This window comes from Schistocerca piceifrons, chromosome 1 (assembly GCF_021461385.2).
Source record: "Schistocerca piceifrons isolate TAMUIC-IGC-003096 chromosome 1, iqSchPice1.1, whole genome shotgun sequence".
Classification (NCBI taxonomy): Eukaryota; Metazoa; Arthropoda; class Insecta; order Orthoptera; family Acrididae; genus Schistocerca; species Schistocerca piceifrons.
In genome coordinates, this window is record NC_060138.1 from 834,981,966 (window position 1) to 835,126,144 (window position 144,179).

General features: G+C 40.7%; 1 long non-coding RNA gene across 1 annotated transcript; it reads right to left on the reverse strand.

The window, feature by feature from the left end:
• Nucleotides 1-33,565: 33,565 nt before the first annotated feature.
• LOC124715926 lies at nucleotides 33,566-114,931 on the reverse strand. The gene is made up of 3 exons (XR_007005656.1): nucleotides 114,882-114,931; nucleotides 114,745-114,769; nucleotides 33,566-33,721 (listed from the first exon to the last, which is right to left on the reverse strand). It is a non-coding gene; the product is annotated as an uncharacterized LOC124715926 (long non-coding RNA).
• Nucleotides 114,932-144,179: the final 29,248 nt, after the last annotated feature.

Consider the following 144,179-nt stretch of genomic DNA (forward strand, 5'->3'; position numbering starts at 1 on the left):
CGATTGGCAATGCCTGTATAAGACAACAAGTGTCTGTCACAATTTTTAGATCGGTTACTGTTGCTACAATGGCAGGTTATCAAGATTTAAGAGAGTTTGAACATGGTGTTATAGTCTACACACAAGCAATGGGGCACAGCACCTCCAAGGTAGTGTTTGTAAAGGTACACCCTGTTCTAACATTACCTTTATTCAACAGAAGTAATCGATACCAAAAATACTTTTGAATCTTGTATAGGTTAATATTATCTCAGCTGTTTTCCTTCAGGAATTTCATATGATTTTGTATATGATGTATTATGTTTCAGGCTGAAACGTTTAAAAAGAAATTATTTTATTACTTTAGCACAACTGATATGTATGAACTCTGTATACACAGTTAAAATCACTTTTCTTTAGAAACATTTTAAATTATGAAATATCTGGCATACTTAAAATTCCTATTATTAATTGCACAATCTAACTCTAATTATTACATTTATTTTTGGATTCATTTACAAAATAATGATATAACTTGGTGAAGATTCTTCTTATGCCTACATAGTTTGTAAACTCTTTGGAATATTGTTAGTACTGCAGAACGAAGTAGTAGTGGGCATGTGTTTTTATGTTTGGCAATAACAATATAATTTTTGAAAATGAAATGGAAATTGTAAAGACAGTGTGATATAGAAAAATGTGACACAATAAACATTACTGAAACAGAGATTACAGAGCAGACTTACTTAAACATTATCATATCATTTAGAAACTACAAGGTCAAAAACTTCAGCCTTAAGAATCAACCCCTAGATGTGATGAATTGGAGCCAACTACAAGAAAAGAAGATAAGTAAAACAGTTTATTTGTAAATCTTACTTCTCTCGAAGCTTATCAAGAGAGAATATTTTGGAGAGTGTCAATCAACAGGTAATGTGAGGGAGGGTAAGATTACAATTTGTGGTATCGTCCAGGATCAGTTGACTGATAATGAAATTTGATCTGTTGCAGAAGATTTCTGATCACGTGGAGAAAGAAGACCAAGAGCTGCCCAGCAAAGTTGTATCAACAGTGATGAGATACTACCAACAATGACAGTCTGGATCAACTGAAAGAGGACTTTACAGCTACGACGAGGGACATCAAAAAGGAAAAGGTAAGTAGAAACTATTTGTGAAATTAATTTGTTTGTGGACTCATGTGGTTGTTAACAAAATGAATAGTGAGGTAAGTAGTAGTCAACTGGAAGTGAAAGCTCTATGAACCAGCCAGGACATGTTTAAACCAAGTGAAAGCATAGTCAGCAAAGAAACAGTAAAAACTGATATTTTGCATTTGTTTTTGGCAAAACTAGAGTACAAGAAGGCAGATAACAATAGCAAATTTAGTGCAGTCAATGATCAGTTAACTGAAATAAGAACTGAAAACAATAGTAAAATGGACAGGGTACAATACCAAATTGACTGACTTAGTAATCAGGTTTCGGAGCTAAAAAATTGGTTGTCAGATGGGTTAAAAAGTGTGAATGAAAAAGTCAGTGTATTAGAAAATAAATTTATTGTTTTGCAAACTGAGTTAGTTGCGGAACATGTAAGACAGATGAAGAATGTTAATGATGTCAGGGTTCAAAAGAAGGCTGTAGCGGAAAAAATGGAACAGAACTTTGGTAGTTTAGATCAAAAAAATTTAAATGTTGAAAACAATATGCAGACTAATGTAAATGTTTTAGATAAAAAATTTCGCCAGTTCAGGGAAATTGTTTTCACAAAAATCTGTGTTCAAACAATGGTATTGCGTGATCCAACATTCCAGTCAAAAATTTTCCATCGGACAATTTACATCAAGTGGATATTCTGCACTACTGCAGAGATAGTTTTGTGTCAGACATGAGTGATGATAAAAAAATCAAATTTGTTAAAAGATGTCTTGAAGGTGAAGCCCTGTCTTGGATAAACCTAAATTTAAGTCAGTGGGAAACATTTCAAAGTTCTGAAAAAGGTTTTATACATAAATTTTTGTCAGAAGCTGAACAAGGGAGAATTAAAAGTGAAATTCTGAATGGTCCTAATTATAGGAATAGGGACGGTACTCTGAAAGAGTTTTGTAAGAACCAGCTAAAGAAATGAAAACACCTTGACAACTATATGATGAAATGACATTGACTGATGCACTCAAAAGGAGATTACCAGAAAGATTGCAGTGGGATTTAGTACAAAGACCTGACAATTGTCTTGAACAATTTTTGCAATAGGTTGACAGGCTGGACAGAGCAGTAGAAAGAAGTATGTACAATAATAACCAAAATGATAGAGATCACAATGGCAATAACTACTGAAACAGAGACAGTGGTACCTTCTAACAGGGTCAAAATGTTAATAGAGACAGAAATTTTATACATAATCAGAATAGGAATAATGCGGATAATGATGGGAAATTTAATAGGACAAACAATCATAGAGGTAACTACACGGGAAACAGCAGTACACCTCAATGAAGGTCCACAGTTTTAAGGTGAGGAAACACAATAAGCACTGAACCCCCAATTTACACTTGCAATCAGACAATAATAACAGTGTTAATAATATGGCACAAGTATCTGAAGTTGAATAGGAGGAATATCAGATTTCTCATTTATGTTCTGATCAAAAGTTTTGGGATACTATGTTTAATTATAGTGATGCAGGTACTAATCACAAACCGGAATGTGAGAGTAAGGAGGATTTTGATGTAGTATATACTAATGATTTCTTCTGTTGGTCAGAAACAGTGTTATTGATGTATATAAATCAATGATTGGATCAGAATTAGACAGTATTTTTGATTGAGATGTGAATGAGAGCTGTGAAATGACTGGGGTTGGTAAGTCTGAGACTGGTAGCTTATTGCAAATGAATGTAGATGAAGCGTGTGACTTTGATGGTGAAGAGACTTGCGTTGTTAATGATCTTGCTGATGAAGTAATTTTGGAAGAATATATGGGAAAAACATATGATTATCAGTCAAATGCAATAACTATCCCCATTAAATTCCACATAAAGATATATTTCGTAGTTAGTCATAAATGTGTACACAGCTTGGCAGGAGGAGGAGGAGGAGATTAGCGTTTAACGTCCCGTTGACAACGAGGTCATTAGAGACGGAGCGCAAGCTCGGGTTAGGGAAGGATGGGGAAGGAAATCGGCCGTGCCCTTTCAAAGGAACCATCCCGGCATTTGCCTGAAGCGATTTAGGGAAATCACGGAAAACCTAAATCAGGATGGCCGGAGGCACAGCTTGAGATACAGAACAGAACAGAAAACTAACATGGAGACTCGTCAGAGCAAATAAGAGTCCAAAGATGGTGATAATCACGGTCAAAACAAAATATCGACACCACATAGCCCCCGCAGTACAGAGTACCACCTGTGAGGCTTGAGTGGAGGTCATGTAGGCATCAGCGTTGGTAGTAGTTGTGTGAGGCAACAGGCACACGACTGAGATTTCCATCTCGGTCGAGGCGGGGTGCGGAGGTGGAGTGTTTGGCGGCAGGTCTGCCTCATAGTCAGTCAACCAGCAGTGACAGACGATGTGTTGGCCGACCCAAGAGCAGGCGTGTGGAATGGTCTGTGGTGTGGTGCAGGCATGCCCACCCAGAATGAGAATTGAGCTGTCCAAGGAGATGAATGTGTGAATTTCTGATGGGTCTCGCAGGAAAGGGACAGGCTATGCACAACACTGACATTTAACTGCCCGGTGGAGGGTGAGGCCCTGGAGTCTGTTTGGAGCATGAGCACATGGTCATCGAAGGTGATGATCGATACATCGTCCATGCAGTGCAGCAGCACATTGAAGCAAATGTTGAATGTGGGAGAATGAGTCTCTGCAGGTAGTGAAGTGGTGGCAAAACCCGCATGTGTGGTGGATGGTGACGTGCCTGGAAAACCTGCGAATATTGACAATGAATCATGGGTTGAAGAAAACAGCGCCATGTGAAGAAACAAAGTATTTTCAGGCTCCATGGCAGAAAAGTCATCAGGAGGGTCCAACTGAGACGGGAGAGGGGCGTTGGAGACCACGAAGGCAGGTTTGAGCCTGTGCAATGAAACAGTTTGAGGATGATCTTTAACCATCATGCTGAACGTTGTCTCGCCCCATTGGAGTGCTTTAAAGGGACTGAGGTAAGGTATTTACAGGGGTTGTCTAAAGAAATCATCCCTGAGCATAACATGGGAGAAAGTGTTGAGTGTGATTGGCACGTAAGTGTCTGGCGGGGAATGCCTGATAGGCGGGTGTATCCATGAATGTTTGAAGTGAGTGCGCATGTGACTAATGAAATCTGGGGAGGGGGGAAAACCCTCAGGCACTTGAGGAAGGATAGGTTCCCCTGGTAGGACTGGGTTCTCCCTAAAAATGAATTCAGACATGGTTCTCTGTAAGTCTGGTTTAAAAATCGAACGGAGGCCGAGTAACACCCATGGAAGTGCCTTGGACCAGAGGCATCATGGCACCTGAGGTAAGTATTGAGGAAGTCCATGAGGGGATGAAACACTTGGCCAAGGTTTCTGTGGTGGTGTTAGGTAAAGGAATAACTTCCACCCTGCGAGACATGTGGACAATTGTGGAGAGAATATATCTGTGGTCCTCCGACTGTGGTAGTAGACTGATAAGGCTGATATGTACATGATGAAATCTTCCTTGCGGAATGTCGAACTTGCCTAGTGGAGGGGAGGCATGGTGGCTGATTTTGTTGTGTTGACAAGAGGCGCAGCTGTGTGCCCAGGTCTGACAGTCCCGTTTAATATTTTTCCAAACAAAACGCTTGGATACGAGTCATTTGGTGATGCGGATGCCAGGGTCAGTGAGGTTACACAATGTGTCGAAGGCTTGCCAGCGCAATGTGGGCAGGAGCACGGCCGCAGTCTGCCGGTAGAAGAATCAAACCTCACCTCTGTCAAAACGCCGTTAAACTTGGCTTTGAGAAACACAACAGATGTTTGATAATCTGCAAGGGTCCTGTTTGACAGGAGATGCAGCTGTGTGCCCAGGTCTGACAGTCCCATTTGATATTTTTTCAAACAAAACGCTTGAATACATGCCGTGTTGTGGCATGGATGCCACGGTGAGCAAGGGCATGCAAGGCATCGAAGGCTTGCTGGCACAATGTGGGTGGGAGCAACACACAGTCACTGCGCATCCTTACCTGTTCTGCACTGCGCGCACAGCTGACCTCTCTGAACAAGCGCACGTCACGTTCACATAAAAGGCATGTGACTTTTGTGCTGCCTTTTCCCACTCATGCTAACAGTTACACCTTGTTGCGCCCTACTCGTCCAAAAATTTCACGTCACATTGTTGCTCAGTCTCATGTTCAATACTCAGTTTCTTCCATCACTGACAGAACAACACACAAGATAGTTACCACTGCCAGTCTCCTATTAGGCACAAGGTTAGACAAATCAACCCCATTAAGTTGCACATCACCTGGCAGCAAATTAACAAACTTTTGGAGGCAGGTGTCCTGCAACCATTCAACAGCAACTGGTTTTCACCAATTCATCTCGTCACCAAACACGACGGTTCTTCCTGAATGTGCAGTGAATACAGATGTTTAAACATTTGTCCCATCAAGGACAATTACCCAGTGGCGAACATACACGATTTCATTCATAATGCTATCGGGTGCCACAATCTTCAGAGTTATTGACTGTAAACATGCCTATCACCAGATTCCCGTAGCACTGGAAGACATTCCAAAGACAGCTATTATCACACTGCTCACTTTGTTCCAATATAACTTCATGCTGTTTGGCCTGAAAAATGCGACACAAACATGGCAATGTTTCATCAACTCAATCTTATGACAGTTCGAGTTTTGCTTTGCATATCTAGATGACATACTTATTTTCAGCAACTTGTCTGAGGAACAAGAAAATAATTTTTCCCAGGTCCTCCAAACCCTGAACTCCAATGGCGTCGATGTTAACAAGGACAAATCCAATTGCACCAGTCTCATGTCACATTTTTGGGTTACAACGTATCCTCCAAAATCCCGCATGCAGTACATCACATCACTATCGCCTCCGGCTACTTATAAATAACTCCGACAATTCTTGGGTACAATAAATTACTACCGCCAACATCTGCCTTCTTCCGCCGCCATGGAGGCACCACTGACAGACTCACTGTCGGGCAAACAGACTTCAGGCCTTAAACCACTCCGTTGGACTGATCATATGCTGGAGGCCTTCAAGGCTCTAAAAACTTCCTTAGCTCACGCCATGAGACTAGCCCATCCCCAACCGTCAGCCGAGTTGTTCATCACTACGGATGCCAGCGACATCGTGGTCGGGGCAGTACTACAGCAATGCAAAGGTGACATGGTTTCTCCCCTTCATTTCTACTCTAAAAAACAGTCCACAGCTCAGAAGAAATATTCCACTTTTGATAGGGAACTTCTGGTGGTCTATGAAGCCATCAAATAACTTTCACCCCAATGTCGAGGACCATTCTTTCTTCATCCTTACTGATCACAAACCACTAGGGGATGCTTTCTGCAACCCTCCTGAGGATCCACCCTCTCAAATTTACCGCCACTTTGATATAGTCTCTCAGTTCAGAACAGCATCAAAGGCACAGAAAACATGCCCTATGATTTTTTCTCATGGATTAATGCTGTCTCACATATCATCGACTTATCAGTCCTGGCTGCTCTCCAGGCCTCTGACGAAGAATCTCAAGCTCTCCTTGCAGATCATCAAACATCTCTTGTGTTTACCAAAGCCAAGTTCAATGACGTTTTGACAGAGGTATGGTTTGATTCCTCTACTGGCAGACTGCGGCCATTCCTCTGGCCCACATTGCTCCAGCAAGCCTTTGACACCTTGCATAACCTTGCTGACCCCAGCATCTGCATCACCACATGGCTCATATCTGAGTGTTGCATTTGGAAAAATATTAATCGAGACTGTCAGACCTGGACACGCAGCTGTGTCTCCCGTCAACACAAAAAAATCAGATGCCACGCCTCCCCTCCACTAGGCGAGTTCAACATTCCGCAATCAAATTTCGTCATGTACATATCGACATTATCGGTCCACTACCACCATCGGAGGACCACCGATATATTTTCTCCACAATTGACTGCTTGTCTCGCAGGGTGGAAACTGTTCCTTTACACAACACTACTGCTGAAACCGTGGCCAAGGGTTACGTCTCCTCATGGATTGCCAGATTCGGTTGCCTTGCCACCATCACCACCGACCAAAGTCGGCAGTTTGTGGCTGCCCTGTTCACCATTTTATGCGACATCTGCGGCTTTAAAAAAATTCATACAACAGCTTACCACCAGCAAAGCAACAGGTCAGTTGAACGGTGGCACTGCTCTCTCAAAACTGCCCTCAGGCACCATGACTGCCTGTGGTCTGAGGTGTTTCCGTGGGTGTTACTCTGTCTCCATTTGACCTTTAAACCAGATTTACAGGAAATCATCTCTGAATTCGTTTTTGGGGAGAACCCAGTCCTACCAGGCTAACTTATCCTGCCTCAAGCACCTGAGGATTTTCCCCCTTCCCAGACGTCATTAGTCACATGCTCACTCACTTCAAACATGCACGGCTACACCTGCCTATCAGCCAGATTTACAGGAAATCATGTCTGAATTCGTTTTCGGGGAGAACCCAGTCCTACCAGGCTAACTTATCCTGCCTCAAGCACCCGAGGATTTTCCCCCCTTCCCAGATGTCATTAGTCACATGCTCACTCACTTCAATCATGCACGGCTACACCTGCCTATCAGCCATTCCCTGCCGGACATTTACATGCCAGTCACACTCAACAGTTGTTCCCATGTTATGCTCAGGGATGATTCTGTTAGACAACCAGTGTAATCACCCTACCTCAGCCCATTTAAAGTACTCCAATAGTGCGAGACAATGTTTGACATGATGGTTAAAGACCGTCTTCAAAACATTTTATTGCACAGGCTCACACCTGTTTTCGTGGTCTCTGATGTCCCTCTGCCATCTCAGTAGGACCCTCCTGACAACTTTTCCATCGCAGAGCCTGAAAATACTTTGTCTGATCCCACGGCGCTGTTTTCCCCAACCCATGACTCGTCGTCATCTTTTGCAGGTTCTTCAAGCACATCCCCATCCACCTCCTGTGCGGGTTTTTACTTCACCAACTGTGGAGACTTGCTCCCCCACATTCAACCTATGCAGCAACGTTCCACCACACTGCGTAGACGATGTGTCGATCATTACCTTCGATGACTGTGTGCTCATGCTGCTAACAGACAATGTGCCATTGCCCTCCAACAGGCAGTTAAATGTCAGTGTAGTGCATAGCCTGTCCCTTCCCCTCAAGCATGACCCATCAGAAATTTGTCCATTCATCTCCTCAGACGGGTCAACTTGCATTCAGGGTGGGCACGCCTACACCACACCACAGGCTGTTCCACACATCTGTTCTCGGTCCGGCAGACCCATCGGCTGCCCCCGCTGGTTGACTGACTACGGGGTGGACCTACCGCCAATCACTCCTCCTCTGCACTCTGCCTCGACCGAGATGGAAATCCCGGTCATGCGTCTGCCGCCTTGACCAAAATGAACACCTTCTTTGGATTCTTATTGCTCTGCCGAGCCTCCATGTTAGATTTTAGTTATGTTCTGTATCTCAAGCTGTGTACTTCTTTATGACTAACTATGAAATATATCTGTATGTGGAATTTAATGGGGTTAGTTATTGCAATTGACTGACAAACGTATCCCGTTCCCTTACTGGTGACCCCGAAGTTTCCACGTCTTCCATAACTTCCACGCCGGGTGTTGTAAGTCAACAGGTTATGTGCATGACACCATAGCTACCTCACCCAATGCTTTGTTCGAAGATTGGAAGCCCAACTACGACAACCAGGCCACTCCAATCCTTCACCAACAGACAGCTCTCCACTAATCGACAGTAACTTGTGATCTTCAACCAAATTAACCTCAAACTTTGTTGTTCTACAATGGTCAAGTGCTACACCGTTAACTCAAACAATGGACTCAGGTTTCATGTAGCCAGACTGTGCCTGGCAACACGTGAAATGTGAAGTGGATAATTTTCAGAACTGTGTAACTACCAATCAATCACGTAATCCAGAATGAGATTTTCACTCTGCAACGGAGTGTGCGCTGATGTGAAACTTCCTGGCAGATCAAAACTGTGTGCCCGACCGAGACTCAAACCTGGGACCTTTGCCCTTCGCGGGCAAGCGCTCCACCATCTGAGCTACCGAAGCACGACTCACGCCCGGTCCCACAGCTTCACTTCTGCCAGTATCTCGTCTCCCACTTTCCAAACCTTACAGAAGCTCTCCTGTGAACCTTGCAGAACTAGCACTCTTGAAAGAAAGGATATTGCAGAGACATGGCTTAGCCTCAGCCTGGGGGATGTTTCCAGAATGAGATTTTCACTCTGCAGCGGAGTGTGCGCTGATATGGAACTTCCTGGAAGATCAAAACTGTGTGCCCGACGGAGACTCGAACTCGGGACCTTTGCCTTTTGCGGGCAAGAGCTCCACCATCTGAGCTACTGAAGCATGACTCACGCCCGGTCATTTTGATCTGCCAGGAAGTTTCATATCAGCGCACACTCTGCTGCAGAGTGAAAATCTCATTCTGGAAACATCCCCCAGGCTGTGGCTAAGCCATGTCTCCGCAATAGCCTTTCTTTCAGGAGTGCTAGTTCTGCAAGGTTCGCAGGAGAGCTTCTGTAAGGTTTGGAAAGTGGGAGACGAGATACTGGCAGAAGTGAAGCTGTGGGAGGGGCGTGAGTCATGCTTCGGTAGCTCAGATGGTGGAGTGATTGCCCGCGAAGGGCAAAGGTCCCGAGTTCGAGTCTCGGTCGGGCACACAGTTTTGATCTGCCAGGAAGTTTCATATCAGTGCACACTCCGCTGCAGAGTGAAAATATTCTGGCAACATCCCCCAGGCTGTGGCTAAGCCATGTCTCCGCAATATCCTTTCTTTCAGGAGTGCTAGTTCTGCAAGGTTCGCAGGAGAGCTTCTGTAAGGTTTGGAAAGTGGGAGACGAGATACTGGCAGAAGTGAAGCTGTGGGAGGGGCGTGAGTCATGCTTCGGTAGCTCAGATGGTGGAGTGATTGCCCGCGAAGGGCAAAGGTCCCGAGTTCGAGTCTCGGTCGGGCACACAGTTTTGATCTGCCAGGAAGTTTCATATCAGTGCACACTCCGCTGCAGAGTGAAAATATTCTGGCAACATCCCCCAGGCTGTGGCTAAGCCATGTCTCCGCAATATCCTTTCTTTCAGGAGTGCTAGTTCTGCAAGGTTCGCAGGAGAGCTTCTGTAAGGTTTGGAAAGTGGGAGACAAGATACTGGCAGAAGTGAAGCTGTGGGACCGGGCGTGAGTCGTGCTTCGGTAGCTCACATGGTGGAGCGCTTGCCCGCGAAGGGCAAAGGTCCCGAGTTCGAGTCTCGGTCGGGCACACAGTTTTGATCTGCCAGGAAGTTTCATATCAGTGCACACTCCGCTGCAGAGTGAAAATATTCTGGAAACATCCCCCTGGCTGTGGCTAAGCCATGTCTCCGCAATTTCCTTTCTTTCAGGAGTGCTAGTTCTGCAAGGTTCGCAGGAGAGCTTCTGTAAGGTTTGGAAAGTGGGAGACGAGATACTGGCAGAAGTGAAGCTGTGGGACCGGGCGTGAGTCGTGCTTCGGTAGCTCAGATGGTGGAGCGCTTGCCCACGAAGGGCAAAGGTCCCGAGTTTGAGTCTTGGTCGGGCACACAATCATGTAATGTTCAAAGTGATCTACATTTGCACACATACTTTGACTCTCAATGGGCTGCAATGTCGGTTACAGTCATGCTGCATGCAATGCCACCATTTGTGCAAAACGTACACGCTATCAACCGCTATCAACCGCTATCAACCTATTGCATGCAATGCCACCATTTGTGCAAAACGTACACGCTATCAACCGCTATCAACCGCTATCAACCTATTGCGGTTTTGCCTCACTCACAAACCAACGATGGACATTTTCATGCACCAAATTTCCCTTGCTCATCCACCAGACCTGTTGGTCAGTTTTTTGACTGCGTGAGCTCGAGCACATCTTACAGTGCTTCGCTGGCCAGTATCGTTTTACTGCAACAATGCGATCTTCTGCAAGTTTCACCAGTAATTTATAATCTGACCACACGGGGTGTGTTCCCGATGTGCACAGAAAACTCACACACTTGTTGCACGATGTACCTGCCCCCCTCCCCCCCACCCCCACACATAAGGGGGGAGGGGGGTGCTGATTCCAACTGTTCAGCCACTCGCCTCCGCCACAGTTCCTCCTGTGCCTTCTGCGCCATCCATCCATGTCATTTCCGAGGTGGACAATTTCAAATTTGTACCTCTAACCTCCAGTCCAGTTTATGGGACTGCAACACATGTTGCACAACAGCTCATTCCTGTGGTACCGACCGTGCCAGCCGCGTCGTGTTTTCGCGACACATCAAGGACAATGCCACCCTCCGTTGCTTCAGACATGCTTGCCAATAACACTCTTATGCCTATGGTACTGGGCTGCAGTACAGACACTCCGACCATGGTCCATCAGACCTTCCAAGATACACGGAAGCCACCTTCGCCCACCACCCTTGGCTGTCTGCCAAAGCTGCCCCCTTTATACGAGACAACCCTGTATCATGGTTTGCACTTGTGGAGCATCTGTTCGAGTTACATCAGGTGTCCGTCGACAGCTCTAAATTCCTATGTCTCGTCATGCACCTCCATGATCACTCGGACTTAATTTGTGATCTACTCCTCTCGCCACTGCCCCCACCAAAGTACGAGTTCACAAAGAAAAGAATATTGGACCAACTCACCTGCTCACCACAAGTATTAATCATCAAGATATTGTACGAGGAGCACCTGGGGGACCGAACTCCATCACAACTCTGGCGCCGCCTTCGATTACTTCTGAGTGAACATACGATGCTGCACTTTAGTCTGTGGGTGGTATGGTCTGCCGAGTTAATTACCGACCTATGGATTCATCTGCTACCACACTCCTTCAATTCAATTGGTTCTCATCTTTGTATCACAGACCAGCTGTATGCACTGCTACGACAACACCAACCAGCATACCACTCACCACTGGTTGGCACAACTGCTCCTTTTTAATGACCATCTGCGGGCAGAGGCAGAGCTTGCTCCACCTCCATGCCGTCTACACTGCCTGTCAGTATCCGCTCACTCTCTCCTATGTCCAAGCACTCAAGAATCGCCCACGCACCATTTGTGCCAGTATACATCCCAAAACAAATCAGTGAGGACAAGCCTTCATCTGCTGCCACAGTCGCCGCCACTACCACATCTGGTTCATCCATATTGTTGATATCACAAGATTTTTGGCGATGATGCCAAGAAGTGTCAATTATCTTGCCAGCACCCAAACGCTGACCGCAGGATCTAGAAGATGCCGAGTCCTGCGGGAAATCTTACAGGCATCCTCACACATTGCCCTCCATCCACTCATCCACCTTGCCAAGTGGTTGTTTATACTTGACCAACATTTTGTAATGGCTCGTCATCCTAGTCGACACAGCCACTGATCTGTCTATCATATCCTCATTGTTGGCTCCTCCCTCTTTTCACTGATGAGATCACTTCTACGAGCTGTCAACGCATCAACATTACAAACCTCAGGCTCTGGAAAAGTTACGGTGCACCTATCTCCTTCTCTGTGTTTTCTGTGGACTTTCTACATTGCCGACATCAATGAACCAATTCTCAGTATGGATTTTTTGTCACATTACAAACTCTCTTCGAACGTGGTTCAGGGCTCAGTGCTACATCATCTCACTAACACTCAGATACTGTGCTCCCGCACTTATGTTCCATGTTCTGTTTCTCTTGCAACATGTGAATTAGTATGCAAGTGCTCTGCCCTCACAGGTGACACTGTGACCTGCGTCACTAACCTACTGTCAGCATACGACTTAGTGGCACAACTCCGTTGGGAAAACGACGAGCTGAAACAATGAATAGCACACACTTACAACGAGCTTGTCGTGGCCATAACTCACTGCTGAGACAGTAGTGCACAGTGCCACCACTTAATCATGTCTCTCCAGCAGACACCAGCTCAGACACTCAGCAGGTTAGTCCAAAAAGATTAATTGCGTGTGACGATTCACATCCGGTAGACACCGCACCCCCGACACACTTGCCATATTCAGTGCCATGAGTTTCAAACTGTGCATCTAATGACAGTCGCGTGCATGATACAGCCATGTCCACCACACAGGCAGCCGCCCCAAGTGTTGATAAACATTCTCCCAATCTCTTGTGCCAGTCACATGACTCGGCGGCCATCGCTGTTCCCCGCGCAATGCCAATGTCTCTGTCGGCCGCACTGGTTACCCAAGGCAAGGCTGACAACACTCCGAATACCATCTGTGATGCTTCAGTGGAGGTCGTGTGGACGTCAGCATTGGTAGTAGTCGTGCGAAGTGGGAGGCGGGATTTCCATTTCGGTTAAGGTGGCGAAACCTGCACAGGGGGTGGATGGCGACTTGCTTGAAAAACCTGTGAATGGTAATGACAAATCATGGGTTGGAGAAAACAGCCCTGTGGTATCAGACATAGTAGTTTCTGGCTCTGCAGCAAAAAGACATCAGGAGGATCCAACTGAGATGGCAGAGGAGCATTGGAGTCAACGAAAGCAGGTCTGAACCTGTGCAATGAAACAGTTTGAGGACGATCTTTAACCATCATGTCAAACGTAGTCTCGCCCCATTGGAGTACCTTAAAGGGACCAAGGTAAGGTGATTGCAGGGATTGTCTAATGGAATCATCTCTGAGCACAATGTGGGAGCAAGTGTTGAGTGTGGTGGGGAATGGCTGATAGATGGGTGTAGCCATGCATGTTTGAAGTCAATGCTCATGCGACTAATGAAATCTGGGGAGGGGAGAAAATCCTCAGGTGCTTGAGGCAGGATAAGTTTCCCTGGCAGGAATGGGTTCTCCCCAAAAACGAATTTAGAGATGGTTCCCTGTAAGTCTGGTTTAAAGGTCGAACAGAGACTGAGTAACACGCATGGAAGCACCTCAGACCACAGGCAGTCATGGCACCTGAGAGCAGTTATGAGGGTGCAGTGCCACTGTTCAACTAACATGTTTCTTTGCGGGTGCTAGGCTGTTGTATGCATTTTTTAAAGCCGCATATGTTGCATAAAATGGTGAACAAGGCAGACTCAAACTGCCGACCTTGGTCGGTGGTGATGGTGGTCAGGCAACCAAACCTGGCAATCCATGAGGAGATGAAATCCTTGGCCACGGTGTCAGCGGTGATGGTGTGTAAAGGGCATTCACCCAGCGAAACATGTGGTCAACTGTGGAGAGAATATATCTGTGGCCCTCTGACAGTGGTAGTGGACTGATACGGTCGATATGTACATGACGAAATCTTCCTTGCGGAATATCGAATTTGCCTAGTGGAGGGGAAGTGTGGCGACTGATTTGTTGCATCTACAGGAGATGCAGCAGTGTGTCCAGGTCTGACAATCCCGATTAATATTTCTCCATATGATATGCTCAGATATGAGCCGTGTGGTAGCGCGGATGCCATGGTCAGCGAGGTTATGCGAGGCGTCGGTGGCTTGCCGGCGCAATGTGGGCGGGAGCAATGGCTGCAGGGTGCCGGTAGAAGAATCACACCACACCTCATCCAAAACTCTGTTGAACTTGGCTTTGGTAAACACAAGAGATGTTTGATGATCTGTGAGGAGAGCTTGAGATTCCTTGTCAGAGGCCTGGAGAACAGCCAGGTTGGATAAGACGATGATGTATGAGACAGTATCGATCAGAGAGAAAAAATCAGTCGGAACATTTTCTGTGCCTTTGATGTAGTGAAGGCCTGTTGTGAATTGAGAGACTGAATCAAAGTGGCGCCAGATAACATATGAGTGATGTCGTTTATGTTCAGCACTGTGTAATTGTCCATGATTGTTTGAGCATTTAAGCATCTGTAGTCACCATACATTCAGAAAGAACTGTCGTGTTTGGTGATGAGGTGAATCGGTGAAGACCAGTTGCTATCCAACAGTTGCAGGATATCTGCCTCCAAAAGTTCGTTAATTTGCTGCTGGGCCACGCACAATTTAATTGGGTTGAGGTGTCTAACCTTGTGCCTAATAGGAGGGCCAGCAGTGTTAACTATCTTGTGTGTCATTCCGTCAGTGACAGAAGAAACTGAGAACTGCAAATGAGACTGAGCAATGTCCTGACGTGAAGTTTTTGGATGAGTGGGGCTCAATGAGGTGTATCCGTTAGCGCAATCGGGAAAAGGCAGCACGAAAGTCACATGCCTATTATGTGAGTGCGGCATGTGCTTGCTTGGAGTGGGGAATTTCCCATGCGACCATTTCACGAGTGTACCGTGAATATCAGGAATCCGGCAAAACATCAAATCTCTGACATTGCTGTGGCCAGAAAAAGATCCTGCAAGAACGGGGCCAATGATGACTGAATAGAAGCGTTCAATGCAACAGAAAGTGCAAAACTTCCACAAATCGCTGCAGATTTCAATGATGGGCCATCAACAAGTGTCAGAGTATGAATCATTCAACAAAACTTCATCGATATGGGGTTTCAGAGCCAAAGGCCCACTTGTGTACCCTTGATGACTGCACAACACAAAGCTTTAACCTCACCTGGACCCATCAAAACTGACATTGGACTGATGATGACTGGAAACATGTTGCCTGGTCAGATGAGTCTCATGTCTATGTATGGAGCAAACCTCATGAATCCATGGACCCTGGTGTCAACAGGGGACTGTTCAAGCTGTTGGAGGCTCTGTAATGGTGTGGGGCATGTGCAGTTGGAGTAAAATGGGACCTCTGAAATGCCTAGATATGACTCTGACAGGTGACATGTACGTAAGCATCGTGTCTGATTACCTGCATCTATTCGTGTCCACTGTGCATTCTGATGTACTTGGGCAATTCCAGCAGGACAATGCGACACCTCACACATCCATGCCGTATCATGATGCGGCACTTCTGTATGCTTACTTCTGTATGCTTGGGGGAGCCCTATACATATTAGACAGTGTACCACTTTCTTTGGCTCTTCTGTGTATTAATCCACATTAACACTGCCAATGAAAACCAGCAAAGTATTACAACAGATATAATGAAAGCTACTGAATTGCTTGAAAAGACAACAGAGTATTTCACAACATGCACGGAGGACCTGAAATTCCAAAATTATCTACTACATAATAAGGCCAACCCAACTAGATATAGAAACCCAACCATAGGAGGTACAGTGAAGATCCAAAAGAAATGGACAAGGAAAGAGTTCCAGCATGAGGGAGAAGATGATAAAATTGAAGAATCAGAAATGCAGTAGAAAACAGATTTTTACTTTCAACCACTGGATGTTATAATATATGCTCTCAGTGTGATATTTCAACAGCTTGAAAGTGACCGTGAGCTTTTTGATTTTTTGTAAATTACTAAAATTAAGGACATGTCACCAGACATTCTAAGGGACAAGTGTTCCAAATTGTGTGACAGTGAAATGTGCAGCAGCATAGTTTGTTCCAAAATTGTTGAATTTTGACCAAAAACAACATTACTTAGACACTGTTCAGGAACTGCTGAATGAAGCTGACAATGATTCAGAACTTCTAAAGAAGATTATAACAGGTGACAAAACATAGGTATACAGTTATGACATAAAAAAAAGACCCAATAGCCCCAATGGAAATTGTTCGAAGAGCCAGGACTGAAACAAATTCAACAAGTTCGATCACTGGTGAAAGTTATTCTCACTGTTTTATCCAATTACAATGGGATAGTGCATATTACCTTTTGGTCATAACGTCAATAAAGAATACTGCCCCAAAGTTACGCAATGTTTTCATGAAACAATCCAAAGAAAACGACCAGAATTGTGAAAAAACCACTCATGGATATTGGATCATGAAAATGCTCCTGCTCACACATCAATGCTTGTTCACAACATTTTGACAAAAACCAAACCTGTTGTGTTGCCTCAGCCAGTATATTCACCAGATATGGCCCCTGCAACTTCTTTCTATTCCTGAGGCTCAAGAGAACCATGAAAGGATGGCCTTTTGTTGCCATTAATGAGACAAAAACAGAATCATTGAAGGAGCTGAACACCATAATGAAAAGTGAGTTCCAGAAGTACTCCTGAGACTGGAAAAAGCACTGGCACAATTTTATTATACTGAGGGGGATTAGTTTAAATGGGACAAAGTTGATGTTGATGAATAAATAAAGAGTCTTTAAGAAAAACAAAATCTTTTTGATCACACCTCATTTGTATCTGTTTAGTTCCTTGTTCCCAGAGATCCACATTTCTGCTCAGAACTCACTGACATAATCCAGAACTTTTTGTGCATTTTGCAATCCCTGCAAATGTATGTGATTAATGACTGTTCAGAACTGCAGTGAACAGTCATTTAGTGCACAGTGAGCAGGTGTGCCTTTGCTTCTCTGTCTTTGTGGTGTGCCATGAAAATGTATCACATGTGAAGATAAACACTTATGTAAATACATGCTTCCATGAAATGTGTCTCTCCTGTGCATCATTTACAACACAGTAAACAATCAATGCCAAACACAAACTGTGGACTTCAGAAGTACCATAAGAACTCTATTCGCCTCTACGCCCAGCTTGTTGCTTTCCCTGAGGTGGTCATTGTGCTCATCCCTCCATGCTGCACTCTCCCCTCTGCTCAGCAACCAAGAAAAAGTGAACAGATTGTAGTTATATACACAGTACTCTGCAAATGATAATTTTGGTTGACACAATTAATTTGGAGTTGTAACTCAAAATGTATTACAATGTAAATGTTTAACTTCTGTTTCACTGATGGTGTCCTATACTTGGCTCTGGTCTTAAATAATATTCACATCCCAAAGACATATGAGTAAGAGTGATAAGTGATAATAAAACATTATGGATGAATGACATTGTGAAAAAGCTTGCCTATGTGTGAAAACGTGAGGAGGGAGATGGGGGAGTGGTGCTAGAAATTTTTGCATGGAGGCAAAATATGTGGAGTTGGCCCTCAGATCATATACATGAAAAGAAAATTACTGCTTGCTAGCAAATTACATAACCATTTCACAAGAACCTACAAAAAGTATGAGTAAGACTTACATCAAGTATGAATACGTTGGACACATTACATACATCAATATTCGAAATAATAAAACAGCACCAAAATTCAGTGGATGGAAGCAGTTGTTAAGGTCCAAATGATCTTGAAACCAAATCAAATTACTTAATTTTTCAACTTTCTATAACTTCAAACTATAGGGTTCATGTTGTTAATTTCTGTCAGGTTTTTCCTAGTATTTTCCCATTTAATCAAGTGGATAACATCACATTTTACATTGAACATTGCTACTTGAAATCGTTAGCACAAATATAAAATCAGTGAAAAACAGTTTAGATCAAGACGGGTATTTTATCAAAATGACTGGTTTTGGCCTAGTCTTAGGCCATCTTCACCATTAGCTGAAGCGGACTTTGTGTAGAACAGTCTATTGACCTCAGTCACGGAAACTGCCCTTTGGCTCTGAATTGAGTGGAAGGACTGAATCAGAGACTTCAAAGATTGTGTGACAAGCTAGGCTGTGACTTCCTGGACTTGTGCCATAAGCTTATGAGCACTTTCAACAACTGAAGTCAGCTACTGTTCTACGCAGTGTCGACTTCAGTTGATGGTGCTGTCCGAAGATGGCCGAAGCCGAGGCTGAGACCAATTATTTTAATAAAATACCCATTATGATCTAAACTGTTTTTCATTGATTTTATATAGATTACAAGATCACTGTTCCCAAAAATACAACCAAAAACTTTTTTAGTACAAATACAGTACCATATCATAAAGGAGATAAAAATAATACCATCCTGGGTTTTCCGTTGTTTGATTCATCCTGGAAACAAAATTCTGAGCAGTATGTATCTAAATAAATTGTTGGACAAGTTGGGATTTCAAATAGTATCATCAAATAAATTGCTACATTATTTCAATATTATCTCTATTTTAATAAAAGTAATAAACTTCTTTTAATCACAGTGCCATACTTTTCACCTCAACTACCACACTGTCAAAGCACATTGATGTTTTACTACAGCAGAAACTATATCTTATACGTAGTCATATTTTACGGCTTACTTATGTCATGTTGTTTACCTCCTTGGGATAATGAGATTGGAAAACGTTCTGGCACAAGTGTATTATATTTGATGGGGATTACTTTGAAGGTGACAAAGTTGCTGAATGAAGCTCAAAATTTGTAGCATTGGTCCCAGAACTGATCGTGGCCATTGGTTCTGAATCGAGTGGAAGGACTGAACCAGAGACATCAAAGGTTCTGTGATAAGCTAGGGTGCAACTTCCTGGACTTGTGCCACAGTGTTGAGAACTGTGCCCCCCCCCCCCCCCCCCCCCCGCCTAAATCTGTCAGATATGCACTACACATCAGAAGCTGCTACTCAGATAGACGACTGTGTGTGGAGCACGCCAAAGGGTTTTTTAGTTTAGACAACTCTCTATCCATCCCAGATAATGATAGCTGTAGCAAACACAGAAGTATCAGTACAAGACTGATAGAAATACATCCCACAGGAGAGAGTATTAAAATCCTAATTTTTAACTGCTGAAGCATTTGCAACAAATTGCCAGAGTGTGAAGCACTCACGAAAAGCAGTGAAGCTCATATAATACTAGGTGCAGAAAGCTGGTTGAAACCTGAAATTGATATCAAAAGGATAGGCAAATGGGAAATGGAGGAGATGCATTTGTAGCAGCAGACAACAAACACAAATCAACCGGTATATAAATTGAAGCTGCATGTAGGATTGTTTGGGCAAGACTCAGTATCAGGGGTGGGTATAATTGGAGCCTTCTATCACCCACCAGACTCGTTTCTTGATGTAACCAAAAACTTTAGAGAAAACTTCAGTTTATTTGTATGTAAGTTTGCCAGTGTACACTTTAATCATCCAACAATCAAATGGGAAAAATTAGTTTTTTTAATGGTGGGCTTGATAAGACATCACATGAAACATTACTAAATGCCTTAATGCCTTCTCTGAAACTACCTACAACAGATAGAACTGAATCCCACTCATGATGGAAATAAAGCACATCTAATGGTAAGAAAGAGACCTGACATCTTTGAGAATGTTCAGATCACAGATGGTATCAGTGACCATGACGTGGTTGTGGCAAACATGATTACCAAAATACAAATGCCAACTAAAATAGTAAAAAGATATACATATCCAGTAAACTAGTTAAAAATGAGTAGTGTCATATCTCAACGAGAAGCTTGAAACTTTCGGCACAGGGAGGGAGTACACATAGGAACTATGGCTCAAATGTAAAATAATAGTTGACCATATATACCCAGTAGAGCAGTTCATAATGGGAGAGACCTTCCATGGTATACAGCCACTGTAAAGAAACTTCTGAAGAAACAGTGATTACTGCATTATAGGTGGGAAAAAAACCGTAAGACTATATATTGAGAGATACTGAATGAAATGTGTTTATTTGTCAAGAGAGCAATGCCTGAAACCTTCAATGACTACCATAGCAGAATATTGTCAAATGATCATTTGTAAAGGCTGTTTGTGGCACCAAAGTTAATGTCCAGTCCCTAGCTAATGAGGCAGGGACTGAAACTGAGGGGAGCAAAGCAAAAGCTGAAATGCTTAACTCTGTTTTCAAATGATCCTTTACAAATGAAAACCCAGGATAACTGTCCAAGTTTAATAAGTATTAGTGTCAGTGGTGTTGAGAAACAGCTGAAATTGTTAAAATTGAACAAAGGTCCGGGTGCTGATGGAATCCCTATCAAATTCTATACTGAATTTGTGACTGAATAAGCCCCTTTCCCAAATATAATTTGTTGTAGATTATTCAAACAAAAAACTATGCCCAGTTCTTGGAAAAAAGCACAGGTCACATCCATCTACAAGAAGGATAGTAGAAATGATCCACAAACTACTGTACAATATCCTTGACATTAATTTGTTGCAGAATCTTAGAACATATTCTGTGCTCCAACATAATGAGATATTCCAGACAGAATGACCTTTTCCATTCCAACCAGCATGGATTCCAAAAACATTGATCACATCACAACCAACATGGCATACTGAAAGCTTTGGATCAAGGCAGGCTAGTAGGTGCAGTATTTCTTGATTTCTGAAAATCATTTCACTCTGTATCACACTTGCGGTTATTGGCAAAAGTACAGTCATATGAGGTATCAAGTGAAATTTGTGACTGAGCTGAAGACTTTTTGGTAGGGAGGACACAGCCTGTTATCTTGAATGGAGCATCATCATCAGATGTGGAAGTAACTTCGGGTGTGCTCCATGGAAATGTGCTGGAGCCCTTGCTGTTCATATTGTATATTAATGACCTTGCAGACAATATTAATGGTAACATTAGGATTTTTGCAGAGGGTGCAGTTGTCTATAATGGAATACTGTATGAAAGAAGCTGCATAAATATTCAATCAGATCTTGATAAGATTTCAAAATGGTGCAAAGACTGGCAATTTGCTTTGGATGTTCAAAAATGTAAAACTGTGGGCTTCACAAAATGACAAAATGTAGTATCCTATGGCTATTATATCAGTGAGCCACTGTTGGAATTGACCAACTCATATAAAAACCTGAGTATAATACTTTGTAGGTATAGGAAATGGGATGATCACATAGGCTCAGTTGTGAGTAAAGCAGGTGGCAGAATACTGGGGAAATTCATGCATTCTGCAAAGGAGATTGCTTACAATGACTCATGTGATAGGGAATTGATTATTGCTCAAGTCTGTGGGACCCATACCAAATAGGACTAACAGGGGATTTTGAATGTATACAGAGTTGGGCAGCAGGAATGGTCATGGGTTTGTTTCATCCACTAAAAAGAGTCACAGAGATGCTGAAGAAACTGAACTGGCAGATTCTTGAAGATATGTATAAACTATTCAGAGAAAGTCTACCAACAAAGTTTCAAGAGCCAGCTTTGAATGACCACTCTAGCAATATACTACAACCCCCTATGTATCACTCACACAAGGATCGTGAGGATAAGATTAGTAGAATTACAGCATGCATGAAGACATTCAAATAATCATTCTTCCCACACTCCAGCTGTGAATGGAATGGGAAGTAACCCTAATACCTGGTACAACTTCATGGTGGTTTGCAGAGTATAGATGTAGATATAGAATACATAAAGATTCTACATAAAAACAGATTCCTGTTACTTTTTGATCATACCTAATATGTATCTGTTTATTTTCTTGTTCCTTGAGAACCATAGTTCTGCTCACAACTCACTGATATAATTTGAAACTTTTGTGCATTTTTCAGTGTCTGCAAATGTATATGATTTACCACAGTTCAGCAAAAATATGTGATTTATTACTGTTCAGCACTACAGTGAGCTGTCATTGAGTGGACAGTGAAGAGACGTGTCTTTGCTTCTTTGTCTTTGAGGTGTGCTATGAATATATATCACATGTGAAGATAAAACATCTATGTAAATACATGCTTCCATGAAACCTGCCTCTCCTGTGTGTCATTTACAACACAGCAAGCAACTGATGTGAAACACAAACTATGAGCTGTGGAAGTACCATGAGAACTCTACTTGCCTCTACTCCCTGCTTGTTACTCTCCCTGAGGTTGTCATGGTGCTTCTCCCTCTCCACACCACAAACTCCCCTCTGCTCAGGAACAAGAAAAAGTGAACAGATTGTAGTTATATACACTGTACTCTGCAAGTGACAATTTTCATTGACACAATTAATTTAGAGTTATAACTCAAAATGTATTACAATGTAAATGTTTAACTTCTGTTTCAGTGACAGTGTCTCACACTTGGCTCTGGTCTTAAATACATATTCACATTAAAAACACATGAGTGTGGTCATGTGTGTTAAGTGAAAATAAGATGTTATGGATGAATGACATTGTGAAAAAGCTTACCTAGGTGTAAAAATGTGAGGAGAGGGATGGGGGAGTGATGCCTGAAACTTTTGCATGGAGGCAAAATCTGTGGAGTTGGCCCTCAGCTCATATGCATGAAGAGAAAATTACTTTTGTTAGTAAATTACATAAACATTTCACAAGAACCTACAAAAAGTATGGGTCAGCCTTACATCAAGTATGAATACGAACAACACATTGCATGTATCAAAATTACATATAAGAAAGTAGCACTAAAATTCAGTGAATGGAAGCAGTTGTTTAGGTCCAAATGATATTGAAATTAAATCAAATTGCTTAATTTTTCAACTTTCTATAACTTCAGACTACAGGATTTATGTTGTTAATTTCTGTCGGGCTTTTCCTAATGCTTTCCCATTTAATCAAGGTGATAACATCACAATTTGCATTGAACATCACTACTTTAAATCGTTTGTACAAAAACAGTTCTGATCATAAAGGAGATAAACATAAAACCATCCCAGAAACAAAATTCACAGCAGTATGTATCTAATGAACTGTTGGATAAGTTAGGATTTCAAGTAGTATCTTCAAATAAATTGTAACATTATTTCAGTATTATCTTTACTTTCATGAAAACAGTGGACTATCTTCGTATCACAGTGTCATGCTTTTCGCCTCCATTACTAAACAGTTGGTTCAAATCATGTAGATGTTTTACTACATCAGGAACTATACCTTACACATAGTCATACTTTGCTACTTACATATGTCATATTATTTACTTTCTTACATACACATTTTTAATTGGAGAAGTGCATTCACAAAATAAACTACCACAAAGATATAGTATCTAACCATTACCTTCACCAATGCTGTGTTACAGAATTACTCTCATATTCAATAATGTTGCTTCATTACAACATATTACATACACTTTACATTCCTCATTATATTCCATTGATTCATTATTACCCCTATACTTGATGTCATCACTAGAACATCATTATTCCATTACATAAACTTATTCATTACCACATTATTAAACAACAGTTCCCTGCTTTGCTTTATTCACAAAACTGACAACAGAATGACATTCTACAGCAGCTAACAACAGTATTATTGACATATCTTACCTTCCATTTCATAACAGACAGAACATCATTTTATTTTAAACAGTGTATGTTTTATTGGTGCCTGAATGCATGCACTATACCAGACTTTATTCTTGATAGATATTACTATAGGAAACATACACTTCTCTCCTTTTCCACTCCACTCTCGCCCCCCCCCCCCCCCCCCTATCCCAGACCCACCAACAGCACCTAGCAGCCCAACCCTGTCCTCACATTTCCAGTATGCACAGTTGCTGTATGCAGCAGTCAGACACAGTGGTCATATGTGTGTGTGTGTGTGTGTTGTGTGTTTTTTGTGCTTGTGTGAATGTGTGTGTGTTTTCTACTTTAGAAGAATGTTGTTTGGCCAAAGGCTTGAATGCATAGCAGTCTTTTTGTTGTGCCTGTCTCCAGCTCAACATTTCCTCAGTATAATGAGTAGCATTGTGAACCGTGAATTGTTGTTGTGAATTGTGGTTTATTAATGTCATAACTTACATAAACTAAGTAATTTGATTCTTGTACAGGAGAAATGTCAAAACTGTTTTAAAATTTCACCAAAAACATGGAACAGCTGACATTAACAAACAGCATCATAATGAGATACAATTTTGTTACACAGGGTGTAGCAGCATTCATAGTAAGATATTAAAAATACACCATCAGGCAGTAACTGTAATTTATTTATTACCTCTTATGTCAATTAATAGTTACAGGAATGTGATTTACTAATGTGTAAGTCATTGTCCATTGCATGGATTCCTTTTTGAATATGGCTCCTGTCAAATGATGCCCCCTCTCCAAAACACATTTATCTAGGCGGTGTTGGAAGCTTTCCATAACTCAGTATAATGTATTCCCTGGGACATTGCCGATGGCAGTTCTGATGCAATCCTTCAACTCAGGAATAATGGCACAATGTGTTCTGAACATTTCTTGCTTCAGGAGCCCCAAAGGAGAAAGTCTGCACATGGAAGGTCAGGTGAGTGAGGCGGCCAGGTAATGCCACCAAAATGGTAAATTACTCTACTATGTTTGTCGCTAGAAATCCATGCAAATTCTGCCTGTGTGTGAGGTTGCTCCATCTTGTTGAAACCATAATTGTTCCACATCCACATTGACCATTCCTAACTGGGGAAGAATTAAGTCTTGCAGCATCTTTAGTTGGCGTTCACTGGTGACAGTTACAGCCGCACTGCTATCATCCTCAAAGAAGTAAGGGCCAATAATCCCAAAGGAAGCAACTTCAAACCACACTGTGACACGGGAACTGTGCAAGGGCTTGATGTGCAGTTCATGTGGGTTTACATCACTCCAATAATGCATATTCTGTTTATTCACTGAACCACATAACTCGAAATGAGTTTCATCTGACATCTGGATGGTGTGCAACATTTGTGGATTTTGGCAAAGGAGATCACACATGATTAAGCAGAATGTTTCACATGAAAGCCAATCGCAAGGCCTAATTTCCTGAACAATCTGCAGCTTATATGGGTGAAAATTGTGCAATATTCTCCTGAATGAGTGATCGGACATCTGCACAGTTTGCACATGACAACAAGCAGATCTTTTTTGGTTATGCAATAGTGCAGCACAAACGTTTTCCATGGCTTTTGGTGTCCGCATAGTTCTTTCACTTCTTCCATGTTTGCCATTGCAAACAGAATCTGTTGTTCGAAATGCATGTACCCACCTCATAATGTTCCATCCATCTGGAACTTTCCCATGATGTCCTGAGTTGAAATCTTGCCGAAATAGGTGCTGGGTAGTAATAACAGAGTCATTATTCTTGAAATAACTTTCAACAGCAAGGGCATGATGCTGTGCACTCCACCACTCCATATCACTGTCACCCTTGAAATGGCAGCTCATTAATACACAAATGCAGCATGAGCTGGTGCGCATTCCTGCAGTACGTTATTGTACTACGCAAGTCAAATTACACTATAAATGTTGCCACACCCTGTATATACACGCAATAAAATCTAACACTTAATTACCTCTTGTTCAAATTACATTTCATCCTCTATGAATTGTTCTATTGAACAGTAGCATACCTCACACAGAATCTTCTATAGCCCCATTTTTAAAATCTCTGGCTTCATATTAAATATGCTTTTGTCCATTAACTTGTAATATATTGTCACTCCCATATACTGTGGAGTCTGTGCACATAATTTCAATTGGTGCATAGGTAGCATAAAATTATATTTATTTCTCATGTTAATGTGTGGCTAAAGTGGTTCTCCTCAGTCAATTTTTGTCTGCTGTGTAATTTCATAGATGCATATGGAGGGAACAGTTAGAATTTGTAGTTTCTCAAATAATGGGTGACAAGATTCTGTTTGCTGTGTAGTACACATGTATCTGACAATTTTCTTCTGCAGTTTCACTATTCAAGATACACTATTTGGACTTCCAAAGAAAATTATGCCATATCTAATGCCAGATTCAAAATGATATGCTATTTTTTGTGTAATCCAGTCAGTGGAATTTGCCAGTATGCACATTGCAAATGCAAAATTTGTTAGTTTATTTGATAGGGAGTCAATATGTGTATTCCAGCTTAAGATTTTGTCCACATTTAGTCTTAGGAATTTGACTGTGTCAAATTCTTCCATAAGTTGATTGTTATGTTGTCAATTTGAATGTTTGGTTTTGAAATGTACAAATGGGTTTTTGCAATGCTCAGTTTCAACCCATTTAACTGGAACCAGTTTTGTAGTGTATCCAGTGTACTTATGACAGAGCTCAGATTTTTTTCTGCATTGTCATCTCGAATTAAAACAGAAATATTGTCTGCAAATAGAACTGATGGGGAATTTATATTTATGGGTAAGTCATTTATGTAGAATAGCAACAGGATTACTTCTAATAATATCACTTTTTACAATAAGATTTTTGATGTAGTTTGCATCTACTTTCTCTAATGCTTTCGAGAGAACTGGAAGAATAGAAATGGCTAATAGTTTCCCGTGTCTTCCCTTGAGCCTTTGTTGAACAGCTGTCTGACTTTGGCATACTTCAAAACATCAGAAAAGCACACTTGTTTTAAAGACTGGTTGATTATTTTAGTTAGGGAAGTGCTATCATGTCACACCCTGCTTTAATGAATTTAGTCGGTATCCCACCCAGCAGAGTTTTTATTTTCTAATGATAACACATTTTCAACATCTTTTATTGTGACTTTTTAAAAATCTGCGAGATACTTAACTTCTTGGTGGAGTTCAAAGGGACTTACTTTACTCTGATTCTCTGCTACATCAACATCTGACTTTGCCACATTTTTGAAGAATTCATTTAAACACTCTGGTATATGATTTATTTATATTAATCCTAGATATTTCATTACTAGTAATTCTAATGCCTAACTCCTTTTCAGAATACTGTCATTATACTATACTGGATTTTCTATTGTTTCATTGTGCCTGTAGACAACATAATTTATCTCTTTTTGACTTTCTTTATTGTGGCCTGGAGAGCAATACTGTGACATATTTTTATTGAAATTACTCTTTTATATAAGCAATTGAACCTAATTTCACTTTAAATCGAACAAGTGTGCTTAACATTATTCTCCAGTATTATACAAATGGCCTTCAATGCAGCATTCGAAACAATTCTTCTCCTGCTGATGCACAAATTTTTATGGCTTTCACATATCTTCAGCTTTCTATTACTATTTTCAAATGTATTCCACATTCTTTTATATTTATGTCTTACTACAGATCTTAAAATATTTTTAACTGAAAGAGATTGATTATTTCAGACAAAATTTCACTATTACTGAATCCAAAGATACACTTTTGCTACATATCATTGGCCTGCACCTTTTTTAATGATTAATAAAAAAAAATTAGTTACGGAAAAATCTTACTCGGGACGGCTCTACACGATGATAATAAAATCAGTTAATAAGATATACACCCTATATGCACCAACTAACATCACTAACAAAAACAAAGGAGAATAATTATGGAACCAATTAGATAATATTCTCCAAAAAAATCCCAAATAACCATGTCAAAATCCTTATGGGCGATTTCAATGCACAAATTGGTAAAGAAAAGAAATAATGATATTGGGTAGGTAAATGGTCAGGGCATACGCAGACCAACCAGAATGGCATGCGACTCATTGAAATCTGCAAAAACCATGACCTATTTTTCAAATCAACATTTTTCAAGAAAAGAGCCTCGAAAACCAGAACTTGGATCTCACCTAATCCATTACTAGGTGGATATCAGTTGGATCATGTAATGATCTCCTGTGTAAATACAGTAGAAATCATGAAACTTAAAGTCCTTAATGGACTAGACCTAGATTCTGACCATTACCCAACAAAATTCTCCCTAGATGACATTCCAGAAAAAAGAAAATTCATTAAGAAATCTCCACGCCATAAATATGATGTACAAAAGATAAATGGTAATGAACAATTTACAAAAGAAACACAAAATTTTAAACCACAAAATTGGCAACAACTGCAAGGAGGACTTTTAAAAGCAGCTGAAACTGTAGCACCACAAACAAGAACACATAAACTCCCATGGTGGACAGATGAGTGTGACCAACTGATAAATCTCAGACAACAGGTGTGGCAAAATTGGTTGTGCAACAAAAATCAAAAGACCCTGGAAGATCTCAAAGATACCAGGAAAACAGTCACAAAAGCAATACGAACAGTCTGTAAACAAAACAAAGACAAAAAATTGCAAGACATAGAAAATGATTTCAAGAAAAACAATTCCCAAAATTTGTACAGAGTATTCAAACAAAAATTAATGAAGTACTCTCCTCCATCACTCCAATTCAAAAATGAACATGGGGAAATTGCCCATACCAACACACAAAACTGTGAAATTCTTGCAAAATACTTTTCTAAATTACCGAATTGTGGAAAGCCTGTAGAAAAATTTGAGTTCCGTCATACACAATGAAACCCAGACTCAAAGCCACCAAGTTTACAGGAGATTAGAGATAATTCAGTCACTGAAAAATAACAAAGCTTCAGGAGAAGACCAAATCATCACAGAATTATGGAAAAATGCAGGAGAAAATCTTATTGCAAAACTCAAAGAAATCATACATGAAATCTGGAAAACTGAAAAAATCCCCACAGATTGGAAGACAGCAATCATACATCCTATGTACAAAAAAGGAAGTAAAACAGACCCCAACAACTATCTTGGAATCTCTTTATTGTCAATAACATACAAAATTCTGTCTAAAGCCCTACTAAACTGAGCAGAACCTCAGCTGGATTAAAAACTAGGTGAACACCAAGGTGGATTCCGATAAGGCCGATCATGCATAGAACAAATCCTTAACTTGAAAAACTCAATGAAATATTTACATAGTAATTCAAACAAAAGTTATGTCATCACATTTGTTGACTATAAAAAGCATATGACAGTATAAACCAAGAATCCCTTCTTGAAGTGTTAGCAGAATTTGGACTAGATCAAAAGACAACAAACATCATAAAAGAAACACTCATGGAGACCTAATCCAAAGTAAAATTTATGGGAGAACTGAGCACAGAATTTGAAATAGACACAGGAGTAAGACAAGGGGATGGACTGTCCCCAGTGCTCTCCAATTGTGCTCTTGAAAAAGTTGTTCGAGAATGGAAAAAAGCAGGTGCACCAGCACACAGACTGGGACCAAAATGTAAGGGCATAGGATTAGACTGTTTAGCATTTGCTGATGACTTGGCACTGATTGCCCAAGACATTACTGATGCACAGAAACAGCTAGAATTATTACAAGAGCAGGCAGCAAAAATAGGATTACAAATTTCATTTGAAAAAAACAAAATTTATGACTGACATCAAAGATGCACCTTCTTATCTCAAAATTGGTAATAACTATATCTCTCAAATAAAAGAATTTAAATATTTAGGTGAATGGATTGCAGAAAATTGTAATAAAAAGGAATCTGTCAGATCAAGAATCCAGAAAATGGAGACAGCATTTCAGTTAACAAAAAATGTTTACAACGAAAAGAGTCTCCTGTGGAACTGCAAAATATGACACTACACAACAGTAATTAAACCCGAAGCTCTCTAAGCATCTGAGACACTAAACCTTCAACACAGAACACTAAAAGGGGAATTAGAAGTGAAAGAACGTACAATAATGAGGAAAATCCTAGGACCAAGAACTAAAGATGGTGTGCATTATCCAAAACCCAATGCAGAAATATATAAAAATATCTCCAAAATAACAGACACAATGCACATGAGAAGAATCCTATTCATGGGGCATTTAGAAAGAATGGACTCAAACAGGTTAACGCACAAAATCCATACATTTTTAAAGAACAAAACTACAAGACCGAACTGGTACAAACAAATGGAAAAAGACCTGAGAGAATTAGGGTCTCCAAATCTACATGACAGAAATGAAATCAGAAAAATCACAAACATACGGGGTTTGAGGAAGAAGAGAGAAAAACTAACTGACATTCGTGGTCTGTGCAATGAAAGCTAGCCCATTCGTTGCTTATGAAGAAATACTGGGTGAAAAGGAAGGCCAACAAATGTTGATTATGCGTGGTCCTAAGTGATCCATCCACAAAGAAGAAGAAGAAGAAGAAGAAGAAAGCATTGCTTACATTTCAAAAGAGAATAGTAGAAGATGATAACATTTTTCTTGTAATCTGAAAAAAATTAAGGTTGTAATTGGATAGATAAAGCCTACTCACCAACCAACAGCAGGAGAACACACATATAAAAAGAAGGTTTTACATATGCAAGCATTATGAGCCAGAGGCTCCTTCTTCTGTTAGAAGGGTTGAGGGGGAAGAACAGGAATGAAGGAAAAGGACTAGGGAATTTTAGGAAAAGGGGTAGGGTTCAGAAAAGTCACCCAGAACCCTGGTTTAGGGGAGACTTACTGGACAGGGTGAGAAGGAAAGCTTTCTTGTTGTATTATTGTTTCTTGGAACTCTGTTTATGGTTCCCTCATTTCAGTCTCTAGCTCACTCTTGTTTTGATAAATTGACTTTGATATTTTTAAATGACTTATTTCTTCTTAGAAAGAATATGAAAATGGCTGTCCTCGAGAATCACAAAGACAGATGATCTGGCAAGTACTTACCTTCAGAAGACACAACTTCCAGTATAGAGTCTCAGGTTTTTTCTTCAGGTGAGAAATGTAAATAGTTTGTTGCGAATGGGGCAGGGGTGGGGTTGTGGAGAGAGCTTGTCACTCAGAATACGCATTAACAAAGAGTGCTGAGGTATGAGGAGGAATTGAGTTAAACATGAGGACTTGCAGCTCAGTTCAGCAAAAAGAATTCTGTTTATTTTTCTTTTGCTGTTAATAAGATTAGTTTTATTTATACTTGATCAAAATATCATTTTCAGTGCAGAGATGAAGTTTTTCATAATTAACAATCATACAGTCATAAATGCATGATCCATCATCTGTTAATCCAAGTACAGGAAAATAGCTAAGAAACAATACTATGTGTACGTAAAATTATACACAGTTTGGCTGTTTTCAAAATCAGAAATGTTGAACTAATCAGTGGCTGTATGCTTCATGTTCACCATGGGCTTACCACTCATTACTGCATGAACATCTGAATAAATTGACTTGCCTGTCAATTGACTATGATTTACACTAAATATTCACATGTATTTTATATGAAAAGCACCTAAAGAGAGGTCAGGAAGGATACATGACATTCATAAACTATGACATCGTATTTATACATCCATAATGAGAGAATCTGGAACATGTGTATTGTATTTTACTACATCAGTACGCAAACTTTATGGCTAATTTTATGTTAGCATGTATTTTAAAGAAAAAAATGACATCATTCATCCAGCTTCACCAACATGCCCACAGTTTTTACTGATAGGAAGTGAAATAAATACTAATTAACAATTGCCAATTTTTGTGACAGTCAAGACTGAGTAGGATCAGATAATGTCTTATACTATTACAACAAACAATGAAAAGCTTTTTTAATTGAAAAATTTTCTTTGTTTCAAGTATCAGTTTTTGTGTAAGAATACATGCAATCTTAAAATTTCATGCCATTCAACACCAGAACATCCTCATTTTCACTATATTTCATGAGCAGCTTTTTGAAGGTGTAGAAACTATATCACATTCAATCACTTTTTTCATCTTCCGTTTGTGTAGTCTCGAAAATAATTTGGTAAACCAACCATATTTGTGCTTTTTGACTTTTGTTTGTTGGTCTGTTCCCAGTGATTCTACTGATGCTTGTGAATCATTTTCTACAACTTGGGAATTCTCTGATGAAACAGAAGATTTAGGCTCAACTAAATCTTGCGTGGGTGGTGATGTGACTGGAATAGTGCTTGTTTCTGTATGTTCCACACCTACATTTTTATCAGCAGAACTAGAAACAATTGGATCATCAGTTAATACCTGCTCTGTTTGTGTTGTATCTAAACCTACATTACATGCTGAACTTACACAAATTTCAATTTCTGAGACATCATTTATCTCACATTGAGTGTCAATAAAATAGTGTGGCTCAGGCTTTCCACATACAGACTCATGATTGACTTTCTGAGACTCAGTTTTCACAGCTTCTTGTTTTTCATTATAAATTACGTCACCTTCTGAGGGTTTCTGATTTACTTCTGTCAAAGTGTCTATCACTACAGAAAAACTTTTATAGTTAAATTTTTCTGCTGCTTGTAATGCTAGACATGTTTTACATATTGTTTCAGTGCTTTCTGCATTTGGTTCTGGATTGAGGCTTGATATCGTCATGTCTTTCTTGTTATAGACATTTTGATTTTCTGACTCCTCTGTTCGTTCATTCTCGACCATTGGTTGAACAGTTCCATCAGTTTGTCTTTGAATACCATATTTATCTTCTCTCGATGGATTTGTACTTTGAGAGAAAATTCCCTTACCAGAATTTTGTTTAACCTGAATATCATCTTTTTCTTGCTGAGATAGATATTCTGTTGACAAAACATTTTCCCCTTTAGCTTGCACTGTATCATTACATTTGTTGATGTTATTTATATTTCTATTTGTAGTTTCTTCATGTTTTCTCATTTTTAAAGTGTTCTGTTTTAAAACATCTGGTTCATTTTGATTTCTCTGCCGGTCCCTTGCACTGAAAACAATTGCTTCTCTGTAAGGAGTGTCTGTCGTACTTGAACCAAATGAAAATTTCACAGCCTCTGTTTTAAGAGAACTTAGATTCTCAGATGTTCTACCAAATATTCTGTTTTCATTAGGATCATTGCTTATGAGATTTTGGCCCTTTTCTTTGTTGTTTTCTAAAAACTGAGATTGTGGTCTACCTATTTTTTCACAAGTCTCAGGAGAATTTGTATCTGCTACGGTCATAAAATAGTTCTTCATATCTGCTGGCTCAGGGCTGGCACACAGTCTCAATGCATCCTGCTTTGCTATGTCATGTTTGGTTTCAGTAGGTTTATCGCTACTGTCAGAAGATTTTACTTCTAATACATGAGCTTCAGAATGCTGCTCTGCTGATGTTATAGTGTTTGTCATGTCATTGTGCTGTAAATAATTTTGTGTTTCTGTGAAAGGAGGGCTCTTCCTGTGCTCCATAGTGTCTTCAAACTTCAAGCTTTCTTCTGTAATTGTCTTAGAAACCTGCAAAAGAAAAATAATATTTGAAAATACATTAATATTAGTAACTGAAAGCAGCAAAAATAGCTTGAAAACCTAGTGCATGACGATGAAATCTAGTTTTCAGGATTTCCTTTCAACAGAAGAAGAACAAAAATGTGTAGAAACATAAATAATGTTAATAATCCATAGCTACTTTTTATAGTGTTAATATGTTTTAGTTAGCAGCTGAAGGATTGTTGATAACAGAAACACGCACTGTATATCAACCTGTACATGTTCTAATGTCAAAATAAAGAAAAAAGGAACAAAATAAATACTTCAGAGTGCAAAGCCTTAGATTAATCATCAAGTACAAAACCATGCGGCTTCGCCTAAAAGGATGATGTTCTAAATAAGTAATGCAAGAAAATAGAAATTCCTGAATGGAGCAGTATGTAAAACAAGCAAAAGGCAACTATTTATCTATAGCAGACCACTGCATGGAGCACAGAAACATGTAACAGGAAATAGCATTCACACAAGCTTTCAAGCTCTTGCACTTTTTCTAGAAAAAGTGCACATATTCTAAAGACAGTCACACAGACACCCAAACACACACTCCCATGGCCATGGTCAAATCTCCCATTTAACAAGTTTCACTGATAAAAGTATTTTTTTTTTTTTTTTTTTTTTGCATAATTCCTGGTGTTTGTGTTTTGCATGTTAGTATTCTGGTTGCTATGGGTTTATTTACCAATTTTCATTTTTTTATTTACCATTGCTGTTTGAGTAGGGATTTTCATTTTGTCATTTGGAGATAGTAAGCGGAGCTGTGGATGCTAGAAATTCGAGTCCCAGTGGAGAAATTGGAAATTTCTGACATAGTCTTCTGTTGAGGAGTGACAGCAGCAGAAACAGCTAGAAACATTTGTGCCGTGTAAGGGGATAATTGCATTGGATGGAGCATAGAAAGAAAATGGTTTTCTAGTTTTAATGAGGACTGTTTTGACATTAGTGCCTCTCAATGTTGTGGAAAACCTTAAGGATTTGATGAAGATCATTTAAATTCATTAAGGCACAATGATCCACATCAGTGTACTCAAGAACTGTCAAATATGATGAACAGTGATCATTGTACCACCATGTGACATTGGCTTGCAATGGGGAAGGTTCAAAAATGGCTCTAAGCCAAAATCACAAAGATCAGTAGGTGACCATAGGTGCATCTCTGCTTGTCATCAACTGGTTCATGAACATCATCAACCATTCCCATCCTGAGTTGTTACTGGTGGTGATAAATGGTGTCTTTATGATAACATTGATAACATAAGGAAAAGAAAGGAATGCCTGAGCTCAAACAAAGCAGCAACTCCCCGTACAAAGACCTGCATATATCCACAAAAGATAATGTTATACATCTGGTGCCACAGTAACAGTGTGATGTATTAAAAGTTGCTTCCCCAAACTGACATTTATTGTGAAAACTGAGATATCTTGCAGACACAATACAATAACAATAACCAGGAAGACACCATGAAGCAATGTTACTCCACAATAATGCTGGACTGACAAAAAATGCTACATGGGAGTTGGGTTGGGAAGTCATTCCACACAGGACTTATTCACCTGATCTTTTGCCCACAAATTTTCACCTTTTCCAGTCTCTAGAAAACAACCCTCAAGGAACTCCCTTTCTTGGTGAAAATGCACTGTGAACATGGCTCGATGAGTTCTTTGTCTCAAAACCTCACAATTTCTCCACCTGCAGAATCAAAAATTTAGCCCAGCACTGGTAGACTATTGTAACCAGCGAAGCAGAGTATACTATTGATGAATAAAGTGACTGTTATGTGTATCTGTTGAGATTATTAAACTTATGGAAAAATGCTACAAACCTAAGCACCAAACCAATATTTAAGGATTGACCACTGATTGCTTGACAAACTTGATATTTATCTGCAGCTAATATCTCTGGGAACCCTTTATACATTTTCATTGATGTAAACCTTTGCTCCCACAGTTTTTTTACATCATATGGCAGGTTCACATGGCTCTGGATATGTTTCCTTCTGAAACTATATTACACAAAAATGTTTCAAAGCAAAAGGGAATCAAGCCCAGTTTTGGTCGTTTTGGGCTTATTCCATTTCTAACAAGGAGAACACATTGAGTGCCATAACTCAATTTCCTAGAAACCTCGCTCAGTGGAACAGTTAATACAAGCAAACATGTGTCTCGCATTATCTGTAGGCACATGACAGTTTCTAAGAAAATTATGGTCAAAGGTTTTGAATTACATTTCGTGCCTTTTGGCAGATGAATTATTTGGTAACTACGTGAATGTTTTCTGGTATGTACTGAAATAACTTTGACTTTATTTGTGTGCTAACTCTATGTCTGTTGAATGAAAACAAATAATGAATGAGCAAATTATTTGAAATTGTTTTTGGTGAAATTCCTTTAGCTTATCTTGATTTACAATTGAGTACAAGAACCTGTTTTGGTACACTGATCTGTTACATGTAGTTTGCCACAAGATTATTTGCAACATATGAAATCTTCAGCAATGTTAATGAAGTTTCTTTTCCCAGAGAGATTCATACGAAGAAATGTCACTGTGGCAAACCTGCCTTCACACATAATGCCCCTAGTGTTCAGAATTTTTATACTTGGCATGTTTCTATGACCAGGATTATTCTAGGTATGCACTAAATCTTCATGAAGAACAAAAAGAATAAAACAAAAGAATCAATGTAAGAACGGATATAAAAATGAAATACACGAATACTAGAATTTAAAAAGATTATAACCCCTGATAATATCATACACACACACACACACACACACACACACACACACACACACACACACACACACACTAATTGTGAAACTCAATAGTAATTTTACAATCAATATAGTGCCCTTTATCCCCTAACCTGATGAGAAACATTCGTGTAATAATCTTCTATAGACTTGGGTTTATAAACGAAAAATAAGTAAACAAATAAAATAAAATCCAGAAAAACTACACACATCAGAAAAAGTTTTGCATCACCTCAGTTCCAAGAGTTACAGAACCTGTACAGAAAACTGGGATAGAGATCAACATAAACATCATTTCCACCCTTTTTCTTGCTCATGAAAACCACACATTGCATGTTGTACCACCATACAGTGAGATCTCCAGAGGTTGTGGTCCAGACTGTTGTACACACCAGTACCTCTAATACCCAGTAGCACGTCCTCTTGCATTGATGGATGCCTGTATTCATTGTGGCATACTATCCACAAGTTCATCAAAGCACTGTTGGTCCACATTGCCCCAATCCTGAATGGCGATTCAACGTAGATCTCTCAGAGTGGATGGTGGGTCACGTTGTCCATAAACAGCACTTTTAAATCTATCACGGGCATGTTTGATAGGGTTCACGTCTGGAGAACATGCTGGCCACTCTAGTCAAGTGATGTCACTATCCTGAAGGAAGTCATTCACAAGATGTGCATGATGGGGGCGTGAATTGTCGTCCATGACAACGAATGCATTGACAGTATACTGCCAATATGGTTGCACTACTGGTCGGAGGATGGCATTCGCGTATTGTACAGCCATTTGGTGCCTTCCATGACCACCAGCGGTGTACATCAGCCCCCCCATAATGCCACCCCAAAACAGCAGGAAACCTCCACCTTGCTGCACTTGCTGGACAGTGTGTCTAAGATGTTCAGCCTGACTGGGTTGCCTCCAAACAAGTCTCTGACGATTGTCTGGTTGAAGGCATATGCGCCACTCATTGGTGAAGAGAACATGATGCCAATCCTCAGTGGTCCATTCAGCTTGTTGTTGGGCCCATCTGTACCACACTACATGATGTCGTGGTTGCAAAGATGGACCTCGCCATGAACATTGGGAGTGAAGTTGCGCATCATGCAGCCTATTGCACACAGCTTGTGTTGTAACACGATGTCCTGTGGTTTCACAATGAGCATTATTCAACACAGTGGCATTGCTGTCAGGGTTCCTCTGAGCCATAATCCATAGGTAGCAGTCATCCACTGCGGTAGTAGCCCTTGAGCGGCCTGAGCAAGGCATGTCATCAACAGTTCCTGTCTCTCTGTATCTCCTCCATATCTGAACAACATCACTTTGGTTCACGCCGAGATGCCTGGACACGTTCCTTGTTGAGAGCCCTTCCTGGCACAAAGTAACAATGCAGACATGATTGAACTGCGGTATTGACCATCCAGGCTTGGTTGAACTACAGACATGAGCTCTGTACCTCCTTCCTGGTGGAATGACTGGGACGGATCAGCTGTCAGACCCCCTCTGTCAGATGACTGTTTACGTCTTTGGAGGGGTTTAGTGACATCTCTGAACAGTCAAACGGACTGTGTCTATGATACAATATCCACAGTCAACATCTGTCTTCAGGAGTTCTGGGAAGTGGGGTGATGCAAAACCTTTTTTGATGTGTGTATAATTAGGTTTTGGACACAGGGCACAAAAGTGAGAGGCTGGAGTCCTAGCCACTCTGCAACCATTTCAGCTGAGAATAGTGTGCACCAAAAGGACATCTAAATTACATCAGAAACTTTGACTGTCATTTCCTCAGAAATGGTCAAGTATCTATGGACGAGCCTAAACATCAGTTCGCATAGTTTGACTCCTCTTCCACTGAGCAAAGTTTCAGGGAAATCGAGTTATGGCATTGGCTGTGTTCTTCTTGTAAATATTATTTATGAAGCTGCTTTCAGAGCCCCAAAGATTCATTTCTGGATATTGTAAATAACTGTCAAACTGTCATAGAACTGGCAACATTGCTGAGCATGGAGGGAAGCACTATTGTGTTCAGAACACTATGGAAAAATGTCCATTGTCGTAGTTTGCATATTTTTCTTTGTCAGTGTGAGCTATAATTAAAATAGACTGATGATTATGAGTGATTTGTCTTAAGATATGGAAGATAACACTTCAGAATACCAATGTTCTAGCACAGATAAGCTAATCATTACATTGTAAATTTGTTAAGTGAGAATAAACTAACAGGTTAATAACCAGACTGGGCTATTACGGTTACATGTAGAAGAGTATTATTACATTTTGCAATATTTCATACCTAAAATATAAGATATAATATTACTTGGTACTTTCCAAGTCATTGTACATGATATTAGCACATTTCAGGTTGCAGACAGGCACAAAAGTCACTCACATATACCTTTCGGCCACAGCCTTCACCAGTAAAACAACCACACACACACACACACACACACACACACACACACACAAGCAAGTACACATCATGCACATATGACCACCAAATCCAGCATCTTGGGCTGGAATGGAGGTTATTCCAGCCCAAAATGCTGGAGATGGCTGTCATGTGTGCATGATGTGTGCTTTTGTGTGTGTGTGTGTGTGTGTGTGTGTGTGTGTGCATATTTTACTGATGAAGGCTGTGGCCAAAAGCTATATGTGAGTGTTTTTCATTGTGCGAAGGCTGTGGCCAAAAGCTATATGTGAGTGTTTTTAATTGTGCCTGTCTGCAATTTGATGTGTCATCTTTAAGGTAAGTAGCAGTCTGCCTTTTCCTACACTGTTGATATTCCTACCAGGAGTTTCCATTGTTTCATTTTGGCACTTTTTTTTTCTTTGAATGTGGGAGATGATACAGCTGCTGAAGATAGTTGTTGATAATAATGTCGTCAATCAGGATGAAGCAGAAAGCAGAGGAAGAAGACACTCTCAGTATCCTGGAGTATTAGGCAACAGCAACAGTATTGTAGGCAGGATTATACTATGAGGAATGGTGTAAGAGTTCCAGCAAAAGCCTTCCTGTTAACACTGCCTGTTGCACTTGCAACTGCCACAATCATCTTCAATCAAAAGAGAGAGAAAATATATTTCATTCCTCCTAGAAACTTGGTGATTACATATGGAAAATTGTGTACCTTCAGGAACTTGTTCAGTCAAGTCCAAATATGATGTCTCAGAACAAAGATTGTTCCAGAAATCATAAAGGTGGTAGCTTCAAATATTTCTTAAGGATTGGAGTGAGATCTGCAGGGTGCGTTTTTTGAAAACCTTTCAAATTGTAGGAAAAGATTATGCATGTGTATAAGTAAAGATGAAATTTTTAATGTATTAGACGGCTGGAAACACTAATTAAGCTGATGGAGAAGCTTACATTTCTTTCTATTCTGTGGCTCAGTGAAGATTAGTTTGGTCTGAAAGAGACAGTAAACTGATTCCATTCTTCACATCTCCAGCACAAGTTTGACTTCTCCTGAGCCTACAAAAGATGATGTAGGCAACCAAACACCTGGGATATACAAAATACCCTGTGTGGGTGGGTAATTTTATGTCAGATAGATTGCACACTAGTGAACAGTGCCATGTAGAACAAGAGAGCTTTTCCTACCTATGGTATCCCAAGAAATTATTGGTAGCAGAACATGCACTGGGAAATGGGCCCCAAATTGCATTCAGTGACACATCTAATATATTACTGAACATAAATGGTTTCTGAGATAGCATAATAAAAGAAACAGTATAGATAAAAATATCTGAAAACATCCTCAGTAAAGACACATCTTGTAGCTTCATGCACAGGAGCTTGTGGACAAAAAACTCCCAGCCATAGGTATCTTCCTAGATCTAACAAAGGCCTTCGACATGGTTAATCATAGTATACTTTTGCAAATGATGCATTCCTATGGAATAAGAGGGAATGCCTATGACTGGTTTAAAAGCTATCTGGAAGATCGACAGCAGTACGTCGAATTAAATGAAACTAAGCTCTTAGGTACAGCCAGCACTGTACATTCCTCCATACATACCATAAAACAAGGCATTCCACAAGGCTCCGTCTTAGGCCCCTTGCTGTTCTTACTTTGCATAAATGACCTTCCTCACAGCCTACCAGACACAAAAACCCTTTTGTTTGCTGATGACACCTCTGTACTCATATCTGCGCCCGAACAAATTCTCCAATCTAATATAGATAGGACCACAGATCAAATAAGTCGATGGCTTCAAAGTAACAGGCTGCTTCTTAATGCAAAAAAGACAATTGGAATAACCTTCCACACTGCCCAAAACAGAAATCCATTACTACCAATTATGTTGTTGTTGTTGTTGTGGTCTTCAGTCCTGAGACTGGTTTGATGCAGCTCTCCATGCTACTCTATCCTGTGCAAGCTTCTTCATCTCCCAGTACCTACCGCAACCTACATCCTTCTGAATCTGCTTAGTGTATTCATCTCTTGGTCTCCCTCTACGATTTTTACCCTCCATGCTGCCCTCCAATGCTAAATTTGTGATCCCTTGATGCCTCAAAACATGTCCTACCAACCGATCCCTTCTTCTAGTCAAGTTGTGCCACAAACTTCTCTTCTCCCCAATCCTATTCAATACCTCCTCATTAGTTATGTGATCTACCCACCTTATCTTCAGCATTCTTCTGTAGCACCACATTTCGAAAGCTTCTGTTCTCTTCTTGTCAAAACTGGTTATCGTCCATGTTTCACTTCCATACATGGCTACACTCCATACAAATACTTTCAGAAACGACTTCCTGACACTTAAATCTATACTCGATGTTAACAAATTTCTCTTCTTCAGAAACGATTTCCTTGCCATTGCCAGTCTACATTTTATATCCTCTCTACTTCGACCACCATCAGTTATTTTACTCCCTAAATAGCAAAACTCCTTTACTACTTTAAGTGTCTCATTTCCTAATCTAATTCCCTCAGCATCACCTGATTTAATTTGACTACATTCCATTATCCTCGTTTTGGTTTTGTTGATGTTCATCTTATATCCTCCTTTCAAGACACTGTCCATTCTGTTCAACTGCTCTTCCAAGTCCTTTGCTGTCTCTGACAGAATTACAATGTCATCGGCGAACCTCAAAGTTTTTACTTCTTCTCCATGAATTTTAATACCTTCTCCAAATTTTTCTTTTGTTTCCTTTACTGCTTGCTCAATATACAGATTGAATAACATCGGGGAGAGGCTACAACCCTGTCTCACTCCTTTCCCAACCACTGCTTCCCTTTCATGCCCCTCGACTCCTATAACTGCCAACTGGTTTCTGTACAAATTGTAAATAGCCTTTCGCTCCCTGTATTTTACCCCTGTCACCTTTAGAATGTGAAAGAGAGTATTCCAGTCAACATTGTCAAAAGCTTTCTCTAAGTCTACAAATGCTAGAAACGTAGGTTTGCCTTTTCTTAATCTTTCTTCTAAGATAAGTCGTAAGGTTAGTATTGCCTCACGTGTTCCAACATTTCTACGGAACCCAAACTGATCTTCCCCGAGGTCCGCTTCTACCAGTTTTTCCATTCGTCTGTAAAGAATTTGCGTTAGTATTTTGCAGCTGTGCCTTATTAAACTGATTGTTCGGTAATTTTCACATCTGTCAACACCTGCTTTCTTTGGGATTGGAATTATTATATTCTTCTTGAAGTCTGAGGGTATTTCACCTGTCTCATACATCTTGCTCACCAGATGGTAGAGTTTTGTCAGGACTGGCTCTCCCAAGGCCGTCAGTAGTTCTAATGGAATGTTGTCTACTCTCGGGGCCTTGTTTCGACTCAGGTCTTTCAGTGCTCTGTCAAACTCTTCACGCAGTATCGTATCTCCCATTTCATCTTCATCTACATCCTCTTCCATTTCCATAATATTGTCCTCAAGTACATCGCCCTTGTATAAACCCTCTATATACTCCTTCCACCTTTCTGCCTTCCCTTCTTTGCTTAGAACTGGGTTGCCATCTGAGCTCTTGATATTCATACAAGTGGTTCTCTTCTCTCCAAAGGTCTCTTTAATTTTCCTGTAGGCAGTATCTATCTTACCCCTAGTGAGACAAGCCTCTACATCCTTACATTTGTCCTCTAGCCATCCCTGCTTAGCCATTTTGCACTTCCTGTCGATCTCATTTTTGAGACGTTTGTATTCCTTTTTGTCTGCTTCATTTACTGCATTTTTATATTTTCTCCTTTCATCAATTAAATTCAATATTTCTTGTGTTACCCAAGGATTTCTATTAGCCCTCGTCTTTTTACCTACTTGATCGTCTGCTGCTTTCACTACTTCATCCCTCAGAGCTACCCATTCTTCTTCTACTGTATTTCTTTCCCCCATTCCCGTCAATTGTTCCCTTATGCACTCCCTGAAACTCTGTACAACCTCTGGTTCTTTCAGTTTATCCAGGTCCCATCTCCTTAAATTCCCACCTTTTTGCAGTTTCTTCAGTTTCAATCTGCAGTTCATAACCAAGAGATTGTGGTCAGAAACCATATCTGCCCCTGGAAATGTCTTACAGTTTAAAACCTGGTTCCTAAATCTCTGTCTTACCATTATATAATCTATCTGATACCTTTTAGTATCTCCAGGATTCTTCCAGGTATACAACCTTCTTTTATGATTCTTGAACCAAGTGTGAGCTATGATTAAGTTATGCTCTGTGCAAAATTCTACAAGGCGGCTTCCTCTTTCATTTCTTCCCCCCAATCCATATTCACCTACTATGTTTCCTTCTCTCCCTTTTCCTACTGACGAATTCCAGTCACCCATGACTATTAAATTTTCGTCTCCCTTCACTACCTGAATAATTTCTTTTATCTCGTCATACATTTCATCAATTTCTTCATCATCTGCAGAGCTAGTTGGCATATAAACTTGTACTACTGTAGTAGGCATGGGCTTTGTGTCTATCTTGGCCACAATAATGCATTCACGATGCTGTTTGTAGTAGCTAACCCGCACTCCTATTTTTTTTATTCATTAGTAAACCTACTCCTGCATTACCTCTATTTGATTTTGTATTTATGACCCTGTAATCACCTGACCAAAAGTCTTGTTCCTCCTGCCACCGAACTTCACTAATTCCCACTATATCTAACTTTAACCTATCCATTTCCCTTTTTAAATTTTCTAACCTACCTGCCCGATTAAGGGATCTGACATTCCACGCTCCGATCCGTAGAACGCCAGTTTTCTTTCTCCTGATAACGACATCCTCTTGAGTAGTCCCCGCCCGGAGATCCGAATGGGGGACTATTTTACCTCCGGAATATTTTACCCAAGAGGACGCCATCATCATTTAATCACACAGTAAAGCTGCATGTCCTCGGGAAAAATTACGGCTGTAGTTTCCCCTTGCTTTCAGCCTTTCGCAGTACCAATTATATCACTGGAAAAAAAAAAAAATGTTAAACTTGAAAATGAAATAAAATTTTTGGGGGTCACTATTACTGATACGCTCACATGGAAAAGGCACATTGACGTTACCAGCACAAAACTTAGTAAAGTATGCTTCATGATTAGATCAATAAGGAACATCACTAACACAAGTACCCTAACCACAATGTACCATGCCCTCTTTCACTCTGTACTTAACTACAGAATCATCTTCTGGGGCCAAAATTCTGAATCAGTTAAGATATTCAAACTGCAAAAGAAGATAGTCAGAACAATTATGTTCAAAAAACAAAGAAACACATGTAAACCATTATTTAAGAAACTAAATATTTTGCCCCTCCCATGCCAATACATACCAGAATTATTATTCTTTACCAAAAAAAGTATCGACAAAATTAGCAAAAATATGGATTACCACGATTATGACACAAGATCAAAAAACTCTCTAAGAACACTTCCCCACTCAACAAAACTGTACAGTGATGGTGTCAAGTGCATGGGAATAAAATTATATAACCATCTTCCAACTTTTATACAAGAAATCCAAGAAATAAATAGATTCAAACAGACAGTGAAATCTCTTTTAATAAAAGACTGCTTTTATACCATCCAGGAATATATGGAATCAAAATTGTCTTAGTGCATGATAATGTATCAAAGCTGAATGTTGTTAAGTCAATTTTGTCACATCATGTAACAATTCTTTGTAAAGCTGTAACTTTAAGTAACATAATTTGTAGGTAATGTAAAATAATCATTCTTCTGTGTTCTTGTTTACTGTTTTAGACTCCTGTAAACCGTATATTTGTATTGACTTATCCCATATCAGTTGTACAAGCCATTGTACTGATTTGATCTACGGGACAAATAAATAATAAATAAATAAATAGCTAAGCACAATTTATGACCCAGCCATCAGAAGTATGAATAGGGTGTGGTGGGTGCACAATCAAAACATTACCATGTATGACACCATCAGTGATGTCACAGATGGTAACAAATCTATATAAGAGTGGAAGCTGTAACCATATAACAGTCACTAATTGACAAAGCCCAAGGATCACTCATCCAAAAGTCCATGCATATTTAACCACTTTACACAGTTGTTAGCTTAAGAAAATTTTACTTGTTAATATTAACAAGAGAGCATTGTGTGTCCAGTTGGCACAGTATAGGTCTAAAAGCTACCACAGTTTTTATTCTCTTTTGTGTGTGCCTGTCAATGACTGAATGCTCCCAAATCCATGAAATCATGCATTCATACAGTCCTCCTATTATTCAGTATTCTGCATTTATCAATGGACTTTTACTAAACCATAACCAGTTTAAATGTAAACTGTCCTTAGCCAAGCAATTGTTGCTTTAGAATTTATTTGTATTTATAAACACTGTACCTAGACTATTAAAGGTTTAATTGATATCACAGTTAATTTTCTGCATATGTCATACATACCCAGATCTTTAGTAAGCAGTGTCATTAACTGCAGTTCTCCATATTATTAGAGATTTTTGGTGGATCGAATTAAGTTTGTTCCCTTAATAATTTTGTCACTGCTGCTGCGTGAAGAGAATTACTACCTACATGGATGAAGATTCCTTTATAGAGCTTGCAAGATTTTCCTGTTGAGCCATTATGTGTAGTCAGTGTCTTATTGAAACATTTCTTTAATTGGTGTGTTCTGATCCTTGGGTGAACATCTGTTGTGGAACTTTGGACTACCAGATTTGCAGCAAAAAATGATCTATAACAATAAATTCTCCTTTTTCTTTCTGTTTTCCATTTCTGTGTGGTCCCATGTTCTTTTTATTGTCTGCTGCTCTTATTTGCTTGTATTTATTTTTAGATTTTGAAATTTACATTGGAGTTTATGGGTACTTGGCAACATACTTCATATATGACTGATCAAATGTGTCACTCCGCCTATTTAAGTGGTTCTCATCATGTATCACCTCAGTTTTACTACAAAAACATTTTTTAATGTTTTTGGTCACAGTTGTCTCACTAAAGCAATCCTCGTCCTTATTTTAGAGTGTCAATGTCACTTTGTAGTAATTCAATAATTTTTCTCTTGAGAACTCAAGCTGGATGAAAGTGCAGGGATATCAACCTCACATGTTATGGAACCTCTCTGACAAGGCAGTGAGGAAGGTCTTCGACTAACAGTTAAGTGACAGTGCAATGTAGATGATAGTATTGTGTGGACGTGTGTATTGTAGGTCTCGTAAGTAAAGTCTAACTCACACAGCATACCATGCATTAATAGTGGTATCCTACTGATCCACAGTCTGATACTTCCTACACTGTGACCACACGTCTGTTGAGAACACACATTCATTCAGCATTCACGAAACACCAGCTCAGACTATCATGTTGCAATAACGTGGCCATCCCAAATCAATTTAACCATCACAATAATTTCTATGGACAACAACTTGAGGAATGCTGTGTCGTATGTGCAGTGTGCTAATTACGTGATTAAAATTGAGTGCAACTTTCAACAATGTGATGTTTCTTGGTTAACTCTGGCCTTGCAATGTCTCATCAATGGCCACCTCCTCCAAACCTATAATTAGACTTCAAAAACAATAGTGTGTATGGCCCTGCCTTGGTTCAGCAACAGGCCAATCTATGTACAATTCTGTGTTTGTGTCTCCCACATCCCTCATATCATGCATTGGATTCAAGCAACTGCTAACTGTTCTGCCACAACCAGTTGTACACTTTGTAGATCCAGCAGCCATACTGCTTAACATGACAAATGATATGACTGTTCACCAGCCTTTCTTGTCACCACAGTCAGGCATGTATTTAAAACTACACCCATCCAACACCACTCGATCGTTCATGACTGCAGAATGTATTTTTGAGACTATCAGAATTTCCAACAATGCCAAAAAGTATGCGCATCCACTCTGTTATACAGAAATGCAGGCCAAACTCATTAGTGACTCTATCCTGACCTTGCTGTTTAAGAACAAGTGAATGGAAATATTCAGAAACCCTACATGTCCAAAAACAAAAATTTTCAAGAGATATAAAAAAATATTCCAGGTCTTAAAATATGATGAAATTCCAATTTTTTCACATTTTGAATTAAAAATCAATGTAGAGGGAAGAATACCAATGAACTGTAGACAATCGTGACATACTTTCTTGATGTTAATTTAAAATTTATTTAAAGAACATGTGGACTTTCTCAATATTTTGTAATACCCAAGCATAATTCATTACTTACTTGTTATTTTATTGCTAACATGGACAAAAATTGAACAAATTATGTCTATTTCAGATTCTCTTTGAAATTATTATTTGGTTCACCCTTTGATGCATTGGCTAATTCTATGTGAAAGTGAAAAAGTTCTGGATTATTTCTTCTTTTGGCTCAAGTGGTAGAAATCGCCTTTAAGTCATGCATTTTCTTGTCATTTATAGGCACATATCGATTATTGGCTCTGTTTAAAACAGTGCCAACAACACAAAATTTAACTCTGTATCTCTTGTATTTCGGTTTAGATGACAGAATGGCAGCATAACAGCACAGAAAATGCCAGAATGTATGGCATTTCTCTATATCATGGTCAGCCTACCTGTTTAAAGTACAAAATCATGGGTAACTAAATTTGTCAAAGAATGGACATGTGGGGTTTTTCAATATTCCCATTCAAGTATGGTGCAGTGAGAATTGCCCTGTTATAGACACTTTCACACTTTCCAGAACAGCAACTTCAGGAGATCATATATGAGCATCCATGAGGACACACTATCACAATTTTGGAACTGACACCATGCTACCATCAATATCTCCCTTTCTCTAGATATGACATTTTGGACCCTATGGCTAGTGAAGTTACAGACTGAGCTACAACTCACAATGGTCGTCCATGACTCAGCCCTTGTAGAAGATCAACTCAGGCTCATAGAACACATGTCTTCAATGATCCAACACCTTTGTAAGATTAATAAGTGCAAGAAGTGCACACCTGCTAGCACAGGAGGTCACCTGAATCTGCCAGAACCATCCCGACTATTCACGAAGAGGACCTCACACCCCGATGACAGTAGACAACCCACCATGGCTCAGCTACCCAGCCTGCACCACATGGCAGCAGTGCACTAGTCACCACTTCCACCTTCTGACAGATGACTTGTTGATTTCACAGTTGATTCGGTGGTGCTGCTTGTAAGAATCACAAGGTCTGTGATTACCCAAATGCTGCCAGCATTCTGATTTAGGTGCATCAGCCCATGAGGAAGAAACAAGTTGCTTACTGCTTTCATTGCCTACTGCTTTCATAGACTGCCCAGGTGCATGGTGCCATGATGACATCCATGAAATGACACCTCTTTGTGCCTGACCTCCTGACACATCAATACTTCTTCGTAGATACGGGATCGGACATCAGCTCCCTGCCGCGACTCAGCACACCAATGTTCACACCAGCGAGTTTATACTCCCATTCAGTGAACGACTCAGAAATTATGGTCCACAGCACCACCAACCACACAGTGCATCTTTCTCGAACCTTGCAATACACTTGGACATTCTGCATTACGGATATCATTGAGCCAGTCAATGGCATGGGCTTATTATGCTTTCACCAGCTGTCACCAGATGTAATAAAATGGAACACCTAAAGCTGTTATTATGATGTTATTTATTATATGGCTACCAGTTTTGGTGCTTCAGTGCACCATCTTCAGGCCTTAACTGATGCTGAGGGGATTAACTCCAATCATACACATGATTCATCAGTGGCCAACATCTATGAACTGGTTTTTGCAGACAACTTTTAACAAGAAAAGTTGTGTCTCCAACTGTGATGTGGGTTGATGATTGGAGACACAACACCATTGTTACAGGTAGTCTGTGAAACCCAGTTCAGAGATATTGGCCACTGATGAATCATGTATATGATTGGAGTTAACTCCCTCAGCATCAGTTAAGACCTGAATGTGAAGCTCCAAAACTGGCAGCCATATAATAAATAACATCATAAGGATGGCTGTATGTGTTCATTTTAGTATGTTATGTAAATGGCTCTCATCCCCCAAACCTCCAATCAAAACGATGAGCACACAAAAACTCACCAGGTGATGTTTATTCTGCTCTCACCCATCAGCCCACCAGTGCTAGCATTCAGGGCCTCTTCCCCCTGAACCATGTCTACACTGCTCACACCTGCCTAGCATTGTGTTGATGGCATGTACTTCGATATGCTTTGGGAATGTGTCGCACTAGTGGATGATACACTGAGTACACATCAACACTACATTGGCTGTCACAAACGATGTCAGTGGCTTCGCAACAAGGAGCAAGACCTTAGGTGATGCATCAACGATGTAACTACTGAATTGCATGTGGCCCGTGAACACCTTCACATGGCAACTGAGGACTGCAAGCCATGTGCTGGGTCCTGCCCTGCCCCCTCCAGCTAGCCTTGGCTTGCATGCAGCACCTGCCCCACCATGCCAACTCCTGCTGCCTTATGAACTGTTACATGTGCATTTGTACATACTTCTGACAGCTCTTGGGCTTCCCACATTAAACTGGTGCCCAAAAAAGACAGTTCCATCAGACTCTTCAGTGACTATTGGGTCTTGAACTCCAGGACTGTACATGATACTTATTGCATACCTACTATCTAGTCCTCACACATGCACTTGCTGGTGCAACAGTGTTTAGCATCACTGATTGCAAACAAGCATACTTTAAGTCCCAATGCATCCAGATGATATCCAAAAAAACAGTGATCACTATGCCGTTTGGGCTGTTAAAATATTCCTACATGCCTTGTGGTCTTAAGAACACAGCTCAGACATGGCAGTAGTTTTCGATTGTCTTTTTTCCATTATCAATTTAGTTATACATACCTGGATTCTCATTTTCTCCAAATATCATAATGAATATTCAAAGCATCTAGAACTAGTTCTAGCCATGTTCCAAGTTGGTCAGTAGTTATTAATGAATCCAATCCAAGTAACAGTTACGTCCAGCAGAGGTCACATTCCTAGGTCCCTAGCTCAGCACTTCTCGTATCAAGCTGACAGGAGCGTATCTCTACGGTGAGCAATCTTCCTCTTCCTGAAATATAATACAACCTACAGTGCTTCCTGGGGATTCTAAATTTCTATCATCACCGCCTGTCTCATGTGGCTGAGCTACAGGTACCTCTCATGAATGCTCTGGTGGGCAGACAAACATGACAAGAAGAAAATTCAGTTGACTTTAGAGATGGCTGATGAATTTTCACATGCCAAGTGATACTTGACATACACTCTCACCTTGGCACACCCAAAGCCTCATGCCCAATTGACTCTCATAACTGACATGAGCAATTTCATTATGGGCCAGTTCTGCAACAAATCGACAGTGAATCTTAGCTGTGCTGTTTTTTCTCCAAGAAACTGTCACCCTACCAGGCCAAGTGGTATGTGTTTGAGTGGGATCTTCCAGTAGTCTGTGCCACCATCTGGTACTTCCACAGAGACACTGAGGGCTGACAAGTTATCATGTATGCAAATCATAAGCCGCTAGTAGACATAAAAAAACCATCACCAAACTCCAGCTCATGGCTATTACAGTATTTGGACCTTATAAAGCAGAACACCACAGACATCAGACAAGCACATGACACAGACAAAATTATTGAAGATTATCTTTCATGCATCAGTACAAAACAACTTTGCATGTGTAACAAGGGAACAAACGAAAGACACAAGTATCAGAGAGCTGCACTACAATTCAGACACTAGCCTCCACAATTGATTGATTGATTGATTTCTTTATTAATCCATGTAACAATTTACATTGTGTGGATTTCGTCAGCAAAATCATGTACAATACAATATACCTACAATTATACACATAAAATTAGTATTTACACACATTTTGAGGTATCTTAAATTAGTTTTACATCCTTGTGAAATTTGTAATTTTCTTATAGTACTGTACAATTTTTGATTACATATCATAATTATTTCCTCATGTATTACAATGCAGGCTACTTTAATTACACTACATGTTTTAATTCAGATAGTCCGTTACTGCGTAATAACTTTTATTTAATAAAAAAAAAATTAGTTTTGTTTTGAACTGTCCGATTGTGTCAATATCTCTTATTTTTTGGGGTAATTTATTATATAATTTAACAGCTTTGTACAACAAGCTCTGCTGAGTTTTAACTTTATTTTTCCTCTCTAGATGCAGATTGAATTGGTTTCTAGTTTCATAGCTGTGTACTAATGAATTTTTCATATAGCAGTCAATATTTTTTTTTTACATACATAACACTTTGAAAAATGTATTCACAGGGGACAGTTAGGATTTCCAGCTTTTGGAAATGTTCAAGGCAGTGAGCCCTACTGCCACTCTTGGTTATTATACGAATTGCTCTTTTTTGTAATTTGAAAACTATTTGAATATTTTTACTGTTGACTCCCCAAAATATTATTCCATAGGTAATAACAGAGTGGATATAAGAAAAATATACAGATCTGACACACGTAGTATCACAAACTGCAGTCAGAATTCTCAGAGCATAGCATGCTGTAGCGATTCTGTTACTAAGTATTTTAATATGTTCTTCCCACTTTAACTGACTGTCAACATGCATACCAAGAAATTTTGTGTGGTCTACACATTCTATAGTTTCATTGTTTAACTTAAAGTTGTTAAAGAGTGGTTTTTTGCAGACATAGAAGTTAACAGCATTTGTTTTTTTAAGATTTAGTGTTAGTTTATTATTGGATGCCCACTCACGTACACTGTTTAGTGTTTGTTCGGCTTTTTCTTTTAGTGCATCTGGTGATTTGTCACTGATTAGAACATTTGAGTCATCTGCAAACAATATTGTTTGTCCATGCTTGATGCTCTGTGGGAAGTCGTTTATGTAAATGAGGAATAGTACTGGGCCAAGGACACTACCCTGTGGGACACCTATATTTACATAATTTGGGTCTGAAGTATACTTTACAATATAGTTTGAGCAACTTGAAATATGTGAGATTTCAGTTATCTGTCTTCTATTTTTTTAGATATGACTGGAACCACTTTTTCACAAGTCCCCTAATTCCAAGTTCATCTAACTTATTTAACAATATGTTGTGGTCTACTGTATCAAACGCTTTAGTTAGATCAAGAAATATACCTGTTGTGTAGTTCCCTTTATCTAATGCTTCAAGAATGTTTTTTGTGAGGTGTGCTGTTGCTGATTCTGTGCTTTTCCCTGATCGAAATCCAAACTGGTCAACAGACAGTAAGTTGTATTTATTTAAATAATTGATTAGCCTATCTTTCATAATAGTTTCTAATATTTTTGCAAAGCATGATAGTAGAGAAATTGGCCTATAATTTTCAATTATTCCTGCATCACCTTTTTTGAAGAGAGGTAGTAATTTCGCATATTTTAAATAGTCTGGAAAGTAGCCCTGCTTGAAAGATTGATTTATAATGTCAACTAAAACTGGAAGTAGGCTCTTGATACAGTCCTTAATTATAAAAATGGGGACTTCATCCAGACCAGCTGAGTTTTTGTTTTTCAGTTTGCTGACTGCTTTATAGACTTCTTCCTGTGTTGTAGAGAATAACACCATTGAGTGTGATACACCATTATTTGGCTTTTTGACCTGAGGGGCTGTTAGAAAATTTTCCTGTAATTTTATTCCTATGCTACTAAAATAATCATTTATATAGTTTGCCAAATATATTGGGTCTTTTATTAAAGTCCCTTCCTCTTTGATTTTCAAGTTTGACAGATTCATTTTCCTGGTACCAGTTTCCTGCTTCACAATCTTCCATACTGCCTTATTTTTGTTTTCAGCAGAGTGCACTATTTTGGAGTTATGAGCTCTCTTTGCTGCAAACAATATTTTCCTATATGTTTTCCTATATCTTTTATAAAAGAGTGAGAAAGCAGGATTAGTTTGGCTGTGTTTAATGGAGCTCAGGTACTTTAGTGTTTCAGATGATTTTTTGATTCCTTTTGTGACCCACTTGCTTTTTCCTGCTGTTGGTAATGGACATAATACTTTAGGAAATGTTTCTTCAAAATTTAATTTAAACAATGTCATGAAATTTTTGAATTTTTCATTTGCATCTACCTCTGAGTATACTGAGTCCCATGTTTGTCCTGCTATCTGTTTGGCAAACTCATGTCTATTTTTTTTAGAAAAAATTCGTCTGTAAATATGCATTTTCTTTGTTTCTTTTGGAGCCACTTTTATATTAATGATTTGAGCTGAGTGATCAGATAATCCTAGCTCTGCTACCACCACCTCACAGTTTTCTTTGCCTAAATCTGTTAATACCTGATCAACAGCTGTCTTTGAGTATTTTGTTATTCTGGTTGCACTGTTAACCATTGGAACTAAATTGAAACTTTGAGCAAGACTTTGTAATGAGTCCCATGTAGAATCAGGATTCAGTTTATCCACATTTAGGTCTCCACATATGAGAATGTGGTTCTTTGGAGTGGATATCTTGTCAAGAACATGATTAAGTTTGGAGAAGAAGATATTGAAGTCTCCACTAGGAGATCTGTATATACATAAGATAATCAAATTCCTACACCTGTATTGGTCCCTGATTTCAACTGCTGCCAGTTCAAAATGTTGCTCTTCACTGATTACACATAAATCGCTTCTGGTCTTATACTGATAATTTTGTTTTACATAAATACAACACCCTCCACACTTCATAAAAGTCCTACAGTATGCACACGCTAAATTATAAGACTGCAAGACTAACTGATTAATTTCAGCCTCATTGCACCAATGCTCAGTGAGACAAACAACTGAGCACTCTGTAGACTCCAGCTCCACTTCTAGCTGTTGGGTCTTATTTGCTAGGGAACATATATTTTGGTGAACAACTGTTAAGTAATTTTTTCCACCGCTATTTGCATTCCCACTTTTTTTCGTTTTAATGTCGTTCTGTTTTGGTTCAACTGCTTCCTTATTACGATTACACTCACGTTTTTTGTTTGCATATGTTATTCTTGGATAGTCACCCCCTGCAGACCGTATTAGTTTCCCTTTTTTTCTATAATTTTACATAAATCCAGGAGCATTTTACTGAAAGTCATTGCACCTAGTCTGTTTAGGTGCAGGCCATCCCTACCCAGACATTTGTCGTCGAGAAATTTATTTGGGTCAACAAACACAACACCAAGTTCGTCGCACTGTTCCCTAATGCCGGTGTTTATTTTGTTTGTATACGCGTTACTCACCGATCTTCTTTGTAGAATTCAGTTGATAACAATTCTGGAGCTTGTAAACAAACCTTTGGCTGACCGAATTACATTACGAATATCATTTATGATTTCTTCTTGTCTGCTGCTTCTAATAGAGTTTGTCCCTACGTGAATTATCACGCCTTTAAAATTTGTGTTGGAATCATTGTTGTTTTGGTTGGATTTTTCCGTGTTCCTAATGTTGTTGAAATGTTTCACAATCTGCTGTGGTCGGATTCCAGGGCGAACAGCGACTTTACAGTTCGGAACCACTACATTTTTTAACATGGAATCGCCGATAACAAAGAAATCACTTTTGTCGATCTGTTTTGCTGGATTTCTTTCACATTTATCTTTTTTCTTATACGTCACAGTTTTCCACTTATATTTGCTTACAGATTTACCGCACGAATCGTTTTCCGCCACTGTTTTCACTGGGATTTGCATATGCGAGCTTACACAGGTTTGTTTACTTCCCAATAACGGAGTTTGCACGCGCGAGTTTATTGAATTTCCACGTGTTTCGCTTTCTGCCATTGTTTTTGCGGGAATATGCACATGTAAGTTTTCGAGGTTTTGTTTTTTGCCCGCGAACGGAGTTTGCACAAAAGAGTCCTCACATTTGTTTGTTTTGTTCTGTAATGGGTTTCCACATACGCAGCTTGCCGATTCACTTTTTAGCTTTACGTTTTCTTCTTTCAGAGACTGAACATTGTCCGGTCCCCTCATCTAATGAACATTCGTTATGTGATGTGTCAAAAGACAGACCACATCCACTGGTGCCATTATTGATGCAGAAGGAGATACCTGACCTGCTACATAACTTGAGTCACCCCAGTATCTAATAACAGTATGCCTCATCACAGATTTGTGTGGCTGAATGTGAAATGCGGTTGCTCTCACTGGGCTCTGCCTTGCAATCCCATGCCAAAGAGGCAAGATTGGTCACCATGTTTAAGCCCACCTTGGATGCTTTCTGATCCTGAAAGCATGCTTTAAGCATGTGCATCTTGACATCATTGGCCCCTGACTAGAACTAGACGACTATTGCTACATTCTTTCATTGATCAGCCAAACCACATAGTAGGTCAAAGCAGAAACCCTAAATGACATTACAGTTGAGTGTACTGCTCATGTGTACGTCCACCTGTGAATCACATGATTCAGTATCCCAGAGCAAGTTACTACTGATCAGGGCCATCTATTTGAGTCATGCCTCTTTAACACCCTGGCTGCCTCTGCAGAATATCGCACATGTGCACCACCAGCACAAAGTAATGGGCTCTGTGCATGGAGAAGTGGTACAGGACCATGAATGTGGCCCTGATGTGCCATGGCAAGTCCAGGTCTGAAGCTGTTCTGTGGATTCTACTTGGCATATGCACAGCACACAAGGATGATACGCAGACATCACTGGCAGAGGTACTATACAGTGACCTGCTTGCACTACCAGCACATTTTGCACAACCTTCTATGATCCCGTTCAGGCATACCTCTCATCATTGGTTCATCATGTATGGCAGCATATTTGCACAATTTGAGTACCAGCACCACATTCAACACCAAAATCCTTGAGTGGTTCTGTGGACAGTGAAGCAACCTCCTTCATACACATGTCACCCACTGAGCCTCGAAATCACAGTACAGGCACCTTCATCACCCTCCTGCACACTTGGCCCAATACCGGCTGTACAGCATTCAAATGACACCCACATTTCACTGAGAAGCAGTCCAGTCACATCCCACATTTGTACCAGCCATGACATGGCTGATCATGTGCATCTGCACGTGATGACACTCCCTGCCATCAGCTGCATCTTACTGAGAAAAGGTCCAGACACACCAAGCAGTTGGGCCATCCATGATGTGGCCAGTCATGCTCATCTGCATGCATTGACACTCCCTGTTATCGTCCACCACAGTACTCCATGCTCCCAGAGGGGGACTCTGTGGGAATATTGGTCTAGCCACAATGGGAATCTCTCTGACAAGGCAGTGAGGGAGGTTTTTGGCTAACAGTGAAGCAGCAGTGCATTGTAAATGACAGTATGGGTATGTGTTGTAGCTCTCATAAATAAAGTGACATAAAGCATAGTGTACTGTGCATTATTGGTGGTATCCTACCAACCCACAGTCCAATAGTTTCTGCAAAAGCTTTTTGTATTAGCCCTGCAAACAGTTTAGGCACGACTACTGAATACGGTCATTAATATATTTTAGGTATATTTTTGCACATTTTTCACGCAGTCAGAAGTAACATTTCATGCACAGAATTCCTTTTGCTACACACTTCAGACACTTTTTACTGAATGCACTATTAAATGTCCTGTAAATATCTGCATAGAATGTTTCAAGGAACTGTATTAAGTGAAGAGCCTTGTAAATAATGCAGTCTCCCATGTATCACTCACAAAGGACTACCAAGAGATTAGACTCATTACAGTGTGCAGGCAGTCATTCTTCTTGTCCTTCATATGTGAAAGCAATGGGAATAATCTGTAACATGTTACACAATGGGAAGTGCCCTTTCCAAGCATTTCACAGTGCTTTGCAATGTATGGATGTTTGTAAATGTAGATTATCTTCTTGTTTTTCCAGAAATTGACACACACAGCTCACAGTAAAACAATAATTGGAGGCATCCCACTACTTCTTGTTAGAGAGCTTGTGCTGTCATATGTTTTAACTTGCCCATCTACATATGTTTCTCAATTAGTTTTGACTCAACATCTGCATCTGTCATATTAAATTAATGGAGAATTCCCCACCATGAACCCTCTGACTGATAAAAACTCATCCCTCTGCTTCATGTTTGACCAATATACCTACATTAACATATTACCAATTTGCTTACAGAGTCATTCAAACAGTCTTTTAGATTTCACTGCTGCAGGATTAAGTATCAGCCATTAATCTACAAGGTGGACACTTGTAGAAAAGCACAATAGGTCAAAATCTTGAAAATTGTGTTCTGTACTTATGTGATACTGACAGCCCATTTAAGACATATAAAGGTCATTTGCACCTGGATCAAGTGATAAACTTGTAAGCAACATAAGAATTGTTTCAATCAATCTCGATAGGACCTATGATTTCTTGACAATGTAAATACACTACAATTCAAACAACAAGCAAATGCATATCTTTGGCAAAAAAGAAAAAATAATAATAATTTGCAAACATCAACTGAACCACATCCTTCACCAGGGCTATGATTATCTCTCATACTGCCCTAAAGTAAGGGAAATCCTACCCAAGATGCTTCCCACCCTTCCTAAAGTGGTGTTCCATCACCCACCCAACCAACACAACATCCTATTCCTCCCTATGCCACTCCCACTTCTGGCAGACTGAGGTGCAAGGCCTGCCCAATCCACCCACCCAGCACTTCCAACCCCATTCTTGTCATAGGCTTATCTTACTCCATCAGAGGACGGACCATCTGTGAAAACACCCATGTCATATATCAACTCTGCTGCAAATACTACATACACAACCTTTTATGTTGATATGACTACCAACTAACTGACCACCAGCATGAACAGCCACTGCCAAACTATTGTCAAGAACAAATCCGACCACTGAATGGCACAATCTGCAGCTTGGGACAACATGTGTAATTTCAATGGCTGCTTCACAAGCCAAGCAATCTGGGTCCTTTCAACCACCACCAGCTTCTTTATACTACATGGATGGGAGTCATCCTTACAACACATCCTCTGCTCCTGCAATCATCCCGGCCTCAACTTCAGGTAACCCATTGTCCCCACACCCACCACCCAACAGTTTCCCCTTCCTCTGTCCTGTCACCACCTCCCAGTTCATGTCCACGTGTTGCCTTCAGCATGTGCCATTTCCCACCAGCCACTATAACTGTACCTACCACCACTCCCTAGTGCATAGCTAGTAGGCAAATCGGCCTTCCTCAGAGCCATTGGCCACCAACCTTCAGTCCCTCTCTCTGCCTCCCAACTCTCTCTCACTCTGTCCACCACAACCGGCCCACCTGCTGCAAAACAGCACTGTCAGTCTAGTTGGCACCAAGGAGGGGCAAAGGCATATGTGTGTGTGTGTGTGTGTGTGTGTGTGTGTGTGTGTGTGTGTGTACTCTAGCTTGTCAAAAGATGGCTCTGAAAGCTAGATGTTTTCCTTCTTTTGTATGTGCCTGTCAACAACTCATTGCTTCTGCTTTATAGTGAGTGGTCTCCTTTAATCGTAGAATATTTACATATTACAAGAACTTTCCTACAACAAAAAATTATAAAACAGTAAGGTGAGTCACATTAAGATGAAACACCCCTTTTATTTCATGAATGGTTACCCAAATCGAAACAAAGTTTTCAGCAAACATTACGAGTGTCAAGAGGCGTATACGTTTTTGTTTGGTTAATGTTTTTAGCACTGGTATCAACTGAGACATTAAAGTAAGTATGTCTTTTTAAATGGAACCATATACTTCCTATAATTGTATTTGGTAGCTCTTGAGAAGACAATTACAGTGATATTTATTAATGTTGATGTTGAAACCTGCCATAAAAAAATTGAGAAATGTCCTAAAACGTATGAGCACAGTGGCAGAAACAGCATTTTCGGTGCAAAAACTGCCAAGCAGGGATCTCAGATCAAGTTGCATAGTTGTGTACTGTAAGGTAGAACTGCAATATGAGAATAAAGCTTTATTTTGCCTTGAGCCAATTTACAACCTAGGTGCAGATTCACCTACGAATTTTGTATATGGAAATACAACAAAGGCTAGAATCTAGAGCTTAGGAAAACTATTTCACATTTGTGTATCCTCCCAGATTAATGTAAGGTGAAATACAGAAATCAACTGCTCATTCTTCAAAAGGAGATCTTATATGCTGTAAAAAGTGACTACTGTATTAAATACTTAAATGTTGGAAGGAAGATTTGACCTCTCTTTTCCTGTACATGGCTGCGTGCTTCTTAGAGGTAAAAGACAGGCTCTCAGACAACTGTCTCTACCTACACTGTTCTAAATTATATCATATTGGATACATTCATTGAACTAAACCTTTTATTAAAAATACTTTGGTGACCACCTGTACACAGCAAAATGAATAGTCTTCTTCAACAAATGTCAATTCATGTGGAATGTAACCACGTAATGACAGTGTTATCATTATGTGAAACACATGCTGTTGACTTATTTGACATAGGAATCCAATTTTGTACACGCATAAATAAACAAACAACACATAAATGAAATAAACAATTTACTAACAACGATTTGGTAACTACCCAAATCACAAACATTAATTTTGTCATCCAAAAAAATAGCTTTATCCATAATCTAAGCACGTGTTCAACCTGTTGACCATGGACTGAAAGGCACATGTGCAATTTCCATTTAAAAGAATGATGATCAGATGTAATTACAGTGAATGATACGGTACAGCATGCACTGGAGATCTGACAGCAAATATTGTCTCGCATAGTCTGGACTTCGTCATAGACTGCATCTTTGAGTGCTTCCCAAAGAAAGAAATTAAGAAAAGTCCAGTCAGGGGATCTCACAGGCCATTTGACAACAGAATTTCATCCTGTCCAGTGTCCAGGAAAGTCTCATTCAGTATTTGCATAGAAACATGGGATGAATGAGTTGGAAAGCCATCATGTTGCAGCCAAATGCATTGTCCAATATCCAATGGTACCTCTTCTAGAAGAACTGACAGAATGTTTGTCAGAAAGTGTGTGAACGAACGTCCATTTCGAAGACCTGAGATGAAGTAAGGTCCCACAACATAATTTCCTATGATGTGATACCATATGTTAATGCTCCACAGCCATTGACGTTGCACCTGATGAAGCCAGTGTAGATTTTTGGCTCCCCAGCAGTGCATGTTATATGAATTTACATTGGCATCATTAATAAACATTGCTTCATCAGTAAAGAGCACACATTGGTTAAATGTAGGTTCACCTCTTAGTTGCTTTGAAGGGAAATCTGACAAAATTCTGTACAATGTTCAAAATCATGCTCACTGAGTGCCTGACCCTGATGTAGTGACAGATGATAGGGATGAAAAGTCTGTTGATGCAGGATGTGAATGACACTCGTCTGGCTGATTCAACATTCCTTGGCAATATGTCTCATACCACTGTGCAGATTCTTTAGCATCACAGCCAGGGTAGTTTCTTTGTGTTCTCTGTCAGGTACAGTCTTCTTTCTTGTCCTCTTTTTGACATTCAAGCAGCCTGTCCACTTTACTAGCATTTTAATAATTCCTGCATTTGCCTGGTGTGTCAGATATTGGCAATCCAGATAGATAGCACAACACCACAGTACTGTTTTTACAGCATTTCTTTTACATTCACCACATAAAAGTATTATATCCAACTTCTTCTCATTGGTGCACATGTCTGCATGCAACAAATGTTGAAAAAGAAATGAGCAGCCTGCCGTGCTGACACATAAGCAGGCAAATTTTTTGGTGGTGTTAGCACTGCTAATGCTGATTCCGGCCACAATGGTCTCACATTCTAGGACATTTCTCAAATTTTGTAAGACAGGTTTCAACGTCAACATTAACAAAGGCTATATCACTCTAATTGTCTTCTTGAAAGCTATTGAATGTATTTATACGAAGTATATGGTTCCATATAAAAAACATACTTGCTTCAATATTCTCATAGACACAAACACAGGGTTGAGAAAAACTGTGTCACGAAATTTTATCCCTCGATAGTTGGTGCCCGTAGGAACCAAAATTACTAATGTTGTGTAGGTTAACAATGCACAATTTTTAAACTATGGAAACTTGGCACCACACGCTCCGATTGGACATGAGATTGCTCTTTTGCTGTTCGCCAGTTGACAAGCAGCGCTATGGTTGTTGGTTCACACATTCAAACGTCCCTTGCCCCATCACTGTCCCAACACATCTTGTCCTATATCATGATGTGCTTTGCTGTACAAATTGTATGATCTACAGGACCAATAATAAATCAAATCAAATAAAATCAACATGATATGTACACATGTCAAATAGGTATTGTTGTTTGTCTCCATCTCATGTCACAGGCATTCACATGTAAGCTTCGCTTCGGAGTACACACATGTCACCTGCGACTTAGTCATACAGTAAGCATGGTACCACAGTATTTGTTTGACAAACAACAAGATATGGTTTTTGTTTATGGACTAGCCAATGATGTTGTGCATGGCGCTTGATGGTTGTATGAGGAACAGTACCCAGCAAGATGTCACCAACACCCGCAAACATTTACAGCAGTTCACCGGTGACATGGTGAAACAGGCCCGTTAGCAGGATATCATGGTGATGCTGGAAGACCTTGAACACAACAGGATGCTGCATTTGAAGAGACTGTTCTTGAGCACTTCGAGGAAGCACCTACGACAAGTACTCAAGCAGTTGCACATGACACGGGGGTCACTCATCAATTAGTCTGGGAGGTTTCGAGGGATGACAGCCAGCATCCGTTTAGTTTCCACCTTGTCCAAGGCCTAAATTCTGTGGCAGACTATGAACACAGACTAGGGTTTTGCCAATGGTTTCTGCGATGTGTAGCACAAGATCCCGACTTCCCCACCATTGTGCTATTTACTGACAAGTGCACCTTCCATCGGGATGGCCTTTACAACACTCAAAACGTTCATTACTGGGAAAGGGGAAATCCTCACATCACATACATCCATGGACACCAGGAACGATTTTTGCTCAACATTTGGGCAGGAACTGTGAATGGCCATCTGACTGGGTTGGTGTGTCTAACCTCCTCAACTTACTGAGGCAAATTACCTTCACTTTTTGCAAGAAACTCTACCTGGCCTGCTGGAAGATGTTCCCCTGGGCACAGGGCTGTGCATGTGGTTGCAGCATGATGGGGAGCCTCCACATAACAGTCATGCTGTGCACAGATATTGAAATGAACTCTTTTGACAGACGGGTAATTGGCAGAGGTACTCATAGGACATGGCACCCACAATCACCAGACCTCATGCCACCGGACATTTTCCTGTGAGGATTCTTCAATGTTCTATTTCACCTGCTTGGACGCAAACCACAAAAAAATGAAGATGAATTAATGGATCGCATTAAAAATGCCACCAATCACATCAGGGCAATGCCAGGAATGTTTCAAAGAGTTCAGCAAAACAACATTTGACGTTACCAAGTTTGTGTCACATCAGAAGATCATCAGTTTGAGCACCTGCTTTAAGTAAACAATGTCCTAGCTACAAAAAAGGCCCTTTTCAGGGCTGACACAATTTGTAAAAGACTTTCTGTACATGAACTAACAGCTGTTGACAGATTTGTTCATGGTACGTCTTATCAAGAAAGTACAATGGATGTGTCGGGACCTCGGTGGACTCGGCCCCAGGTCCCCAGAGTGGAAGGCTGGCACACTACCACATCGCGATCTCCAGCAGGCAAAGCATTTGCAGTCATGCATTGTCCAGAGCATCCAGCAATCGGGCAATCCTGCAGCCAATCAGAGCGCATGGCGCCAAGTTTCCATAGTTTAAAAATAGTGCGTTGTCAACCTACAGAACATTAGTAATTTTGGTTCCTATTGGCATCAGCTATCCAGAGTTAAAATTTTGTGACACAGTTTTTCTCCATCCCGTGTGTGTTATACATATATCTGTTGTTGTGGTCTTCAGTCCAGTGACTGGTTTGATGCAGCTCTCCATGATACTGTATCCTGTGCACGCTTTTTCATCTCTGAGTAACTACTGCAACCTACATCCTTCCAAATCTGTCAAGTGTTTCCATCTCTTGGTCTCCCTCTATGGTTTTTACCCTAAATGATTCCTTCAATTAAATGCTCACTAACCATGTGTAATCATCCAGCAGTTCAAACAAAATCCACAATTATTGGGACAGTCTTTGCACACATGTGGTGTCAGTACACTTGCCCCATTTGGTGCACTTCTTACACCTCTTTTCCATGACTTGCTTTTAAACTTCAGTTGGTTCCCTCTATTGTTTGCATAATGAGTGTTTTATTCTAATGTCACTTTCCCATATCACCACAAATTACCATCTGTAGGAATTGCTATTGGAGGAAATAGTCACTTTATTGTTTTTAGTCTGTAATCATACAGCATCATTTCACTCCCCAAGCATTTGTTTTACAAGTAATGTGGATTGAAAAGTGGCATGTAACTTAAGTGGAAGAATAGTTTTTCATGCCAGTGGATGGTCTTCCTTTCACATAAATAATATTACAACATCTGGTTCTGCCTATCAGTCCCAGACATATTCATGTTACATTTGACAATCGCCAGTGGTTTTCAGACTACTTGCTGGTAGAAATTCATCATCAGTACCACTGTATTTTGAAATTCTATGCAAACGTAACTAACTTCTCATCTATTATGATCAAATTCCTTACTAATAGTGAGCAACTGTATTGCCTTTACCCAGTTTTGCAGATACAGCTTCTTTAGGAATGTTTCTCCAATTTAAATATAGTGGCCCATGCAACACATTTTTAGATTCAATAAGGTTTTAGCTAACGTAAAGTTATTGTAATAACTGGCTATGTAAATATGATGGCTAACATGCTGCTTCTCCACCACCAAATGTAAAATGACCTTTTCAGCATGATATTTTCAATCTATACTGTCAAATATCCCTTTGTAGACAGTGCACTTATTTATAAAACCTTCTAGATTGTTCAGAACGTACATTTTAATGCCATTTTATACCTTCTATTTAATATATATTGTCTAAAGGACACACTTGCCAATGAAAGAATCACTGATTCACCTAAAGATAGGTCTCAATCTGGATAATCATCCTACATATTTAGTATAAGTCATATTTTGTGTACACAGTCATTAAGTTTTGGGTGTCCTGGTTGTGGGTACTTAGCACAATGTAATGAGTGTAAGATGATCATATGTCTGTCTCTGCTCATGCCCATCACTATTCCTCTATTTTGAAACAGAGGATCTTTCTTCCAGTGGTGTTATAACTGGACAGATTTCACATTATCCATATACAACAAAATACTCAAGATGGCAAGTATTTCATTTACACTAATAGGTTTCCAGCTACAAATCCTAGACCCATCCACATTATCACTTAAATACATTTAAAGTGATGTCAGTAATTTCATGAACTGGGCACTGGATTCAATCATATGTAAGTAACAGCCTAAAGAAATTCAGTGGTGTGGTGTATTGCTAGTAAGATGAAAAAACAAACTTTGTGTTTTGCAAACAGATGATATTGAATGTCATGTGTTCCATTATGCCATATATTGCGTGCGAACATTATGAATTGCCTTAAAGAGAATGGTTTATTGATGCACAGTCAACATGGATTTAAAAAACATCATTCTTGTGAAGCTCTTTAGTCACATGAACTGTTGAGCGCTATCAATAAAGGAAGTTAAACGAGTCCATGTTTCTAGATTTACAAATCCCTTTGGACACCATACCTCACAAGTGACTTGTAATCAAATCATGTGCTTATGGAAAATTGTCTCAGCTATACGACTGGGTTCATGATTTCCTGTCAGAGGGGTCACAGTTTGTAGTAACTGATGAACAGTCATTGAGTAAAACAGAAGTGATTTCTGGTGTTACTGTTGTAGAGCCTCTGCTGTTCCTCATCTATGTAAACAGTTTAGGAGTCAATCTGAGCAGCCATCTTAGTTTGTTTGCAGATGATGTTAACATTAATTGTCTAGTAAAGTCATCAAAAAATCAAAACAAATTTCAAAACAATTAAGAGAAGATACCCATAGGGTGAAAAGATTGGCAATCGACCCTAAATAATGAAAAAAGTGAAGTCATCCACATGAGTGCTAAAAGGAATCCATTAAACTTCAGTTACACAATAAATCAGTCAAATCTGAAGGCTGTAAATTCAAATAAATACCTAGAAATTACAATTATAAACAACTTAAATTGGAAAGAATACATAGAAAATGTTGTGAGGAAGACAAACCAAGGACTGCAATTTACTGGCAGAACACTTGGAAGGTGCAACAGATCTACTAAAGAGACTGGCTACACTATGCTTGTTGGTCCTCTTTTGGAGTATCGATGCATGGTGTGAGATCCTTACTAGAGGGATTAATGGAGTTCATCAAAAAAGTTCAAAGAAGGGCAGCATGTTTATGTTGTCAAGAAACGGGGGAGAGAGTGTCATGGACATGATACAGGATTTGGGGTCGACATCATTAAAACAAAAGCATTTCTGGTTGCAGCAGGACCATCTCACAAAATTTCAATCACAAACTTTCTCCTCCAAATGCAAAAATATTTTGCTGACACCGACCTACATAGTGAGAAATAATCAAAGCGTTTGTTTTTTCCGCATACTGTTTGAGAGTGGTATAATGGAGAATTATTGTGAGGGTGGATTGATGAACCCTCTGCCAGGCACTTAGATGTAGATCATGTTCACAATAAATATTTAAAAACATTATTGGGCTACATGCTGGTTGCTTAAAGCTTTTTCTGTGTAACTCATTGATTATTTTTGACAAAATAATTGAATTGCGTAGACAATTATAATAAGGCAAGCTTTTGGAGCCTGTGACTCCTCCTTCATTCAGAGAGGTTTAAAGGGAAGGTAGAGGGGTGAAGGAAAAGAACTGGAGACGTCTAGGAAAAGGGGTAGATTTCAGGAAAGTATCCCAAAACCACAGGTCAGGGGAGACTTACCACACAGGATGAGAAGGAAAGACTGATTGTTAGGGACTACACCAGTGAGATCTGAAAACCTGAGAGCTTGAAGAAGGAAGACAGGGTAATATGCAAGACAGAGATTACTGCGTAAACATTGTGCATGAGTTAATAAAGGTAAAAAGCTAAGTGTATTGTAAATAACATTGAAAACAATCAATTATTGGCCTCTGTTATGTACAATGCACTTAGCTTTTTACTCTCATCAACTCATGCATGATGTTTAAGTAGTAATCTCTGTCTTGTGTATTATCCTGTCTTCCACCTTTAAGCTCTCAGGTTTTCAAATCTCATCCAATGCAGTCCTCAACGATATCTTTCCTTCTCATCTCATACAGTAAGTCACCCCCTTCCTGGACCTCTCCAGTCCTCTTCCTTCACCATTCTTCCTTCCCCTTCAATCCTTCTGCCTGCAGAAGGAGCCACTGGCTCCGTAAGCTTGCCAATGACAACAAGCTTTTATGTGCATGTTCTGCCACCACATGGTGAGCAGATTTTTTTATCTAAGTGCATTGTACATATGGAAGGTGGCTGGTGAAAAATAGATGGGTAAGACAATGAAAGATGCAGAAAACTACAATGGAGTGCAGAAAAGAGTAGTTACTGAGAAGAAATGATGAGACAGAAGAAATTAATGTAAATTAATGCCAGGTGGGCAGTGAGAACCAAGGACATGTTGTAGTGCTAGTTACCACGTGCAGAGTTCTGAGAAACTGCTGTCTGGGGGAAAACCCAGATGGGGCATGTGGTGAAACAGGCATTGAGCTCACAACTGTCATGTTGTTGAGCATATTCTGGAACAGGATATTGCATGTTGCCAGTATACACCATCTGCCTATGCTCATTCATTCTAATTGATAATTTGTTAGTAGTCATGCCTCGTTTCACATGTGGGTCTTCCTTTGATAGTATATGTTTTGCCAGTTACAGGGCTGGTATATGTGGTGGTACAAGGGTGCATAGGGTAAGTCTTGCAGTGGGGACAGTCACAGAGGTAGGTGCCATAGGGTAGGGAGAAGGGTGCAGAAGGAGCATAGGGTCTGACAAGAGTATTGTGGAAATTGGGAGGGCGATGAAATGCTATTCTAGGTGTGTTGGGCAAAATTTCAGGGCATGATTTTAGGAAGTCATGGCCCTGTTGAAGTAGCTGATTAATACATCCCACACTCAGGATAATACTGAGTGACCAGTGGTGTTCTCCAAAGTTGTTTTTGGAGGGATCAACAGCACCAGGATTGTATGTGATGGCCCAGGAAATCTGCTTTTGAACTAGACCAGTGGGGTAATTACATCCAGTGAAGGCTGAGTTGAGAATGGTGCTGTACTGCTGTAAAGAATTTGCATATGAACAAATATGTTTGCCTTGAAAACCAAGGCTATATGGGAGGGAAAGGGTGTCAACTGTCAAAACTGTAAGAACTTTTGTCTGTTGGTAGATTTAATGTGGGCAGGAGTGTGCAGCTGGCCTTCAGTGAGAAAGAGATCAACATCAAGGGATTCAGAATAGAACCATGTGAAATTTAACTGGGGGAAGGTATTTGGAGATTCCAGGAATTTTAACAGGTCTGCCTCACCATGAGCCCATATGGTAAATGTATCACTGTATCTAAATCAAACCATGGGCTCAAGACTTACAGAGCCCAGGAAAGTGCCATCCAAGCAATCCATGAAGGAAAGGTTGGCTTAGGAAGGAGCCATTGTGGTTGCCGTGGTCGTACCCCTGATCTGTTTCTACGTCTGCCCCTCAAAGGTGAATTAGTTGTTGGTAAGTATAAAGTTCATTAAGGTGAGCAGATAGGATGTCATAGGTTTGGAATCAGGTGGGCACTGACTGAGGAAATGTTCCACAGCAGACAGACCATGTACATGGAGAAAGTTGGTATAGAGAGAGGTGGCATCAATGGTGACAAGCAAGGTGTGTGGTTGAAGTGGGATGGACACAGATTTTAGACACTCTAGGAAATGGTTGGTATCTTTGATATAGGAGGGAGGTCTTTGTACTATGGGTTGCAGGTGTTGATCAACTAAGGCAGATATTCATTCTGTGGGTGCTTTGAAACCAGAAACTATAGGACGGCCTGGATGATTGGGTGTGTGGATCTTCCAAACCTATGAAATCCTCCCTACTCATCTTAATCAACTTTATACCACCACTCAATATTATCCTGAGTCTGGAATGTATTAACCAGCTACTTCAACAAGGCCATGACTTCCGAAAGTCATGCCCTGAAATAAGATCAGTGCTGTCTGAAATTTTGCCCACCACACCTCGAATAGCTTTTTGTCACCCTCCCAATCTCCACAATATTCTTGTCAAACCCTATGCTGCTTCTGCACCCATCGCCCTACCTATGGCAACTACTCCTGTGAGTGTATACTGGCAACATGCAATATCCAGTTGCAGAGCATGTTCTTCAACATGTTAATCATGACCTCAGTGCCTGTTTCACCACACACCCCATCTGGATTATTCCCCCAACACCAGTTTCTCAGAACTCCACAGGTGGGTACTAGCACTACAACATGTCCTTGGTTCTCACAACCCACATGGCCTTAATTTACAGTAATTTCTTCAATCTCAGTATTTGTTCACAGCAACTACTCTTTTCTTCCCTCTGTTTTAGTTTTCTATATCTTTCATTGTCTTATCCATCTATTTTTCACTGCTCCCCTCCCATCTCTGTTACGTACAATGCACTTAGCTCTTCTCTCTTATTATCTCATACACACTGTATAAGCAGTAATCTTTGTCTTGCATATTGCCCTGTCTACCACCTTTAAGATCTCAGGTTTTCAAATCTCATCTGATGCAATCCCCAACAATTAGTCTTTCCTTCTCATCCTGTGCAGTAAGTCTTCCCTGACCTGTGGTTCTGGGTGACTTTCCTAAAATCTACCCCTTTTCCTAGACATCTCCAGTCCTTTTCCTTCACCCCTCTTCCTTCCCCTTAAACCCTTCTGCCCAAAGAAGGAGCCACAGTCTCTGAAAGCTTGCATAATTATAACCTTTTATGTGTGTGTTCTGCTGCCACTTGGTGAGTAGATTTTTTCATCCATCCAATTAAATTATTTTGAGTAATTATTTGCATTTAAGAATTTATCAGTGGTACAGATAAAGTTGTTAAGAAGAAACATTTTTAATCTATAATTGACAACATCTCTGATATTTGTCAAAGCTTTTATTTCTCTGGACAGATTATTAGAGAGTTTATGGTTGCATATTCCGGCCCTTTCTGTGTGAAAGTTAGATTCATTAAATGGAAGTGCTGAATATTTTTCCTCCTAGTGTTGTACTTGTGAATATCTCTGTTACTCTCAAACTCAGATAGATTGTTGATAACAGATTTCATAAGTGAATGTAATGTACAGTGAGGCTGTGTACAATAATTATAGCTGCTTAATGAGATGCTTGCACAATGTATGCTTTTGAATTCTACATAAAAATTCTAATTACTTTCTTTTGTGTATTGAATACTTTTGCTTCAGTGAGGAGTTGTGCCAGAATATTATCCCATATGACATCAGTGAATGAAAATATGCAAAATATGTTAACTTACTGACTTCTGTATCCCAAAAGATGACAATTATCCTTATGGCAAAGGTAATCAAACTTAAATATTTAAGTAGGTCTAATAAATAGGTTTTCCATTTCACATTTCCATCAGTATTTGTGCCTAAAAAACTTAGAACTCTCTATGTTGGTTATTACTTCTTGTTGGCCTCGTACTAGGTTGACAGGAATTGGGGTATTTCTGACAATTCGAAACTGTATTTTTTCAAAGTTTAAATTAGCCCATTTGTGCAAAGCCAGTCAATAACTTTTACAAACCATAATTTACTATTTACCTTGTTTATGCTTCTTTTCTTGGGTTCACAACAATGCTAGTATCATCTACAAACAGGACTAATTCTGCCTCCTGATTCAAGTAAAGAGGTAGAACATTAAAATAAAGTGAGAACAGTATGGACCAGTCATCAAACCTTGAGGGACTCCCATTGCAATACTTCCCCATGCAGATGATGTGGTGTCCCTCTCTGTATTACTCACACAGCCTAGAGTAATGAGGATCGCAGCTGGAGGTATTTCATCATTTAAAGGTTTTATTATGTGCTCAATAAATGTATGAATAGTTGTCTCAGCAGTGTGTTCCTTCTGAAATTCAAACTGTGATTCATTAAGTATCCCAGTATTAGAGAGTATATTACCTACCCAAAAGTTTAAGAGAATGATGTAAGGAGTGACACTGGGTGGTAATTATTGACATCTGTAGAATCAGCCTTCTTACAGAGAGGCCTAACAGTAGCATATTTTAAACTGTCTGGGAAAATACCCTTTTGTCCATGTGGCTAGCAGTGGTACAAGGTACCCTCTGCCAAGCACCACATGGTGACTGGCGGAGTATATATCTAGATGCAGAAACATATTCCATATTGATAAAATGACATTGCGGATATAATTAAAGACTGTTTGTGTATTGTAATTTCCTGAGTTTGCAGAAAACAGTATATAAAAGACTTAACCATCAGTACCTGAAAAGCTACTGAGGGCAAATTCCATGAGGTCACAGAAAACAATATGTAAAGGACTATTATCAGCCTCTGCAAAGCTACTGAGCAACTATCTGAATCATTGCAATAAAAATATTTTCAGCAGTGAAACACTGCAAACTGAAGAACTAGCAGGTACATCCAAAGGTTTATAAAACAAGACACCTGTGCAAACCTCTTCATCTCAGAGTAGCACTTGCAGCCTATGTCCTCTATTATTGCTGGTGTATTCCAACCTCCGTCTGCCTCTACAGTTTTTTGCCTTCTGCAGCTCCCTCTAATACCATGCAAGTCATTCCCTCATGTCTTAACAGATGTCGTATCATCCTTTCCCTTCTCCTTATCAGTCTTTTCCACATATTCCTTTTCTCTCCGATTCTGCACAGAACCTCCTCATACCTTACCTCATCAGTCCACCTAATTTTCAACCTTCATCTGTAGCACCACATCTCAAATTTCTCAGAAATTTCTTCCTCAAATTAAGGCTCATATTTGATATTAGTAAACTTCTCTTGGCCAGGAATGACCTTTTTGCCATTGATAGTCTGCTTTTGATGTCCTCCTTCCTCCATCCATCACTTGTTATTTTACTGTCTAGGTAGCATAATTCCTTAACTTCATCTACTTCGCGACCATCAATCCTGATATTAAGTTTCTCGCTGTTGTCATTTCTACTACTTCTCATTACCTTCATCTTTCTTCAATTTACTCTTAATCCATACTCTGTACTCATTAGACTGTTCATCCCATTCAGCAGATCTTGTAATTCATCTTCACTTTCACTCAGGATAGTAATGTCATCAGCGAATCATATCATTGATATCCTTTCACCTTGAATTTTAATTCCACTTCTGAACCTTTGCTTTATTTTGATCATTGCTTCCTCGATGTACAGATTGAAGAGTAGGGGTGAAAGGCTACATCCTTGTTTTACACCCTTTTTAATACGAGCACTTTGTTCTTGGTCATCCACTCTTATTCCCTCTTGGCTGTTGTTCATATTGTATATGACCCATCTTTCCCAATAACTTACTCCTACTTTTCTCAGAATTTCAAACATCTTGCACCATTTTACATCGTTGAACGCTTTTTCCAGGTCAAAAAAGCCTATGAACATGTCTTAATTTTTCTTTAGTCTTGCTACCATTATTAACTGCAACGTCAGAATTGCCTCTCTCATGCCTATACCTTTCCCAAAGCCAAACTGTTCATCATCTAGCACATCCTCAATTTTCTTTTCCATTCTTCTGTATATTATTCTTGTCAGCCACTTGGATACATGAGCTGTTAAGCTGATTGTGCAGCAATTGTCGCACTTGTCAGCTCTTGCCATCTTCAGAATTGTGTGGATGATGCTTTTCCTGAAGTCAGATGGTATGTTGCCAGACTCATACATCTACACACCAACATGAGTAGTCGTTTTGTTGCCACTTCCCCAAAGATTTTAGAAATTCTGATGGAATTTTATCTATCCCTACTGCTTTATTTGATCTTAAGTCCTCCAAAGCTCTGTTAAATTCTGATTCTAGTACTGGATCCCCTATCTCTTCTAAATCAACTCCTGTTTCTTCTTCTATCACATCAGACAAATCTTTCCCATCATAGAGACTTTCAATGTATTCTTTCTGTCTATCTGCTCTCCCTTCTGCATTCCTCTGCATTTAACAATGGAATTCCTGTTGCATTCTTAATGTTATCACCCTTGTTTTTAATGCCACGAAAGGTTTTTTGACTTTCCTGTACGCTGAGTCTGTCCTTCCAACAATAATTCCTTTTTCAGTGTCTTCACATTTTTCCTGCAGCCATTTTGTCTTAGCTTCCCTGCATTTCCTATTTATTTCATTCCTCAGTGACTTGTATTTCTCTATCCCTGAGTTCCCTGGAACATTTTTATACTTTCTCCTTTCATCGATCAATTGAAGTATTTCTTCTGCTACCCATGGTTTCCTTGTAGTTACCTTCTTTGTACCTATGTTTTCCTTCCCAACTTCTGTGATGGCCCTTTTCAGGGATGTCCATTCCTCTTCAACTATACTGCCTGCTGAGCTATTCCTTATTGCTGTATTTATAGCCTTAGAGAACTTCAACCGTATCTTGTCATTCCTTAGTATTTCCGTATCCCACTTCTTTGCATATTGATTCTTCCTGACTAATGTCTTAAACTTCAGCCTACTTTCATCTCTACTATGTTGTGATCTGAGTCTATGTCTGTCCCTGGGTACACCTTACAATCCAGCATCTGATTTCAGAATTTCTGTCTGACCGTGATGTAATCTAACTGAAATCTTCCCATATCACCCACCCTTTTCCAAGTATACCTCCTCGTGTTGTGATTCTTGAACAGAGTATTTGCTATTACTAGCTGAAACTTGTTACAGAACTCAATTAGTCTTTCTCTTCTCTCATTCCTTTTCCCGAACCCATATTCTCCAGTAACCAAACCCATATTCTCCTGTAACCTTTTCTTCTACTCCTTCCCCTACAACTGCATTCCAGTCTCCCATGACTATTAGATTTTCATATCCCTTTACATACTGTATTATCCTTTCAATATACTCATACACTTTCTCTCTCTCTTCATCTTCAGCTTGCGACATCAGCATATATACCTGAACTATTGTTGTCGGTGTTGGTCTGCTGTTGATTCTGATAAGAACAACCCTATCGAAGCACTGTTCACAGTAACACTGAATTGTTCACAGTAACACACTCTCTGCCCTACCTTCCTATTCATAGCAAATCCTACTCCCGTTATACTGTTTTCTGTTGCTGTTAATATTACCCTATAGTCATCTGGCTAGAAATCCTTGTCTTCTTTCCACTTCACTTCACTGACACCTACTGTATCTAGATTGAGCCTTTGCACTTTCCTTTTCAGATTTTCTAGTTTCCCTACCAAAGTTCAATCTTCTGACATTGCACGCCTTGACTTGTAGGACATTATCCTTCCATAGATTATTCAATATTTTTCTCATGATAACCTCCCCCTTGGCAGTGCCCTCCCAGAGATCTCAATGGGGGACTATCCCGGAATATTTTGCCAATGGAGAGATCATCATGACACTTCTTCAATTACAGGTCACATGTCCTGTGGATACACATTATGTGTCTTTAATGTAGTGGTTTCCATTGCCTTCTGCTTCCTCATGCTGTTGATCATTGCGATTCTTTCTCCTTTAGGGGCAGTTTCCCACCGCTAGGACAAGAGAGTGCCCTGAACCTCTGTCCACTCCTCCACCCTCTTTGACAAGGCTGTTGGCAGAATGAATGCGACTGCTTATGCTGGAAGTCTTCAGCTGCCAATGCTGATTATTAATCAAAATTTAAGTAGCAGCAGGATTCAAACCTGGGGCCAAAGACATTTTGATTATGCATTAAAGACACTACCCCTAGACCACGGGTAGTACTACACTAACAAAGAAAGTATTTGGACTCAAACAAACACCTTTATGCATAATCCCCCGAGGGATCATTTAAAAGTCCTTTATTGCACTAGTGATATTTGGTTATCTGCAAACCTCTGCAGTTGTACATCAGAGGTCGCTGGGTGTGTCTTGGCAAATTAGACCTTTGCCTTGCACTACACCATTCAAGACCAGCAGAGATAGTGCAGTGTGTATGTTAAGTTGCATTTTGTGAAGTTTTTATGTAGTGACATATCGTACAGGCCACAATTCATAATAAACCCTGCTAATGCACTGCAATTCACTGAGATGAAATTATGATGAACTATTCTTTGTGAAGATGGCACTGAGGTAGAAGAAGAATCATCCATGTGTTTTCTGTATCTATTATAGTGCAAAAATATTATCACTTGTTAGAAATGGATACTGTTGTAGCACTGACACACATTTTTGATGGTAGTGCTGATAATGAGGAAGACATCATTGCAAATGGTAGTGATATGGCAGGTTCGAGAAGAGGCAATGGAAGCTGTCAAAGTGAATTCCAGCCTTCTCCTGATAAGAAGTTGAAAGTTGGAAGTGTCATCACAGTGTCTGATGACAACACATACAATGATCACCATATCAAGGGTTTCAACACACATGACAAATTGCTGAAGAGATATCCTAAACTGAAGGCTCAAAGCAATATTAAAAGTGTACCAGACTATGTGTCAAAGAAAGAGAAGGTAACACAGTTTTCAAAGGAAACCATGTGTTGCAGTTCAATATTATCAGGCAGCATGTAATGGTGAAGTTCGATGAAGTGCACAAATGCAGTTCTTCCATTCAGTATTGGCATTTATAACATTGGGTATTGGGCACAGCCAGAAATCTCGGGTTCACAAACTATACAGTGTCACTGGGATTCATTTCTAATTGGAAGAAGGAGTTCAGAATAACATCACACCATATATCTATGTGCCAAGCACGAAAAGATAAGGATGATGAAGAAGAAATGATTCAATGAGTTCAGACATTTGTTGCTGAAGCCAAAATGTATATCATGATAGGAAACATCCAAGTGGGTTCTGTATGGAACTGTGATCATGGTCATTTCAATTACAAGCTTTTTTGTGAAAGAATGCTATCCATGAAAGGGGAAGGGAACATTACCTCAACATTGCAAGCAGTTAGAAATGTAACACGCAGTTACATGGCTGATGTTACTATATCAATGGATGGATGGGTGGCATACCAACTCTATATACAAGAACTAATTGGAAAGTTTCAATCCCATGTGCAAAGGGCAACAAAAAAACTGTGCCCTCCAAATGTCTTCATAGATGCAAGTTTGACAGGAAGATGACAAAAGAACACATGAAGACTTTTTTCTGTCAGTTTTACATTTGCTGACAAAGTCACTAGTAATTTGTGACTCCTGGTCTGGGCATAAGGATGAACAAGTACTACCGTAAGCCTCTGGAGGAAATCATTCCACCCAAAACTACAAAATATGCACAACTTTTGAACACTTATTTTTTCAGCAGTATAAAATATATGCCAAGATAATAACAGATTTTCTTAGACAACATTTCAGGAATATGCAGTCAAAATTGCATGGCTGATTGTTTATAATGAAAATGCATTCTGTCATTTACAATCGTCAGTGGAAGTATACAGATCAATGCTTTGTTAGGTGCAGCAGAACACTGGCTACAATATTCATAAACCTATGGGCAACTTCAAAAGTGTCACTGACATGGTGTTCAGCTCTGATATTATAGAATGTGCAGTCATGACATGATCATCTTGCTTTCCTTCACTGTGCATTTTGTAGTCATTCATATTGTTTTGAGCATTACAGTTGCATTTATAGTTAAGATATCTGCATTACATTTGGGCTTCTAAAATGACAACTTATGTGACATCTACAGCATGTCTGTGGAGTCTTGCAGAAAAATGACACTCAACAGCACATTGGAGGTATGTAATGGTCCTGCGAACACGAATACTTTCCTGGTGAGCTAACTCATACACACATCATTATTCTCATTTCTTGTAACCTACCAGGAATTATTTCATCTGCAGTTCGTTTTAGTTCTACGTGCCACGTATAATGTCTTCTGCGTCAGTTTCTGTATAGTTTATCAAGTTGTTGTTTCAGACTACTTGACAAGGCAGTGTTAATGGTTCCACTATTTTCTTTGCCAAAATGGAGGCAAGTGCACCAGCAGTGCAAGTATGTTATTGTTGTGGAAACATTCCTGAGCTGTTCTCTGCTGAAAGTATGTGGTTTGATCATAGTTACTGTCCTACCACATGCAGCTAAAACATGGATAGCAACATAAATTCTGATAGGGACAGTAACTATGATGTGTCTGATTCCCTGTCAGGTTATGAATGTGGGAGATGTTTGAACATTCTAAATCATCAGTTAAACTATTTCCAGTTTAGATTTATTTTTCATGGTGATATTTGTGACATGTTGATTCTAATGCTGTACTCAGTTTTACAGTGAAATCAGATAATTAAAAGTTACACCTAACTGAAAATTCCACCTAATTACATTATAAGGAAACCCTTATGAGCTAATATGTATTACTAGGCATAGTGAAACCACTAGTTATATATACTGCCAAATCAGATTTCTAATAACACATTTAAAATTCTGTGAAATTAATTTACAGGATTGTTAATTTTCAATTTCAGATTTTGTCACTACGCTAATTAAATTCCAACTGCTGTCATCATACTTTTGTTAATCTGAATTTTATGCACAAAATGATGTACTTAAATATTTGATTAAGCCAATAATTAAGATTTTTGCATATTCCCTCATGATGTTTAATATGTTGCTTGTAGTCATTAGTTGGGTATTCCTACTGTGGATGTATAAAATGATTTCCTTGATATGTGTGGATGGATATGTGTGTGTGTGCGAGTGTATACCTGTCCTTTTTTCCCCCTAAGGTAAGTCTTTCCACTCCCGGGATTGGAATGACTCCTTACCCTCTCCCTTAAAACCCACTTCCTTTCGTCTTTCCCTCTCCTTCCCTCTTTCCTGATGAGGCAACAGTTTGTTGCGAAAGCTTGAATTTTGTGTGTATGTTTGTGTTTGTTTGTGTGTCTGTCGACCTGCCAGCACTTTCATTTGGTAAGTCACATCATCTTTGTTTTTAGATATATATTTCCTACGTGGAGTGTTTCCCTCTATTAAATCCATGTGGTAATGTTGATGTTTTTCTCCCTTTGTTGATAGAAGAACTATGTATATTCTTTAGCACTCTGATATTAGAGTGTGACAGAGAAATTAGAAATTGAAATGTACTGGATGAAGAGAGATACCATTTCAACTCTTCTTTTTGGCAAACGATATCAAATAAAATGTTTTGCAGAATCAAAATGTATTTTCACTTTTATGTCAACCTCCACTTGCCTCCATAAAAATCCTCCTAATCTGAAACTCAATAAAATGTTTTGAATTTACCAATACACAGAAGTGTTCAGACATATTTATGTGCTACACAGCAACATTACCATAAATATGGCCTACTCCTTAAGAAAGGACATGATGGTTGAGTACAATATGTTGACTAAAAGGGGCACGATCTGGTGTAAAACTGTGGATGTTATGTGAATCAAAAAATGGTTAGAAAATGGTTATGTTTGGCCACTGCAAGGAACAAAGTTGAATTGGGAATATGAGAACCTTCCATTATCTTCGCATGTGATCATGACTATAAACAGTATTGCTTGATACTGGACACCTGGTGAGAGTTGTACGAGGAAATAAACACATAGTAGTGTAGAAACTATGATGTTTGTGTGTGAAAGCTTGCTTCAGGAAATATCACACAGTGGAAGACCCGTAAACAATGAATATGCAATAATAATGTAAATAAATATATGGAAAATTATAAGCATTGTAGTTTTCCTCACAGTCCAAAATATCTCAGATAAGTCTTACATTAACATTTATTTGTGATACATTTACAAAAACTGTAAAAAATAACCCAAAATTTGAGCAGAACCAAAAAGTTTTTGAGAAAGTGGATCAATGCTTGGAGAACAGAAACAGGGGGAAGAGGGAGAGAGAGAAGGTAGAAGGCGACAGGGGGATGGAGGGAGACAGAGAGACAGAGAGAGAGGGGGGGGGGGAGAGAGAATGGCCACATGGGAGGGGGGGGGGGGGGAATCTGGATGGAGAAGGATTGGTGTGATCAGGAGAGAGAAGGGAAAAGGTAAGGTGAAGTAGTGGGAAGTTTAGGCCAGGGGATTGCGAGAGTGCAGTATATGTTAGAGAGACAATTTCCATAATAATCTGAATGGCCCACAATGTGAAACAGCTGTTTAAGTCAGTTGTGTTGTGCTATGTAGCAGGTTTGGAAACTAGATGGTCAATTTTGTGGTTTGTCACAGTTTGCCAGTGGCCAAGTAGACAGTTGGTTACTTGTGATGCCCACGTAATATGCTGTACAGTAATTGCAGCATAGCTGATATATAATAGGGCTGCTTTCACACATGGCCCTATCATTTATTGGGTAGGAGATGCCTGTGATTGGACTGCAGTAGGAAGTAGTGGGAGGGTGCATCAGATAGTTCTTTTTCCCTGGGCCGACAACAAAGGAATGACCCATGGCGTGCATGATTGGGTATAGGATTGGAAAAGGGATGGACAAGGGTATTTTGTAAACTGGTTGGACAGCCAAAAACTACTTTGAGGGATATGGTAAGGATTTTGGTTAAGATATCTCTCAGCTCAGGGCATGGCGAGAGGTAGTTGAGGCCAGGGTGACACTGGATGTTAACAGGAGTGCTGGTCAGTGGCTAGTTGACAGGTTTACTGGCATCAGAGGAGCAGATGGCATAGGACAATCGTTTAGAGACAGGGAACTAGCCTTGCATGGGTCTTGGGTAGGATATTGTGCTTCAGCAAAGGTTGTGGTAAGGTTATTGGCATATTTTGACCACTCCTGCATTCCACTGCAAGTGTGGCATCCATGGATAGCGTGGCCATAAGAAAGAGACCTTTTGACATGGAATGGGGGATAGCTGCCAAAGTAGATGTACTGCTCATGGTAGGTGCACATAATATGGAGCCATCTGAGATGTGGAGATCAACATCTAGGAAAGTGGCTCGATGAATTGAGAAGGGTTAGGTGAAGCTGATTTGGAGACAGGTGTTGTGGTTATGGAGGAAAGTGTAAAGGTTGTCATTGTCATGTGCCCTGATCGTGAAAATGTCATTAGAATCTGACCCAGACAAAAAGTTCTTAGGTGTTGGCTGGATAGGAAGGATTTCTTCAGATGGCCTTTCAACAAGCTGGCATAGAAAGATTGTACACACTTACACATCACTCCTTCATGGTCCAGATTGTGTATTGCCTTCTCCCACCCACATTCCCCTCGCTCTCCCATGCAGGCATTCTCTCTCTCTCCCTACCCTTTTCCAACTCCTCACCCTTCCCTTTAGCCTCCCTTTCTCCCTCTTCATCTTTGCCTTCTTCATTTTCTACTTTCTCTCTTTTTCCGTCTCCCTATCATCCTCTCTCTCTCTCTCTCTCTCTCTCTCTCTCTCTCTCTCTCTCTCTCTCTTCCTATATCTCTTTTTGCTCTGCCCTCTGTACTTTTTTGCCTTGTTTTTCTGCTATGTATTCATCTGTTCAAAGACCTGCTTTTTTCCTGCTACCTTCTCCTTGCTTGCATCCTTCCATAACTTCCTTCCCCCCCCCCCCCCCCCCCCTCCCTCCCAGCTCCAGGCAACTGCTTTCAGTAATCGAGCATCTGGAGCATCTGTCACGCCATGCCCACGGAAGTGTATGTCTGTGTGGTTGTGTGTGTATGAATGTGTGTACTTTTGCTAGGAAAAGAGCTAGCGCCCAAAAGCTAGTGTGGATGCTGTTTCTGTTATTGTTCCTGTACTCCATACATCAATCTGTTAGAGGTGAGTGTTGTCTTTCCCTTTTAATTATAGCTCTATCCAGGAATTTCCTTTAGTACTATACATGTTACATCTGTAATAACAATATTAGGAAAGGTATAGACTGCTGCAGATAGGCATAACAAAAAGATGGTCACACATTATAGCTTTCAGCCAAAGCTTTCTTCAGAAAAAAGAAAATACACATACATTCACACAAGCAACCACACCTTATGCACACATGACTGCTATCACTGGCAGCTCAAACTGGAATGCAAGTGTCACATGAATAGCTACCTGGAGTGAGGCAGGGAAGGGGAATGGATAGCAGGGTATGAGTGGGGGGAGAGAAAAGTGCTGTCTAGCAGGACATGCCGGGACTAGTGACTGTCAGTGTCAGCCACAGCATCGGGAAGTGGGATATGAGGGGGGGAAAAAAAGGAAGTGGAAAAAGGGAGGAGAAGGAAAGAGGAAGGGATGGGCAGGTGCATTGGCAGAGGGTGGCACACAGAGAGGATGAGGGAATGTGAAAAGGGAGGTGGTGATAGGATGATGGGGGCAGAGTGCTGGGTGGAGGGTGTGGGGTAGCAGGTTACCATAGGTTGAGGCCAGGGTAATTTCAAGAGTGGAGAATGGGTTGTAAGGATAACTCCCTACTGTGCATTTCACAAAAGTTGATGGTGGAGAGAAGGTTCCAGATGGCCTGGGTTGTGAAGCAGCCATTGAAATCAAGCATGTTATGTTCAGCTGTATGTTGCGCTACAGAATGGTCTAGTTTGCTCTTGGCCACAGTCCAGCAGTGGCCATTCATCCTGGTGGACAGGTGGTTGATAGTCATATCAACATAAGAAGAGGTACAATGGTAGCAGCAGAGCTGGTAAACAACATGGCTGCTCTCACAGATAGCCCTACATTTGAGAGAATAAGATAATCCTGTGACAAAACTGGAATAGGAAGGGTTGGGAGGGTGGACTGGGCAGGTCTTGAACCTATCTTCCACATGGGTATGATCCCTGTGGCAAGGGGTTGGGACTAGATGTGGCATAGGGATGGACTAGGATGTTGTGGAGGTTGGATGGGTGACAGAACACCACTGAAGAAGGGGTAGGAAGGATTTTGGGTAGGGTGTCCCTAACATTAGGGTATGATGGTAGATAATCAAAGCCCTTACAAAGGATTTGGTTCAGTTGTTACAGTCCAGGGTTGTATAGAGTGATGAAGGGGGCACTCTTTTGTAGCTGACTCTTGAGGGTGGTGGGAGGACTGAGGGTATACGGGGAAATGACACGGAATCTGTTTGCAGACTATGTCTGGGGAATAGTGCCTGTCTGTGAAGGCCTTGGTGAGGCTCCCCAGGTGGCAATGCTGTATAGGAGGAATTATTTGGTGAGGAAGGGATGGCAGCTGTCAAAATGCAGATATTGTTGGTGGTTGGTGGGTTTAATGTGGACAGAGGAGTGGATGGAGCCATCAGAGAGGAGGAGATCAATGTCTAGAAAGGCAGCATGCTGGTTGAGGAGGAGCAGGTGAAACAGATGGGAGAGAACGTGTTGAGGCTGTGAATGAATGAGGATAGGGTGTTCTAGCCCTGAGTCCAGATCATGAAGATATCATTAATGAACATCAACCAGACAAGGGCTTTTGGGGTTCTGGGAGGCTAGGAAGGTTTCCTCTAGATGCCACATAAACTCTTCCCACCTCCCAACTCTGGGCTTGGCAGTCTCTAGTCCCTGCATGGCCTGTCAGATAGCACTCTTCTCTTCCACCCCCTCCCCCCCCCCACCTGCCCCCCCCCCACCCCATACCCTGCTATTCTCCAAAATCTATAATGTGTGACAGTCTTTTCTTTGTGCCTATCTGCAACTCAATGGGTCATCTATCGTTTCCCTAATGTTGCTAATTTTCCAGCCTAGAGTTTCCATTATTTCATTACATCTATAATAGGGCAAGAAAATATTACTCTCACATCCTCATGAATGCAGTCCTGAAAATCAAGTAATAGTTAATGTTGTAATAAAGTGGACAAACGACTAATGACCTAATTCAGTCTTTTTATATAGCTGAAGTGAATATAGCCATTGATTGTTCCAATAATGGACAGCAGCAAGTATATGAGGTCTGTTAAAAAAATTCTCAAGCATTCATAATTTTGTGCCAATGGTGTGTTGGAGCAAACTGTAGTTGGCATACCTGCACACTCCTGTGTTTGATGTGTAACTGCCAGAAGTTTCATTGTTGTACAAGAGGGGTTTGAAAAGTTCTCAAAATGGAATAGAAAAACGTACTTAAATCACTGAAACTTTTTCATTTTTCAATTTAGTCTCCTTGTAGATTAATGCACTTGGTCCAATGATGTTCCAGTGCCTTGATCCCATCTTGAAAATGAGTTTCCTCCAGTCCTGCAAAATAGTTGCCAACTCCAGCTATCAGTTCTTTGTCTGAAGTTAATCTTCATCCACCAAGCAAAATTTTCATTTTTGGGAAGAGATGGAAGTCTGACAGATCCATATCAGGTGACTAAGGTGGGTGTGGCAATAATTCATACCTTAGTTCGTGTAATTTTGCTATGGCAATGGCACATATGTGTGGGCGCACACTGTTTTGATGGAAGATGACTTTCTTTCTAGCTGAAGCTGGCCTTTTTTCACATATCTTCTGTTGCAATTTACCCAGGAGGTTTGCCCAGTGGGGAGATAATCTACAGAAAGAACACTGATGCAATGACCTTTCCCACTGAAGGAATTGCCTTTGCTTTCTTTGGTAGTGGAGAATCAGCAAGTTTCCACTGCTCTGACTGTTGTTCTGTCTCTGGGGTATAGAAGTGCACCCAAGTTTCATCTGTGGTCACAAGTAGTGGAACCCATCTTGTAGATAATTTTTTCATTTCTAATTCTTCAGTTAAAATGTGATATACCCATTCAGATTACATCTGGCAAGTGTGAGCAATTTCATGCGCTTTCAATCGGTGATTGTCCATGACCAATTTGTGCACTTTTGTAATGATTTCTGGAGTAGTGAGACATCTTGGCTGACCACTGTGCAGATCATCATCTAAGCTCTCCTGACCAAATTTAAATTCATTTGTCCACTTGGTAGCAGTTGAATATGAAGGAGCAAAATTCCCCAGTGTATTCTGGAAGTCAGCATGAATGTCCTTTGCTTTCATACCTTTCTCTACAAAGTACTTAAACACTGCTCGAATCTCAATTTTTTCAATCTTCGCAAATCACTTTGCGGGAACAACAACCGGGCCACATCACTGCCACAGCTCTCTTCCAAGAGCACTGATGTGGCACATGTTTACAGGCAACAGTCCAATGAATATCACATGAACAACTCATTGTACTAATGCATGGGGATTCTGAGAACCTTTCAAACCACCCCTTTATGTATCTTAGTTATTGTTCAGTGCTGTATTGAGTAGAACATTGTGTTGCACAGTTTGTGAATTTCAAGTTGGCAGAGTTAGAGGAACAATGTGTTTGCAATAAATTTTGTGTGAAACTCAAGAAAACCTTTACAGAGACACACCAAATGATACAGGAAACCAACAGCAATGAGCACTTAAGCTGTACTTGGTGTTATGAATGGTTCACATAGTTTAAAAAGCGCCAGGTGGATGTTAAAATGACCCTTTGATGTCTGCCAACAACATTCATGTTAGGAATGCCAACAAAATTGTGCATGCCAATAGAAGACTGACTGTTCGAGAGATTGCAGAAGAACGTAACATTTCAGTTGGATCATGTCATGAAATCCTGACATAGCATCTTGGAATGCATTATGTTGCCACCAAGTTCATCCTAGGGCTCAGAGTCAAGACCAGAAGGACTTTCACCCCACAATCACACAAATGAGAATGAGATGTTCCTTAAGAGAATTGTTACTGGTGATGAGATGTGGCTCTACAGTTATGTTGTTGAGACCAAGGTTCAGTCTTCACAATGGGTTGGCAAAGGTTCTCCAAGACCAAAAAAGTGTGTCAGGTAAGGTCAAATGTGAAAGCCATGCTAATAATTTTCTTGGACTTTGAAGGATTAATTCACCATGAACTCATGCAATGGGGACAAACTCTTAATTGACGGTACTAATGGGATGTGTTGCAACACTTGCGAGAAAATGTGAGAGTGGCCTGAAATGTGGTGAGACAATTCATGGCTCTTGCATCACGATAACGCACCTGCACATTCATCCCTCTTGATGCATGAGTATTGCACAAAAAATGAATCACTGCGCAGCCTCATCCTCCATACTCTCCAGATCTGACCCCTGTGAACTTTTTTTTATTTCCAAAGTTGAAAACCCCATTGAAAGGATAAACATTTGCAACAATAGACGTGGTACAAGAAAATTCGCAGATGGCGCATTGTCCAATCCAACAAGAGACATTCTAAGACTGCTTATGGAAGTGGAAACGGCATTGGGAGCAGTGTATCAGTTGTGGAGGAGAGTATTTCAAAGAAGACCATGCACAATAAGCAAAAGGTAAGTGTAGAAAAATTTTGTGGACAAAGTTCTGGAATTTTTGGAACAGATGTTGTGGATGACATCAGAGCCAAACAGAAAATACATTTAAGTAGGAAAGTGAGAGAATGAATCCTTGAGCTCTGTAATAGCTGCCTAAAAAAATCCTGTCCTAAAAATCTGAAGGAAATTACATGTAATATCCAAGTAAACTACCAGTATTGGATACTAAGACCTATAGACCAATACCCTCTCATTTCTATAAAATCTTTGAGAGACTGTTGCTGAATCACTTACAACATGTGATGAAATTGGCATTAATTTGTCAAGAAATAAGTTTCACACCGGGGAAGGAATTTACATTTCAGGTTCTTAGTCTAACTCAATACTCATATTTACTGATCAGGAAGAACATTATGACCACCGACCCAGTAGCTGGTACATCCACCTTTGGCACAGTTAACAATGGCAATACATTATGGCATGGAAGCAATGAGGCCTTGATAGGCTGGTTAAGTTTCACACCGGGGAAGGAATGTACCTTTCAGGTTCTTAGTCTAACTCAGTACTCATATTTACTGATCAGGAAGAACATTATGACCACCTACCCAGTAGCTGGTATATCCATCTTTGGCACAGTTAACAATGGCAATGCATTGTGGCATGGAAGCAATAAGGCCTTGATAGGCTGCTGGAGGGAGATGGCACCACATTAGCACACATAAGTCACCTAATTCCCTTTAATTCTGGGCAGGGGGGCAATGAGCTCTGATGCCAAATTCAATCACATTCCAGATGTGTTCCATTGGACTCAGATTTGGTGAGTTGGGAGCCAGCACCATAATTAGAACTCGCCACTGTTTTCCTCAGACCAGTCCATCACACTCCTAGCCTTGTGAAATGGTGCATTATCTTGTTGAAAAATTCCACTGCATTCGGGCAACATAATCAACATGAACAGGTTCATGTGGTCTGTAACCAGTGTACAATACTCCTCAAGCATCATGGTGCCTTGTATGAGCTCCACTGGAACCGTGGATGCCCAGCTGAATGTTCCCCAGAGCATAATGGAGTCACTGCTGACTTGTCTCTGTCCCACAGTACAGTCCCCTGGAAGATGACCAATTCACACACTCCCATCAGCATGATGAAGAAGGTATCAGGAGTCATCAGACCAAGCAACACTCTGCTACTGTGTCAACATCCAGTGCTGAAGTCACTTGCCCATTTCAGTCTTAGTTGCTGATGTCGTGATCAGGCCCATAATTGGGAGTGTTTGGTGCACTGTGCTTTCTGACACACTTGTACTCTATCCAACATTAAAGTCTGATTTTAGTTCCACTACAGTTCACAACATACCAGTCTGCCCACCCTGTGATATCTGACATCTGTAATGACGGGTGGCAGCCCAACCCCATGGCATCTGGACAAGGTTTCAACTTGCTTTTGCCACATGTTGAAGACACTCACCATAGCAATCCTCAAACACCCGAGAGGTTGTGCAGTTTCTGAAATGTTTGTGCCAAATCTCAAGGCCATCACAACCTGCCCCCAGTCTACCTCAGATATATCATGTGCTTCCCCATTCTACACACAGACAGCACACTCACTGATGCTACATTCAGTGTGCATGTGTCTGACTAGCAGTCCTTCCACACCAGGTGATCGTGCTATCACCTGAATGGGTTTATATTGATAGTAGGTCAGTTATCATAATGTTCTGGTTGATCAGTGTCTTTAGGACAAATTATAAATATGCAACTTACAATTGTAGCTTTTATCAATAGGACAACTGTTAATGAACCTGTCAGTCATTATATCTCAGTAAAGGAGATCTATGGACTTACCAAGGACTATAATTGCACAAACTCATTGAAGGATTATTTAAAAACAAAAGCTTTCAGACACAATACAGTACTTGGAAACATCAGAAAAATGGATTAACACATGGAAAATTATTGGTCCTTGTTCTTTGTTACCTCTATAATAATGATCAGGGACTTTCAAAGTGCAACAGAAATTTTATTTATTCAAATGGTCAGGTTTAGGAATGAAACAAATATTTTAAAGAAGGAGGTTTACCTGACAAATGCTTTAAAGAAGATGAGTATTTGTTGCAACAACAATTGACTTCATTCAAATCCAGCTAAAGTCCAACCATGTGGATTCCATCTTAAACAATGACAGGGATATCATAAACTCAGTGTCCCATGGCAAAAGTGCAATTAGATGTCATACTACAGCCAAAATATTTAGGTGTCTTTTTTGAACACACCTTGCCATAAAAGAGCTTTACAATAGTACTAGGCTGAAAGTGGAAACAAGAAATAAGATCATTATGAAGATATGTGATTCTACATTGGGCTCACAGCCACTAATTTTAAGAACAGCGACATAAATCTGCTACACTGTGGCAGAATATGTATGCTCTACCTGGTACAAGTCTGGTAATGGCAAAGAAGTCAAGAGGCACTGAATGAGGTATGCAGGCTTATTACTGGATTTTTATGGCCTGACCATTTCCTCAAGTAATATCTATTGTGAGGTTGTGCCAATGTACAAAAAATGAAACTTGTCACTAGACCTAGGCATTCACTTCTTGGTTATGAATCAACTAACCAAAGATTGAGCTCTATGAAAAGATTTATACAAACCAGCAATATCTTGTAAACAACATCATCCATGCTCTCAATCAATGATGCTATGTAGTCAGAAGATGCAATATAATCTTCAAAAATGGGTATTCCTGCTTCTCACTACCAACTGAGACTGTGAAGAAGTGCTACTCATGCTTTCAAACTAAACATGCTCTGTTTCTGATTCTGTCCCATGTCTCACGTCCAGCAGTAAGGAATATTTACAACATATGGCCCCCAATGCTCTTGTGGTTACCTGATTATGGTTGTCCTTGGTGTAATCTTCCATGTACCTGTACCTGAGCATGTTTACCTTAAATTACTTGCTTAATATATTATGTATTTTGTTTCGTTTCATAGTATTGATGCTTTGGACTCAAAATAACCTCCACACACAGAGACCTTCATGATAAAATTAGACTAATAGTGCCACACACAGAGATGTATGGGCTGACATTCTTTGCACAACCTATGCATGAGTTGAAGATAAGAGACCTAAAACTTGCTGCAATAAAAATTATCCTTTTCCAATCAGTTAATGCTGAATTACAGAGCAAGCAAAATTAAGAGAGCTTTGAGAATTTTAAGCAAACAAACAAAAAAAGCAGCAACAATAATAATGTAATTGAAGCATGTTGTCCTAAATGCTGCAAGAAAATACTGAAGCAAAATCATTACACCAAGCCACAAAATCTAAAGAGCTGGTACACACCACCTCTAAGCAGAATAAGAATCATAATGCTACTCTATCATGATAGGTTTAAGCACAATAATGCTGACAAGGCAATGTATATGAAAGTGAAAAAGATTTACAGGTCTGAAATCAAGGCAGGTAAGCGCAAAGAAAATGATACATATATACTGAACTCAGTGAATAAATGCAAAGCTGCATGGGAAATTATTAAAACTTAAACTGTGATGATAAAGTATACCAGACACCAAATCTCCCTGATATTCTAAGTGCACATTTTGTTAGTCCTCGATCAGATAACAGCATAATGGAGGCAGATGTGAGTAAGGCAGAGGCATTGCTGCCAGAAATGAACAGTAAGTAGACAGACAACTTTCACTGGATTCATGTAACTGAGAAGATGGTCAATGAAACAATAGCTTAGCTCAGTAATTCTAAAGCAGAGTATTACTATGGTCTTTCAAATTATGTTATTAAATATATCAGAAATCAAATTTTAATGCCACTGACTAAAATAATCAGCAAAATTTTAAATGAAGATAATCATCTGGAATTTTAAAAATATCTGTAGTTAAAAAAGTACATAAGAAAGGAGATATAGCATCTCCAGATAACTACTGACCAATATCACTTATACCCATAATATCAAAAATAATAGAATATTGCATGCATAAACAGATGAGTCAATATTGTGAACATAATTATATACTTACCTTCTCACAGTATGGTTTCAGATCCAGCCTCTCTACAGTCAAAGCAGTTGAGAGCATGGTAACAAAAATATACACTTGTTTTGAAAATAAAGATATTCTCTGTGCAACACTGTTGGACCTCAGGAAAGCTTTTGATATGGCCTTCCACAATATTCTCATAAAAAATTTCTACCACTACGGAGTGTGAGAGAATGTTCTATGCCTAATGCAATCTTACTTGGACAATAGAAAACAGTTAAGGTAAGTAGACAAATGTCAGAATGTCTCCCAGTTGTAAAGGATGTACCCCAAGGACCTGTTCTTGGACCTTTCCTTTTCATTATTTTTATAAATGCTTTATCTGCAGTTGAACCATGTGATGCAGTGCTACATGCTGATGACACAACACTCATCACATGTGATACCAGCCTTCAAAATGTGCAACACAGCATGGCAGTGATAATGGAGAGATGCACTACTTACTTGAGATAAACTTACTCTGAAAGAATGATAGTAAAACTGAAGCTATTGTATTCAATATGAATGCTCCCAGTCATGATAACAAAACAGTAAAATTATTAGAATTTCATATAGATCAAAAGCTCAGCTGCGATATCCACACAGGGAAGGTATGTGGCAAATTGGCACATGTCACCTATTTGCTGTACAAGCTAAGGAGCAGTGCCAGTAAGGAACTTTTGTTGTATACATATTTTGCATTCTTCCATTCTCACCTGAGTTATGGAATACTGTCATGGGGCAATTCCGTAGGCTCAAAATTTGTGTTTAAATGGCAAAAGAAAGCCATAAGATGGATAGCAGGACTTAGCTCATATGAAGCATGTTGAGATTAAGAAATGAATGTAATGACAGTGCCTGGCCTGTATATTTATAACTGCCTTGTCTTTGTTAAAAAGAATCTGAGTAAATTTGACTGAAGGAGGACAGTTCATGACCATAACATAAGAAATGGACATACAATTAACATACCATATGCTAGGCTTATAAAGACACATAACAGTTACAAATTTCTTGGTCCTGTCTACTTCAACAAATGCCAGGCATACAAAGACACATAACAGGTACAAATTTCTTGGTCCTGCCTACTTCAACAAATGTCAGGCTTACAAAGACACATCACAGATACAAATATCTTGGTCCTGTCTACTTCAACAAATTACCTGTAAATGCTTAAATAGTGCCAGTAAATAAATTTAAAACTAGTCTTTTGGGGTGGATGAAAAGTAAAGTAATTTACTCTGCTCAAGAGTTCCTAGAGTATGTGACAAATGACCCACTTTCCTTTTGAGAATGAACAATAAATTAAATGTAAACTATACATATGCCACACTGTGCAAATATTTTATCACTGTTCCATGTACTTATTGTTAATTATCTGTTTGATTATTTATTTGTCATGCACTGAACTATGTAGTTCATTTATCTTGTAATTGATCTGTTAGGAAACTTTTTGTTGTTATTGACATTCGCAAAAATATGTATTGTATCCATCTTGGATTATTATATTTAGTTAGTGACGTTTGTCCAATTTTATATTATTATTATTGTGGTAACACTGACGACACTAGCTGCATGTAAATATGCTCAAAGGTGGAATAAAACAGTTGTATTTGTATTTGTAACAGTATGAACTCATTCTAAATAGCATGCTACTGTGTTGTATTGTTAAGAGTGAATAAGTTTATCTTATCCAAGAGATGCAAATGTGCTGAAATTTTAATCACCATTAAAGGCAGCTGACTTGAGTTACTGGGCAGTGGAACTTTCCATATTTTCTTACATTTCAACAGGATTTAAAATAATGTGTGTAACATTTACCAGAAAAGCACAGCTTCCAGGATGAGCTGCTGTTTTTTTTTTTTTTTTTTTTTTTTTTTTTTTTTTTTTTTTTTTTTTTTTTTTTTTTTTTTTTTCCCTAATTATGTTGGCCTGGTGTACATCTGTGGTAACACGCTTAATAATTATGTATATATAAAAATTTCTGTTTTAAGTGTAATATTGATGCTGTACTGTATTAGTTGTGAATGATTTAAAATTTACTTTGTTTCTTATAGTGACACAGTATTTTCAAATCTAGAATGTTAATATTCAAATAACTTGTAGAAGAAGTATCTTGTAAGTAATGAATTTAATTTAGTTTCTTATTTCAGAAATTTGTAAGCCCTGTCTCATGTTAGTGGATAGCTTGTTCTAACTATTTTTGCTAGAATAAACATATTCCCCATAGTCATGACATGTATGTAAGATCCATCTGAATTGAGGTCTTATACATCTCAGTACATTCAAAATTGCTTGATAATTAAGGGTTGCACTTTCAGTGGTTGATAGGCAATCATGTCATCAAACAATAAAGGGTTATTTTGCCCATGTAAGTTTAATGTTACATTTGTTTATGTTGAGATTCAACTGCCACTCTCTGCATCAGGTCTTACTACATGTTGCTACAATTTTATGGCACTGCAACTTTCCCACATATGATAGTATCTTTCACTAACAGCCTCATGGAGCTTTTGATGAATTTTGTGAATTTTAAACCATAAAACATACACGACCAAAAGGAGTGCCAAACATCTGACTCATCAATGTGTTGAGTATTTGATCAAATTGTTTAAAGTCGATCAAGAAAACTTTTGATCTTCTACCTGGGGAGGGAAGAAGGATGAAAGCCAGTTACACATATAGCTTACAAAGACACTGAACTTTCTTTTTGGGGAAAAGTGTACCTGATAATTGTACAGTTGTTCTATTCCAGACAATTTCTACTCATCAGGAGTCATGAATCCTCTCTCCCTCTAGTGGCATTTGTTCATATTTTCAAATCCTTTCTCTGTAGTCATCATCTTAACCTACTGTTCTTCCTCTTTACATTTATACAGGAGATATTAGTGAGTTGAAAGTGTTTCACATAGATTTTACTGGAATGTAGAGTACTCTTAATACAATGAGAATCAACTCTCATTGCTTCACCTGACAAATAATAGCTGAACAAAGTGAAAAATTGCATAAGGAGAGCAATGTGAGCAGTATTCAGTGGCCTTAGAAGTACAGTTTTGTCAACTGATTTAAGTAAAATCCCTAAGAGCTTTTTGTATTATGTGAAATCAATATGCATTTCAAAATTCTCTATTCATTCATGCAATGGCTGTACAGTCACTGGAGCAGAAGATAACAGAGAGAAGGCTGAAATACTGAATTTGATCTTCTGAAACTGTTTGCCACTGAAGATCATAACACAGTCCCTCCTTTCAATGATTGTATGAACATCAAAATAGCAGGTAATAATATTACCGAGTACAGAATAGAAAAACAATTACAATTCCTTAGCAATCAGAATGCACCAAGACCAGTGGGACTCCTATAAGATTTTACAAAGATTATATGAAAGAACTTGCTCCCTTCCTAGCAGCAGTTTATTGTAGATTGATGGAGCAATGAAGCATACCTAGTGGCTTGTCATTCCCGTTTTCAAGAAGGGTCATAGGACAGGTGCATATAATTATAGGCCTATGTCATTGATGTCAGTCTGTTGTAGAATTATGGAACATGTTTGTGTTCTTGATGTTTTTTGGAGAACAAAAATCCAGATTATAAAAATCAACGTAGATTCTGCAAACAGAGATCTTGCAAGGCTCAGCTTGTCTTGTTTCTCTATGAGATCCATAGCATTGTAGACAACAGCACTCAGGTTGATGCCACATTCCTTGACTTCAGAAAGGCATTTGAAACCACACCACATCGTTGTTTAGTGAAAAAAATGAGCTTTTTGAGTATTTGATCTTATTCAAGACTTCCTTACAGATAGAACTCAATACATCACTCTTAACAGAACAAAATTGACAAAGATAAATGTGATTTCCACTGTACCCTAAGTAAGAGTGATAGGACCATTACTGTTTCTATTGTATATAAATGATCTAGTAGAAAGCATTGTGAGCTCTTTAAGACTGGTAAAGATGAGGTGGTTATCTATAAGACAGTAGCAATGCTAGAAGATAGTACTGATTTGCAAAATAAGCTGAGGGGACTGATGATGGTGCAATCTCTGGCAGTTGACCCTGAAAATAAATAAATGTAACATGTTGAGCAAATACTGGAAAAGGAATACACTACTGCAGAACTACACTATTGACGACAGATTGCTGGAAACAGTATCTACTGTAAAATATATAGGCATAACTATTGAGAATGACTTTAGGTAGAAGACTACATGAAGCAAATACTAGGAAAAGCAGATGTTGGACTGAGATTGATAAGAAGAATCTTAAGGAAATGTAACTCATACATGAAGCAAGTGGCATACAAGGGACTCGTTTGAACGATTCTTGAGTTCTGTTCATCTATCTGGGATCCTTGCCAAGTAGGACTGATAGAAGAGACAGAGAAGATCCAACAAAGAGTAGCATGTTTCATCATCATAGGATTGTTTAATTGACATCAGAGCATTACAGAGCTGCTCAACAAACTCCAGTGGCAGACACTACAAGAGCATCATGCAGAGGTTTACTACTGAAATTTTGAGAGAGTTCTTTCCTGGAAGAGCCTGACAACTTATTACCTTCCTCCCACATACATCTCATGAAATGACCATGATGAGAAAATTCAAGAAATTAGAGCAAATACAGAGGCTTACCAACAATCATTCTTGCCATGCACTATTTGCGAGTGGAACAGGAAATGGAGGGTCAGTTTGTGGTACCAGAAGTACCCTCCACCACACACCATTAAGTGGCTTGTGGAGTATGATATAGACGCAAATACAGAGGCTTACCAACAATCATTCTTGCCATGCACTATTTGCGAGTGGAACAGGAAATGGAGGGTCAGTTTGTGGTACCAGAAGTACCCTCCACCACACACCATTAAGTGGCTTGTGGAGTATGATATAGATGGTTGGAAGTTATCTTAGAAAATAATGGGACATGCTTTCAGACAGTTTTGGACATTTACTTGTTTATAATTGACTCCACATGGTGCAATGTAATATAAATATCTCCATGTGACTGAAGAATGTAATAAACTAAGAAAATATTTTATTCTTATTATTATTTTACCTATGATCTGTCTCCTATAAGTAACTAAATGTGTCACTTTATTGGGTACAGACACATACTTACTTGATAAGATGTCACTTCATCTTTCATGATTTCATTTTTGTCTTCACATTTACTTTCCTGTCCAGAGTTACCTTTTGTGACTAGGTTCTCTTCTTTTAAATGTATTCGTTTGATTCCGTATCTTACGACAGTCTCACTTGTTTTCTGAATACTCCTCTTTCTTGTTTGTTGTTTAGTACATGTTATATTTGCTGCAGATTTATCAACATTGTATTCAGTTATTTTATTCAGAGGCAAAGAATTAGTATTATGTGGTCTTTTAAAAGTCATTACTGGCACATCACCTGATCTTTTAGTACTATATACATTTTGTGCAATATTATTATGTTTGTTCATCTTTTTCCATATGCCATCTCTTTCTTTCAGGTCATCTGAGGAGTCTAGATCAAACCATGCATACCTAGTAGGCTGTCTTTCAAATATTAATGAACGGGGTTTATATACACTTTCTACAGGTTTCTCAGATGCTTCTGCCTGATACATCTGATCTTCAGAAACTTGTTTGTTTCTCTCATCTTCCATTAAATTTAACATCTACAACATAAATTGAACAGTTTGGTATAAGTATCATTGTTTAAGAGTGCTCATATATTTTAATGTCAAAATTATATTGATTTGTTCAGGCAAGTAGTTTGAATCTGTATATTTTTTAAAGTCTTTCAAATATATTTGTTTTCTTGCCACTAAATATTGTACTCTGTGTTGCCCTCTTTTTCAATGCTGTTTATTTGACTTTTTTTTGTTTCTGAATTGGCCACCATGCATCATTTGATAAGACTGTTTCTATCACCAATGTGTGAGTAAAATATTACATTTGATTCTTGATTGAATCATCCATAGTTATTGTTTATCACAATATATATATATGGAAATTTAATGAGCAATGCACAATTGAAATCTTCTAGCCTTTCTCTTGCAGAAGTCAGAATTTATGGACAACTAAGTCCCTTTCATAAAATTCTGAAAATGCATAAAAGTTTCCAAAATGCATACATATTAAGTAAAATAATGAACCATGAACCATGGACCTTGCTGTTGGTGGGGTGTCTTGCATGCCTCAGCAATACAGATAGCTGCTGTAGATGCAACCACAATGGAGGGGTATCTGTTGAGAGGCCATGCAAACTTGTTGTTCTTGAAGAGGGGCAGCAGCTATTCAGTAGTAGCAGGGACAACAGTCTGGATGACTGACTGCTCTGGCCTTGTAACACCAAAAAAACAGCTTTGTTGTGCTGATAATGCAAATGGCTGAAAGCAAGGGGGAACTACAGCTGTAATTTTTCCCACAGGCATGCAGCTCTACTTTAGGCTAAACAATGATGGCATCCTCTTGGGTAAAATATTCCAGAAGTAAAATAGTCACCCATTTGGATTCCTCAGTGGGGACTACTAAAGAAAAACAAAACGGGCACATATGTGTGTGTGTGCGCGAGTGTATACCTGTCCTTTTTTCCCCCTAAGGTAAGTCTTTCCGCTCCCGGGATTGGAATGACTCCTTACCCTCACCCTTAAAACCCACATCCTTTCGTCTTTCCCTCTCCTTCCCTCTTTCCTGATGAGGCAACAGTTTGTTGCGAAAGCTTGAATTTTGTGTGTATGTTTGTGTTTGTTTGTGTGTCTATCGACCTGCCAGTGCTTTCGTTCGGTAAGTCACCTCATCTTTCCAACAAACCTAAGTCGAAACAAGGCCCCTAGAGTAGAGTAGACGGTCAGAACTACTCATAGCCTTGGGAGAGCCAGCCATGACAAAACTCTTCCATCTGATGTGTGTGAAGTATGACTTCAAGACAAATGTAATAATTCCAATTACAAAGAAAGTATTTGCTGACAGGAGTGAAAATTACCGAACCATCAGTTTAATAAGTCATGGTTACAAAACATTAACATAAATAATATTTACATAAAAACGGAAAAACTAGTAGAAGCAAACCTTTGGGAAAATCAGTTTGGATTTCAGAGAAATGTAGGAACACAAGATGCAGCACTGATCTTCTGACTCATCTTAGAAGATAGGTTAAGAAAAGGCAACCCTACATTTCTAGTGTTTTTAGACTCAGAGAAAGCTTTTGACAAGGTTGACTGAAAAATTCTCTTTCAAATTATGGAGATAGTGAGTGTAAAATAGGCAATACTCCCTTTGATAGTTTGAAAGTAGCCGGTGCAAAATACAGGGAGCTAAAGACTATTTACAACTTGTGTAGAAACCAGATGGCAGCTATGAGAGTCAAGGGCCATGAAAGGGAAGCAGTGGATGAGAAGGGAGTGAGACAGGGCTGCAGGCTATCCCCAACATTATTCAGTCTGTACATTGAGCAAGCAGTACAGGAAGCCAAAGAAAAATCTGGAGTAGGAATTAAAGTTCATGGAGAAAAAATAGAAACCTTGAGGTTTGCTGATGACATTCTAATTCTGTCAGAAACAGTGAAACAATTGGAAGAGTGATTGATTGAACAGAATAGTGTCCTGAAAGGATGATATAAGATCAACATCAATAAGAACAACATATGTATAATGGAATGCACTAAAACAGAATCAGATGATGCTGACGGAAATAGATTAGGGTGTAGGGGTAGCATCTTTGATTCACCATCAAAACATTTTCAGTCCCAGGTGCGAATCCCACTGATGCTTAAATTTTGATTAATAATCAGCATTGGCAGCTGAAGACTTCCAGCATAAGCAGTCGCATTCATTCTGCCAACAGCCTTGTCAAAGAGGGTGGAGGAGTGGACAGAGGTTCAGGGCACTCTCTTGTCCTAGCGGTGGGAAACTGCCCCTAAAGGAGAATGAATTGCAATGATCAACAGCATGAGGAAGCAGAAGGCAATGGAAACCACTACATTAAAGACACATAATGTGTATCCACAGGACATGTGACCTGTAATTGAAGAAGTGTCATGATGATCTCTCCATTGGCAAAAGATTCCAAAATAGTCCCCCATTCAGATCTCCAAGAAGGGACTGCCAAGGGGGAGGTTAGCAAGAGAAAAAGATTGAATAATCAAAAAAAGGATAACATTCTATGAGTAGGGGTGTGGAATGTCAGAAGCTTCAATGCGGTAAGGAAACTAGAAAATCTGAAAAGGGAAATGCAAAAGCTCAATCTAGATATAGTAGGGGTCAGTGAAGTGAAGTGGAAAGAAGACAAGGATTTCTGGTCAGATGAGTATAGCGTAATATTAACAGCAACAGAAAATGGTGTAATGGGAGTAGGAATCGTTATGAATCGGAAGGTATGGCATAGAGTGTGTTACTGTGAACAGCTCAGTAACAGGGTTGTTCTTATCAGAATCAACAGCAAATCAAAACCAACAATGATAGTTCAGGTATACATGGCAACGCCGCAAGCTGAAGATGAGGAGATAGAGAAAGTGTATGAGGATATTGAAAGGGTAATACAGCATGTAAATGGATATGAAAATCTAATAGTCATGGGAGACTGGAATGCACTTGTAGGGGAATGAGTAGAAGAAAATGTTACAGGAGAATATGGGCTTGGGTCAAGGAATGAGAGGAGAAAGACTAATTGAGTTCTGTAACAAGTTTCAGCTAGTAATAGTGAATACTGTGTTCAAGAATCACAAGTTGAGGATGTATAGTTGGAAAAGGCCAGGCAATACGGGAAGATTTCAGTTAGATTACATCATGGTCAGACAGAGATTCTGAAATCAGATACTGGATTGTAAGGCATACCCAGGAGTAGATAGTCTCAGATCACAACATAGTAGTGATGAAGACTAGCCTGAAGTTTAAGACATTAGTCAGGAAGAATCGATATGCAAAGAAGTGGGATACAGAAGTACTAAGGAATGACGAGATATGGTTGAAGTTCTCTAAGGCTATAGATACAGAAATAAGGGATAGCTTAGTAGACAGTACAGTTGAAGAGGAATTGACATCACCAAAAGGGGCCATCACAGAAGTTGGTAAAGAAAACATAGGTAGAAAGGAGGTATATGCGAAGTAACCATGGGTAACAGAAGAAATACTTCAGTTGATTGATGAAAGGAGGAAGTATAAAAATCTTTCAGAAAGCTCAGGAATACAGAAATACAAGTTGCTGAGGAATGAAATAAACAGGAAGTGCAGGGAAGCTAAGATGAAATGGCTCCAGGAAAAATGGGAAGACATCAAAACAGAAATGACTGTCAAAAGGGCACACTCAGCATACAGAAATGTCAAAACAACCTTCAGTGGCATTATAAACAAGGGTGATAACACTAAGACTGCAACAGGAACTGTTAAAAGCAGAGGGGATAGCAGATAGGTGGAAAGAATACATTGAAAGCCTCTATGAGTGGAAAGATTTGTCTGAAGAAGAAGAAGAAACAGGAGTCGATTTAGAAGAGATAGGGGACCCAGTACTAGAATCAGAATTTAACAGAGCTTTGGAGGACTTAAGATCAAATAAAGCAGTAGGGATCTGCATCTACATCTAAATCTACATCCATACTCCATACTCCACAAGTCACCTGACAGTGTGTGGCGGAGGGTACCTTGAGTACCTCTATCGGTTCTCCCTTCTATTCCAGTCTAGTATTGTTCGTGGAAAGGATTGTCGGTATGCCTCTGTGTGGGCTCTAATCTCTCTGATTTTATCCTCATGGTCTCTTTGCGAGATATACATAAGAGGGAGCAATATACTGCTTGACTCCTCGGTGAAGGTATGTTCTCGAAACTTCAACAAAAGCCCGTACCGAGCTACTGAGCATCTCTCCAGCAGAGTCTACCACTGGAGTTTATCTATCATCTCCGTAATGCTTTTGTGATTACGAAATGATCCTGTAACGAAGCGCGCTGCTCTCTGTTGGATCTTCTCTATCTCTTCTATCAACCCTATCTGGTACGGATCCCACACTGCTGAGCAGTATTCAAGCAGTGGGTGAACAAGCGTACTGTAACCTACTTCCTTTGTTTTCGGATTGCATTTCCTTAGGATTCTTCCAATGAATCTCAGTCTGGCATCTGCTTTACCGATGATCAACTTTATATGATCGTTCCATTTTAAATCACTCCTAATGCGTACTCCCAGATAATTTACGGAATTAACTGCTTCCAGTTGCTGACCTGCTATATTGTAGGTAAATGATATGGGATCTTTCTTTCTATGTATTCGCAGCACATTACACTTGTCTACATTGAGATTCAATTGCCATTCCCTGCTCCATGCATCAATTCGCTGCAGATCCTCCTGCATTTAAGTACAATTTTCCATTGTTACAACCTCTCGATATACCACAGCATCATCCGCAAAAAGCCTCAGTCAACTTCCGATGTCATCCACAAGGTCATTTATGTATATTGTGAACATCAACGGTCCTACAACATTCCCCTGCGGCACACCTGAAATCACTCTTACTTCAGAAGACTTCTCTCCATTGAGAATGACATGCTGCATTCTGTTAGCTAGGAACTCTTCAATCCAATCACACAATTGGTCTGATAGTCCATATGCTCTTACTTTGTTCATTAAACGACTGTGGGGAAGTGTATTGAACGGCATCTACCTGGGAACCCATGTCTATGGCCCTCTGAGTCTCGTGGACGAATAGCGTGAGCTGGGTATCACATGATCGTCTTTTTCGAAACCCATGCTGATTCCTACAGAGTAGTCATTATACTCGAACATAATGCGTGTTCCAAAATTCTACAACTGATCGACGTTAGAGATATAGGTCTATAGTTCTGCACATCTGTTCAACGTCCCTTCTTGAAAATGGGGATGACCTGTGCCCTTTTCCAATCCTTTGGAACGCTATGCTCTTCTAGAGACCTACGGTACACCGCTGCAAGAAGGGGGGCGAGTTCCTTTGCGTACTCTGTGTAAAATCGAACTGGTATCCCATCAGGTCCAGCGGCCTTTCCTCTTTTGAGCGATTTTAATTGTTTCTCTATATCTCTGTTGTCTATTTCAATATCTCCAATTTTGTCATCTGTGCAACAATCTAGAGAAGGAACTACAGTACAGTCTTCCTCTGTGAAACAGCTTTGGAAAAAGACATTTAGTATTTCAGCCTTTAGTCTGTCATCCTCTGTTTCAGTACCATTTTGGTCACAGAGTGTCTGGACATTTTGTTTTGATCCACCTACCATTTTGACATAAGACCAAAATTTCTTAGGATAGTTAACATTCCACCAGAATTTCTAAAATTGTTGAGGGAAGTGGCAACAAAACAACTATTCATGTTGTTGTGTAGAACGTATGAGACTGGCGATATACCATCTGACTTTCAGAAAAGCATCATCCACACAATTCCGAAGATGACAAGAGCTGACAAATGTGACAATTATCGCACAATCAGCTTAACAGCTCATGTATCCTAGTTGCTTACAAGAATAATATCCAAAGAATGGAAAAGAAAATTGAGGATGTGCTAGATGACGAACAGTTTGGCTTTAGGAAAGGTAAAGGCACGAGAGAGGCAATTCAGACATTGCAGTTAATAATGGAAGCAAAACTAAAGAAAAATCAAGACATGTTCATATGATTTGTCAACCCAGGAAAAGCACTCGACAAAAGTAGCGGTAAGCTATAGGGAGAGACAGGTCATACACAATATGTACAACAGCCAAGAGGGTATAATAAGAGTGGATGACCAAGAACGAAGTGCTCATATTAAAAAGGATGTAAGACACCCCTACTGTTCAATCTGTACATCAAGAAAGCAATGATGGAAATAAAAGAATAGTTCAGGAGTGAAATTAAAATTCAAGGTGAGAGGATATCGATGATACTATTCGCTGATGACATTGCTATCCTGAGTGAAAGTGAAGAAGAATTACATGATCTGCTGAATGGAACGAACAGTCTAATGAGTACAGAGTAAGGATTGAGAGTAAATCAAAGAAAGATGAAGGTAATGAGAAGTAGCAGAAATGAGAAAAGCAAGAAACTTAACATCGGGATTGATGGTCACGAAGTAGCTGAAGTTAAGGAATTATGCTACCTAGGCAGTAAAATAACCAATGACGGACAGAGCAAGGAGGACATCAAAAGCAGACTAGCAATGGCAAGAAGGTCATTTCTGGCCATGAGGTGTCTACTAATACCAAATATTGGCCTTAATTTGAGGAAGAAATTTCTGGGAATGTATGTCTGGAGTACAGCATTGAATGGTAGTGAAACATGGACTGTGGGGAAACTGGAACAGAAGAGAACCGAAGCATTTGAGATGTGGTGCTACAGATGAATGTTGAAAATTAGGTGGACTGATTAGGTAAGGAATGAGGAGGCTCAGCGCAGAATGAGAGAGAAAAGGAATATGTGGAAAACACTGATAAGGAGAAGGGAGAGGATGATAGAACATCTGTTAAGATGTGATGGAATGACTTCCACGGTACTAGTGGGAGCTGTATAGGGCAAAAACTGTAGATGAAGACAAGATTGGAATTCATCCAGCAAATAACTGAGGGCGTAGGTTGCACGTGCTACTTTGAGATGAAGAGGCTAGCACAGGAGAGGAATTTAGCAAAATAACTGATGATGTTTGAAGTAGAGTGGGTGTAAAATATACACTCCTGGAAATTGAAATAAGAACACCGTGAATTCATTGTCCCAGGAAGGGGAAACTTTATTGACACATTCCTGGGGTCAGATCATCACATGATCACACTGACAGAACCACAGGCACATAGACACAGGCAACAGAGCATGCACAATGTCGGCACTAGTACAGTGTATATCCAACTTTTGCAGCAATGCAGGCTGCTATTCTCCCATGGAGACGATCGTAGAGATGCTGAATGTAGTCCTGTGGAACGGCTTGCCATGCCATTTCCACCTGGCGCCTCAGTTGGACCAGCGTTCGTGCTGGACGTGCAGACCGCGAGAGACGACGTTTCATCCAGTCTCAAACATGCTCAATGGGGGACAGATCCGGAGATCTTGCTGGCCAGGGTAGTTGACTTACACCTTCTAGAGCACGTTGGGTGGCACGGGATACATGCGGACGTGCATTGTCCTGTTGGAACAGCAAGTTCCCTTGCCGGTCTAGGAATGGTAGAACGATGGGTTCGATGATGGTTTGGATGTACCATGCACTATTCAGTGTCCCCTCGACGATCACCAGTGGTGTACGGCCAGTGTAGGAGATCGCTCCCCACACCATGATGCCGGGTGCTGGCCCTGTGTGCCTCGGTCGTATGCAGTCCTGATTGTGGCGCTCACCTGCACGGCACCAAACACGCATACGACCATCATTGGCACCAAGGCAGAAGCGACTCTCATCGCTGAAGACAACACGTCTCCATTCGTCCCTCCATTCACGCCTGTCGCGACACCACTGGAGGCGGGCTGCACGATGTTGGGGCGTGAGCGGAAGACGGCCTAACGGTGTGCGGGACCGTAGCCCAGCTTCATGGAGATGGTTGCGAATGGTCCTCGCCGATACCCCAGGAGCAACAGTGTCCCTAATTTGCTGGGAAATGGCGGTGCGGTCCCCTACGGCACTGCGTAGGATCCTACGGTCTAGGCGTGCATCCGTGCGTCGCTGCGGTCCAGTCCCAGGTTGACGGGCACGTGCACCTTCCGCCGACCACTGGCGACAACATCGATGTACTGTGGAGACCTCACGTCCCACGTGTTGAGCAATTCGGCGGTACGTCCACCCGGCCTCCCGCATGCCCACTATACGCCCTCGCTCAAAGTCCGTCAACTGCACATGTGGTTCACGTCCACGCTGTCGCGGCATACTACCAGTGTTAAAGACTGCGATGGAGCTCCGTATGCCATGGCAAACTGGCTGACACTGACGGCGGCGGTGCACAAATGCTGCGCAGCTAGCGCCATTCGACGGCCAACACCGCGGTTCCTGGTGTGTCCGCTGTGCCGTGCGTGTGATCATTGCTTGTACAGCCCTCTCGCAGTGTCCGGAGCAAGTATGGTGGGTCTGACACACCGGTGTCAATGTGTTCTTTTTTCCATTTCCAGGAGTGTATATTGGCAATGGCAAAGAAAGTGCTTCTGATGAAGAGAAATTTATTAGCATCAAATGTAATGTCTTTTATTAAGGAATTTGTCTGGAGTGAAGCCATATATGATAGTGAAACATGGGCGGTAAACAGTTTAGAATAGAAGATTTTGAAATGTGGTACTACAGAAGAATGCTGAAGACTAGATGGGTAGATCACATAACTAATGAGGAGGTACTGAATAGAACTGGGGAAACAAGAAATCTGTGTCACAGTTTGACTAAAAGAAGGGATCTATTGATAGGACACAATCTGAGACAGCAAGAGATAGAGTAAAACATTGAGAACTGCATCAAACCAGTATCTGGGATGAAGATCACAACAACAACAATGAAAAATTTTGAAGTGAAGATAGGACATATTGTCACTTACTGTATAGATGACACACTTTACCACAGACAGGCACATATAATGGAACTGGGAATTGTTGGTCAACTTTTAATTTACAAGCTAGAGCATGCACACTAAGAATATACACAATCTCTCATCTCATATTGAAACCTAGTTGTGTTCAATAGTTGTTTCATATGGAATCAGTGGTGGAGCAGGCAGTGTTGTAGAAAGGGAGAATCCAGAAAGGTAAGAGAGAGAGAGATTGGAGGGGGGGGGGGGGACAGTAAGGTTGGGAGAAGTAAAGATATTGTGTTAAACTAGTTTAGAAGGTTCACAGGAAGAGAGAAGGTGGGTTCAAATAAGGATATGTTGTGACTAGAGAATCACAAACAAAAATAAAGTAAGTGGTAGGGAATAGCATGACACTAATGACAGAGGATGTTGGAGGAGAGAGGGGGGGGGGGGTCATGGGGAGTATATGCAACAGGTTGCACAGAAGGGAACAGAGGGAAGTGGGTGGTAGTAATTAGGAATAGCTCAGATTAGGAGGACTGTAGGTTTGTATTATGTGTTGGGGCAGCTCCCACCTGTGTGGTTCAAAGAAGTTAGGACTTGAACAGAGAACCAAGATTAGAGGATTGCACAAAATTATTAATCAGTAAGTGTATTGATCATTTAACACCAAGCACTTCGCCCTGCAACTAGCAGAATCAATTAGTAACACTCTTTGCCATAAAGTCTTGAATGCTCTTTATGACCATTTTAGTTCAGCAAAGATGAATTATTACACACTTTGATCAAAATAATTTTTATGTTAATGTTTTCTTATGACTTGCTTTGGCCACATAATCGTTTTTTGATCTGTGGTGCATGACACAAATTAGCATAACCCATGAATAACAGTTAGTAAGTGAAACAGAATGTAATAAAACTTACAACTATCGAGGGGAGTAAAAATGCTCATCTGCAACAAGCTTTTTATCACAGTGATCATTTATCTGGCATCTCCTGCTGGAAATTAAAGTCAGAAACATTGATAGGCCATGCTTTCACTGTCCCTGTGCATGCTGGACACTGAGGTTGTAGTGAAGCCACCTGACATTACTATGGAAACCAGTTAGCTGGTGCAACATCACTATGACCACTGTGACATCGCTACTCAGATGGCCTTGTCATCAGGAGTGGCCTCTGATGAATTCGGCATACAAACCAGGCCAGAAATGGCCTCAGTCAGTTGTGGTGCAATCTGTGTGGTGTGTGGAGAGTGTGCAACTGATTTGACTTAGGTGCTACTGCCATCGACAATGTTTGTCATAAGCAGAACTTTGATACAGCATGGGCTATATTTTGCTTTGGAACATGGAATTAAGTTAGCTTGCACTGAGGTATATTCTGCATGTATCACTTGTAAACAAACTGGGGTGAGTCCCCACTAGCTCATGTGTAACACCTCCCCCCTCTCAGCTCATGCATAACTTTACAAAAAAGGTCAAACTAAGTTTAGTCCTTTTGCTCTGTGTGAAGTTTTTGTCATTGTGGGGATGGTTTAGGACATCAATATACATCTTTGACAGAGATATCAAACTTATCAAAATCAAGCATCTTGCAGTGTGCGGGAATTTGGCCATGCAAGGGTGTATGCATTTTTGAAACATGAGTAATGAAGGAGAGAGACGTAAACAAATTATAGAAATGTTAAATGAAGATACCCGGAAGTAGGATAGGAGTAACAAGGAGAGATAGGACAAGGAATGAAAGGGTAATGGAAACAGTGAAAGAGGAATTCTTGCAGAGCAGGATAGAAACACCAAAGCTATGATGGTATGGGCACTTAAAGAGAATGGAAAACAAGAGGATTCCCAAGGAGACAAATGAAACAGAAATGTGAAGGAAACAACCAAGAGGAAGACCAAGGGACAGAGGGCCAAAAGGTGTGGAGGAGTGTGTTGAAAAAAGGGACAAGGGCTGGACAAGAGTGAACGTGAAAGGATGATGGGAAAACAGAACTAGATGGTGAGGCTTATGTTCCAAACAGACCCAACCTGAGGCTGGAAACTGTTCAGATGATGATGATGATGATGAAGGTGATGATGATGATGATGTGCAATGTGCACACACATGCAATGATAGTGCAGAGACATGCCAAGAAACTCTGCAAAACTATATTTATATTATAAGTTACATTGAGTAAATTGTATATGAACAAAGGGTTAAATGAATGAGACAGTGAAGTTGGACACTGACCTATTTGGGAGAATGGAGTTCGCTCTATCCAGCCATTTGGATTTACATTTTCTCTAGTCTTCCTAAATAATTTTAGGCAAATGCCAGGTTCCTTCAGAAAGGGCACAGCCTACCACATGTCCTATCGTTGTGCCATGTGAAAACGTCCTTATACACTGGTCAACAAAAACATTATGACCACAGCCCACTATGAGACTGAATATTGCTTGTTGGCATTGTGCGTAAATGTCAAGATAAGGGAAATGAGAGCAGTCGAAGTAGACAGCAGTAAAAAGACAGGGACAGATCCCACAGAGTTCACCGAGTGCTGTGCCAAGCCTCCACACAAGAGAGCAGAAAGGTAGGGCAAAGCAAAATAGAAGCAAACCATTAAGTCAAATGAGGAACCATTTGTGTGAGAAAAATGGACCACAAATGAGGGAATCAACTAACATAAGACACTTTGTCAAAGGACAGGTTGCCATGGACCAGCACATAGGAATGAACAACACAGAAATGATGAAGCTGGACAGATGCTCATGTACTACCATCATGAGCATCTGTGGAAAGTGGTTGAAGGTAATTGAAACCAGAGGAGGTGCCAAGGTGCTGGATGTTTGTGTCTAATCACAGAACATAGAGCTCAGACAGTCGCCTGCTGTGTAAAGCATGACAGGCAGCAGTCTATTGTAGAGATGATGGCGAAGTAAATGCTAATGCAGGCTTAAGTGTTTCAGGGCACAATGTCCAACACTTATTGGTGAACACATTACACTGGAGGCAGTATTAAATCACCAAAGATTGGGCTGTGGATCTACGGAAATGTGTCATCTGGTAAGATGAATCACGTTTCTTGTTACATCAGGTGTATGGTTTTGACCACATACTCCATTATTCAATTGAATGGCTGCTTGAAACATGCACCCACTGCAGATGCTGACATGTGAGGACAGTATTTTGCTATGGGGTACATCACCTGGGCTTCCATGGGATCTCAGGTAGTACTGAAGGGCCCAGGATAATGTGGACTGCGTGAACATTATTGCAGATCACATGCATTACTTTATGCCTGATGTGTTCCCTAATGGTGATCACATCCTCCTGCAGGATAGCTGTCTGTGTTACAAGGCCATAACCTTGCTATTGTGGTTTGAGAAGGATGATAGTGAACTGAAATTGACATACTGGCCACCAAATTCACCTGATCTCAATCCGATGGGTGCTAGTTCTGCACCCCCAAACCACTGGCCCATAATTTATGGAAATTGCATGATCTGTACACAGAAATCTCGTGCAACATACCTCCAGAAATCTACCAAGGAATTCTTGAGCCAATGCCATGCAGAATTTCTGCTGTATTGTGTTGAAAAGGATGATGAACATGCAATTATGCAGCTGGTCTTAATGTTTCGGCTCATCAGTGTATATTCCACTTATTTTCATAGTATTATGACAACAAACCCTATACCATTATCAGATAGTCCCTGATAAAAAATATTCATTTATCAGGAATTATTAATATTATTATTAACAAGTGACACTTAGGTCTAGGTGAACTGAAGTTAATTATAGGATGTTTTCACTGGCCATCTGATTATACAATGACCGTTTTAGAATCACTGAAAGAAAGTCTATGCTCATTAATGTAGAAATACCCAGACCATACAGTATTAGTTGGATGTAACTTTGACCTACATAGTATAGACAGGGACATAAGTGCATTCATTGCATGTGGTACAGATAGGCAGTCTTGTGAAGTACTTTTGAACAGTTTTCTGAAAAAGTCTTTAGTAGCTAATTCAAGAGGCCACACATAATGGAAATATTTCAGATCTTTTAGTTTTAAACAGGCCTGACCTTATCGATGGTGTCGATAAAGAGTTAGGGATTAGTGACAGTGATGACATCACAGAACCAATGGTTGCTACAGTTAATAAATCCATCGAGGAGGCTAGGAGAATATTTTGGCTAGAAAGAGCAGATATGCTGTTGTTAGTGTCCCTCTTAGAAAATAAATGGACAGCATTTAGTTACATTATGATGGACATATAGGAATTTTGGGTAAAGTTTAAATGAATAGTAAATCATGCCCAGAAGAAGTATGTGCCGATAAGTGGATTAAGTACAGAAAAGATCCACTGAGGTTTAATAACAAAATTCAAAAATTGCTGAGGTAGCAGACTGTTTGTTGCACTTTTGGTTCAAATAATAACATGCAAATAATGACAGGCAAAGTTAGCAGAAATTCATACAATGTTAAAAAGATTGATGCAAGAAGCATTCAGTGGCTACCACCATTAACCATATAAAAAATCCTGCTGAGAACGATGAGGCCGCTGAAGACTGGGAGGATTATGAGAAGCGTTTGCGGCAACACTTCTTGGCTTTCGGCGTTGTTGATGCTCCTATGTGTAAGTCGTTATTTCTATCTTGGATTTCCCCACGGATCTATCAGCTGCTATCTCAGTTAGCCCCGCTGCGGGAACCTGCCTCTCTGTCCTTCCAAGAAATGTGTGACTTATTGTCTAACTATTACCGAAAAAACAGCCACGTCATTGCCGCCCGCGTGGCATTCTACTGGTGTCGTAAACAGCCCCATCAATCTTACCAGGCTTGGGCGGTGGAACTACACAGTCTGAGTAGGAAATGTCAGTTTGTCACGGACACTCATCTTGAGTCTTATGCTGATTCAATGGTTAGGGATGCTATTCTACAGCTTGCTCCTGATAAAGAAGTTCGGCAATGTGCCTTATAACTGCCAAACCCGTCGTTGTCAGAAGTTCTAAGCATCGCTCAATCTTTTGAAGTGTCTCACGCTGCTGGTGCACAAATAGACGCGTGGTGTGATATAGGCTCTATACAGACCACTTTCGACATGGACAATTTGCCTGTTTCCCAGGGGACCGACGATGTGGCGGCGGTTCACTCACGTCAACAACGTCGCGCTGGGCCGCCACGCTCATAGCGAAAACAGCAACCACAGAAGCAGGTTCGTTCCGCACTTCCTTCTTGTCCACGTTGTTTTGTACAGCATGACAGGGCCACGTGTCCAAAACGTTGGGCCACATGTAATTCATGTAGGACATGTAGGAAAAAAGGCCACATTGCTTCTGTGTGTCAGTCCCCTAAAGTTCCTGCCGACGAGGATGAGGCATCGGACATGGATGTTAACTGTGTGCTTTCTCAAACAAATAAGTTGTTTGTTACTGTTCGTGTTCTGGATAAAGACATTTGCATGCAAGTGGACACTGGCTCTGCAGTAACTCTCATTAATTCTCGCATGTATTTGGAGTTGGGCTCCCCTCCCTTGTCTCAAGTTACGCGAAATCTGAGAACTTATAATAAACAGAAAATTCCTATTGTTGGACAGTTTGATGCTTCCACTGCCTACAAGTCTGTTGTTAGGCCTCTCACGTTTTATGTGGTGGATCATGCGGGCACTGAAAACCGGTTCAGTTATGATGCTTTCCAGTTGTTCAGGTTCTCCATTGATGATGATGTGCACCTCATATCTGAGGATATTCCATATCAACAGCTGGATGGATTGTGTTCCGAATTCTCATCCATGTTCTCTGCTGGTCTGGGTCGCGCCAAGGATTTTGAAGCCCACATTACTCTTAAACCTACAGCTCGCCCTAAGTTTTTCCGGGCACGCCCTATTCTGGTGGCGTTGCATGCACCTGTCAAGGCTGAGATAGACAGGTTAACAGCTTCAGGGATTCTCCTTCCTGTTACCTCCAGCAAATGGGCATCGCCAATCGTGGTGGTTTCTAAACCAAACGGGAGTCTGCGATTGTGTGGTGATTTTAAAGCCACTGTCAACGCTCAGAGCCTCATTGACACTTATCCTCTTCCCCGTCCTGAGGAGTTATTTACCAAGCTCGCTGGGGGCCAGTTCTTTTCCAAACTTGACTTATCGGAGACGTACTATCAGTTGCCGTTGGATGCGTCTTCCAAGGAATTTCTCGTCATCAACACTCCTTGTGGGTTGTATCAGTACCAGCGGTTACCGTTTGGCGTCGCTAGCGCGCCGGCCATTTTTCAGCGGGTTTGGAACAGCTCACAGCTTCCATTCCTGGCTGCATAAACTATCTGGATGACATTGTTGTCACGGGGGCCTCCACTGAGGAGCACCTTCGCACTGTTTCGGGTTCTGGATTCGGCTGGGTTGAAGTGCAATCTTGACAAGTCACAGTTCTTCCAACCCTCCATCGTGTATCTTGGTTTCCACTTGTCCCATGAGGGTATACGTCCTCTACGTCAGCATGTTGCGGCCATTACCGCTCTACCCCGGCCGTCTACAGTAAAAGAACTTCAGGCGCTTCTAGGCAAGATTGCTTATTATCACAAATTCATTCCATCCACAGCGGCGGTAGCTCATCCTCTGCATCAGCTGTTATGCAAAAACATTCCTTTCTGTTGGTCCGACGAGTGTGAGCAGGCTTTTGTCAGCCTGAAGGCTCATTTGCAGTCGGCGCCTTGTCTTGCCACATTCCATCTGGGTCAGCATTTGGTTCTGGTGACTGACGCGTCCCAGTATGGCCTAGGGGCTGTTCTCGCCCATCGGTATGAGGATGGGTCGGAACAACCCATCGCCTATGCTTCCAAGACCCTCAATGATGCGCAACGGCATTATTCTCAAATCGAAAAGGAGGCGCTCGCTATCATTTATGCTCTAAAAAAGTTCAGCGTTTTTTTGTATGGTTCTAAGTTTCACCTCATCACCGACCACAAGCCGCTGGTCTCTCTGTTCAGCCCATCAACGTCGCTTCCGGATAAGGCAGCTCACCGCCTGCAACGTTGGGCCTTATACTTGTCTCGTTTTCACTATGAGATTCACTATCGCCCCACGGCCCAGCACGCCAATGCTGACACGTTGTCGCGTTTGCCGATGGGCCCCGACCCGGTTTTCGATCGATGTGAACTACTCTGTTTCCACACTGATGAGGCAGAACGTCGTGCGGTCGAGGGTTTTCCGCTTACAGGTTCGCAGGTCGCGTCGGCTACTGTGCGGGACCCGGTCCTGCGTCAGGTGATTGGTTTTATTCAACGGGGTTGGCCGGACAGGACCAAGGGCCGGGCATCGGATCCCCTTCGCAACTACCATGCCTTGTGCTTTCGTCTGTCTGTTCATGATGGTGTTGTTGTTCTGGCCATGGATGGTGCATCTCCACGGGTCGTGGTGCCAGCCTCTCTTCGCAAAGATGTTCTCAAACTGTTGCATGAAGGCCATTGGGGGATTTCTCGGACCAAGTCCCTGGCCCGCAGGCACGTTTATTGGCCCGGTATTGATTCAGACATCGCCCACATGGTCGCTGCGTGTGGTCAGTGTGCTCAACAACTGACTGCACCCCGTACAATCAATGCCCTCTCTGTGGCCTGACCCGGCGCAGCCATGGGAACGGGTGCATGCTCACTTTGCCGGCCCCTTCCTCGGCACTTATTGGCTGCTGTTGATTGACGCCTTCTCGAAGTTTCCATTTGTTGTTCGATGTCCGTCACCCACTACTGCGGCGACAACGCTGGCTTTGTCCAAAATCTTTGTGCTAGAATGTCTTCCATCCACGATCGTCACAGACAATGGCCCTCAGTTCTCTTCGCAGGCCTTCCGTGATTTTTGTACTGGACACAGGATTCATCATGTTACAGCACCGCCCTTCCATCCGCAATCGAATGGGGAGGTCGAGCGCCTTGCCTGCACTTTCAAAAGCCAGATGAAAAAATTCCTTAGTGATTTTTCCACAGATGACGCTCTGTTGCATTTTCTGAGTTCTTATCGCTTCACGCCTCTGGGTGATCGCAGCCCTGCTGAACTCTTGCATGGCTGCCAACCGCGCACTCTACTGCACCTGCTTCACCCTGTCAGGCCTTGTACTGTGTCCCCTCGTGCAGGAAAATACTCGGTGGGCACTGACGTGTGGGCACAAGGGTATGGATCTCGCCCTAAATGGATTCCAGGGGTGATCAAGGCTCTTCGCGGCCGCCGGCTTTGTGAAATACGACCAGATGCGCCCACGAGTGGTGGCCATGCCGGTGCCACCACCCCTTCCTTCGCCTCCACCAGCCCGAGAAGCCAGACCTGCCGCTGCTGCCGATCTCCCGTGCGTGTTGCTGCAGCCGACGACGCTACCGCTTCCGAGTACGCTGGAACCGGCCCCAGTCACGACGACGCCTTCTCCGGGACCCATCTCGCTGGAGCACACCCCCAGGTCCATGACACCTATGGATGCTGCTCTGGAGTTTTCACCCATCATCTCGTCCAGGAGGCACGTTCCATGCACGGGCTTCCGTCCTGGACATTTTCGACCGTACTCTCGTGTTTCTTCGTGGGATCTTCTCGGGGCCTCCCAAGAGGCCATGGATGTCTCCGCGCTGTCCGTGTCTCCCAGGAAGTGAGTATTTTTTTTTCAAGGAGGGAAAAGTGTTGTGACAGTGCCACGACATTTAATAGTGCCGCCACGTCAGTACGCGCAAATGGCGATAGAGGCAACTCGGCTGAGCGCGGGAGCGCCACCTAGCTACGAACGGCGCCGGCCGCATGTCACGGCACGGCAGTCGAATGACCGATACGGAACTGGTAGCATGTAACCAGCTATTGTTTCTACGTTTGTATATCCACGCAATTTATTAGTGATTAACGGTTATAATAAGAAGCTTTCAAAATGTGGTGCTACAGAAGAATGCTGAAGATTAGATGGGTAGATCACATAACTAATGAGGAGGTATTGAATAGAATTGGGGAGGAGTTTGTGGCACAACTTGACTAGAAGAAGGGATCGGTTGGTAGGACATGTTCTGAGGCATCAAGGGATCACCAATTTAGTATTGGAGGGCAGTGTGGAGGGTAAAAATCGTAGAGGGAGACCAAGAGATAAATACACTAAGCAGATTCAGAAGGGTGTAGGCTGCAGTACGTACTAGGAGATGAAGAAGCTTGCACAGGATAGAGTCGCACGGAGAGCTGCTTCAAACCAGTCTCAGGACTGAAGACAACAACAACAACAGCAACCATTATTGAAATATAAAAATGTTATTCCACAGTTGGGGCTGAAGGACAAGGCTTTAGACAACCCTAGAACTGTGATTACCTCCAGATATTTCTAATGGATATTAATTACAATTAAATCTAATAGAGGGCCCCTAAAGAAAACGTATAACAGACTTACAGGGCTACAGTACTGACACAACATAGCTGTGGTTTTGTGTGTGTGTGTGTGTGTGTGTGTGTGTGTGTGTGTGCGCGCGCGCGCGCGCGTTTTTTTTTTTTTTTTTTTTTTTTTTTTTTGGTCTGTTAGCTCCAAAGAAGAAAAGTGGCTAACAACGTAGTGATGGGTTCAGTCTTGTTTGGGTGCCTGTTGATCACTCACTGTCTCAACTATAGATGAATGGTTACTTTCACTTTCCACCTACAGCCTTCCAACATCTAATTAACATCCTCATTGAACTACTAGCAAATTGTCAGAATAGGTGAAACATTGCAGGTTCATTGTGTGTTGGAGTGCTACCACTAAAGGAATAAGGAACTTGTTATCTCCATAAACACAAGTCTAATTTTTAATCCGAATGCCGTTTTGCAGCTCAATTATCATGAGATGTGCTCTTTCAAATTTAGCAGTGATATAGGACATACTTGAAATGTTAAGGAAGATGAGTTTCTAATTCCTCTGCCTGGATGCAGCATGAGCTATGATACAACAGGCCTTTAGTCTATGAACTAAATCAGACTATAAGTTTATAACCAGTCAGTCCAAGGTTTTTAATGTTGCTGTGCTATCCAATACATCTACTCATAAATTGATTTAAAATCCATATGACTTACTAGATATTTCTTTATTTTTTTCAATGAACTGTCATCTGAACCAAAATGAAGTCTTCAGTTTTGACAGTTATATTCGGCAAGTGAGCAACGCAGATTACAAATTAAGTAACAAGAAATATTAATATTAAATGCAACATTCATAGCAAAAATAAAAACAAACACAACGAATCACTGTTAAATAGGGGAATTGGATATGTAATTATCACTAAAATTAGGACTACATAGAAATGAACTGACTGACATAATATTCCAAGTATTTAAAATTAGTCATTTCATTGATAATATTTAATATAGGCAGAATTAAAAGGCTGACAAGTGTTACTAATATGAGACAGGGATACAAAAAAAATAGGAGTAATTGTAAATGTAAGACATAAGATTCAAGACATGGAACATCTATATGGGGTGATCAAAATGTTTTTATTCGATGGCTCTACAGTCCAGAATCAGCATGCCAACTAAGAAAAATCACTAGGTATGAGCTCTGAGACAATCATCCCATAGATGCACCAGGTTGAAGATGTCCATTTGGTAAAACACTGTGAAGCATTCCATAACTGCACATACTTGTCTGGCGGGAATTGTCAGTTGTTCAAGGCTATTTTTAAGGGACTGAAGGCATGGTAATCACATGGGGAGAGATCAAGCCTAAAGGATGAATGCTGGAGAGTCTCCCATTTCATAACATCTGTGTTGCGACATTTGCGATATGGGAACGTGTTATCATGAAGCAACAGCATAGAACTTGGCACACCAATCCACAATGATGGTTTTCAACAGACATGCTGCCCTATACACATTCTTCATTCTCCCATGGCTATTTACCAGTGTCTGTGCTTTGGCAGCCAAGAAAAGAATAACTGCAAGTTGGTCCTGTTCAGAAGCATTTGTTAACAATGCTGCCACAGTTCACACTTCCACATTTACTGTATGCACATCATAAATACATGAATGTCATATTAATCCTTTATGCAAATGTCAGTGCTTCTATACCCACATTGGAATCATGCTACATTGCATATCCAGTGCAGCAACATCCTCAAATAGAAACTTTTTGGTCGCCCCTTATACAATCTGCAAAACATCCTAGTAAGAAACATAAGGACTGGACCATAGTTAGCAGTAACTACAAGCTACGGGTAAAAAAGAAAAAAATAAATGAAGTAAAAAAATAAAAAGCAATTGGAAAGATAACTTTAAAAATATGAATAATTAATAATACCATAAATAATGTTTGAAAGAAACATACAGACAAGAGATGACAGAAACGTAAATAAATGAAAGAAAACTCCAAGGAGTAAATTATAAATAAGAAGTGTAAATATCACAGTCAATAGCAAGAGGTAGAAGGGATGACAGGGATGAAATTTAGGATACTTAAACATATGAAGAAATAATAAGTTGAGTTGGGTGGAAAAAAATATTTATTTGCTAGTGTTTTTTTGTGTGGGGGTGGGGGGGGCAGATCTGGATGATTGGGCAAGGACATAAGAAGAAAAAAATACTGTTGTGTTTGCTCCTATATTGCAGAACACATTCAGAAACAGAATGGTGGTGTAATCATAATAAGAAAATTGACATGATCCGAAGGTAATTTGTGTTGCTCAACCTAAATGTAGGTCACTAAAACCTAATGTGTTAGTAAGCTATAAATTCAACAGATTATTTTCAGGTTGTAAGTCTGATCAAATGATTTTATTGCCCTGTTCCAGGACAGGCTCTCGGGTTGTTATTCTTCAAGTAATGTCATATTAGCAGACATGTATTATTACAATGATAGTGTAATGCATGAAAGTTTCATCTGATCATTACAGAGAATTTACAAGCTTCAGTTCCAATTTGTTACAAATTACAAATATATGATTTATTCCAGATCCACTCACTATCATAACAGATTTAATTTTAGAGTTTATAATGATGAAGTACAAAAATAAATAAACTCTTATAAGCTGTATACAAATGAATTCATCAGCTAATGTAATTATTTAAAAAATGAAAAAGAATAAGTTAGGAAACTCACTCCACTTTCCAAGCAAACAAGCAAGAACTGACATTAGCTATGAGAAAACATAAAAATTTATACTTAGTGCAATATTAGTGTAGAAAAGGAACAACTTACCTATTTGCAATTTTAGTCTGAATTTCTGAAAACGAAACCTTGTTGCTGTTTACTGCAGCAGTGAAATTAGAAAAATTAATGGATTAGAAATGTATGGCCACAAATTAGATCATTCAGAACTTCTGGTGTTAATTTACCTGCTTCGGTTTGTGGGTTCTTATTAACTTCAGTCTAATGGGAATATATGAGTATGCCACAGACATACTGAAAATTAGGTAAGGTAATATAGTGTAGGTAAGGTAATGTAGTGATCAATGAAGTTGAATGGAAAGAAAGAATTAAAAACATAAGTCTCCAGGTACTTGTAGTCTGGTATTAGATTTGTTGGCTATTCTGTTTTTAGTAATTATTACATCTAATGTAAAGCAAAGGATATCAACCAGTTCAAAAGCAGATTAAAAACATTCATCATGAGCCACATATTCTACAAGTTATCTGAATAACTAGATTCATGGATTTAAAGGTTATGTTAATTGGTTGGCAAACAGCAGTGTTTGTTAGAAAGGTGCGCACAAGTAGTAATGTACTACACACAAAAATTAGTATTTAAAGACTTTTGTGTTGAATTAATATCATAGTCAGTCTTTCTTTAGAATTTGTATATTATACTTTTAAACACATGTAAATAAAATTGCTCTGATTTTACACAACAAATGTATCTGATTCTGTTTCCTGTTCAATAGAAGACAGATAAATAAGTGCGTGGTAATCGGCTAGTGCAAAATTAATATAGGTTGAGTTACACTGTTGTGAGCACATGTGTTGCTGTGCCACAATGTCTAGCTGTGAGCTCGAACTTAAGTTCAGTAACACAGTAGAACCTCGCTTAACGAGCACATACCTTAACGTGAAATTCGAGCAAAACAAATTGTAGAAACAAAAATGACTCGCTTAATGAGCGATGTTTCGCATTACGAGTGACGACGATTTAATGTGACGTTACCAGCCGTTAGAGCGTAGCAGGGAAAACGTTCAACAATACGAACAACTTTCATTGTTGGCAGCATTATATGAACAATATCAGTCTGCGTTTAGTGATCTTTCTGCTACTATCTTAGTGCAGCTTGTGATCACACAGTTTTCTAAACTTGTGTTGCAACAATGATTTTTTTGTGTGCAAATTGTAATAACCTTCATAGATATGTCCCCGAAGGTAAAGCCGCAAGAAGACGACCATAAGAGAAAGAAAATGACCTTAGAAATTAAAACAAATTATTGAAATCATTGAAAAACGTGAACGTCGCTGATTTAGCATGTACATGCAGTCGGTCTAGATCAACTATTTGCGTTACGGTATCCTCAAGTACAGAGACAAGATTAAGGAGACAGATGCATCAAACGGAGTGACAAGAGTATTTAAGCAACGGTTTAGTATTCTGGACTATATCGAAAAGTTGCTCCTTCTATGGATAAATGAAAAGCAATTGCAAGATGACACTATTAATGAGAACATAATTTGTGATAAGGCGAGAATGATTTTCGCCGACCTCGTTAAGAAAACGCCAGGATCATCAGCGGCCAAGTGTTTAAGGGAAGCCGTGGGTGGTTTGAGAAGTTTAAGAAAAGAACCGGCATCCACAGCATTTTGAGGCACAGCAAAGCAGCCAGCGCTGACACAAAGGCAGCAGAGAACTTCATTTGAAACTTCAAGATGCTCGGAGATTCTTAGGGTTGTCTACCGCATCAGGTTTTTAATTGTGGTGAGACGGGTCTGTTATGAAAAAAGATGACGAAACATAGCTTTACAACAGCAGATGAGAATGCGTTGCCCAGCCACAAGCCACTGAAAGACCATCTCACACTACCTACCGTACTATTCTGTGCCAATGAAAGCAGCGATGAAAATTAAACCACTGTTTGTTTACCAGTACCATTCAGAAACTCAACGAGCCTTCAACAATGTGTAAAGTCCAAAACAGCGGGTCAAATGTGATGCAGACGTCAAACAATAAGGCTTGGGTAACATGTGATATTTTTTTGTGATTGAATCAATGAAGTGTTTAGTCCTTCAGTGAACAAATATTTGCTTGAGATGAATCTGCCACTCCATGTCACTTGTTACAGACAATACCCCTGCTCATTCTCAAGCCCTACAAGACCACCTCCTTGAAGAATTTCAATTCATCGAGATCCAATTTCTGTCTGCCAACGCCACTCCGTTACTCGAGCCTCTGGACAAGCAGACTATTTCTAACTTTAAGAAGCTCTACACTAAAGCACTCTTCGAGCATTGCTTTGAATTGATTGAAACTACCATACCACTCTCCCTCTCTCAGAGAGTTTTGGAAATATCACTTCAACATCGTTGCTTGCGTCAAGATGATCGAAAAGACGTGGGAAGGGATTACCAAGAGAAATCTCACTTCTACATAGAAGAAGCTTTGGCCAGAGTGCGTTGTCGAATATGACTCTGAGGCATTCGAGTCGGTACTATGGAGCCTGTAGTCAACGAGACTGTGTCTTTGGCCAAGAGCATGCTACTAGAAATGGATAACAATGACATTAATGAGCCTGTGGAAGATCACAGCTGAGAAATAACAGCCAAAGAGCTTATGGAGCTGCAGTGTGTTTCCCACCAGAAAGCTGTAGAGAGGAGTTCAGAGGCGGTAACAGCAAAGCAGCAATCTTCTGGCGCAATAAGAGAAATGCTGAAAGCATGGGAATCGGTTGTGTTGTACATTGAAAAACATCATCCCAATGAAACAGTGGCAATGCGCACCACAAATTTGTTCGATGTTAATGCTGGTCGCATTTTCGCCAAGTGTTGAACCATTGGCGGAAACAAATGATTATAGATAGCTTCCTAGTAAAATACAATTAGTTATGTATCGTGAATAATAAAGTACATAATACTGTATGTATAATTTTCTTTGAATAAATGGCATGGATCAGATAAAACTTTTAGTATCTTTTCTGCATGGAACGCATCATTGTATTTTACATTGATTTATAGGGATAAATTGTTTTGCTTAACGAGTGTTGCGCACTACAAGTAAGATTCTGGAGCAAACTATGCTCGCTATGCAAGGTCCCATTATACAAATAATGCAGTAGAAAGCAGTAACTAAAATTAATAATCAGTGGCTTAATTCACCAAATATTAACACTGATGAATGGTGGGCTTTAACAGATTGTAAGCTTCTCTACACCAGTATATCTTGACACCAATCATATCTTATTCACTGACCATTCCAAGTTACAACCTGATGCAAATTACAGAAGTTTCAAAATGTGAAATCAACATGTGCGGTACATGTATACTTACATCTACAACCACACTCCACAAACCACTATACGGTGCATGATGTGGTGTACCCTGTACCACTACTACTCATTTGCTTTTTTTTCCACTTGTAAATAGATTGAGGGAAAAGTGACGGTCCCTATATCTCCATATGACCCCTAGATTCTCGCATCGTATATTCATTGGGCTCATGCGAAATGTATGTTGGCAGCACTAGTATCACTTTGCAGTCAGCTTCAAATGGCAGTTCTCTAAATTTGCTCAATAATGTTATTTGAAAAGAATGTCTCCTTCCCTCCAGGGATTCCCATTTGAGTACCTGAAGCATAGTCATAATACTTGCATGTTGCTCACATCAACTGGTCACAAATCTGGCAGCCCGCTTCTGATTTGCTCCAATGTCTTTCTTTAATCAGACCTGGTGTGGATTCCAAACATTCAAGCAGTACTGAAGAATACGTCATGCTAGCATCCTATATGTGGTCCTCTTTACAAATGAACCACACTTTCCAAAATTCTCCCAACGAACTGAGGTGGATCATTTGCCTTCCCTGCCACAGTCCTCACATGCTTGTCCCATTCCATATCAATTTGCAATGGTACACCTAGATATTTAAGCAAATTAATAAATGTAGTGTGCCTAAGGGCTCCCGTTGGGTAGACCGTTTGCCGGGTGCAAGTCTTTCGATTTGATGCAACTTCGGCGATTTGCGCGTCGGTGGGGATGATGATGATTAGGATGATTAGGACAACACAACACCCAGTCCTCGAGCGGAGAAAATCTCCGATCCAGCCGGGAATCGAACCCGGGCATGACTGTGTCAAGCAGGACGCTACTACTAATGCTGTATTTGAACATCACTGTTATGTTTTTCATACTCATCTGCAGTAACGTACATTTTTCTATATTCAGAGCTAGCTGCCAATCATCACACCAACCAGAAATTTTATCTAACTTAACTTGTATCCTCCTTCAGTTACTCGACTTCAGCGCTTTCCTTTACACCACAGTATTAACAAACAACTAGAGATTGCTGATCACTCTCCCTAGCAGATCTCAAATGTGTATAAAAATAATAGCGTTCCTGGGGCACTCCTGGCGATACCCTAATTTCTGATGAACTCTCGTTGTCGAGGATAACATGCTGGGTTCTATTACTTAAGAAATATTCAAATCATTCACATATCTGGAAAGTTATTCCATATGCTCGTACCTTCGTTAGCAACCTGCAGTGGAGCCTCGAGTCACGCACTTTTTGAAAGTCCAGAAATATGGAATCTGCTTCTTGCCCTTCATCCATAGTTTGCACGTGAGAAAAGGGCAAGCGGAGAATTGCAAGCGCGATTCTTTCTAAAACCATGCTGATTCATGGACAGAAGCTTATAGTCTCTAGCAAATTTATTATACGAGGGTAACCTCAAAAGTAAGGTCTCCTATTCTAAGTACAGAACTCTGTGTGGCAGTTGGTCACGCTGTTATGAAGAGTGCTTCACGCGCTGTGTGTAAACATGTGCACGCCGCGCTGAGGCGCTCAGTCTTGGCTTGGAAGGTCTTTGAGAATGGAGCTCCCGTTGGATGTTACAGCCAAGTGCGAATTGCGTGCAGTTATTCAGTTTTTGAATGCAAAGGACACTGCGCCGATTGAAATCCATCGCCAATAGATGGAAGTGTATGGTGAGTCGTGCATGGATGTCAAAAATGTTCGTAAGTGGTGTAGAGAGTTTGCAGCTGGTCGGACCGAAATTCACGACGAACAAAGGAGTAGAGACCGTCAATTTCCGAGGAGACGAAGGTTGAGCAAAGCATGCATGAAGATCGGCGGATCACCCTGGATGATCTCTGCACGTTGGTTCCTGAGATTTCCCGAAACACCACTCACAGAATTTTAACGGAAACATTGAACTACCGGAAGGTGTGCGCAGGATGGGTGCCACGCATGCTGATTGAGGACCATATGCAGCAACGAGTTGATGCTTCCCGCCCATTTCTTCACCGCCTTGCAGCCGAACAGGACAACTTTCTGGACTCAATTGTCACGGGTGACGAACCCTGGGCATAGCACTTTACACCTGAGACAATGCCAGTGGCGGCATCCTTCTTCGCCAAAGCCGCACAGTCTGCCAGTAAAGTCATGACAACCATTTTTTGGGATCAGAAAGGGGTACTGTTGGTCGACTTTATGCCCACTGGGACCACAATTAACGCTGACAGGTACTGTGATACTCTGAAGAAACTCAAACGGGAAATTCAGAACTGGAGAAGAGGAATGTTGAGCTAGGGCGTACACATTCTCCATGACAACGCTCGCTCACACATCGCTCGGCAAACAGTTGCTCTCCTGCAACAGTTTCAGTGGAACATAATCACCCACTCACCCTATAGTCCTGACTTGGCGCCCAGTGACTATCACCTGTTCCCTAAGTTAAAAGAACATTTGGCCGGAAAGCGATTCAGCTCCGACGACGAGGTAAAAGAAGAGGTTCCTAACTTTCTGAACAGCATGGCGGCGAGTTGGTATGACATGGGCACACAAAAACTGCCACAGCGTCTACAAAAATGCATCGACAGAAATGGTGATTATGTCGAAAAGAAGCTAAATGTTCAAGCTGTAAACTGATGCAAACCATTGTAGAAATAAACAGGTCTATGTACTTATACAAAAATAGGAGTCCTCACTTTTGGGATTACCCTCGTTTTTGAATTAAGAATATGTTCAAGAATTCTGCAGCAAACCAATGTTAAGCACATTGGTGAGTAATTTTGTGATTTTTGTCTTTTACCTTTCTTATATACAGGAGTCTCCTGAACTTTTTTCCGTTTGCTTCGGCCTTTGCACTGGGCGAAATATTCATGGTAAAGTAAGGGACCAATGCTGTAGAGTACTCTTTGTAAAACCAAACTGGAATTCCATCTGGACCTGGTGACTTACTTCTTTTCGACTCTTTCAGTTGTTTCTCTATGCCAGGTATCCTTATTACTTTGTCACTCAAACGATGGTATGTTTACCATTCCCCTACGTGAACAATTTCTTAAACCGTGAAACTTTGGGTTTCGCTTTGCTGTCTTCTGCCACTGCAACAGAGATGTCAACAAGTGACTGGATGGAAGCCTTAAATACACATAAGAGATTTTACATAGGACCAGAATTTTCTTGGGTTCTCGGCCACATCTTTTGCTTTGGTATAATGGTGGTAGCTGTATGCTTCGCGCAGAGATCTTTTCACAGATGCATGAATCTCTGCTAACCTATGCTTGTCGACATTTCTCTTCTGAACTGAGAGTGCAACGTCCTTCGCTTACTCAGCATTTTCCGAATTTCATTGTTAAACCACACTGGGTCTTTTCCATCCATAATCCATTTGCTAGGCACGCACTTCTCCAGAGCATGATTTACAGACCGTTTAAACGTCCTCCATAGTGATGTCAATTCATGATCTAAGTGAGATGCTAAGAACTGCTTATCTGCTCTTTCTAGCAGAAACATTCTCCTTGCCTTCTTGGTTGATTTATAAACTTTTGTAGCCATGATAGATAAATGACATAATAATCACTAATCTCTGTCTCTATGCTTACGCCATCGATAAGGTCCAGATTGTTTGTAGCTACAAGGTCTAAGATGTTTCCACTGCATGTGGGCTTCCAAACTAGCTGCTCAAGACAGTTTTCAGAAAACGTGTCCAAAAGTATTTTTCAAGATTACCTTTCCGTAACCACTGCAACGAATCTACAAACGTCGCAGTCTATACTCAATTGGTTAAAGTCACCTTCAATTATCATTATATGATCTGGGTATTTGTGCGCTACTGACTGGAGACTTTCTTTGAATGACTTTAGAACCAAAAAAAATGGAACTGAGTGAAACGTAAAAACATCGTACAGCTACTTTTGAATACATTATGGGAGTGACAGTGATCAATACGTTACAAATATTTACTATTAAAAACAGTCTTGATCACAATTTATTTAGTATGGTGACCGGTTTCAACCACTACTGTGGTCATCTTCAGACCAATGAGTAAGAACCTCCTGCTAGAGAATCACTACTCATCACTCTCTAGCAAAAGGAGGTTCTTACTCATTGGTCTGAAGATGACCACAGTAGTGGTCAAAACCGGTCACCATACTAAATAAATTGTGATAAAGACTGTTTTTAATAGTAAAAAATCGTACAGTTAACTTTATTTCACCTAGCCCTGCTATATGAGACCAGATGATTTCACTGTCACATTCAATTTTGACCTCAATAGAACAAATTTTTTGTCAACTGCAATGGAAACTTCGTCTCCTATCGTGTCTAACCTGTCTTTCCAACATAAGTTCCACGACTCGCTAAATATCTCAGAGATTTCTACTTCGGGTATCGGTCAGCTCTCGGTCCTAAGAATAATTCGAGCACTAGAACTTTCCTAGAGAGCAGTAAATTCGGGAATTTTGTGACAAATATCACGAAAATTCGCTGATAAAATTTTCAAAGTTAAAATGTCTTTACTCTTAATGGAATCTGATTTTGCTGTCTGTGTACCGACTGGTGGGTGTTCATCAGAGTACCTCAAAACTACAGTCTAACCTAAGAGACTTCAATGTGTGATCCACAAGTACTCTGATACCCAAGTAGCTGCTTCCTTTGTGTAGTGCATCCCTAACCTACCAAGGGGAGCCCTATAATTCACCACCCAATAACGCAAGCTCAGAAATATACAGGCAAGGCCGTCACAGAGTCACAAAGCCTTTGGTTGAGACCCCCCAAACCATAAGACCCTGATCAACTCTTGGAATAATGCTGCAAATTGCAAGCACTGCTTGCACCTCACACATGAGGTCAGCAGCCTTCACCACTTGTGTGAGCTGCCTGTATGAACTGAGGATGGCCTCAGAACCCATGTGATGCCAACCACAACTTGCAGACGGCTGCACACTGTACACTTGACAGTTGCAGGCAAGGTCACCTCCGCTTATCGGATGAAGCCCCCTGGCAGACGTACCAAGTGTACATTGGCTTTCTTTCCAGCTGTGAACGCTACATTCCTAGGGGGCTCCACAACCTGCCTAACATAGGAGCTCCTGATAAACAGGACACCCCTGCCCACGTGTGCCTGCTCGACCCCTGCTGAAGGAACAGTCACCTGTTTACTCACAGGGGCAATAGGCGAGGCCAGATGGCCAACCTTCATACTAGTCCTCCACCTCGAGTTACGCAAACTTGTTGCCACGCTTCCTGCTGTGAGGGTGGACACACCGTATCAGGTACACTAAGAGGTGCCCTGGTAGCAGAGCTGGTGGGCAAAACAAGCGACATCTTGAGGTGTCCCATGCATCGTGCCAGATTCCTCGCCACCGCTACATCCCAAATCAGCAGCCTGTAGGTGTCTGTCTGTAGCCAAAACTACATTCAGTTGCTTGTGAACTGTGGCCAGCCCCTCCTCTGTCCACACTTAGCACTCACACATTCTACCCATCCCAGTGTTACTAAATTAAGAATTAAGTACAAAAGCAGGGACAGAAACATATAAATGTAACTTGCTAACCTTCTAACATGTCACCAATGTAGGATGATGCATTATTGAGCTATGTTCACAAGAAATGAAAACTATGATACAGACTGTCTGAAATTCCACTTTCAGTTAAAGACGAGACATTAAATCTCTTAAAGATAAAAACGCATGAAATTTAAGAAATACAGGTTGTACATAAAGTCTGGGAACACTTCCAATTGTCATATACATTGAATTTTGAAGAGAAACTCTGAAAGCTTTTTTTAAATTATTTTTTTATTTTTTTTACAAACATTCGATATGCGATCATGAGTGACCTGGCACACGTCAATACGGTTATCGAATTCTTGCCATAGCAGTCCCAGCATGGCATCGTCGACTGTGGCAGCCGCTTCCGGTATTCTCTCCTGGAGCTCTGCTGCATCACGTGGTAGAGACGTTACACACACCAGAACATTAATGTGTCCCCACAGTAAAAAGCCACATGGAGTGAGATCTGGTGATCGGAGAGGCCATTTCATAATACAGCTCGCTCCGCACCTGAACTCGCCATGTTTGCGACTAGCGCTGACTATAGGCAAATTACCAAAGTACGCTGTGGCGGTGTACATGAAAAAATAAATAAATAAATAAATAAAACCTTTCAGGGTTTCTCTTCAAAATATGATATCTGTACAATGTTTCGTTCTTGTGCAATCAATAATTGAAAGCGTTTCCGGACTTTATGTACACCCTGCATAATACTAGAAAAACGCAGGAAGAGCTAAATACATAACTTTTCGCTCTGGCGACAGCTGAGGACGTGATTGACTGGCTTACTAAACGAACGGACGCTTATCTTCAAAACAAAGCAAATGACGAACTACTATGCTACAGGCAGTGAATGTACACTCACAATTACAGAACACGAGTTTAAACCTCGTAAACAGAAAAACACACACGAAATGTAAGAAATATACTACAGGGAAAACAAATGAGATCTGGAGAGGCTGTTACTAAGTAAAGAACAACCTGTACATTCAAAACAACAGTGCTAGACTGGACTCAAACTATGCATCAGATGATCACTCCTCAGTCTCTAAGTCCTGTTATGTGAAAAACATTCTATCACTGTTGCAGAGTTCTGTAGCATTGTTCAGAATTATAGTCAATATTGTGGAACAAAGTGATGTAGTTCTGTAATGTAAGACCGCCCATAAGCGTCTGGTTAGGTTCGTTGGATGCTATCCCTTTTACGCTCTCACTTCCAGTTTTCCTATCATGCCGAAAATGTTAGATATATGGTTTCTATGAGTAACTGATATGCTGTATCAATTGAGAGTATTAATGAATGCAACGGCGCCAATACATTTGAATAAAATGAAAATAAAACTCAGTTTTAGTAAAACTGGTTTCTATTACACAATAACAACCTTTTTTAAATTATGTCATTGGTGCAAGTAGTATATATTCTAGTACTGTCTTTAAACAAGCTACAGTGGTCGGACAAAAATATGGAAATACGTGCTCGACCATAAATGCAGATGCTAGGCAACCAAGCCTGCATGACGCGCTGCACAATGTTCTCAGTGCATTGCAAATTACGTCGATCATGGTCAGAATAGTGTTCTGCGTAGTTGTGTGTGTAGTATGTTGGAGCCAAGTGAATTCGAATGAGAGCAAATTGTTGATGCTCTTATGGAGGATGCTTCCATAATAAAGGTATCCAAAGTGTGTGATGCTTCAAGAGGCACTATAAAATGAAGATTTACATTGCCTACAGGGAAAACGGAAAAACTTCATCCACTAAGCAAAATGCGGACGAAAGTATGTGTTGAGTTATCGTGACGGACTGTCATTGCAGAGAACTGTAACGAAAAATAAGAGGATAACAGTTGCAAGTGTCACTCCAGAACTGAATGTTGTAGTCGCACAGAAACGAAGCTCCAGAACCAGGGAATTTCATGGTGAATTGGAATTCCAAAACCATTCATCAACGATACAAATGCCTGTGACAGGAAAATGTGGTACAGAAGCCATAAAACCTGGGCTATGGAGCAATGGGAGAGTGTCATCTGCTCGGGTGTGTCTTCTTTGACAATGTCTACAATTTCTGGCTGAGTTTACGTCCCAAAAGTGAAACATGGCGGATTTTATTATGAGATCGGCACCCACATTGGGTTATTCCATAACCTCATGGTTACTCTGCAAGGCCGCATTACTGTCAATGATTATCTGATCATTTTGGCTGATCAGGTCCATCCCATGCTACAAAGTTTGTTCTCCAATGGTGATGATGTGTTTTATGACGCATCTTCAAGGACTGGTTTTGTGAGAACGAGGTTAAATTGTCGCATCTTCCCTCGTCACCACAATCACCAAACGTCAATATTACTACTCCTTTCTGGTCTACTTTGGAGAGAAAGACACATGTAGGCTAACGCCAATATTACTGCTCCTTTCTGGTCTACCTTGGAGAGAAAGACATATTAAAGCTATCCAGCTCAATCATTGTGACCTGGATTTGGCACTATTTTGCAGGAAGAATGTTGTAAGATTTCCTTGAAAATTATACAAGACCTATTGGCCTGTTTATCCATTCCGAAGCCACTGGAAGCTGTTTCACATGCCAATGTTTTTCCTACACCATATTAGCCACGGTAGTGATTTGTGTTGGAGGTGTTCCCATATTTCTGTCCGCCCCCTGTATTTGGTGGCATTAATTTGTTTGTCTCTTGTAATGTTTGCATCAGTCGTCAATTAACCGTATGTGCATATAACAAATTGGCTATTTTACTAACTAAACTGTGCTTCCTTACAATTAAATGATGCCACAGTATAGGGTATGGACAGGATATCTCACTGGTTGCCTTAAACGAATATTACTGTCTACGTCACTAGCGTGTTTAAAGTTTTTTATCATATTATCCTGACTCAAACAGCCAAACCGCACGACCGACTGAGTTGCTGCTTTAATATATTATAGCTCTCATTGACATTTAAATTTAAGATTTCTGCAGGTGTTCCATTAAGCAGCTGCAGTCTCTCGCTGTGCATTGTCTACCTTTTATTGTGAGGGAAAACCCACCAGCAGCTCAGTTACCACGCACTTCGAAACTGCCTGCTCTATCGGCAACCTATGGTGAGACAGAAATGGTTGCTCACACAGGCGAGTGCAACCTCCAACAGTTTCGCAGTCTGCACCATTTCCGAGCATAGCACTCACGCCCACTCATGAACGCAGGTGTTTTGGGGAAATCACATTATGAAAAATACAATTTAATAACTGGAGATAGTTCACGACTAAAGAACTCAAGCGAAAAATAAAAAATAACACTGCAAACATCGCTGGTCCTGGCTTTCAGCTGAGTTAATATTCTATCTTCACATGATACTTCAGCAGATTCCTTACAATAGAGTCAGAGAAAGAATATCTGACAGGTGATAACGCCGTTGCTACCTTCAACTGCAAAGCGCAAACGGCTGTAGGCAAAAACAAGTCGTGTATTATACATAGCTGCGACAACAGTGGCGCTGCGATAAAGACGCATATAAAATCATGCCATATGATTGGTCGAAGCAGACGCGCCTATCCCCCTGCAACTGTCAGGCATCTTCTTTCGCAGATACGAGAACAGTTGTCTTCACCAGGTGTCAAGTGCAGATTTCATTGCTTGCTGTTTGTGCTCCAACAAAATTGTGAACTGCATATGCTGGCAATTGTTTCCTGGCACCGATAAACGTAAAACTGTTTACATACACTACTGGCCATTAAAATTGCTACACCACGAAGATGACGTGCTACAGACGCGAAATTTAACCGACAGGAAGAAGATGCTGTGATATGCAAATGATTAGCTTTTCAGAGCATTCACACAAGATTGGCGACACCTACAACGTGCTGACATGAGGAAAGTTTCCAACCGATTTCTCATACACAAACAGCAGTTGACCGGCGGTGCCTGCTGAAACGTTGTGATGCCTCGTGTAAGGAGGAGAAATGCGTACCACCACGTTTCCGACTTTGATAAAGGTCGGATTGTAGCCTATCGCGATTGTGGTTTATCGTATCGCGACATTGCTGCTCGCGCTGGTCGAGATCCAATGACTGTTAGCAGAATATGGAATCGGTGGGCTCAGGAGAGTAATACGGAACGCCGTGCTGGATCCCAACGGCCTCGTATCACTAGCAATCGAGATGACAGGCATCTTATCCACATGGCTGTAACGGATCGTGCAGCCACGTCTCGATACCTGAGTCAACAGATGGAGACGTTTGCAAGAAACTACCATCTGCACGAACAGTTCGACGACGTTTGCAGCAGCATGGACTATCAACTTGAAGACCATGGCTGCGGTTACCCTTGACGCTGCATCACAGACAGGAGCACCTGCGATGGTGTACTCGACGACGAACCTGGGCGTACGAATGGCAAAAAGGTCATTTTTTCGGATGAATCCAGATTCTGTTTACAGCATCATGATGGTCGCATCCGTGTTTGGCGACATGGCGGTGAACGCACATTGGAAGCGTGTATTCGTCATCGCCATACTGGCGTATCACCCGGCTTGATGGTACCGGGTGCCATTGGTTACACGTCTCGGTCACCTCTTGTTCGCACTGACGTCACTTTGAACAGTGGACGTTACATTTCAGATGTGTTACGACCTGTGGTTCTACTCTTCATTCGATCCCTGCGAAACCCGACATTTCAGCAGGATAATGCAGGTCCTGTAAGGGCCTTTCTGTATGCAGAAAATGTTCGACTGCTGCCCTGGCCACCACATTCTCCAGATCTCTCACCAACTGAAAACGTCTGGCCAATGGTGGCCGACCAACTGGCTCGTCACAATACGTCAGTCACTACTCTTGATGAACTGTGGTATCATGTTGAAGCTGCATGGGCAGCTGTACCTGTACACGCCATCCAAACTCTGTTTGACTCAATGCCAGGCGTATCAAGGCCGTTATTACGGCCAGAGGTGGTTGTTCTGGGTACTGATTTCTGAGGATCTATGCACACAAATTGCGTGAAAATGTAATCACATGTCAGTTCTAGTATAATATATTTGTCCAATGTATACCCGTTTATCATCTGCGTTTCTTCTTGGTGTAGCAGTTTTAATGGCCAGTAGTGTACACTCCCAACCAAGAGAACGGCTATGCGCAAAACGTTAAAAAAGTCATAAGTGAGCAAAACGTCGTAAGACCTTTAACTATAAACATCTTAACAGGCCGTTATCTCTGAGCTACGAGAGAGCCTTGAGTTGTTTTCTGACGTGATTTAGGCATACTGAGTGCTAGATTCCGTTCTTTACTTTTAGCTAAAGCCTCTGTCCCTCTTAATTACATTAACCTTATCCAACACCCTCATCTCAAGTGCCCCATTTACTGTTCTGTCGCAGAAATTCACCGCATGTCACATGTAGGGTATCAATTTCTTCATATTTGATTTCACTCTCACAGTCCAGGCTGCGTTTGCCGACAGATAATTTCGTTGGCTGCTTGAGTGTAACATCTGTATCCTTTACATTTTTCTTCGATAGTTCTTAAAAAAAACTGTTCAGACTATGACATGCCACAAATGCACCGTATGCCGTATAAAGTCAGTTTTTGGAGCACTATACTACATCGCACACAACTCAGTAGACCTTTTAATATCACTGGTGTGATCAAAATGTAAATTTAAAACATGTTTCCGAAGTTTTCTCTTTATCTTCCCGGAAATGGCGCTGAGTGAGCCTGAAAAGTCATAGTGTTGATTCAGAGTGGGACACGATTATAGAGGAGTTACTGTCACAGTTTCCCACTTAAAACCTTATGTCGTAAGTATGAGGTAGAACACTGTTTAGCAATTGGCTGTAAAATTTTAAATACGAATTTTAGGGTGGGATTTGGAGGAACTGTGGTACAATATGCCATGGCGCCAGGGAGGGGCAAATTACTTATCAGAGCGTTGAGACACATTACACAAATTGTAGGGGTGAAAATCCGACATATTCTTCTCTGTTTTTATGCGTTTGAGTACGTATCCATTTGTGAGCGTTTTGTGGAAACAAGGTGACTAATGGCTAAATCTACAGGTAGATGTATGAGTTTTGGAATCTGTCGTCTGTGTATTCGTTCCTAACTACAGACCTGTTTTTGGAGTTCTTTCTGTTTGCATAAATTGTAAGGCGGAAATGCGCATCTAGCCTTCCAGTGCCTTAACAGGCAAATGCCTGAAAACCATGTTGAGACTGTCCAGCAAGATTGACGCGACGAGCTAGGATCGAATCGAGACCACACTTGCTTCCGCAAGTGAGTTATTACTGATTTATTACTGGGAAGTGATACAGAACGCTGGGCGATGTCTAACTGTTTACTTCTCTTAACAGTAGTTCTATCCTTGCTATGTAAATGGCGTAGTCAACTGTGAACTGCAGTCTTAGTGTCTTCGAGCTGTATTATGTAGGGCACATGACGTTCCAAAAATCCATGTGCGCAGCATTCGTCAGTGCTTAAATTGCGCTCCGTCTTCAGGCCACAAGTGGCCCATCGAGACCATTCGACCGCCATGTCAACCTCGGTTGAGGACGCGGATAGGAGGGGCGTGTGGTCAGCACACCGCTCTCCCAGTCGTTATGATGGTTTTCTTTGACCGGAGCCGCTACTATTCCGTCGAGTAGCTCCTCAATTGGCATTACGAGGCTGAGTGCACCCCTAAAAATGGCAACGGTACATGGCGGCCCGGGTGGTCACCCATCCACGTGCCGGCCACGTCCGACAGCGCTTAACTTCGGTGATCTGACGCGAATCCGTGTATCCACTGCAGCAGGGCCGTTGCCCATGCTTAAATTAGCAAAATAAAATTTTATTTTACTCTCCCCAAGCATATTACTGGCAAGGGAACCTCCCCATCGCACCCCCCTCAGATTTAGTTATAAGTTGGCACAGTGGATAGGTCTTGAAAAACTGAATACAGATCAATCGAGAAAACAGGAAGAAGTTGTGTGGAACTATGAAAAAAATTAGTAAAATATACAAACTGAGTAGTCCATGTCAAAGATATGCAACATCATGGACACTGGGAGTCAAGAAGCGCCGTGGTCCTGTGGTTAGTGAGAGCAGTTACGAAGCGAGAAGTCCTGGGTTCAAATCTTCCCTCGAGTGAAAACTTTAAATTTTTGTTTTCAGTTTATGATACAAACTCTTATGTTTTCATCACTTTTTTAGGAGTGATTATCAAATCCACAAGAAAACCTAAATCGGGCAAGGTGGAAAATCTTTTTACCCATTCGCCAAGTGTACAAGTTAGGTGGGTCGACAACATATTCCTGTCGTGTGACGCACATGCCGTTACCAGTGTCGTATAGAATATATCAGATGTGTTTTCCTGTGGAGGAATCGGTTGACCTATGACGTTGCGATCAAATGTTTTCGGTTCCCATTGGAGAGGCACGTCCTTTCGTCTACTAATCGTACGGTTTTGCGGTGCGGTCGCAAAACACAGATACTAAACTTATTACAATGAACAGAGACGTGAATGAACGAACGGACAGATCATAACTTTGTGAAAATAAAGAAAGCAAAATTTTCAGCCGAGGGAAGGGTTGAACCTACGACCTCTCTTCCCGCAGCTATTCACGCTGACTACGGGACCACGACACTCTTCAGCTCCCATTGTCCTCGATATTGCCTATGTTGCACATGGACTACTCACTTTGCATATTTTATTAATTTTTTTCATAGTTCCACACAACTTCTTCCTGTTTTCTCGATTGATCTGTGTTCAGTTTTTCAAGGCCTATCCACTGTGCCAACTTATAACCAAATCTGAGGGGGGTGCGATGGGGAGGTTCCCTTGTGGGAAGTAAAACAATACATAAAAATGAGTACCGGTACTTGTTCATCAGTGTACGGACACTGCAAGACTTTAATCCGACCTTGCACACACTCGACAAGAAAAGTTACCACCGCAAGTTCACCAAGTTTGGAGTACCAAAAATATTTAATCTTTTGCAAAATCGGCTGAAACTTCTGTTGTTATTCGGCATTTCAAAAGCATGGAATTCGTATTCCACATACATTTTCGATTTATTTGACTTCCCTATCGATATCAATAAGGATGTATCGAAGTAACGGGGGAAACAGTGGAATATCTTGAATATTGATTGTACAGTACGAACACAAACACGGCTTCTAACAAGGGAACCTCCCCATCGCACCCCCCTCAGATTTAATTATACGTTGGCACAGTGGATAGGCCTTGAAAAACTGAACACATATCAATCGAGAAAACAGGAAGAACTTGTGTGGAACTATGAAAAAACAAGCAAAATATACAAACTCAGTAGTCCATGCGAAGATAGCCAACATCAAGCATAATCTGAGCGCCGTGGTCCCGTGGTTAGCGTGAGCAGCTCTCTCTGTTCACTCTAATAAGTTTAGTGTCTGTGTTTTGCGACCGCACCGCAAAACCGTGCTATTAGTAGACGAAAGGACGTGACTCTTCAATGAGAACCGAAAACATTTGATCGCAAGGTCATAGGTCAACCGATTCCTCCACAGGAAAACACGTCTGATATATTCTATACGACACTGGTGACGGCATGTGCGTCACATTTCAGGAATATGTTGTCGACCCACATAACTTGTACACTTGGCGAATGGGTAAAAACATTCTTCTACGTTGCCCGATTTAGGTTTTCTTGTGGATGTGATAATTACTCCCAAAAAAGTGATGAAACATAAGAGTTTGTCACATAAACTGCAACAAATGAATCCAACAGTTTCACAGTCGCTCACTTTTCCTTGTGCTCTGTCAAAACATATGTTTTTAAGGTTTTCAAATTTTTCCGTGTGTAGACCGTCAAATCCTGCATATGTCCAAGCAAATCTGAAAATGTCCTGGAATTTTGGAGAGCGAAGTTGATTATGTGTGAGTGCCTGAACTTTGATAATTGTCTGAAAATAAAAAATTAAACTTTCCGCTCGAAGGAAGACTTGAACCAAGGACCTCTCGCTTCGCAGCTGCTCACGCTAACCACGGGACCACGGCGCTCCTGAGTTCAGTCTACCCCAGATGTGCCTATCATGCGCATGGATTACTCAGTTCGTATATTTTGCTTAATTTTTCATAGTTCCACACAACTTCTTCCTGTGTTCTCGATTGATCTGTGTTCAGTTTTTCAAGGCCTATCCACTGTGCCAACGTATAACTAAATCTGAGGGGGGTGCGATGGGGAGGTTCCCTTGTAAGAGCCGGAGTATCCATTACAGTATTACAGGATAATTTCTGCACCACAATGATTGTTGCACAAGTTTTTAACGACTTGCAAATATTAACCACAGTATGCAGAGATTATTCCGAAAACTAGGATAATCAAGATATATATCGAGGCTTGTGGTATATTCTGAGTGATGAAAACATAGGCCTATCTTTGCACAAAGTAACTTTTAATTTGACAGTAAGAGCGCATTTGATTACTGGCAGGAATCACAGTACGGACTGTAGTATAAACGTAGTACTATAGTATAAATGTAGTACAACAAACGCTTAAACTGATACTAACAGACGACAGATATTCAAGATTTATTATTAATTATTTTGATTAGCATGTATAGAATATTTTGATGCAAAGAGGACGAAGAAACTGTTACTTACATTTTATGATTATAAAGAGGGCTTCATAACTGTAAACAAACCCGCCCGACTACATTATTTTACGAAATCCTTACGTATGAGATTAATTTCAAAGACACCGGAAACATAAATAAAATTTTTAGGTTGTCATGGAACTTTCACGGAGTTTACTCAGATATGTATCCATAGATCAAATTGCCATCAGCATAGTGAAGAAAGTAACATTAAATACTCGGAATTAAGGGAAAAGAAAAGTTACATGACGAAAATGATTCTAAAAGTGGGTGTCCGACGTCTTTTACAGAACTCTCCTGACTTCATGAAATTGCGACATTTAAAAATCTGTACGGAAAGTAAACGGTACAGTCACAGCGACCAAGCCGTGGCGGATTATAGGAATGTTCGATACGTTCAATGTGTTACCATTCAGCATTTTTTCCGCTCGCAGGTTATCATCCTACGAGCATTTACGTGACTCTGAAATTCTTGCACACAAGTTTGTTTTCATTACTTACCAGAAGCAGTGCGAAACGTTAAGCGTACAGAGATATTAACTAAAACAGAGCTTGTAAGGTCTTTCCGCAGTATAGGACTACAGAGTCCATTCGCTGTAACAATGTATGTTACGTATAAACGTATGTTATTGTACTGCTGTTATGGGGGTATACCTACCCTTATTTTGAGTTTCTTATGTTTTTTTTTTTAGCACTGGGCGTCTCTCAGCACCAGTGCTGTTGTATTCTGTTTGAAATTGATTGTTTCTAGAATTACATTATCCAGTATTTCTTTAAAAAAGGAGAGGGTATGTACGGAAAGTATGAATTGTCTGATACCTCATACAATAATAACCGAGCGAGATGGCGCAGTGGTTAAGACACTGGACTCGCATTCGGGAGGACGACGGTTCAATCCCGCGTCCGGCCATCCTGATTTAGGTTTTCCGTGATTTCCCTAAACCGCTCCGGGCAAATGCCGGGATGGTTCCTTTCAAAGGGCACGGCCGACTTCCTTCCCCGTCCTTCCCTAATCGGATGAGACCGATGATCACGCTGTCTGGTCTCCTTCCCCAAAACAACCCAACCCAACCCCATACAATAATAATTGTATATACGGACCAACAGTGGTTTGTTGGGCCCCACATACGAGCGACGTATCGCAGCGATCAGTTCCAATACTACATTGCTGTAGCCGGTGGGTTGGAGATGCTTCTCCAGAAGTACTTTTTGTAATACATACCGGTATGCGAATTAGAAGTATGAAGCGGACAGGTTCTGGCTTTCAAAGAAAGAAGAGATAGCAATAGTTCCCAAATTTGCAGTGACTGAGCCAGCTGAATGTATAATGAGCTGCTGCTTTAATTCCTCTGACAGAATGGCTACCGCAGTCACAATGATACCATGTCAACAGAAAGCCAAAGTATGACTTTGAAAGGGGTGACGGCGTATACAGTGTGCTCAGAAATAGTCCGAAAAGCTTGTAAGGCTGTTACTGGGTAGGTTGTACTGAGAAATAATCGTTAAAAAAAAAGCGATACGTTGGACCGATTCCGAGTTAATTAGCATTGAAGTTAACCTCAGGCGGGCCGCTTGAGTTTGCGCACGCAACAGCCAGATTGGCTAACATCCCGAACGAATCACTCTTGGATGGTATACTCCCAACTACCAGGGTTTTTGATGCGCTCGGTCGTGTTGTGACAAGACTCTTCACGCAACCCTGCTTTCTGTGCCAGAATTTACTGCATACTAGGTTATTGTTTATCCTCGACTCACCAAGATACAATATTTCTCTGCCAGTTTCCCTAATATTCTTCATCCGCACAATTAAAAGAGATAGCCCATGTGGAATGTCTAGACGCTCTAACAACACATTCATTTTGTTTTCGACGTTACACCATATGAAGCCCATAGACATCAGTACTTTTCTCAGAGAGACAATACTCAATTTCCAGTCTATGTTGTCGGACAGAACTGCAAGACAGAAAAAATTATGTTCCGAATCACATGTTGCGTTACGTCATACAGCGTTACTTCGATTTCTCCTCTTCTTTTCCTAAGTAAAAAGACAGAGAAAGATGTATAAAAAATGCGTTCTACACTGCATGTATTTGTCAGAATGTGCGACTAGACTGTTCTATGTGTTTCGAAATAACAAAATAACGAGCACGTTTCCATAAAAAGAAAAAAAAGTATGTCAGTAATGAAAGGTACATTATAAAGTAAATCGAACGAAATAGAAAATTCCTTCAGAGTGATCTCGAGTGAAATATCTGGAATGGAAACTCACCTTTTCTTGCCATGCGTTCTTGGTGATTGGACATCCCGATGCTTTATGTTGTGTATGTAGCATCCCTCACGTAGATGGGGTGTGCAATTTTATCCGCTCACTTTCCGTTTCGCAACATTCAGTCACACACAATATAATTTTGCGAGCATCGCTGCGAAGCAAAAATTTACATATAACAGTAAGCCCGTCTGTAGGCGTTGTACGTGGCTCTCGAGATCGGACAGGAATTTGATAACGTATAACACAATAGAAAGCGCTCAGAACAGTGATGTGCAAAACAATAACAAAGCAGACGACAACGCCCTTATTTACATATACATTAGGAGTGATAAGTATCCTTTCAAGGATATACTATCGTTGTGATTCTGGTAGCTATTCTAGCAGATGAATTAAAACAACAGCTAATTAAATCTTCAGTTGGTTCATTCATTGAAATTCTGGAAACTACTGCTATCTTTTCTTTTGTGGCGGCGTCGGACAATAGATCGACTTGTTGAAACAGTGTGAGTGTGAAGGTCGAAGGATCTTTTGGAAAAGTGTATGTTATCTTTGTATCTTTGTTCTTACATAGTCAAGTTTGGCTCTAAGTTTGCGTTGTACGATGGAGTTTATACATGTGTTCATTTAATGTGTATTAATTGTAAAAATAATGTGTACAGTGCATTCACACCCAGCGTCCATCCTTTTATTGAAGAGGAAATGATAAATTTCCCACAGTGGTGACCCCGAAGTGGATGATTATCCTCTACAAGTGTATTGCCACAAACCGTTCGCAATGTGGCTTCTGGTAATTCCAGTTCTGTAAAAGAAGAACCTCAGATTCAACAGCAAGATTCTAACACCTACGGCGAATGCAAGTAAAGAATACTCACATGGACAAGACGACGCCTGCCCTACTGTCAGTACAATCTCTCAAATTGTTTTGGTTCCGTCGTTTACCTCAGCATGTTCAGGCTGTTTTATCAGCCTTCACAGATCTGCCTGTAGGCGAACTCCCACGCAGAGCCAATGGTATTGCTATTACGTCACAGACGTCAATGTGAGTGCAATAGCATCAGGGGCATTATGCATAGCAGCATCGTTCATTACGACGCCGCTGTCTCGCAGAAGCAGGAAGATGCAGCACGCGCGTCGGTGCACAAAAATCGAGGCCGCTATGGTGTTGGTTTCACCGGCGTCTCAGCAAGTTACAAGATGTTCCAAGCCATGTGCCTACCCAAAATCCAAAGACGAGTGCCAGGAGGCACATGCACTCAACTCGAGCAGGTGAAGCACCTACAACCAGTGCGAAAAGACACAGTTTCTGCAGTGACAGGTTCAGCCATACTTCCTGTGAAAAACAGCTTAACTGATGACCCTTTCCTAATTGTCGCCGGGTCAGAGATAGGTGTGTACCCAAAATCACAAGCTGTGCCCTCTTCCACCAGACCAGTACCTATTCTCAAAGCAACCGACAACTTACTGATTGCCACATTTGGAAGGATAAATCTGGCTCCACCCTACATGCGCCTTCATTGTGGCGGATGTTACCAGTGCTATCTTGGTTGCTGATTTCTTACATTGTTTCTCTGTAATGCTTGATTTAGCGAGTAAGTGTCTAGTTAGATGCCGCACTTTCCTGATCACTCTACTGCCTCTGGTCGCATATTGTGTAGTGCCAGCGAGTAACATTACACGAAGATTTCTGCATCGATCGCGACTTCCGTTTTCGAGCCAACAGTGATCGCTATTGCATCTGCCTTCATGTGGAATGCATACAAGTGCATTACGCGAAGAATCTGAAATCTGTTGCTGTTGCCAGGTTACTGGAGAGTTGTCAGTTAATGACCTTACAAATATTAAGAGATACAAGCTCTCTGCAAGGAGGAACAGAGTGCCATTCTGTTGTTGCCTAAGGACAATACTTCCTTGTGTTGGTGGATCTCCACCATTTCCAAACAACTGGAAACAGCCTGCGCCCTCCTATATGACCTTTGCTGCGAGGCCTCTAAATGGTACCAGTATCCCACCATCACCCCTCTCCTCTGGCCGATGGCATCATGGCGGACGATGACGTAGACCTGCGGCTACTATGGGAATTTCCTACGCTTGCAGACCTAGATGTAACCACTGCCATTCAACTCAACATTTCATTCCCACTAGTCCTGGCCATCTTGTCACTTCGAAGCCCAGATGCCTGCCTCCAGATGAACTGTGTGTGGCTCAGACGGAATTTAATAAGATGCTTTCCCATGATAAGATTGTTCGATTTCACAGTGCGTGGGCTTCCTCACTACAAATGGTAAAACAGAGGTGTGGTTCTTGGCGTTTCTGCGGTGGTTACAGAAGGTTAACTGCCCAGCCGATCCTGGACAGAGACCCTGTTGCAAACATGACTGATTTAAAGAGCAATGTGGCTGACACATGTGTCTTCAGTGTTGTCGATTGTGCCAAACTTTTTCTCAGATTCCAGTGGCTAAGAAGGACAGACATAAAACTGTCATTACACCACCGTTTGGACATTCTGAGTACAACACTATCCTGCAGACTTCCATAAGCATAACTGCTTTCAACTCCATGAAGACTGTACTTGCTAATACCACATTGCTCACACGTCCAATTGTGACGGCATCCATCGCTTTTATGGGTGACACATGCCAGACAGCCATAGGTGCTGTTTTGCAGCAGCGTGTTTCCTCTTCCTTGCAACCTCTAGCATTTTTTCCAAAAGGCCTGTCCCCATACTAGTAACGTTGGAGCGCCTTTGATAGGGAGCTGTTGACCATGTTATTGGCTGTCAAGCCTTTCTGGCTATGGTTTGAGGGACACTCTTTTACTGTGTTTGTGGATCACAAACCCCTTATGTTAAATTTTCATGGAGTGATGGAGCTCAACTTCTCACGTCAAAGTTAGCAGGCAGATTTCATTGCACAATTTGCTACTGATATCCGACACGTCTCTAGCCAGGACAATGTCATTGCTGGCTTTTTTCTCAGGATTGTGCATCGATTGCAACCGTTGATTGGGATGCCCTGGCTGTTGGTCAAAATTTGAATCCCTTCCTTCGTCAATGTCAGCATGGTCCATCATCAACTAGTTTGCATCTTGAACTCCTTCCTCTGCAAGGTTCTCGTCGAAAGGTATAGTGTGATATGTCCCGCAATTAGATTCGCCTCTTCTTCCGGCTAAATGGCGCCATCCCATTTTAACATTTTTCACAACTTCTCTGACCCAGGTATCAAGACTAGTTCTAAATTAGTGGCTGATATGGACGTCTGCGCCATGCTACAAAGGGAACTGCGCGAAATATTGCCACAAATATCAATCTACAAAAATCGCTCACTATGTTTCTGTTCCTATCTCTTCTTCCCTCTCCCCTTCAGGGAGATTTTCATCTATCCACTTGGATATTGTTGGCCCTCTTCCGTCCTCTCATAGTTTCCGCTACCTAGTGTCAATAATAGACAGATTCACAAGGTGTCCCGAGGCTGTTCCGGTTGCAGACATTTCTGCTCCCTCTGTCGCTCACGCTCTAGTTACTTCTTGGTTTCCATGATATGGCATTCTTCAGATTATTACTACCGACAGAGGTAGGCAATTTGAGTGCCTTTTGTTTGACAAGATTTTGTGTTTGTGTGGATGTAGTCACATTCATACCAAGACCTACCATTTTGCAAGTAAAGGGATGGTGGAGCGCCTACACCTTATTTCGAAGGCAGCTCGAGCATACCATTCTGTTTATTGTCCTGACACCTTACCTGCGGATCTTCTACGCCTTCACACTACTGTAAAAGAGAATATCAGGTGTTTTATGGCCTAGTTTGTCTCGGAAGAGATGTTGAGTGTCCCAGGTGAATATTTTTCCCCACTCCTTTTCCTAACCTTCATACTGGAGACTTTGAACTTTTTTTTATTTTTTTTTTCAAAAGTTACAATCGCACATGCAATTCCTTTCGCCACAGAACACTGTAGATCACAGTACAAAACCTGTTTTCTGCTACAAAGATTTACGTACACGCCCTTTTGTCTGGCTGAGGGAGGGGGCAGTCGAGCCTCCGCTCTCTCCGTTATATAGGGACTCCTTTAAGGTGTTTCACCGTTTGGACAAGACCTTTGTCCGAATGTAAATGGATGGCGAGATACTTTGTCGATTGACCGATGGAAGCTGCCTTATATGGAGGGGAGGAGTATTCAGGTTTTACAATTACCCCGCGGTTGTCTCAAGTGTTTCTGTGAGTCTCAGCCCCTCCTCCTTCCTCACCCGCAAATCCACCAGTCGTTTTTTCGTGGGTAAGGAGGCAGATTTCTTGTCACTTTCCACATTTTCAGGGGGTTACAGTTTTTTGTCACAGATCTCAGCTAAGTAATGCGAAATTCCAAGACTCAAATTGAAGAATTTTTTCCGAGCACCGCCCTTCAAAACACGAAAATGTAGGAGGTTGATGTGGCGATGTCAGACAATGACAACCACTCAAGTCGAAACAGTGTGAGCATTAAAGTTTAAGAATCTTTTGTAAAAGTGTGTTATCTTTGTTCTTTGATAGTCGAATTACAAAACATAATTCCTCTGCAGCACTCCTCCCTCCCCCCCCCCCCCCACCCTCTCTCTCACTCTCTAAGTTAAATGTGTGGATTATACATAACGTTTGAAACTCATTTGACTGCTAGACTCCTTACTTATAAACAGTCATAAATTAGAAGACTTCGGTTTTTATCTGAACCACTGTCATAAACAAGAACAATAATAATAATAATAATAATAATAATACAGTGTAGGCCCTTCAGCAATGTAATAGTCATTACATAATTACTGTTGTGTTGTGCTGTCAGTTGGTTCGTTTACTGTTGCGAAGTGAATAATGAAGCAATTTAATGGTTAATTTCTGCACCTACTTACAACTTTAAGAAGGCACTTTTATGAGATATTTAAGCATGTGTGATCTATAAGTCTCCATTTTATTATCATAGGTGCATGGAACAAAGTACTATATATGTAATAAATGAAAAACACTAATTTGCTTTTGTTCTGCTGTAGCACAGAAGCAAACTAGTGTTTTTTATTTATTATAGTGTTGTTCTACCAAGAACCGACGGAAGATTCAGTTAAAATAATACAATATATATATATGTATAGTGGGTGGACTATGTGGGGAAGATGATATTCACACATTCGTTTAACTGGCTGTAATTGCCTCACATTGTGTCACACATTAATATTAGTATCTGAAAAAATGTTATTATTGGTAACTTCTGTAATCAGTATTAGAGTCTTACAAAGTGGTGATTACAGTAATCCACTTTTAAAAATAATTTAGTTTCATAATCTAAACACGTTTGAACTCTTTCGTATTTACCCCTTTGAAAGTTACATTTTTCCCTCAGGGGGTAATTACATGCAGTTGGCAACCACTGTGTTACTTATATCAAAACGACTTCAAATAAAATTCTTACCAGAATTAGCTGTTCTGGAAACAGAAGAGAAATGTCATGTGAAAATGACATTGAGAAACCCAAATGTTTCAGTATTCTTATCTTCGTCATAGGAGGTAAGTGTGAAAAAAAGCAGTATAACCAGGTATGTAGTTGCGAATAAATGTTGCAAATCATTGGAATGAAAGTTTTACTCTGAGACCATTTACTATCTCCGTCAGACTCTTTGTGTTCGCAAAGCTCAGTCGAAGTGCTTTTCTACTCACTTGTTTCGTTTGTTGAGCAATTTACATTCAGTGGCACATCTTTCATACACTCCTTTTTGTCTATTATTACACAGTCCAATCACATAAATGTGACCATCACATGTGTTTGTCGTCGACGTGCAACATCCACTCATAGACGGCAAGTGGCAGCTTCAGCAGTGGAGGGAATATACACTACTGGCCATTAAAATTGCTACACCACGAAGATGACGTGCTACAGACGCGAAATTTAACTGACAGGAAGAAGATGCTGTGATATGTAAATGATTAGCTTTTCAGAGCATTCACACAAGGTTTGCGCCGGTGGCGACACCTACAACGTGCTGGCATGGGGAAAGTTTCCAACCGATTTCTCATACACAAACAGCAGTTGACCGGCGGTGCCTCCTGAAACGTTGTTGTGATGCCTCGTGTAAGGAGGAGAACTGCGTACCACCACCTTTCCGACTTTGATAAAGGTCGGATTGTAGCCTATCGCGATTGCGGTTTTTCGTATCGCGACATTGCTGTTCGCGTTGGTCGAGATCCAATGACTGTTAGCAGATTGTGGAATCGGTGGGTTCAGGAGGGTAATACGGAATGCCGTGCTGGATCCCAACGGCCTCGTATCACTAGCAGTCGAGATGACAGGCATCTTATCCGCATGGCTGTAACGGATCGTGCAGCCACGTCTCGATCCCTGTGTCAACAGATAGGGACGTTTGCAAGACAACAACCATCTGCACGAACAGTTCGACGACGTATGCAGCAGCGTGGACTATCAGCTCGGAGACCATGGCTGCGGTTACCCTTGACGCTGCATCACAGACAGAAGCGCCTGTGATGGTGTACCCAACGACGAACCTGGGTGCGCGAATGGCAAAACGTAATTTTTTCGAATGAATCCAGATTCTGTTTACAGCATCGTGATGGTCGCATCCGTGTTTGGCGACATCGCGGTGAACGCACAATGGAAGTGTGTATTCATCGCCATACTGGCGTATCACCCGGCGTGGTGGTATGAGGTGCCATTGGTTACACGTCTCGATCACCTCTTGTTCGCACTGACGTCACGTTGAACAGTGGACGTTACATTTCAGATGTGTTACGACCCGTGGCTCTACTCCTCATTCGATCCCTGCGAAACCCGACATTTCAGCAGAATAATGTACGACCGCATGTTGCAGTTCCTGTACGGGCCTTCTGGATACAGAAAATGTTCGACTGCTGCTCTGGCCACCACATTCTCCAGATCTCTCACCAATATAAAACGTCTGGTCAACGGTGGCCGAGCAACTGGCTCGTCACAATTCGTCAGTCAGTACTCGTGATGAACTGTGATATCGTGTTGAAGCTGCATGGGCAGCTATACCTGTACACGCCATCCAAGCTCTGTTTGACTCAATGCCCAGGCGTATCTAGGCCGTTATTACGGCCAGAGGTGGTTGTTCTAGGTACTGATTTCTCTGGATCTATGCACCCAAATTGCGTGAAAATGTAATCACATGTCAGTTCTAGTATAATGTATTTGTCCAATGAATACCCGTTTATCATCTGCGTTTCTACTTGGTGTAGCAATTTTAATGGCCAGTAGTGTAGAACATGTCGTGGGGCCACGAAAAACAACTCAGTCGTTGTTGTAATTTGGCAACGGATCGATTTATCTAAGGTGGAAGCGTTTTTCAAACGACTTAGTGTGTAAACTGTAAGTATGTTGCCATGGTTAAAGTATGCCGTGCATAACAAAATGGTGCTATCCAAAACTGACGCCGAGGAAGCTGAGATGCCTCGTAGGCCACATACCACAGGGGTGGACGACGGCTGCGGAGATGTGAACAGGCGAATAGACATGCAAAACATTTCTGTGTACGGGCCTCCACAGCAGGCGCCTGGTTCAAGCACCCGTGCTAACAGCTGTTTATCGGCGACGAAGGCTGGAATTAGCATGACAGTACTACGAATAGATGTCGACAGAATGGTGGCAGGTGGTCTTTTCAGGTGAATCGCGTTTTATACTCCATTGGACAGATGGCTATTACCATGTGTGGTATGAACTGTCTGAAACCGAACTAGGAAGGAGAATTATGGTCTGAGAAAAGATTTCGTGGAATTCCCTAGGTGGTTTCGTCATTTTGGAAGGCACAATGAACCAAACCAAGTATGCATTTATCCTTTGAGATCATGTACACCCCTACATACAGTTCGCTTTCCCTTGGCAGGATGGCATTTACCAGCAGGACAATGTAACGTGTCATACAGCTTGCAGTGCACATATGTGGTTCGAAGAGCACCAGGATAAGTTTACCGTAGACTCTGCGTCACCAAACTCTGCAGAATTAACACAGTCGAGAGTCTATGGGACCATTTCGATCGCGCTGTTCGCGTCTGGAACCTCAATCGAGAAATCTAGCGCAGATGCCAAGGCACTGGAATCTTCACGGCTCCACAACCATGTAGGTACTTTCCAGAACCTCATTGACTCCCTGCATGTTTCACAGTGGTCCGTGCTGCAAAAGGTGGTTAATCGGCCTTTCGACAGGTGGTCACATTGATGTGATGCAACAGTGTATAATACCATTTACAAAAGGAGAAAATTTTCGAGACTGTTAATTCTGAAAGCTTTTCTATTAGATTCAGAAGAGCCAAGTGTAGTTCTGGGAAGGACTGCAGCGCAATAGCCCTCTCCCCCTTTTTCCCTCCCGGATTCTCCTCTGGTCAAAGTGGTAAGACAATGGACTTGCATTTGGGAGGACGGCGATTCAGTTCCTCGTCAGCCCATCCAGACCGAGATTTTCTGTGGTTTTCCCGCAAACAGACTGAGGAGAATGAGGGATGGTCCCATTGAAAAGAATGCTGACAATTTTCTTACTCAAGCTTCCCCTACCCGCGTTTGCGTTCCGTTTCTGATGACCTCGTCCTCGACGGTACATTAAACCCTAATCTTCCACCTCTGTTCCTGACAGCGCAATTCCTAAGAAGTCATATGCAGCACCAGAGTTTGTACTCACACACTGCAAGTCCTTATATGGTGTGCATCATTTCTTTCTAATACTTTATACCGAATAAGGAAAGAGCAAGATTGTGTTTTTAAGATTTATTGTTGCACTCCGACCGTTTTCTTTCTTACTTTTCTTTCGAATTATGTTTTTGTCATAG